General features: G+C 42.4%; 1 protein-coding gene across 1 annotated transcript; it reads right to left on the reverse strand.

The window, feature by feature from the left end:
* Positions 1 to 23,871: 23,871 nt before the first annotated feature.
* hsd17b3 (hydroxysteroid (17-beta) dehydrogenase 3) lies at positions 23,872 to 116,630 on the reverse strand. Its single transcript, XM_060841583.1, has 11 exons — positions 116,477 to 116,630; positions 98,087 to 98,133; positions 97,159 to 97,234; positions 91,000 to 91,107; positions 74,449 to 74,516; positions 70,181 to 70,225; positions 68,157 to 68,191; positions 47,506 to 47,587; positions 32,275 to 32,340; positions 24,102 to 24,248; positions 23,872 to 23,985 (listed from the first exon to the last, which is right to left on the reverse strand). The coding sequence occupies exons 1-11, from the start codon at positions 116,628 to 116,630 to the stop codon at positions 23,872 to 23,874; spliced, it is 942 nt and encodes a 313-aa protein (XP_060697566.1).
* Positions 116,631 to 144,179: the final 27,549 nt, after the last annotated feature.

Below are 144,179 nucleotides of genomic sequence, written 5' to 3' on the forward strand. Positions count from 1 at the left end.
AGACTTACCATGCCTGTATGAAGCAATAGCAGCTCCCCCCACCCCCTCAATATACACGTTCCCAATCCCTTCTCTGTCATATTCCATGCAGCATCATTCAGTTTCTTAGAACATCTATTGTGTGGTATAGGGGACATAGCTGGGGAGGAAGGTTGGATGGTGGGGATGGGTGGGGGATGTTCTGATTTTGTTGTGGTGGTGACATCTGCTTAACATGTGGTGACAGTGACCTCACAACTGCAACCCCCTGTGCTGCATCTCCAGGGTAGCACTGTGTGGATCATCCTTTAATCCACAAGAACTCCCAAGGCCTGGCAGCCAGCTTTTCTTCAAATTGAGAACAAAAGGAAAAAACATGTTTTTATTATTTTTTCCCTTCAGTCCAATACATTGATATTGGAAGGATATAGTTAGCTCTATTTTTTGTGGGTTTTATTTTCACATAATTTTGCAGGCACTTCAGCAAATTATAATATCTTCTGTGCATGTCATCCACTTAAATGACTACATAGTTTCTATTACTGAATGGTACAATGGGCTAGAAAATGGCATTTCAACTCTGGCACTTAAGGTTCAATCCATCCCAGAGTGATGAAACAAAAGGTTCCTCTCTGTTGGCCATCTGGGAAGTGACAGCTCAGTTGCCAGCAAATAGCACAAATTTGCCTCTAATTTTCCCAAACTGACAGAGTTGCCAGAGAAAAATGGGAGACATGCCACATTAATGGGGGGGGGGGGGGGGGGGGGCATTGTGGGGACAGAGTAAATGCAACTTCATTCAACATCTGTCTGTGCTGTACTTCGCCTGCCAGAATGCTCAGTTCAAATTCACTGCAGTAACACCACTCCCCTAAAGCTGAGATAAAATACTGAAAAATAACATATTTTTAACCTGTAATATTTTCTACTTCTGAGTATGTTTTATATGTTTTCAATATCAGCTGTTATCCTTCCTCAACAGTCTTTAAAATTCCATTAATTTATAGGTTGCAATTCTGAGCAGGTGAATGATGGGCCTCTCAACTGAAGCTAGAACTGTTTCTGGTTGACTTACTCAAACAATTTTTTTTATTTATTGGTTATACTTCAACCACAGACTTTCCTGTCAATGCAAAGTGATATGGTCATGTAACAATGCAAAGCTGCAATATCAGGAGACAGACCTGACATGACTCTCTCTGGTACTTGCAGTGTTAGACTGTTCCTGGGATACCATTCTACATCATTTAGATTTCTACAGGATATAGTTTCAGTTAGAAGAGAAGCTGGATTTGAAAAGTAATATGGCATTTCTGGGTCTCCTGCCTATTGAGTCTTTCCAGTTTGAGAGAATTTGAGCACTATCCTTTATGCAATGTTGCACTTATTGACAATACAATTGCAGAGGGAGCATTTCCTGTATGCACAGGAAGGCCTGGGACATCACTGCTAGCAATACACTAGTTAGCTGCCTGCACAAAGATGGTTCAGACTGGAAAGAACAATATTTTGGTTCCTGCCAGTTACTGTTCCATTCCCAAATGCTCATCATGTGCGTGTGGGGAGGTGATGGCCTGGTGGTAGTATCACTGGATTTTTAATCCAGAGACATAGGTAATGTTCTGTGGGCCTGGGTTTGAATCCCATCGTGGCAGATAATGGAATTTGAATTCAATAAGCATCTGGAGTTAAGAGTCCATCGATGACTACAAATCCATTGTTGATTATCAGGAAAAACCCATCTGGTTCATGTGTATCCTTTAGGGAAGGAAGCTGCTATCCTCATCTGGACTACATGTGACTCCAAACCCACAGCAATGTAGTTGACTGCCCTCTGGGATGTAAATAATCTTTGGTCTAGCTAGTGATGCCCTCATCCCATTAGTATTTTTTAAAAATCATGTTTTACACCTTCCTCACCTGTTAACTGAACACTCTGTTCACAATCCCAATCCTGTATCTTTATAGGTCCCCTCTCACTGATACACTATATCATTTTCTATATGTTAATCTAGATAATGCATATCACAGGCACTCAGGATTGGTTAAGAAAGATGGCTTGAAGTTTATTAACATCATTAAAAACTTATACTGGCAAGTCCAACATTTGTCACCTTCCCCAATTGCCCATGAACTGAACATAATACCATTTCAGAAGAAGAGAGTCAACCACATTGCTGTTGGTCAATGTAGACCAGACCAGGTTAGGACAGGTGAGTTCATTCCCTGAAGGACATTAATGAACCAAATGAGTTTTTAATGACAGTCAATAGTAGTGTAATGGTAACTATTATGAAATTAGCTTTATATTGCAGATGTTTTTTGTAATTTAATTCAAATTCCTCCAGTTGTCTTGATATGACTTGAGCTTATGTCCCCGGATCTTTATCATGGGCTTGTACTAGCCCAATGCCCCTCTCTATACCCCAATTGCTGTCCTGTTCCCAAGTGCTCAACCTTCCCTCTCAAACACTAACAGTCCTGCTTGCTGCCCTGCTCCTGACCACCCAACATACTTCTCCCAATTCTTTGCTGTCACACTAACACAGTCTAACTCCTAACTGCTCTCAGCCTTGCTTCCAAGTGCTCCTTGCCTCCCTCACCACGCGCACACACACACACACACACACACACACATACACACATACACTGCCATATGTATCATCTTGCTCATGATCACTCACCACCCTGCTCCTGACCCCTTGCTGTCCAACTGCTGAACCCTTGGTACCCTACTCAGTACCCTATCCCTGACTCCTTGCCACCCCCCACATTGCTACCCCACCACTATCTTGCTCCCAATCTCTCAGTACTGACTGCTCACTGTTCCTGCTCAACACCAATCTCAGCATCCTGCTCCTGACAGCTAGCCACCTAACGTATTGTTCCCCCTTGCTGCCATCCTCCCAACTCCTCATTACCCCACCTCTAATCCACTTGTCAGCCCATTCACCAGCCACTCATGACAGTTTGTCTCCCCTTCATTTGATACACTTCTTGTACTACCCTTCTGCCAACTTCTTGCTCCCCCACTCACAGCCCAATCCTCATTACAACTTCCTGCCTGCTTGCCCCCCTCACCCACTGTCCTGCTCCCAATTTCTGGCCATCCCACTCTATTTCTGATTACTTTTCCATTCACTTCTCTGATCTCTATTCATCACAACCCATTCACTGCCCTTCTCACTATCCCTCTCTCCATACTAGTGGCTGCCCATCTCACTGAGCTGCTTGCCTCCCCAGTTGCTGCTCCATTGGCCAACTTTTCTCTATCCATTGTCACTCTGCTCTTGAACCTTTACAGGATGCAAGGTGCCAACAGGGACAGTGAGGAGGACCAAGTGTGAGGCAGAAAACGGTTGCTAGCAGGGAATTTGGTGAGATGTAAGGGCAGCATGAGGAGCAGTGATGGGGTTAGGAGTTTAATGAGCAATGGACACACAATGACCTCAGTGGCGGGAGATGTCAAATTCCTGTTCCAGTTTAGTCTGCTCCATTAAAGAACATATTCTACCTAATATTAATACAAGCAATCAGGAAAATAGAGTCGAGCATAGATTTGCCAGCTCTGCCTTAGCATGTAGAAAGAGAGTCACATGCAGGCACAGGCCATGTGGTAACTCAGATCTTGCCAATTGTACTTTTATCTCCATTGTGACCTTGCATTAAAACTGCAGTCTGACATGTTCACTGTAGGGTGTTAATTGTAACACTTACACAAAATGTTCATATGCTGCTTGTAAGCTCTGCTGGGGGATCTATTTAAGTGCATTTGGAATAATGTAATGGTATATAATAGGTTTGCATCAGGAAAGTTAGCATTCAAAAATATACTTCGCAAGTTTTCATATTATTACGTGCACTCCATTCATCTAGTATATTCTGCTTGGCAATGAAAATTGCCTATTTTTATCCCTTTTACATTAGTTTAAATTGAGTTTAACTTCCGATTATAAAGACAACTTTAGCATACTACTAAACAAAAAGAAATGATGGAATAATTTAGTTAATTTCAACTATTTAACACAGAGCAATGGATTTGTGGTCACATCATCTAACTGGACGTTTAAAGCATTTTAGAGTGACTCAGGAAATGCTGTTAGATGTAACTTAACTGGAAACAAAAACAGAAATAGCACAAAAGGCTCAGCAGGTCTGGCAGCATCTATGAAGGTATCCTGTCCCCAAGTCTTCTTTTATGTACTTGTGCACAGTACATGCGATATGATTAGCTTGCTCAGTGTTGATCCCTTGAATGAGGAGACTCTCTAAATCTCTTATTTATTTTCTTTGTTTTCACTTATATCAACTCTCCACTTAGTACAATGGGCTCTGACCCCGTCAACTCAAAGCCAGTCCCTAGAGTGAAAAGACTTTCTGAATCTCCTGTTTACAGCTGCCATTCAAGTCTCCCTGATTAACCCAAGTTAACAACCCCAATCAGGGATCGCATACTCAGTAAGATCTACCTGGCCCTCATTCCATCACTACAGACACAATGGGATATGAAGTAGATGGTTCTTTGTAATCATAAGGATATGGGATCAGATACTCAGCCCAGGGCCATAAAGCATGCAGAGTCTGAGGCCAGTCTGCCTCAATCTGACAGTGGCCTTTGGAGAACTAGCAGGGTTAGCTGATGCAAGTTGGTGTCTTTCTTAACAGTGTTTGATGGATATAATTACCTTACGCTATTGGAGGCAGATTTGCAGATCTCACTGAGCCCTAACTCCTTAAGTTTTTCAGAGAAAAAAGTAAAACATCAGTCATATTTCCTGAGCATAATCACAGTAGCTTGCTCTCAACAAATGATGGGCAGCAATCTGACTTTAAAATCAGCTGATAAATTGCTTGAGTCACTTTTGTAACTTATGATGCTATGTCAATACTTTTACTAGACTAGTGTCTTGCCATCCAATATCTTTACAGTTATATGTACAATTGATCTGTGCAAAAGCAATCTTTTCTGCATAAAAAAACTTCCAACAAAGTTTTTAAATTAAAAAGCTATTAGTTTCAGATAATTCCGCATTTTTACTTCTTTTAAACAGCCAACAAAAGCAAAACACAATGGAAAAACCAAAGTGGAGGCAGGGGAAGAAAAATCTGTGGAGAATGACAAGAAAGCACATGTTTCTGAACTGAGGTCATAAGAAGGTTGAGTATATGCCCCTTTTTTATACATTCCAGAAACTGTCTCAGATAAAACGAACAAGTTTCCTAAATACTAGCTAACAGATACAGAAGAACATGGGTGGCCCACACTTGAACCTTGTTAACCTCAGATAAAATTTGGACAGCTTAATCTATAAAGTTTAGAAAGCAGGACCACCCATGTTGATATGTACAGCCTTACCCAGTTTGGACCTGTTATATTAAAAACCCGAAACTGTGCCACAAATCTCTGCACAAAAACACATAGATTTCCCAGAATAACCCTCCTGAAATGCCTGTGGTGGCAGTGGGAATGGCTGAGAGTGAAGTCAGCTTGTCAGCAGTTTTTACAGCAGACAGGTGAAGCACAATGTTAGTTGATTTAGTAACTTATAGTTGGGTGGGCACTTATGTTTATCTTCCAACACATTCTGGGATCACTGCAAAAACTTGTTCTAAATGGAATAACTGAATGTCATCCAACTACAGTGTGGTACCAGTCTCAAAATCACATTTTGTTTTATGTGAAATTCTATTCGAGGCAAGCTCCAGGCTCTGTCAACACACATCCTTACTTTAATAACCTTAGCTACAAAGCCTTATTCACACAGGCAGATTGCTGCTGATATAATGTATTAACAGTAATTCACAACAATGTCATCTGTATCGAATTCTGACACTAGATATTCGACTAGAAGATTCTGCAAGTGCTCTAACAAATTTTTAATCGCGCAATATAAAGTGCACATCAGCTTAACCTTTATAAATGGGAAGCTAACTACTTGATACTGTTTGGGAAAAAGGGGTAAACTGACCCGTTAAAACATTGACCTCTCTACAAAATGAATTGAAGGGAAAACTGGAAATGTAGATTAGCATCAGGGAAGGGAATAATTTAACAGTTGCCTTTTTTGCCTTTGGTCCTAAGGCAACTATACTATCCTGCTGGTTTGTGTCTATGATTAGTAATGGGTCCAGGGGCCACTGGTATATGTTTTTTAAATTTAAATTGTTCCTTATTTACAGAACACATCAGTATGCTATAATTACTCTTGATTATAGTATTTCCTATTGTTCAGAAGTTTCATATACTGGCAGTTACCTTAAATGTAATTCAATATAACGTACTGTATGCAAATTAAAATAGTTGCAATTATGATTCCTCTGCAAACAGACATTGGAAATGACACCAACTATGTCTTTCTCATATCAAATGCCTTCCTCATATTTCTTCATAAGGTCTTGTCCTCACACTGTCCCTCCTCTTATTGTTTTTGTAAGCTGCAGCCCTGCGCTCTCAAACATTTGGCATTTATGCTGCTGTGCTCCATCTCCCAACTGATTTATCTCTGACTAATACACTGACACAACCTCCACCTGCATTACCAACTCACTACATTGACTGCATCCTTTACAACCTGCCTGCACCACCTCGTCAAAAAGAACTTAGAGGCACCTTTGACTAATTCAACTTTGAAATGCTAATAAGTTTCACCACAGTTATTCATGTTTCCCACCAGTGCCTGCATGTAATTAATGGATGTGGGCCAGGAGCATGAAGGTCAAAATCATTACTGCTCATGCTCCTTAAGTAGCTTCAAGCGGTATTTTCTTAGGTACCCACTTTAAAAGAATTAGGTTTTCTGCGGCTGTATTTCATTGACATTTTCTTTCTTTCTTTCCAAATTTCTCCCCACCCTTTCCTTCCTCAAAATATTGATTCATTCTGAGGTTCGGACCCAGCAGACACTGGTTTCCCTTATTTCCTTGGTTCAAGTTACAAACAGTGAATTTCAGCAGAAGTGCGATTTTAGAAGCTTGCCCTGCCTTTTTGCTTCTCAGCAATTTGACTAAGCACTCCAAATGATTATCTGACAATGTCTATTTGGGAACTTGTCATAGAATCCTCAAAATATGGAAGCAGGACATTTGGCCCATGAAGTCCACACAGCCCCTCCAAAAAACATCCCACCCAGATCCAGCAATCCCCCCACCCCCATTCCTATCCCTGTAACCCTGCATTTCTAATGGATAGTCCACCTAGCTTGCACATCCCTGGACACTCTGGGCAATTTAGTATTGCCAATCCATATTGCCTGCACATTTTTGGACTGTGGGAGGAAACCAGACCACCTGGAAGAAATCCATGCAGACACCAGGAGAATGTACAAGCAACATGCACACAGCCACCCAAAGGTGGAATCGAACCTGCATCCGCTTGAGGCAGCTAACAACTGAGTCACTGCGCTGCCCTACTTCTGGGCAGAGTTAGCACAAAAAACTTTTATTTGCATTGCCTGTTTACTGAACTCTCTTCACTCAGATCCAACTTGTAAGATTCCCCCCTATTATTCTTATTAATAGCTAGCAATTCATTCCCATTCTCTTGTGCAGACTTTTCAATAATGCTCGTTCAGAATCTCCTGTGTGCTGATATTTTGTTGACTATTTTTTAAAAATCTTCTTTTAATAAACTTAATAGTAAAATTTATTTTGAGATCCCAGAGCAAAGTTATGATGCAGTGTAATGAACTGTTTTTATTGTTTGAGTAATCACTATCAACAATTTTGGTTTTAAAGCTAAAGGTTTTTAAAAAGTAAATTAGATTATGAATTAATTGGAACAAATTGAACTATTAAACTTTCAAGTTAATGGGGATATTTGTTGCACAAATTAAACAGTTTGTTTCTGGAAATAGGTCAGAGCAATAAGAGATCGGTGCTTTCAGTTACTTAGAAACATTACGAGATTCACTCTGGTAAAAGACCAACATGCAGAAGAACATTGCCACCTGCTGGAGATCAGAGGTACCAAGAAGGATTTTGCAAGCACTAAACCTGCCATTTTCAAGACTTGAAAGACACTCAATCTATCCTATGGAGAAGACAAAGTTGGACGCTGAGTTAGGTCTGAGCATCAAAAAGATGGACTGACAACAGAAACTGAAGGGATTAAGAGAGCTGGTGGTGAAACAGAACTGTGCTTGTCAGTTGAACCCAAGGTCCAGTGTGAAGAGGAAGTGAAGAGGTTTATGACAGATCCTGGGAGGATTCCAAATGTAATGAAGTGTAAATAGAAAATACTGACAGCAATGCTGCGGCAATGAGTGGAGTGGTAGGAATTGAAATGAACTAGCAGCAGGTTAAAAGCAGCATAAAAGTGTAATTCATGCAATCACCAGACAGAGTGATGTAGAGAATGTTGATTTCCAGCATGGAATGGACTTTGTATGTAACAGGACTACATTTACCTTTTTTTAGTGAGTTGCACTCAGGATGTGCACCATATTCATCTGCTCACATTAATGGAAAAGTATAATGCTAAAATGTTATATATTTCACTGAAAAACAAATTGTGCTTTATACAAATGTCAGAAAAGGTGTAGGCTATTTAGCTCCTTGAGCCTATTCCTCCATTCAGTTAATCTTGCGTGATCTGTATTCTATTTACCCACCTAGGTCACTATCCTAACCCACATAAATCTCAGTGTTGAACAATTCAAAGAATTTATGGGTGAAAGAATTCTAGATTTTTCTAATGTTGTGTGAAAAAGTATATTCTGTATCAGGACAACCAGCCATTCTTCATTTTTACAGGATTATCCTGCATGTAATATACCTCTCTGGAACATTACTTGTACCACCTTTCCCATGGTAGTTATATGGTGGACCATCGGGAGTTTTTCTTGACGTTGTCATTGCCTTTTTGTTTCTTTGTGCAGGAACACTAGGCCACTGCCATGCCCATGTATGGAAAGATCATGGGGAATGCAGACTTTTACATCAAGTAATGTCTGAAGAGCATCTGATACTCAGCTTGCGACATTACTATTTGCAAAACAACACATCTCTGGGCTTGTTTTCTGATGATATGAATCCTGTGAAATTTCTTCGTAAATTCCTGATAAATAAAGAAAACACAGGGAGGAATGTCTGAGAGGAGACATAGAGGAGCTGTTGCAAATATCAGAGGGAGTGGGGGAGATCCAGGCTCTGAATGGAAGTAGAGGGCGAGAACTCAGTTTATTTCCACCGTCCATGGATATATGTTTGAATAAGATAAGAAGCAGGAAAAAGGTACGGTAATTCTATTACAACATAATTGACAAGCTTTTGTTCTTAATCCAGTTTGTTTCCAAATTGAGAATATTGGGAAGTTTCCCTCTCCAAGACACACTGTCTTTTGATGATGTATAAAACAAATATTGGACTCCTAGATGTCTGTGAAAGGATGTTGATGAGGATAAAGAAATTCAGGAGAAATTAAATCTTATGTTTAGAAGAAGCAAGGATTTGAGAAGCCATTACATTCTAGTGCCCGAAGCACAATACCATCGAATGCATGTGTCAAGAGTATGTCCTCATTGTGGGATGTAGATGGGCTGGTTCTAGGAATAGGTGTAATGTTGTTCCCATATAAGCTGAAATGGAAGTAAAATGAATTATTAAATATCAAGTAGTGAATTCATAGCTTTTGGAAAATCTGATTATAGACTGTCAAAAGCTGTCTAGAAAGAAATTATTTTGCTGTGAGACTTGAGATTTCAAAACTATTTATTCAAATGTAAAATGTTTAACCAAATCCAAAAAAAATCACAATGAAGGAACCCAACCCCTAACTCTGTAAGATTTTACATGTAGGTCAAGCTTTTATGAGAAAGAACTAAATTAAGAATTGCATGAATAACACAAAATGGTCAATCAATGCAAGTTATACATACATGAGCAAGTAACTACATTTGGTTTACATTGAATAGTAGCTTGAAAATAATGTTCAAGTTTAATGAGCTGATTACATTACAGAATTAAAGTGAGTAAATCAATCCCAGGTTGCATAAAAAAAAATCTTTGGTACAGTTGAACTGCATAAGCAATAATTTGTGTTGGAACAGGGCATTCTTTGCATATTTTCATGTCTTGACTGAAATTTACTTTGGTAAAAATAATTAATAGAATGCTCCAACCAACTCACTATTTCAAGTGAAAAATGCTATAGCTCCTCACTGTGGCAGAGGAGAGAGACCAGAACCTTCAAACTCTTCATAAATCCATAAACACATCCACACCGACATTGAATGGCAGATGAAGATGGTAGTACGGCCCTGGGGAGTGGCAAGGCCGAGTAAATGATGAAGGAGAGGGCAGCTGGTGGCAGCGGCAGCAATGGCAGGAAAAGGTGGATGTGGCTCCACCCCAGCCTGAGTTTCCTGGCAAGGAAGGAACAAGAGCCAGGCTTAATTCCCTGGTCCAGAATCATAGGCTGAGCCAAGGCTCCAGTTTTAGAGATAGGCCCGGGTGACTTATGGCGGAGGAGGCAATGGCAGCAATTTTGGCCCAGCATGAACTCATGGTGGTGGAAAGATGGACCCAGAGAGTGATGACTCTTTCTTCCAGGGGTGGCATGGTGAAACACAGTTGCAGCAGTGTAGACAGTTTAGCAGCAGGGACCAAAGGCATTTTTTTTCTTTATTCATTCATAGGATGAGGTCATCACTGGCTGGGCAGCATTTATTGCCCATCTGTAATTGCCCAGAGGCAATTAGAAGTCACCCAGACTGCTGTGGTTCTGAAGTCACATATAGGCCAGAACAGGTAAGGATAGCAGTTTCCTTCCCTACAGGACATTAGTGAACCAGATAGGTTTTGCTGACAATCAACTATGTATTCACGGTCATTGTTATTATCTGGAATTAAGAATCTATTGTATTGAAATTCCACCATCTACTATGGCAGAATTTGAACCCAGATCCCTAGAACATTACCTGAATCTCTGGATTAACAGTCCAGCAATGTTGCCACTTAGCCATCACTCCCTGCAATCCCCCAACCCCCCCACTCCCTGCCCCCCCCCCCCCCCCCCCACCCACCCACTCCCCACCTTGGGGTTGGAGGAGCCCTGATCCAGGCCCAAGGGTGCACTAAAAATAGAAACTGTTCCAAAGATTACCTAACTTTATTGAGATAAGACTATAAGGTGAACTGTGTTGTTTTATTTTTCTGGTTTTTTTTATCCTGTGTTTTGGTTTTTATTTTCTGTGTTTTAAGATGTTTTAAGATACTAAACAACTCATTTCACTGTATTTATAATCAATAGATGTGATAATAAACAACAGAAAATAAAATCACCTCACACCACCTCTTTACCACAGTTTCTTGGTCCAAGTGTCCCTGATATTTTCTTTGCAGATGGTCACCATGTCCTGAATAGTCCAATACTAATATTAAAATGTTTCCTTGTTGAAGGCTGTGCAACCAAAGGAAATATTCGTTCTGCCCTTATCATCAGTTTAATCATCTGAAACATCGCAATTAGATCGTCACTTAACCTTCGATGCTCAAGGGAATGCCACGCTATACATCCTATCTTCATAAATTAAATCTTTAGCCCTGCTATCATTCCAATGACCATAGGTAACCAGTCTCTAAGAGCATTTGACTGGATTCTCCTTCTCCTTAGTTGTTGCCTGACCTGCTGTGCTTTTCCAGCACCACACTATTGACTTTGATCTCTAGCATCTGCAGTCCTCATGTTCTCCTTATCTTTCCTGAGGTCTAGTACTCAGAACTAAAGGCATTATTTCTGATTAGAGCTCTACACTCTTTAAATCCCAGCTCCCTTGAGATAAAGGACAATGACCACGAATCTTTGTAATTATTTATCCAGTAACTTTCTATATTCGGACTATTACATTTCTCTGCTTATCCATACTTCATAGATTGCTACGAGTTTGATATATCATTCTTATGCCCAAAATGAATGTCTCCAGTCCTTCCCATTATTAAACTTCATATCTCTTTACAAATTTCTGCTCCCATCTATGCTATTTACTACGTGAAATAACGTAAATGTATCACTCTGTATTTCTTCGTCCAAGTCACTTATAATGCTGAAGTTATATGAATCCTTATAGAATAATACTGATCAAATCTTGCCAACTTACCCATTATGTCTGGTTCCTGTCTACTAATCAAATTCTTATCCAAGCCAATGGGTTGCCTCCAATTTCATGTCCTCTTGTTCTTATTAGTAGTCTCTTCATTGGAACCACATAGAATTTGTTCTTAGTAATGTATAAATTGCATTCAAATACATTTTGTTATTGGCCCATTAGTTGCCTCTACAAACAGTTCTACTCAAATTGTTAGATATTAATTACCCTTTAAAATTCCATTCTGGTTTTCAGTAATTGACTCATAGCTGTCCAAGTAAATGCCCTCCCCCCAAAACTAATACTGTTGAGACATGTGGCTGAATCAAAGATTTCAAAATTGAGAGTAGTATATATTTATTCAGCAAGGTCGTGATGCTAAGATGGAAAAAAGGTAAATAAATCAGTAAACAAATTAGCAACTTATCCACAACTGATGTTAGGCTGATAGGCCTATACCTGGTTTACCTCTGCTATGCTTCTTAAAAAATGGAGTGACACTGGCATTTATTGACCTAACTCACTTAAAAATTAGAATGAAAGCAAAAGTCTTGGATACTTGTCTTTCGATATTCTCATTACTTTATCCATTGTTATATTTTGTCATATATTAAAACCAGTTAGTTCCTGTCTTTGATTTATTTATTTTGTTTTCTCTGATACTTTATCTTCAGTGTCTACCATGAAAACCAATGCAAAGCAATTCTTTAGTAAGTTTTCCATTTCCTGATTTTTGTTTACACTTTGAACTTTATCTGATATTACTTTTAGCCACAATCATCTCTTAAGCTCTAAATTCCTATGGAGTTGTCTTTGTTATCCCTTGAAAGGGATACTCACTCTTCTCAGTATTTAATACTTTCTTTGAGGTCCTTTGCAATGTATCCTATTTCACCCATTCTAAAGCAAGTTGTGGGCTTACACAGAAGGAATATGATTTATTGTTAAAAGTAATCAAATACTTACCTTTCCCACATTGCAGATCTACAGTCAGGTTCTCGAGCCACACAATTCGCAACATATGGCAGCATGCATGCATAAAACAGCCATCTTCAATAACAAAGGGAAACCAATGACAATGTCAAATTCTCTTTTAATTTGTATTTTTAAACCATATTTCAAATTAAAAACACAAGTATCTTAAAATTATTTGAGTCCTTTCTCTGTTTCTTCTCCATCAAATTTGAATGACTGCAACATAGCTGCATAGCAATTTGGAATTCCATCTCATTCTGGATGTCGAACTGAATATTCAGATTAAGTGAACTGAAGATATGGCAGAAGTGCATTATTTTTCCCAGGCTAGGTCAAAAACTCAAGGTTGGATGATACATTTCCAAGTTAATGAGCACTAACACAGCTGTTATAAATTCCTGTTTGTTTTAAAATCGAGTTAAAAGTTCATGTTTTAGCATATCATTTATCGTTTTGCGAATTAAGAATTAGTTGGAGAAAATTAGATAAATTCACTGAAACACCTTGAAATCTAGAGGACTGAGAAGGTTAATGTCATAATGATTAAAGGAGTTAAAGGCTAGGAGAGAAAGGTAATTAAAATTAAAAGTATACCATTTTGGATACTGTTGGGAGGGGGGGTGGAATCGTTCAGGGGAAAGCAGCAGTAGCCAGGTTGGTGGTACCTCACTGGCTCTGCAGCACAGCGCGAAAGGATAAAGATAAACAGGGCCTTAGTGATAGGATATTTGATAGTTAAGGTGATAGACAGGAGATTCTGTGGCTGCAAACAGAAATCCAGGTTGGTGAGTGACCTCTAGAGTGCCAGAGTCCAGGATGTTTTAGAGCACGTGCAGATGTTCTCAAGGGGGAGTGTGAGCAGCCAGAGATCATTGTGCACATGGGCACAAATGACTTGGGTAGAAGTAAGGATGAGGTCCTGTGGAGTGACTATAGATAGCTAGGAACAAAGTTACAAACCTCATCAGTGATAATCTCCAGATTACTTCCAGTGCTATATGCTACTGAGGGTAAAAACAGAAGGATTTGGCAGATGAATGTGTGGCTAAAGAATTGTGCAAGGGGAAGGGATTCAGATTTTTAGATTACTGGGATCTTTTCTTGGGCAGAGGTGACTTGTTCAAGAGAGACAGGTTGCATCGGAACTGAAGGGAGACCGATATCTTGGCAGCCAGGTTTTCTAGTGCTACAATGGAGGGTTTAAACTAGATTGGCAGTGGGGTAGTATCCTCAACAGCATGAAGGAAAGTGTAAAGCTGGAAGGAGATACAGTAATCAGAAATAGTAAAGTAAAGAGACAAATCAGGCTGGAACACTACAGGGAGCAAGCAATGCCTGGATTAAATTGCATCTATTTCAGTGCAAGAGGGCTGACAGGTAAGGCTGATGAATAGGTACAGGGCGTGGATAGGTACATGGGATTGGGATATTATAGCCATTACAGAAACATGGCTAAGGGAGGGACAGGACTGGCAACTTAGGGTACAGATGCTTTAGGCAGGACAGAGGTGTTGCAAAGAGTGGAGGGTGTGTTGAATTTTTGATTAAGTCAAATATCACAGCAGCAACCAGAAATGAAACAGCTGAAGTATGATCCAATGAGGCTTGGTGGGTGGAGCTAAGAAATAAGCAGGGAATGGCGACATTATTGGGGTTGTACTATACTCAATGAGAATTAGAGGAGCAAATACGCAGGGAGATTGGGGGAGACTTGCAGAAGCAATAAGGTTGTTATAGTAGGGGATTTTAATTTTCCTAACATAGATGGGACTGCCATAGCGTAAAGGGCTTAGATAGGGTGGAATTTGTTAAGTGCATTCAGGAAAGTTTCCTCAAGCAGTATATAGAGGGTCCAACTTGGGAAGGGGCAAAACTTGACCTGCTGTTGGGAAATAGGACAGGACAGGTGATGGAGGTGACAGTGAGGGAGTACTTCGGGACCAGTGATCATAGTTCTATTAATTTTAAAATAGCAATGGAGAGGGACAAAACTGCTCCACAAGTTCTAAATTAGGACAATTTTGATGGAATCAAAGTTTGTGAGAAGATTTGCACTCGGTGCTTGTTGTTGTGGTTCTGTTTGCCGAGCTGGGAATTTGTGGACATTTATAGACATAGTGGACCACTGCAGCGGACAGCTGGAACTGACAACCGGAAGCGGCAGATTCAAACCACTACAAATGCCGGAGGAAAGATCAGAGAAGCACTTCACAGGAGGCTCCCAAGCACTGAGGATGTCACCTAGACAGGGGCCGAAACGCCTGCAACACAAATTTGATGGAATCAGACAGGATCTTGCAGGGGCTGATTGCATAGTTTGTTTGCAAGCAAAGCGACCTCTGGCAAGTGGAAGGTCATAAAAAGTGAAATAACTAGATTTCAAAATCTCTATGTTCCTGTGAGGGTGAAAAGCAAGATTAGCAGGAATAGGGAACTGTGAATGACAAGAGATATTGAGGTTTTGACCAGAGAAAAGGAGGTATGGCTCAGGCAGTTTGGATCAAGGGAATCCCTGGAGGTATATAGGGGATACAGGAGTTTACTGAAGAAGGAAACCAGGAACGCAAAAAGCAGGGGTGGGGGGTGGGCATGAGATAGCCTCCGCTGAGAAGATTAGGGTGAATCCAAAGAGGTTCTTTAAGTGTATTAAAGGAAAAATAATAGCACCCGTTAAGGACCAAAGTGGACTTGTATATATAGAACTGCAGGGAACCCGAGGGGCAACTTCTTTATACAGAGGGTGGTATGCACATAGAATGAGTTGTCAGTGGATGTGGTTGAGGCTGGAACTTAACAATATTTAAAAGACATTTGGACAAATGCATGGGTAGGAAAGGTTTAGAAGATATGAGCCAAGTGGAGGGAAATGGGGTTAGCGTGGATGGATATTTTGGTTGTCATGGACGATTTTGGGGCAAAGGTCCGTCTCCATGCTATAAGAGTCTACGACTCTGTGATAGGCTTTCCTGATTGTCAGAACATCTAAGACTAGCGGCAGTTCAGAAGGCTACTCATGTTTGTTCAGTAGAATGGGAAAATCTCTTTAATGTTTCTTTTCTCCAGAAAAGAGCAAACTCAGGAGTAATGGCAAAGAAGCAGTAACCTTCAGTGGACCTTTCTTCCTCACTCTTAACAATTTCTCCTTTGAATCCTCCCACTTCCTCCAGACCAAAGGGGTAGCCATGGGCCCAGCTATGCCTGTCTCTTTGTTGGTTATGTAGAACAGTTGATCTTCCGTAATTACACCGGCACCACTCCCCGCCTCTTCCTCCGCTACATTGATGACTTCATTGGCGCCACCTCGTGCTCCCGCGAGGAGGTTGAGCAATTCATCAACTTCACCAACACATTCCACCCTGACCTTAAATTTACCTGGACCATCTCTGACACCTCCCTCCCCTTCCTGGACCTCTCCATCTCCATTAATGACGACTGACTTGACACTGACATTTTTTACAAACCCACCGACTCCCACAGCTACCTGGATTACACCTCTTCCCACCCTACCTCTTGCAAAAATGCCATCCCGTATTCCCAATTCCTCCGCCTCCACCGTATCTGCTCCCAGGAGGACCAGTTCCACCACAGAACACACCAGATGGCCTCCTTCTTTAGAGACCACAATTTCCCTTCCCACGTGCTTAAAGATGCCCTCCAACACATCTCGTCCACATCTCGCACCTCTGCCCTCAGACCACACCCCTCCAACCGTAACAAGGACAGAACGCCCCTGGTGCTCACCTTCCACCCTACAAACCTTCGCATAAACCAAATCATCCGCCGACATTTCCGCCACCTCCAAAAAGACCCCACCATCAGGGATATATTTCCCTCCCCACCCCTTTCCGCCTTCCGCAAAGACCGTGCCCTCCATGACTACCTGGTCAGGTCCATGCCCCCCTATGACCCACCCTCCCAGACTGACACTTTCCCCTGCCACCGCAGAAACTGTAAAACCTGTGCCCACATCTCCTCCCTCACCTCTATCCAAGGCCCTAAAGGACCCTTCCAGATCCATCAAAGTTTTACTTGCACATCCACTAATATAATTTATTGTATCCGTTGCTCCCGATGTGGTCTCCTCTACATTGGGGAGACTGGGCGCCTCCTAGCAGAGCGCTTTAGGGAACATCTCCGAGACACCCGCACCAATCAACCACTCCTCCCCATGGCCCAACATTTCAACTCCCCCTCCCACTCTGCTGAGGACATGCAGGTCCTGGGCCTCCTTCACCACTGGTCCCTCACCACCAGACGCCTGGAGGAAGAACGCCTCATCTTCCGCCTCGGAACACTTCAACCCCAGGGCATCAATGTGGACTTCAACAGCTTCCTCATTTCCCTTTCCCCCACCTCATCCTAGTTTCAAACTTCCAGCTCAGCACTGTCCCCATGACTTGTCCTACCTGCCTATCTCCTTTTCCACCTATCCACTCCACCCTCTCCTCCCTGATCTATCACCTTCATCTCCTCCCCCATTCACCCATTGTACTCTATGCTACTCTCTCCCCACCCCCACCCTCCCCTAGCTTATCTCTCCATGCTTCCGGCTCGCTGCCTTTATTCCTGATGAAGGGCTTATGCCCAAAACTTCGATTTCGCTACTCGTTGGATGCTGCCTGAACTGCTGTGCTCTTCCAGCACCACTAATCCAGAATCTGGTTTCCAGCATCTGCAGTCATTGTTTTTACCTCTTTCTCTCTCCATCCTACCTGCCAGTTTTAGCCCTGTCTACTGACTGTCTTTGCAAGCAGAGTGATCAGAAGTAACTTAGCAGTTGCTGACACCATAAGAACAGTCATAAATCATCAAACAATACATTTAAATCGTCTTGATACTGAATCCGAAGAAAGCCTCAAAGTCGGCATGAAACTGCCCAAGTTATTAGTTGATATGACCCATGATTCAAAAAAAGACTGCTTCAACCCTGTAATTACGTGTGTTGTGAGAATCTGACTGCATGCATGTGGAATCTGGAACATTTTTCACTATTTTTAATAGACTGGATTACATACAATAAAGACTTCTCCTTTTTAATTTAAAACTTACAAGGAAACCTGTCTGTTTCATTTACAAACCGTAAGCATTCACCGAATTTGCAAAGCTAGCCTTTTTGTTGCAGTAAATTAGAGTGACAAAAGGAAGTCATTTCATCTTCTTCACCTGATCATAACAGTGTAAAACAGTTGCTACTAGTGTGTTCAGTCATCTTTTAAGGGAACAATGTTCATTTTCCATGACACAGCTATTGAAAATAATGATTATATCTGTAAAGCTGAATTCTGACTGACTAATATTCGATAATATCACCACCATTCTTCAAAATATCAAATTATTGGTTAATGATAATTCTATGATTACTGGGGCATTCAAGATTTCATGAAAGGAATTTAGATGTAGATGTTTTTAATTCATTCATGGTTAAAAGTGCCATGGATAAGGGCAGCATTTATTGCCCATCCCTAATTACCTTTGAGGAGATATTAGTGAACTAATGTTTTAGACTGCTACAATCCATGTGATGTAACTGCATCCACTTTGCTATGGGAAGGAATTGCAGGAAACACAGAGGTCATAATGTGCATTGATCGAGCAACAACAGCTTGTCTGGTGCCAAACACACCTTATTATCAGCATGTTCTTCCTAAAATTTAAAAGTATGTGTTCTTAGAAAGAGTGCTAAATGAATCCTCAGATGTAGGTGGGCAAGGGGATAGTGGTCATCCAACATCATGAGTAGCCATCCCATGGCTATTTATCAAAGAGTTCTGACAGAAATAGAAAAGCTGAAAAAGCTCAGCAGGTCCGGCAGCATTTGTGGAGAGAAATCAGAGTTAACATTTCAGGTCAAGTGTTCCTTCCTTAGAACTGATGGTAGCTGGAAAAATGTTGGTTTATATGCAATAGAGGGTGGAGGAAGGGCTAAGGTGTAAACAATAGGTAGAGACAGAGGCCAAAGTGAGAGAAGAGTAGCTGGGCAGACAAAGGAGTGGATAATGTTCTGGCTAAGAGGGTAACCAGCTAATAATGGGAACAGTTAGTGGCTAGCAAAGGGCTATGCGTAATAGACTATGTGATGACAAAACCTGATATGTGTGGGTTGGGGTAAGGACATGGGAGAGGTCAAGCCCTAAACTTATCAAACTCTATATTGATTCTGGAAGGCTGCAGGGTCCCCGAGCAAAACTGAGGCATTATTCTTCCATCTTACACTGAGCTTTGCTGGAGCACTGCAGCAAGCCTGAGACAGAGATATTGGCCAGGGAGCAGGATGGTGTGTTGAAATGGCATGTAACTGAAGGTTGAGGGTCTTTATTGTGGGCAGAATGCAAGTGTTCTGCAAAGAGATCACCCAATATACACTTTGTTTCCCCAATGTAGAGGAGACCACATTGTGAGCAGTGAATGCATGAGACTAAATTGTGTGAAGTGCAGGTAAAGTGCTGCTTCATCTGGGTGGTGTGTTTGGGCCTTTGGATACTGAGGAGGGAGGAAGTAAACAGACAGGTGTTAGACCTTCTGCGGTCGCAAGGGGAAGCTGCTTGTTGGGGGGGGGGGGGGGGGGGGGGTGCCGGTGATGTTGCTGTTGGGAGTGAAGGAACAGTGAGCCATGGAGGGAACAGTCCTTGTGGAAGGCAGACAACGGTCTCTCTCCTCAGTACAGATCCCAAACATACCTTCCAGGTGTAATTAGGAATAGTCAGCATGGCTTAGTGTGTGGGAGATCATGCCTCACACATTTGATAGAGTTCTTTGATGATGTGACCAGGAAGATTGATAAAGGCAGGGTGGTAGATATAAAGTCTATATGGATATCAGTAAGACCTTTGATGAAGTTCTACATCGTAGGCTACTCTGGAAGGTTAGATCGCATGGAATCCAGGGCAAGTTGGCAAATTGGATACACAATTGGCTTGATGGTAGGAAACAGAGGGTAATAGTGGAAAGATGATTGTGGGACTGAAGTCCTGTGACTAGTAGAGTGCATCAGGAGTCGGTGCTGAGTCCAGTGCTGCTTGTAATCTATATCATTGATTTGGATGAGAATGTACAAGCATGATTAATAAGTTTGAAAATGGCACTAGAATAGGCAGTATAGTGAGGAAGGTTATCTGAAATTGCAGCAGGACCTTGATCAGCTGAGGAAGTTGGCTGAGAAATGGCAAAAGGAGGTGAATATAGACATGTGTGAGATCTTGCATTTTGGAAAGTCAAATCAAGGCAGGAGTTTCATGTTGAATGGTAGGGCCTTAAGGAGTGTAGGGGAACAGAGGGACCTTGGAGTTCAGGTGCATGGTTCTCTGAAAGTGGATTTGAGGTAAACAGGGCAGTGAAGAAAGCTTTTGGCACACTGCCCTTTACCATTCAGGGCATTGAGTATAGAAGTTGGGGAGTTATGTTGCAGTTGTATAGGACATTGATGGGGCTGCACTTGGTGTATTCCATTCAGTTTTGGTCACCTTGCTGGAGGAAGAATATTATTAAACTTGAAACAGTGCAGAAGAAATTTACAAGGATGTTGCCAATGGTCTGAGTTTAGGGAGAAGTTGGACAAACTAGGACTTTTCTTTAGAGCGTAGGAGACTGAGGGTGGGATCTTATAGAGATGTATAATATCATGAGAGGTATGGATAGGATGAATGCACTCAGTCTTGTTCCTAGCATTGAGGAATCAAAGACTAGAGGTCATCACTTTAAGGTTAGAGGGAAAAAAATAGAAGGGAACCTGAGGGGCAACTTTTTTACACAGAAGGTGATACGCAATTGGAATGAACTGCCAATGGAAGTGGTTGAGGCGGGTACATTAACAACATTTAAAAGACATTTGTGCAAACACATAGATAGGAGGAAGTGAGGACTGCAGATGCTGGAGATCAGAGCTTAAAGATGTGTTGCTGGAAAAGCGCAGCAGGTCAGGCAGCATCAAAGGAACAGGAGAATCAACGTTTCGAGCATAAGCCCTTCTTCAGGAATGAGGTGTGCCAAGCAGGCTAAGATAAAAGGTAGGTAGGAGGGACTTGGGGGAGGGACATTGGGAATACAATAGGTGGAAGGAGGTTAAGGTGAGGGTGATAGGCCAGAGAGGGAGTGGGCGCGGAAAGGTTGGGAAGAAGATTGCAGGTCAAGAGGGACTAATACTCGAAAAAGTGAAATCAAACAGAAACTTCGGGCTGATGTCAATTAATCACTTATGTAAAAAAGTATTCCTTGAGGTCAACTTGAACTTGCCTTTAATGCAATTTTAATCTAAAGCTCCTTATCCAGCAATGACTTGATATCATGTGCTCTGCTTAAAATGTTCTGTTCTCCTTGTATCGTTTGAAACATTGAAAGGTCATTTCTCATTCATCCACTTTTCAAGGCTGAGAAGCACACATAAGTCAGTTTTCTGAGCTAACTTCTAGCAGGATGCTGACAAGGTCAATTTGTTTATCCATGATACTTTCCATTAAAATTAACAGAAAGGTGACTTAGAAAGGGGGTAAAGTTGAGCAATCAATCCAATCCTAAGTGGGGCACTGCAGCTGCTGCCTCTATATCGGTAGCAGCCTTTATGTGGACAGTCAACAAATCATTTTCAACATTCAGATGGCTTATTCAGTGATGTCTGCTGGTCATGTGGCTCTCAACTGGATTTTTATAAATGGTGTCATGAATTTGGAGGAAATATCACTTTTCCTTCTGTCTTAACCCTTATGGTTACTTTCCTGGAATGACAAAATCTGCAGTGTTACCCTGTCTCAGTGTGAGTTCATCATGACCACTCGTGGGGAATCTAGTAAACATCTGCACGAACCTCTTCATTTGGTTGCACAGTTGGCTGTGCATTGATGGGGGAATAACCGCAACCTTAACACTCCCACTAGCATGCAGTAACACGTGGATCCTACTTTTTATCACTTTGCCCACAGGCCTCAGTCCAGTCAAAAAGGACAGCCTTCATTTCGGGGATTATAAAACCCTTTTCGGAAGTCAATCTGCCATTCTTACTTGGTCTGGCCTACGTGATGCCAAACCCACAGAAATATAGTAGATTCTAACTGTGCTCTGAACTGCACTTGCAAGGCACACAGCAATTAGGAATGGCAACAGATGCTGACATTGCCAGTTATGTCATTTGCACTAAAGAATATAAAAAGAAATTGTGACTTTTATGACTGCAGGCGTTTATCACAGTAATTAAGACCTTTTGGGAACATGATGAGGTGTTTTTAATTTGATACATTTGAAGTTTATATGGCAAGCCCTGTTTTCCTATGATTCTGGAAAGTGACCAGTGAAACAGAAATGAAACTGAGCTACAGCGCATGTGGCATTAAACATCACCACCCTCAGTTATTTTGCCACGGGTGATTTCCAGTGCATAATCAATAGTCTTGCAGTCTTTTGCACATAAACAGTAATGGAGGTCATGAAAATAAATCAAGGACACTTAGACTCATCTCCAGCTGCACTGCCATAGCACGAAGGTGACAATCATAACATCTCCAGTGCAACCCACTGTTTTACAAATCATGACCACTCGTGATATTCCCCCATCAATGCACAGCCGACTGTGCAACTAAATGAAGAGGTTCATGCAGATGTGTACTAGATTCCCAACGAGTGGTAATGATGAATTCACACTGAGACAGGGTAACACTACAGATTTTGTCATTCCAGGAAAGTAACCATAAGGGCTAAGACAGAAGGGAAAGTGATATTTCCTCCAAATTCATGACACCATTTATAAAAATCCAGTTGAGAGCCACATGACCAGCAGACATCACTGAATAAGCCATCTGAATGTTGAAAATGATTCAGGTCTTTGGAAAGATCTGAAGCCATCCTTCAGTATTCCCTCATGGGGGTGCTAAAATACCAAGGTTGTGCTGCATCCTGCATGTCAATGCACAGCAAGAAAAATACATGGGGAGGAAGATGAAGATATTCTGTTCATTCAGAACTGCTCTGAAGAAGGGTCACTAGGCCCGAAATATTAATTCTGATTTGTTTCAACAGATGCTGCCAGACTTGCTGAGTTTTTCCAGAAATTTCTGCTATTGCATTGCTGTCTGAGATACTCTAATTGACATGACATCAATTACTTGCAGACTCACAAGAAATCATAAAACCTTCATCCTGTTGCAAACCAGTACCAATTATTGAATACTTATTGACCGCACCCACCACCAATCCCAGCAAATGGTCCTGCAAGTACACATTCACCCTTACTGTATCTGATCAAAGGGTTCCATCACTTATTAATAAACTTCATTAAAAAATGAAACAAGGCTTGGTAGGAGTAAATAAACAAATTTTATTTGATGTGATTAAGACAGCACTTCTGTCAAACTTTAATGTGCATTGTAATGGTGTGCAGAGCAGTAAATTTTCAAATGTCTGCTAAATTCCTTGAAGATGAGAAACCAGTCCATTATCAGGAACCATATTTCAAAAGCCAACCATCATTACGTAGTTGAAAGTGCACTGAAAGTTATAATAAGTTTGTTAATGTTTATTTTAATCAGGTGAAAAGACATTCACTAGGAGAAAGTGAGGACAACAGATGTTGGGGATCAGAGTCAAAAAAGCACGATGCTGGAAAACCACAGCCTGTCAGGCAGCATTTGAGGTGTAGGAAAGTCAATGTTTAGAGCATAAACTCCTGACGAAGAGCTTACGTTCAAAATGTTGACCCTCCTGCTCCTCGGATGCTACCTGACCGGCTTTTCCAGCGCCACATATTTTGAAAAGACATTGAGCATTGTTCAGTAAAGCTATAATTTGAATACAATAGCAACAATATTATGGATTATGAGACACAATTAACTAAATGAAGATACTGTTCCTCCTAGGGTTGAGAATTCCTGTAATCTCTGGCGTGATTCTGCAGGTAGTCCCTTATTTTATCCAGGAACGCATCATTGTAAATAATCCAGTGTGGTATTTTGCCATTAACATAGGCCTAAAATGCAGAAATCCAAATTAATAGTGATCTGAACCATGAAATGTAATTTACTGATATGTTCTTGAAATGATTACGGAAAACATTCCATCAACATCCCGAGAGCAAATAATTACCATTATCTCATGTGACAGACAGCCGTGGCTTTGGTCTCCAAGAAATGTGCAATCCAATGAGTTTCTTACAAATTCTTTTGCTGATTTTGCGAGAATTCCAGGTTTAACTTGTGACATGGCAGAAGCAACAGCATAGGGCATTAAACACTGTAAATAAGTTTTAGAAAATCAGTTCAATGCTGAATATGATAGGAAAATAATTTTTAAAAATTGTGCCCAAAATCATGTAAATTTGCACAGAATCCAAAAACAGTGAGGGATAGATATTGATTCTCTTCACGAAACAAGAATGTAAGGAATAATCTCTGCACTTGAATGGTTAGACCCAAAGCATACTTAATACTTGGCCCCAGATACCTAAAGGACTTCTTGACTGAAAAATGCCTCTGAAAAGCAGGCCATTATATTGTAACTAGCGATCTTGATCCTTTAGAACGTAGAACATAGAACATTACAGCGCAATACAGACCCTTCGGCCCTCAATGCTGCACTGACCTGTGGAACCAATGTGAATCCCATCTAACCTACACTATTCCATTTTCATCCATATGTTTATCCAATGACCATTTAATTGCCCGTAAAGTTGGCGAGTCTACGACAGTTGCAGGCAGTGCATTCCACATCCTTACTATTCTCTGAGTAAAGAAACTACTTCTGACATCTGTCCTATATCTATCACTCCTCAATTTAAAGCTATGACCCCTCATGCTAGCCATCATCAGAGGAAAAAAAATCTCACTGTCTAACGCTCTGATTATCTTATACGTCTCAATTAGGTCACCTCTCAACCTTCTTCTCACTAACGAAAACAGCCTCAAGTCCATTAGTCTTTCCTGCCAAGACTTTCCCTCCATACCAGGTAACAGGCGGCACGGTGGCACAGTGGTTAGCACTGCTGTCTCACAGCGCCAGCGACCCGGGTTCAATTCCCACCTCAGGCGACTGACTGTGTGGAGTTTGCACGTTCTCCCCGTGTCTGCGTGGGTTTCCTCCGGGTGCTCCGGTTTCCTCCCACAGTCCAAAGATGTGCGGGTCAGGTGAATTGGCCATGCTAAATTGCCCATAGTGTTAGGTAAGGGGTAAATGTAGGGGTATGGGTGGGTTGCGCTTCGGCGGGTCGGTGTGGACTTGTTGGGCCGAAGGGCCTGTTTCCACACTGTAAGTAATCTAATCTAATCTAAATTGTTCTGAACTGGTGTGGACATACCAGAGTTTTAAACAGCTGCGCATGATCTCGTAGCTTCGAAAATCAATCCCTCTATCAAGAAAAGATAACACACTGTATGCCTTCTTAACAACCCTATCAACCTGGGTGGCAACTTTTACGGATCTATGTACATGGACACCGAGATCTCTCTGCTCATCTACACTACCAAGAATCTTACCATTTGTCTAGTACTCTGCATTCCTGTTGCTCCTTGCAAAGTGAATCACCTCACACTTTTCTGCATTAAACTCCATTTGCCACTTTTCAGCCCAGCTCTGCAGCTTATCTATGTCCCTCTATAACCCACTATCCACAACTCTGCGGACCTTAGTATCATCTGCAAATTTACTAATCCTTCTACACCCTCATCTAGGTCATTTATGAAAATGGCGAACACCAGTTTCCCCAAAACAGATCCTTGATGTACACCACGAGTAACGGAACACCAGGATGAACATTTCCTATCAACCACCACACTATTCTTTCAGCTAGCCAATTTCTGCTCCAAATTGCTAAATCACCCTCAATCCTTTGCCTCCATATTTTGTACAATAGCCTAACATGGTGCATCTTATCAAATGCATTACTGAAATCCATGTACACCGCATGAACCACTTTACCCTCATCCACCTGTTTGGTCACCTTCTCAAAGAACTCAATAAGATTTGTGAGGCATGATCTATCCTTCAAAAAACTCTGTTGACTATTCCTAATCAACTTATTCCTCTTCAGATGATTATAAATCCTATCTCTTTTAACCTTTTCCAACACTTTACCCACAACTGAAGTAAACCTTACTGGTCTATAATTTCCAGGGTTGTCTCTATTCCCCTTCTTGAACAAGGGGACAACATTTGCTATACTCCAGTCTTCTGGCACTGTTCCTGTAGACAATCATGACATAAAGATCAAAGCCAAAGGCCCTGGCTTCCCAGAGAATCCTAGGATAAATCCTATCTGGCCCAGGGGACTTCTCTATTTTCAGACTTACCAGAATTGCTAACACCTCCTTTTTGTGAACCTTAATCCCATCTAGACCAGTAGCCTGTATCTCAGTATTGCCTCGACAACATTGTCTTTTTCCAGGGTTAATACTGATGAAAAATGTTCATTTAGCGCTTCCCCATCTCCTTGGGCTCCACACACAACTTCCCACTATTGTCCTTGATTGGCCCTAATCTTTCTTTCATCATTCTTTTATTCCTGATATACCTATAGAAAGCCTAAGAGTTTTCTTTGATCCTATCTGCCAACGACTTCTCATGTCTTCTCCTGGCTCTTCTTAGTTCTCGCTTTAGGTCTTTTTCAGGCTAATTTCTAACTCTCAAGCGCCCTAACGTTTCATCCTACATAAACCTTCTTCTTCCTCTTAACAAGAGATTCAACTTCTTTAGTAAACCACGGCTCCCTCATCCAACCATTTCCTCCCTGTCTGACATGTACATACTTATCAAGGACATGTTCCTTGAATAAGCTCCACTTTTCAATTGTGTGCACCCCCTGCAGTTTCTTTTCCTATTCTATGCATCCTAAATGTTGCCTAATTGCATCATAATTGTCTTTCCCACAGCAATAACTCCTGCCCTGCGTTATATACCTATCCCTTAAAATCATTAAAGCAAACATAACCGAATTGTGGTCACTATCACCAAAGTGCTCATCTAACTCCAAATTCAATACCTAGCCAGGATCATTACCCAATATTAAATCCAATGTGGCCTGACCCCTTGTTGGCTTGTCTACATACTGTGTCAGGAAACATTGGACAAAAACTGACCCATCTAAAGTACTTCAGGTCAATATTTGGAAAATTAAAATCCCCCATACAACTATCCTATACTCTTGCTGCTATCCAGAGTTATCTTTGCTATCCTTTCCTGTACATCTCTGGAATTATTTGGAGGCCTATAGAAAACTCCCAAAAGGGTGACCTCTCCTTTCCTGTTTCTAACCTCATTCCATATTACCTCAGTAGATGAGTCTTCAAACATTCTTTCTGCCATTATAATACTGTCCTTGCCTAACAATGCCACATCTCCCCTTCTTTTACCACCTTCTCTGTTTTTACCGAAACATCTAAATCCCTGAATCTGCAATGACCACTCCTGTCCCTGCTCTATGCCTGTCTCTGAAATGGCCACAACATTTAGACCTTTGTGAAGGAATCAGAAGGAAACCAGGAGACAAGGGAAAATCAGGTGTGTGAGGGTACTGGTGGCATGAGGGAAAGCAGCAGTGGGGCATCAGCATCACAAAAATATAGAATCAACACAACAGCTAATGGGAAGGAGTAGTTAAGGAAGTGGCACTAGAAACAGTAGGTGTACCAATGGTCATCTTCCAAAATTCTCTATACTGTGGACCAGTTCTACAGATTGGAGTATAGCTAATGTAACTCCACTATTTAAAAAGGGAGGCATGGAGAAAACAACAAATTGTAGACTCATTAGCTTGATATCAAGAGCGACAAAAATGTTACATTCCATTATAAAAGATGGCACAGTAAACAACTTGGAAGAGTGACAAAATCAGATAGAGACAGTGTGGACTCATGAAGAGGAAGTCATGCTTGACAAATGTGCTGAAATTGTTTCAGCATGTGACAAATAGAATGGTCAGTGGATGTCATTTACATGGACTTTTGGAAGGCTCTCAATAATTTCCTACATAAGGGACTAACTTGCAAAATTAAAGTGCATGGGACTACAGATCATGGACTGAAATGGATCGAGAACTAGTTGGCAGGCAGGAAAGAAAGAGTTGAAATAAATGAGCCTTTTTCCAAGCAGCAGGCAGTGACTAGAGGGGTACTTCAGAGGTTAGTGCTTGGACCCTAGCTATTCAAAATATATAATACTGACGTAGATGAGGAAACTATGTGTCATATTTCTAAGTTTGCAGATGACATAAAGCTGAGTGCGAAGGCATGCAGTGAAGAGGATGCAGGAAGCTTCAATGAAATTTGGACAGGTTAAGCAAATGGAGAAATACATGGCAGATGCAGTATAATGTGAATAAATATGAGGTTATCCACTCCAGGAGCAAAAACACAAAGGCAGATCATTATCTGAATGGCGATAGATTGGGAATCAGGGAGGCGCAACAAGACCTCAGTGTCCTTGTACACCCTTTGCTGAAAATAAGCTTGCAAATGCAGCAGTACATATGATATATGTTGGCCTTCATTTCAAAGGTATTTAGCACAACAGCAGGGATGTCTTACTACAAACGTACAGTGCATTGCTGAAACCACACCAGGAGTATTGGATGTAATTTTGATCTCCTTATTTGAGGAAGGGTGTTCTGATTACAGAAGCAGTTCAAAGACGTTTATCCAGTCTGACTCCTGGGATGGCAGCACTGACATCAGAGAGAGGCTTAATCAGCTGGGATATATTTACTTGAGCTTTGAAGAGTGAAGGGTAATGTCATAGAAACCTATAAAACTCTAACAGCATTTGAGAGAGCAGATGCAGGAAAGTTGTTCTCATTGATTGAGGAGTCCGGAACCAGGGGTCCCAGTATAACAATAACAGGTAAACCTTTTAGGACAGAGATGAAGAGGAATTTCTTTACCCAAAGAGTTATGAACCTATGGAATTCTTTGCAACAGGAAACTGTTGAGGTCAAAATATTGAGACACAAACAATGCTGCACATTACTAAGGAGTGTCCTAAGTGACAAACTAATCACCTTAAACTCAGCAAATAAGGCAATTGCTTGGTTGTAATGTCTTCCAGCTAGCTGCAAAGCCTTACAAATTATTCGTTTTCCTTTAATTGTGGCCATCTCAAAGGAAAACTGCTCTGTGATCAACGACTATACATTCAAGTGATAAGGCCTAACCCCCAGAATATATCTCTTAGTCGATCTTTTCCTATTTAAGATGCTCATTAAAACCTACCTCATGAACCAAGCTTTAGGTCAAATATCCGCATGTCTCTTCATATGGCTTTGTGTTAAATGTTATTTGATAATGCTCCTATGAAGGAGCATTTTGTTATGTTTATTGTGCAAATATAATTTGTTGCTGCACTTCTGATCCAAAATAAATAATTTCACGATGAAACTACGAAGTATGAAGTAGAGATACTTCAGAAAACATTTTTAGTATTATTGACATACAAGACAGAATTGAAAGCAATAAGACAAGGTTTGCATACAATCAGTAGCATTTAAATCACGTAGTAGAATAATTGACAAAATTCACAAAGAACAGATTTCTTTTTTAGTTTCTTTATCTTTGTTTCTGAATGAAAATTGCTGCACAGAATTTTAAATGGAAAATGTTTAAACACAAACAACTGAAATCTTAGACAAAATATGACATTAAATGATAAAGAAAATTGTTTCATTCTTGACCTTTTACCAGTATTATATTTTTTCAGCTCTAAAACCACCAAAACAATAAATAATTTTAGTCTATATCCTTGAAGATTTGAGAATTCCAGTCCAAATAAGTCTGCTCTTAGAGTACATTGAAAAAAACATAATGTGGAGTGTAGCCAGTTGTACAGGATAACAGCCATGCCATAACTTTATACATTTGATTATTCAGCAGGACCTCAGCTAGGGATGTTTTCAAAGTTTGTAAGATGTCTGCATGGAATTGTTCTACATTGTACCACTTTGTATACTCTGCTCTAAATGATGGTTAGAATATTCTTACTGCAACAGAGCCACATTGATCTACATGAATCAGTAGGGCTTGTCATTAGCAATAATAATTAGAAATATTATACCTCAGATGTACTTTATCAAAAACAAATAAAATGGACAGCAAATTGGTCTTTCAAAAAAACACAACTGAACAACTTAGGTTCCAAGTATCTACTGTTTCCAGAAACGGTATAACATTCAATACAGATAGAGTCATAAAGTCATAGAGATGTACAGCACAGAAATAGACCCTTTGGTCCAACCTGTCCATGCCGACCAGATATCCCAACCCAATCTAGTCCCACCTGCCAGCACCCGGTCCATATCTCTCCAAACCCTTCCTATTCATATACCCATCCAGACACCTTTTAAATGTTGCAATTGTGCGAGACTCCACCACTTCCTCTGACAGCTCATTCCATACACATACCACCTCCTGCATGAAAAAGTTGTCCCTCAGGTCTCTTTTATATCTTTTCCCTCTCAGCTATGTCCTCTAGCTCTTGACTCCCCCACCTCAGGGAAAAGACTTTGTCTACTTGTCCTATTCATGCCCCTCATGATTTTATAAACATCTCTAACCTCACCCCTCAGCCTCCGACACTCCAGGGAAAATAGCCCCAGCCTATTCAACCTCTCCCTATAGCTCAAATCCTTCAACCCTGGCAACATACTTGTAAATCTTTGCTGAATCCTTTCAAGTTTCACAACATCTTTCCGATAGGAAGGAGACCAGAACTGCACGCAATATTCCAACAGTGGCCTAGCCAATGTACTGCACAACTGCAACATGACATCCCAACTCCTGTACTCAATACTCTGACTGATAAAAGAAAGCATACCAAACGCCTTCTTCACTATCCTATCTACCTGTAACTCCACTTTCAAGGAGCTATGAACCGGCACTCCAAGGTCTCTTCGTTCAGCAAACAGTTATGTGGCAGTTTAATATGACTGGAGCAGAAATACTGTTCAGAAACATAAAGGAAGACTTTCCTTGAGGGTTTCCCAATTAATTACTTTAACTTCAGCAGAAGAACCACAGGAAACCCTCAAAAAGCATGTTGTCAAGAATCCAATGGTGAGAAATGTTCCAAAAATAATCATTTCATTAGCGAATACACTTTGATGAGGTCTCCTTAAAACTTTCAATAAGGAATTGATAAAGGTGACCCAGGCAAATAAATCTTTGCTGTAAATAGTTCAAATATGAAGAGATGAAACTTTAAAATTAGCCAGCTAGGAAAACGAAGTGAGAAAGTACATTTTCTCCCAAAGACAAGTGGGTCAAAGTTACCAGAAAAACTATGAAAAATCCAGTGCAAATGATTTAAGAGAAAGTTAGATGCATTTCTAAACAGCAGGGTTGAAAGAATGTAGACGGGAAGAGTTTCACCATGAAAAAGAGACAAGCTTGTTAGGTTGGAGTACCTTTTTTTTAAAAGCTGTTGTGCTCTGAATCAGCATGTGGGGAATGTTTATACCAATAAACCATGTTTATTCATCCATAGCATCCATCATTCATCTTGAGGGATGGCACGTGGCTAGCACTGCTGCCTCACAGCGCGAGAGACCTGGGTTCAATTCCAGCCTCAAGCAACTGTCTGCGTGGAGTTTGCACATTCTCCCCGTATTTGCGTGGGTTTCCTCCGGGTGCTCCGGTTTCCTCCCACAGTCCAAAGATGTGCAGGTCAGGTGAATTGGCCATGATAAATTACCTGTACTGTTAGGTGAAGGGGTAAATGTAGGAGAATGGGTCTGGGTAGGTTGCTCTTCGGAGGGTCGGTATGGGCTTGTTAGGCTGAAAGGCCTGTTTCCACACTGTAAGTAATCTAATCTAATAGTACACAGTGATTCAGATAATTAGCCTTAATTTACATAATGCTAGAGAGAAAGAGATGCAGTTATACATCCAGAGGGCAGCACTCTGCATCAAGCAGAGGGCAATGGGGGCAGCCTCCCCAGACAACTACAGCTGATGCAGTTAGTGAACCTGATCACAGGTATCATTCTGGCCGAAACACCCTCTATCTAGCCAACAGAGTAACTGACCCCACATATCATGAAACATGAACTGAATTTTAAGTCTAGCTATATATTTTACTGGAATGCACAGCTCTATGCTTTATTTATAAGTTTTACAATTCTGCTTTCAAATGTTTACCATAAAATTTATTTAAATAATGCTCTGCAAAACTAAAATGCCAAATATTACTTTTACAGTAGGAATGCAGCAAAAATGTATTGCTTATGTTCCATGTTCTTCCATTTCCCATAAGCATGCTCACAAAGATTATCCACCTTTACCTGTATGATGATTCCCTTTGAGCCGTATTCTGCTTGACATCCTCTGGAGAATCTTTCCATAAAGATCTAGCAAATAATTTAATAAGAATAGAGTTGATACACCTTTGAACTATGCAGAATAGAGCAAATGACCAATTGAGGGCCTTTTCCTGCTTCCACTGGTTAAGGTGAGAATGGGCCTCTCACATGTGGAAGACAACCAGGTCCAATGGCCTTCTGGTGGGTCAGGGGGAAGGCCACCTTGTCTGACAATGTTGGTTCACAAGGATCTCCCAGTAACTAACTGTCCCTTGTATCCTGAAGATCTCATTTATCTGATTGTGAGAGAAAATATAACCATTGCCCCTGATGTTCAATGGTCCCTTATCATTGCTGAATCCCCCACTATCAATATCCTGAACATAAACTGACTGGATCAGCCATATAACCACCATAGCTATCAGAGCAGGGCAGAAACCAGGAATCCTGCAGTGAGTAACTCGTCTGCCTCCCTAGTATTCACAAGGTACAAGTCAGGAGTGTGATGGAAAACTTTCCTGTTGCCTGGATGAGTGTAACTTCAACAACTCTCAAGTACCTTGACACCATTCAGAAATCAGTCTGGTAACTTGGCATGCCAACCATTACTTTTAATATTCACCAGCTTCATCACCAAAGTGCAGTAGCAGCAGTGTCTACCACTTACAAGATGCACTGTAGAAACTCACCAAAGCCTCTCCAGCAGCACTTCCTATACCCATGATCTCTACCTCCTCAAAGAATAAGGGCAGCAGAACACCATCACCTGCAAGTTCCCCTACGAGCCACACACTACCTCAACTCTGAATGATATTGCCATTACTTCTGTGTCATTGGTCAAAATCCTGGAACTCCCTGCCTAACAACATTATGGATCTGTCTACACCCTAAAGACTACAGCAGGTCAAGAAGATGGCTCATCACTACCTTCTCCAGGACAATTAGGGAGGGTAATAGATTCTTGCCCAGGCAATGAGATATATGTGCCGCAGATGAATAAGAAAAAAACTAGTCTATCAATATGCCTTTCTCCTCTGGTGCAGACCCACCAGTCCCAGTGGTACTATTGAGCTGCCAGTATATCTTTGGCAGATTAGAACATAGAACTACAATGTTGTAGCCATTACAGAAACTTGGCTGAGTGAAGGAAAGGACTGGCAATTCAATGTTCCAGTGTTGAGCTGTTTTAGGCATGTTAGAGAGGAATGCAAAAAGGGGTGGGGAAATTGTATTACTGATTAAGGAGAATGTCAAAGCTGCATAAAAAGAGGACATCTTGGAGAGCTCATCCAGCGAGGCGTAATGCGTAGAACTCAGCAATAAGAAAGGGCAGTCACAATTTTGGGGTTTTATTATCGGACTCCCAACTGCCAGTGGGAGATATGTAAGCAGATCATGAAAAAATCTTTAAAACAACAGGGTTGTTGTCATGGGTGATTTTAACTTTCCCAACATTGACTGAGGATCCCTTAGTGCCAAGGGGGTTAGATGGGACTGAATTTGTTAGGTGCATCCAAAGGGTTTCTTGAAACAATATGTAGGTAGCCCAACTAGGGAAGGGCTGTACTAAACCTTCACTGGGGGATGAGCCTGGTCAGGTGATCGAAGTTTCAGTAGGAGAGCATTTTGGAACAGTAAAAATAATTCCCTAAACTTTAAAGTATATATAAGGATAAGACTGGTCCTCGGGTGAAAATTCTAAACTGGGAGAAGGCTAATTACAATGGTAATACACAAGAACTAAAGAAATTTGATTTGGGACAAGTACATCCATATTTGACATATGGGAGTCTTTGCAAGGTCAGTTGATCAGAGTTCAAGACCATAATGTTCCTGTGAGGATGAAAGATAAGGATAGTAAGATTCAGGAATTCTGGATGACAAGTGATATTGCAAGGTTAGTCAAAAAGAAAATTGAATCACAATGAAGGTTTAGGAAACTGAAATCAGACATGACCCTTGAAGAATATAAACGAATTAGGAAAGTGCTTAGACAAGGAATTATAATGGGTAAAAGGAGCCATGAAATGTCCTCTCTGCAAGTAGGCCTAAGGCATTTTACTTATATATTAGAAGCAAAAAGGCAGCAAGGAAGAAATAGGTCCACTCATGGACAAAGGAGAGAATTTATACAGAGAGCCAGAGGAAGTGGGTGAGGTCCTTAATGAGTACTTCACATTGGTATTGATCAAGGAAAAGGGCATGGATGATAGCAAGATTAAGGAGGGGTATGTTGATATTCTAGCACATGTCAGCATTAAGAAGGAGGTGGTGTTGAGCGTCTTGTAAAGCATTACGGTAGATAAGTTTGCGGGCATCGATTGGATCTATCCAAGGATACTGAGGGAGGCAACAGAGGAGATTGTTTGGACATTGACAGAAATCTTTTTAACCACAAGTGAGATCCCAGAAGACTGGCAAATAGCCAATGCTGTTCCTTTATTGAAAAAGGGCAACAGGGATAATCCAGGAAATTATAGGCCAAAGAGCCTTATATCAGTGCCAGGGTAATTATTGGAGAAGATTCTTGGGAACAGGATTTAATCACATTTGAAAAAGAATAGATTTATTCAGGAGAGTCAATATGGCTTTATGCAGGGGAGGTCTTATCTCACAAATTAGATTAAGTTTTTTGAAGAAGTGACAGAGATGATTGATGAGACAGGGCGATGGTTGTCTACATAGACTTTACTAAAGCATTTGACAAGGTCTTTCATGGTAGCCTGTTCCACAAAATTAATTCAAATGAGTTCCACAGCAAACTGATAAGTCGGAGACAAAATTCACTTGGTTGTGAAGATAGATGGTAGTTGTACAGGGTGTGTTCTGCATGAATCAGCGCTGGGCTTCTGTTGTTTGTAATTTATATAAATGATTTGGATGAAAATGTAGGTTGTCTGATTAGTAAGATTGCAGATGACATGAAAACTGGCAGAGTTGTGGATAGTGAAGAAGGTTGTCAAAGGCTACAGCAAAATGTAGATCAGTTAGAAAGTTGGGTGGAGAAATGGCAGATGGAGTTTAATCCTGACAAGAGTGAGATGATGCATTTTGTGAGGTTAAATGCAAGAGAAAAGTATACATTAAATAGTAAGACCTAATGAGCGTTGATATACAGAAAGATTTTGGAGTGCAAATCTATACCTCCCTGAAATTGGCAATACAAGTGGATATGTGGCATGCTTTCATTGGACAGGACCTCAAGTATAAAAGTTGAGTAGTTATTTTGCAACTGTATAAAATATACTTTGGTTAGGACATATTTAGAGTATTCTGTGCAATTCTGGCAAGCACACTATAGAAAGGATATAGAGACTTTGGACAGTGTGCAAAAGAGGTTTACCAGGATGTTGCCTGGATTGGAATATATTAATTATAAGGAGAGGTTGGACAAATTTGGATTGTTTTCTCTAGAGCAATGGAAACTGGAGGATGACTTGATCGAGGCATACAAATTATGAGAGCATGAATAGGGTGAATAGTTGGAGTCTTTGTCCCAGGGTGGAAATGTCAAATACTAGGTTTAAAGTGAAAGGGGGAAGTTTAAAGGAGATGTGCAAGGCAATGAATGTGCTGCAAGGGGAGACGGTAGAAACAGTTATAGTAGCAATGTTTAAGAGGCATTTAGACAGATGCATGAACAGTCAGGAAGTAGAGGGATGTGGACATTGTGCATGCAGATGGGATTACTTTAGAATGGCATATTGTTCAGCCCAGACATGGTGGGCCAATGGGCCTTTTCTTGTGCTTTACTGTTCTACGTTAACACTGGGCAACATGGTGCAGGGTGGTTGCAGTGGCCATCCTTCATATACTTACAAATTACATAAAATTGATTGCTTGCCACTAACATGACATGACCCAGGCTGGACAAGTGGCCAATGCTTAAGCAACTGGGCCCAACATAAAATTGGTAAACAGTTCCTGCAAGCTAGGTCTGATGGAATTCAAAGAGGCCAATGTTACCACAGGTCAAAAGCTAATGAGGATCAGTCCAGATTTGTATTACATATTGAACAATTGGAAAATTGTTATGACCCAAAACCCATTAAGATATACTCAGCCAGATCCATAGGGACAGACTTAGTTTGTGTATTCCCCAGTTTCAGACAGACATCTTACCACCACAAATAACCATATCTTGAAAAGGGGATGAGTACACCTAGGACAACGCGGCCTAACCTCACAGGGTAATGTGACTCTACTCTGTGACCCCATTGGCTGAAATCAGAAGGGTTCAGAAAAGGGTTAAGGAAGGACACCTGGTGGCCATTCATTCAGTGAAGACTTGACTAGAGAAGTCTCCATGTGAGACACACTTTTGTATTAAGAAGCTCCTGAGTGCCCCGTCAACAGAGCTCACTGAGTTGAAACCAGCAGCTCAATCAAGTTCACCAGAGTGTGTACTATATGCATTTTTCAAGCAGTCAGCATAGTTTGAGAAAAGTTAACTTAATTTGAGTGAGAGTTGTTTTCTTTAACTTAATAAAACTAAGTTGGAATCAGTCTTTTGTTTGCCTCATACAGTAAGAGGATCTGGATAAAAACTTGATTAGACAAGAAAATTTAATAAAGTATTTGAAGTGTAATTTTGTTAAGAAAACTACTTTCTTGCAGTGTGCTCAATTTTTGCTCAATTTGCCTTATGTGAGGTGGACATGACACTATTAGCTCTGGCTCAGTTGGCAGCTCTGCTTTCTCTAAGCCACAAAGTCATTGATTCAAAGCCCAGTAAATTAAAATTAAAGCTGGTGCTCCACAGCAGTATTGAGAAAGCAATGCATTGTTGGAAGTACCATCTTTATGGTGAGATATTAAATCAAGCCTCCATCATCTTGTGCAGATGAATGTTAAAGATACCATAGCACAATTTTGATGAATAACAGAGTGTTATCCCTGGAGTCCTGGCTAATATCTATTCCTCTGTTAGCATCACAAAGCATCCGTTGTCTTTCAGGTAAGATATTATGCTGCATCATTTAAAAGGAAAAATGCTGCAGATGCTGGAAATCTGAAACAAACATGGAATGCTAGAGAAACTCAGCAAGTCTGGCAGCATCTGTGGAGAGAGAAACAGAGTTAACATTTCAAATTTGGCATAACTTCTTCAGAACTAAAGAATGTTAAACAAAACACAAACAAAACAAAGCTGTGGGAGGATGGGATAAGAGAATGTAAGAAAAATGGAAAACAGGCATTAGGTGGTTGATTTCTGAAGTTATTGAATTCAATGTTGAGACCTTGCTGCTGTAAAATGAGGCATTGAGGCTTGCATTTTGCTTCAGTGAAAGATGATGGCAGGCCTAGGACACAAATGTCAACATGAGAGCAAGGTGGCTTATCGAAATGAGAGGTCAGTGTCATTCGTATGGACAGAGCAGAGGTGTTCTGCAAAGTCATCACCCAGTCTGTGTTTAGTCTCACCATTGTAAAGGAGACCTGACAGTGAGAAGGGAATGCAGAATAGAAGCACTTAAGCACTAAAAGCAGGAGTGGGCAATTCAACCCCTCAAATCTGTTCCACCATGGCTGATCTCACCTCATCCTCAAATCTACTTACTTATCCATTCTGTATAACCTTTCAACCCATTACTACTTAAAAATCTGCTCCTTTTTTAGATTTACTTAACATTCCAGCATCCACCACACTCCGGGGTAGTGAATTCCACCGATCTATGAACATTTAGAAAAGTATTTTCTCCACATCTCTGTTTTAAATATGCTTTCCCTTATCCTAAAACTATGACTTGTTATTCTAAACCGCCCCACATGAGGAAGCATCCTCTTTATGTCTACTTTGTCAATCCCCTTTAGTATCTTATATATCTCAATTAGATCTCCTCTCATTCTTCTAAACTACAGAGAGCATAGAACTAAACTGCTCAATGTCCCTTCATAAGACATATCTATCATATCTGGAATCATTCTAGTGAACTTCCTCTGAACTGCCTCCCATACAATTACATCTCCCTGCAGTACGCAATAGACAATAGACAATAGACAATAGGTGCAGGAGTAGGCCATTCTGCCCTTCGAGCCTGCACCACCATTCAATATGATCATGGCTGTTCATCCTTAATCAGTATCTCCTTCCTGCCTTATCTCCATAACCCTTGATTCCACAATTCTTGAGAGCTCTATCCAACTCTTTCTTAAATGAATCCAGAGGCCTCCATTGCCCTCTGGGGCAGAGTATTCCACACAGCCACCACTCTCTGGGTGAAGACGTTTATCCTCATCTCTGTCCTAAATGGTCTACCCTGTATTTTAAGCTGAGTCCTCTGGTTCGGCCCTCACCCATCAGCGGAAACTTGTTTTCTGCCTCCAGAGTGTCCAATCCTTTCATAATCTTATATGTCTCAATCAGATCCCCTCTCAGTTTTCTAAACTCAAGGATATACAAAGCCCAGTCGCTCCAGTCTTTCAGTGTAAGGTAATCCCGCCATTCCAGGAATTGACCTTGTGAACCTACGTTGCACTCCCTCAATAGCCAGAATGTCTTTCCTCAAATTTGGAGACCAGAACTGCACACAGTACTCCAGGTGTGGTCTCACCAGGGTCCTGTACAGCTGCAGAAGAACTTCTTTGCTTCGAAACTCAATCCCTCTTGTTATGAAGGCCAGCATGCTATTAGCCTTTTAGATTAGATTACTTACAGCGTGGAAACAGGCCCTTCAGCCCAACACGTCCACACCGACCCACTGAAGCGCAACCCACCCATACCCTACATTTACCCCTTTACCTAACACTACGGGCAATTTAGCATAGCCAATTCACCTGACCCGCACATCTTTGTGACTGTGGGAGGAAACCGGAGCACCCGGAGGAAACCCACGCAGACACGGGGAGAACGTGCAAACTCCACACAGTCAGTCGTCTGAGTCGGGAATTGAACCCGGGTCTCTGGTGCTGTGAGGCAGCAGTGCTAACCACTGTGCCACCGTGCCGCCCTTCTTTACTACCTGCTGTACCTCATGCTTACCTTCATTGACTGGTGTACAAGAACACCCAGATCTCTTTGTACTGCCCCTTTACCTAAATTGATTCCATTTAAGTAGTAATCTGCCCTTCTGTTCTTGCCACAAAAGTGGATAACCATACATTTATCCACATTAAACTGCATCTGCCATGCGTATGACCAGTCACCTAACTTGTCCAGGTCACCCTGTAATTTCCTAAAATCCTCATCACATTTCACCCTGCCACCCAGCTTAGTATCATCAGCAACTTTGCTAATGTTATTACTAATACCATCTTCTATATCATTAACATATATTGTAAAAAGCTGCAGTCCCAGCTGCACTAATCTTTGTTTCCTATCAGCTAACCAACTTTCAATCCAAGTTAGTACTTTGCCCCCAATATCATGCGCATAATTTTGCTCACTAATCTCCTATGTGGGACTTTATCAAAAGTTTTCTGAAAGTCCAGGTACACAACATCTACTGGATCTCCCTCATCCATCTTCAGAGTTACATCCTCAAAAAATTCCAGAAGATTAGTCAAGCATGATTTCCCCTTCATAAATCCATGCTGACTCTGACCTATCCTGTTACTACTCTCCAGATGTGTCGTAATTTCATCCTTTATAATAGACCCCAGCATCTTTCCCACCACTGAGGTCAGACTAACTGGTCTATAATTTCCTGCTTTCTCCCTCCCACCTTTCTTAAAAAGTGGTACAATATTAGCCACCCTCCAATCCGCAGGAACTGATCCTGAATCTATCGATATCTGGAAAATAATCACCAACGCATCCACGATTTCTCGAGCCACCTCCTACAGTACCCTGGAATGTGGACCATCAGGTCCAGGGGACTTATCAACCTTCATACCTAACAGTCTCTCCAACACCAATTCCTGGCAAATATAAATTCCCTAAAGTTCAGGTCCTTCAGCCACTGTTACCTCAGGGAGATTGCTTGTGTCTTCCCCAGTGAACACAGATCTGAAGTACCAATTCAACTCTTCTGCCATTTCTTTGTTCCCCGTAATATATTCCCCTGTTTCTGTCCTCAAGGGCCCAATTTTAGTCTTAACCTTTTTTTTATCTTTCACATACCTAAAAAAAACTTTTACTATCCTCCTTTATATTATTGGCCAGTTTACCTTCGTAACTCATTTTTTCTCTGCGTATTTCCTTCTTAGTAATCCTCTGTTGTTCTTTAAAAGCTTCCCAGTCCTCCGTTTTCCCATTTATCTTTGCTATGTCATACTTTTTCTCTTTTAAGTTTATATATTTCTTAACTTCCCTCATCACATGCCTCCTCCTAGGATCTTTCTTCCTTTTTGGAATGAACTGATCCTGCAACTTCTGCATTACACACAGAAATATCCGCCATTGTCCCTCCACTGTCATCCCTGCTAAGGTATTGCACCATTGAACTTTGGCCTGCTCCTCCCTCATAGCTCCATAGTTCCCTTTATTCAACTATACTCCAGGTGTGATCTCACGAATGCCTTGTAGAGTTGCTGCAACACTTCTCTGCTTTAATATTCTATTTATTTAACAATGATTGCCAAAACTCTATTTGCTTTCCTTATTACTTCCTGTCCCTGCATACTAATTTACTGTAATTCATGCACAGGACACCCAGATCCCTCTGCACTATAGCAGACTGCAGTTTCTCTCCATTGAGATAGTACACTGCCTTTGTATTCCTCTGACCAAAGTGGATGACCTCACACTTATGCCCTTTGAACTACATCTACCAAATTTTGACCCATTCACCTAACCTATCCATTGTAAATTTTTGATTTCTTCATTGCAACTTACTTTTCCACCTATTGTAGTGTCATCTGCAAATTTGGCTGTATTACCTTCTATCTCACATCCAAGTCATAAGTATTGATTGTAAATAGTTAGTGCCCAAGCACCGAACCTTGTGGCACTCCATTCATTACATTTAGCAAACTAGAAAAAGGCCCATTTTGCCTTCTAGAAGTCCGGATATGCTACATCTACAGGATCCCCATTTTTCATACTGCTTACTACATTTTCAAAGAGCTCTAGCAAATTTGACAAACATTTTCTCCTTCATAAAACCAATCAGACTCTGATGGATTGTAATTTGACTTTCCAAATGTCCTGTTATTACTTCCTCAAAAATGAATTCTAACAATTTCCCAGTGACATACCTTAAACTAACTGGGCTGTCATTTCCTACTTTTTGCCTCTCTCCCTCTTTGAATAATGATATTATATTTTATTTTTGCAATCCACTTGAATGGGTCCCGCATCCAAGGATATTTGGAATATTATAACCAATGGATCCACTATCTCTGTATCATCTAATGATGATGATTGTTGGAAATTTCTTCCTTTCTGTCGCATTACCTGTTAATGGGATAGTAATAATATCCTCTACCATGAAATCTAAAGGAAAATATTAAATTAGATTATTTACAGTGTGGAAATAGGCCCTTTGGCCCAACAAGTCCACACCAACCCACCAAAGCGCACCCATCCAGACCCATTCCCCTACGTTTACCCCTGCACCTAACACTATGGGCAATTTAGCATGGCCAATTCATCTAACCTGCACAGTTTTGGACTGTGGGAGGAAACCCACATAGACACAAGGAGAATGTGCAAAATCCACACAGTCAGTCGTCTGAGGTGGGAATTGAACCCAGGTCTCTGGTGCTGTGAGGCCACCGTGCTACCCACCATTTCTTTGTACCCCACTATTAACCTCACAGTCTTTACTCTAATGGATCAACATTCACTTTAGTTACTCTCTTACCTTTTATATATAGAGAGAGTTTATGTTATCTATTTTTATATTTCATGCCAGTTTTCTTTCATAATTCATCTTTACACTTTTTATGACTTTTTAGTAACCCTTCTGTAATTCAAAAATTTCCCAATCTTCCAGCCTACCACTTGCATTTTCAATATGACATGGCTTAATTTTTGTTTTGAATACTATCTTGAACTTGGTTAAAAATCACACAACACCTGGTTATAGTCCAACAGGTTTAACTGGAAGCACACTATGCAAATCATGACTATCTTGAACATGATTAGCCATAAATGTTTCTCCTCCTTCTTACAACATTTCATCCTTTCTGAATTATATTTTAGTTGTAAGCAATTGAGTGTCTCCTTAAATATCTGCCACTACTCATTAACTGTCCTTTGTTTTAGTCTTCTTGCCCAGTTCACTAAGGTCAGATCTGTCCTCATGCCTAAATAATAAATACATGATATTGTGGGACTCCACTTTTTCACCTTCCAATTGAATTTGAAATTCAAGCATGCTAAGAATATGCTCCCTTTTACTTTGGGATCATTAATTAATCCCACTTCATTACACAATACCAAATCTGAAATTGCCTGCTCCCTGATTGTCTGTTGAAGCAATATGTTGGGGAACCAATCTCTAACATTCAATAAATTCTCCTTCAAGGAAAGCCTTGCCAATGTGATTGATCTTGCCTATAAGCAGTTTAAAGCCATTCATGATTATTGCTGTACCTTCCTTACAAGATGTCCTGGTATTTCTTGGTTTATAGTGTGGCCCACTGCATGACTATCCTTTGGGGACTTATATATTTCTCCCACTAGGATCTTCTCTTCCTTGCTATTTCTTATCTTTACTCTGACTGATTCTATGACTTGATCTACAACTCTCTCCCTTCCTCTTTCTCTGACACACACACGCACAGTAAAAAGGGCAGATGTGAATAGTGAAGTGTTACACATTTATCAATTGCATAACAAAGTGCCAAGGTGGAAGGTGAGGAATGTTAGAGGTGATGGTGAAGTGGACCAGGATGTTACAGTGTTACAGTGCAGGGAGGGGAGGATGTGTTTCATTCTTGCATCCTGCTGGACATGTTAAAATGGTGGAGCATGATAATTTGAATGCAGAGACTGGTGGGGTGGTATCATTGTTCTGAGAAGATATGGAAGGGGTGAAGGCAGAGGAGAGCCTTCACAGATGGGTCGGTCATGGCTAAGGGCTCTGTCAACTATAGTGGGGAATATCTTCAGTTGAGATAAACGAAGGACATGTCAGAATGTACCCCGATGGAAATGGGCATCATCACAACAGATGGAATGAAGACGGAGAAACTGGGAGAATGGAATGGAATTGTTGCATGAAGCAGGCTGTGAGGAAATATATTCGAGATATGTGTGGGAGTCAGTATGTTAGTAATTTGTGGACAGCCTATCATTGGAAATTATGTCAAGGAAGGGAAAAGAAGAGTTGGAAATGGATCAGGATAAAGTGAGAAAAGAATGAAAATTGGAAGCAAAACTTTCAATTCTGTACAGGAAATAGCACCAAAGATGTGATGGACATATTGGCAAAAATGTTCTGGTTGGGGACCCGGGTAGGACTGTAACGAGGGGTACTCCACAGATGCTGCAAAGAGACAGATAATTTCAGATTGAAAGTACCTGCCAAGGTATGCATAGAAACTCCTTGGATGTCCAGCTGTAATTGCCTGGGAAGTTTAAACTTCTGATGGGTAGTTACTCTCAATCTGGAGCCCTCTGGAAAAGTCTCCAATTCAAATTAGTGTCAGAGACTTTGGAGGATTCCAACTTAAGTAGAAAACAGGAGTGGCCATTCAGCCTTTAAGCATACTCCACCATTCAATATGATCATGATTGATCACCCAAAACAGTACCCTGTTCCCATTTTCTCCCTATACCTTGATCCCTTTAAGAACAATATCTACTACCTTCTTGAAAACATGTGATGCTCTGGCCTCAACTGCATTTTGTGGCAGAGAATTCTATAGGCTCAACACTCTCGAGGTGAGCAAATTTCTCCTCATCTCATGATGAACTTCTTACTAGGTAGTGATGGGTTACCAATTATGGTGGATTGCGGTGTTAAATCTTACAAATGGCCAACTATCCTCATCAATATTCCATTTCATATCTTAATGAATGTGCCAAATAAGAGAACTCATCATGAAAATCATAGCGGGTACCCAGTGATGTCAGCATGCTCTAAAAGGTTTCCATATTACGTAGGAGCAAGAACATCTCAGGACATGATAACAGGTACTAGCTGCAGTCACTGTCATCTACATACATTGGAATCCAGCATTTGCCAATTCCTTGTAACCATCCTAGCACTTTTCTGATCCACTTGCAGCCTGCAGGAAGGACAACTTACATGCACAGACAAGGATCCAACTCACAGATTGGGCCAGGTAACATCTCAGGGATAGTCGTTTGCTCTCTTAGTACTCACTCACTTAGCACTTACCTGCATATCCACAGAATTCATGCCTTAACTTGTATTGCCATGCCTGTTAGCACATAGGTGCTTCATCTTGAGTCAAAGCTCATTATTGCAGGCACATAGACGAAAGTGGGGAGGGCATTTTGCTGCACAGCACATTAAGATGTCAGTTTAACATCCACAGAGTATGCTAGCTGTCTGCATAGCAAATAAACTGCATGCTTTTTCAACCAAATGTCCATTTTAGAAACTGGTGGGGGCTGATCCACAGTCCAGTCAAGGGGGAGACCCTTGTCTGTCAGGGGCCCTCGCACAGTCAGAGACAGACACAGCCATTACACAATGCAGGGACTTGGCCATCATCTACTTAGAGTGCTCAAGTTTAGAGGATCTGTCTGACCATGTTCTGGGAAATAGGAAATGGTGGTCACTCCACCCAAAGAGCTAATGCTGCTTTCTCTCCACAGAGGCTGTCAGACCACTTGAGCTTTTCCAAAACTTCCTGTTTTTGATTCTGATTTCCAGCATCTGCAGTTCTTTAGTGTTTTTTTTATTTACAATATTTCTTAAGATTATATTTAGGGCTAGGTGTAGCAACAAATGTGTGTGTGCAGAAATGCAGCATCTGAGTTTGGAACCTTTCTGAAATTGGGCAGAAAGGGCTTTTGCCCGAAACGTCGAATTTCCTGTTCCTTCGATGCTGCCTGACCTGCTGCGCTTTAACCAGCAACACATTTTCAGCGCAGAAGTACCTGAAATTAATTAACCGAAACCAGTTTTGCAGCAAATTTCTGACCATTGCACTTAATGTATAATGAAGCGGTTTTGAGATTTTGCAAACACAACCGTAAGGTTAATCTGATAGCAGAATAATTGTAAATTTATGTTATTGAAGATTATGCAAGGAAGACTGGGATGGGAAAAAATTGTATATTTTTAATTAATTCCTGTCAGTGACATGGCTATCTGCATCCAGATAAATTTTCAAATCTTTGAAGGACAGAGCAGATATAGCAATAGTTTTGTTGTCAGTGCTTCTGCACCCATGTCACTGGATCACAGGGGCTATTTTTAATGATAACATTCTCGCTTGGGAACACACACTTCGGTTTCTTAAATGGTGGGTGATAGGGAAGCTTTTGGTGTTTAAAATGACCTGGGTATCCTTGTTCATGAATGACTGGAAGCTGACATGCAGATTTAACAATCAATTAGGAAAGCAAATTGTATGTTGAGTATAAAATTAAAGATGTCTGAAACCTTTGTAAGATCATTCCTGATATAATTTGGGGTAGTGAAGTTTTCCTTATCTAAGAAAGGATATGCTTGCCATAGAGTGACTGCAATGGAAGTTTACCAGAACAATCCATGGAATGGCAGGATTATTTCATGAAGGATTGACAAAATTGGTCTGCATTCTTTCGAGTTTTAGAAGAATGAATGATTATATAATTGATACTTTAAAAATTCTTAAATGGAGCAACAGCCTTAAAGAATTGCAACGAGGAGCAATTTCTTGACTCCAAAGGGTGGGGGAGCTTTGGAATTCTCTATCCAAGAGGCCTGTGGAAGCTCAAACATTGAGTATGTTCAAGATGGAATTGATATATTTCTGGAAAATAATGACATCAGGGAATATGAAGATAATGTTGGCAGTGTCATTGAGCTTGATGTAAGCCATGATTTAATAGAATGATCAAGCAGGTTCGATGGGCTAAATGGCTTATTCCTATGTACTTAATTAAGAGCTTATGAGATATATTGCTGATTGGTCTGTGAGTGCTGAGTCGAATGCATACCTTCAAGAAAGTCTTAATTACATCAGAATTTGTATGATTAACAGGGAAATAAGCCTGTAATCTCCTTTAATTATTTCAACTATCCAAGAGGGTCAAAGAATGGTTATATGGAGCTTTTATTCCGTATGGACCTGGATTTGTTTTGGCTTTCACAGGAAATGTGCTGAGCTGAGTCTGAGGAAGGATTGGAAAGTTGTTCTGTCCAATAGTGTTTATTTAATTTCCATAAATCAGACATCCAAAATATTGGAATTCAAAAAGGTAAGACTTCTGAGAAAGAACAGATTTTCCAATTGAAACAAGTAAACAACGACTTTAATTTTGGTAATGCTTTCTGTATAATTTTCCAAACAATAAAACCAGAAATCATAGGTTTGTATTACAAATTTCTGCAGACCCACTTCTATTCTGCTATTGTAACTTCATAGGAAGTGCAAACACAATCTCTTTTAAATACATAACTGAGATTTCCAATGCAATGAAGTTATAGTGATTATTCTCTATTGTCAATTGCAATCAACAATACAACATTAAAATATTCTGAAGAGAAATTATGCTCCTGGGTATTTAGAGTCATAGAGATGTACAGCAAGGAAACAGACCCTTCAGTTCAACCCATCCATGCCTAACAGATATCCCGACCGAATCTAGTCCCACTTGCCAGCACCTGGCCCATAAGCCTCCAAACCCTTCCTATTCATATGCCCATGCCTCTTAAATGCTGCAATTGTACCAGCCTCCACCGCTTCTTCTGGCAGCTCATTCCACACCCGTACCACCCTCTGTGTGAAAACATTGCCCGTTAGATCTCTTTTGTATCTTTCCCCTCTCACCCTAAACCTATGCCCTCTAGTTCTGGACTCCCCCACCCCAGGGAAAAGATTTTACCTATTTACCCCTATCCATGCCCCTCATAATTTTGTAAACCTCTATAAGGTCACCCCTCAGCCTCCGACACTCCAGAGAAAACAGCCCCAGCCTGTTCAGCCTCTCCCTGTAGCTCAAATCCTCTAAACCTTGCAACATCCTTGTAAATATTTTCTGAATCCTTTCAAGTTTCAAAACATCTTTCCGATAGGAAGGAGACCAGAATCACGCAATATTCCAACAGTGGCCGAACCAATGTCCTGTACAGCTGCAACATGACCTCCCAACTCCTTTTATTTTATTTTAGAATAATAGCTTACTTATCAGAAATAACGCACCTTCGTAGAAGAGTACAAACCATACAGTGGACATGGAGCATTAGCCACACCAGATGAAATGTTCAGGATCAGGCCCTTCTGTCTGAAAGGGCAACATTGTTAGTGGTTAAAACACACTCTGCAATACCTTTCATGTACTTTCCAAACAAGAAAAAAAAATCTAGATTAGATGCAGAATATTTAATTGTTTACTTTATACATTTTTCTCTTCAAGCGCCTTACCTCATCCTGCCTATACCAATCCTGGCACTCCTGTTCTTTCTCCAAAATACCGAATTATGTTAAAAAAGCAGAATTAAAAACATTTTACCTGAATGCATACAGTATTTGAAACAAGGTAGGTGAATTGATAGTGTTAGTAGAAGTAAATGGACATGTTTTAATTGTGATTACAGAGATATGGCTGCAAGGTTACTCAATATTAAAGGTTATTCAACATTTAGAAAGGACAGGCAAAAAGTAAAAGGAGGTGAAGTAATGTTGATAATATGGGACATGATCAGTGCATCACTGAGAAGAGCTCTAACTGGAAGATAGAGAGAATTTGTTTAGTTGGAACTGTGAAACAGCAAACAGCAAAGTATTGGTCAAATTGCTTTATAGACTATCAAACAGTCTTGGTAATGTAGGGCAATGTATAAGTCAGAAAATCTGAGCTAAGTGCCCCTAGGGGCATGCAATAATTATGGTTGTCTTCAGTGTACAAACAGACTGGGTAAACCAAATTAATCAATGCTCTTTTGCTACAGCAGTATGCTGAAGAACCAAATAGGCAATAGATTATCTTAGTTCTAGTATTATCTCATAATATGCACAGAAAAGGGACTAATTACAAATCTTGAAAATAACATTGAGGGAAAGCTAAATAAGTATGATAAATGTTTTATTAAGTTTGAAAAAGAAATTTTCTTGAGAGAGACAGAGAGAGAGAGAGAGAAAGGGATAATGATAATTCAGCTTCTGATACAGCCATTTTAATTTCTCAATGGATACAGCAAAACACACTGCAATTTTTTTTAAAAATAGAATCCCAACAAGTCCAACCGACCCTCCAAAGAGCATCCCACACAGATGCAGACCCATCCCCCTACCCTATAACCCTGCAATTCCCATGGCTAATGCACCTAACCTACGCATCCCTGAACACTATAGGTAATTTAGCACGGCCAATCCACCTAATTTGCACATCTTTGGATTGTGGGAGGAACCGGAGCACCGATCAGTAAACCAACACAGACATGAGGAGAGTGTGCAAACTCCACACTGTGCAATGAGGCTGCAATCAGGCTCCTGGTGCTGTAAGACTGAGCCACTGTGTCACCCCCATGTCCTTTTCTACTTGAACTCTGGGAAATCCCAGTACTCTTTTTCAGGCCATGGATTTTAAATCACAGAAGAGTCTCCAGTTTGTTATGATCCCCAACAGCATTTATAAAGATATCTGAATTTCCAGTTATTCCAGTAATTGACTGACAGGATTGTGTGGCAAGATGAAATAATTCCAAGGAGGTAGGTACCTCAATTACCAAGTCCATTTTTATTTACAAATGCACAGTATTATGGACTCTGACTGGCTTGCTCAGAATGAAGACAATCTCTGAGAATCCTGTTTATTTTCTATAAGAGAATCCTGTTTCTTTTTTTTCTTTTGTCCAGCTCCCTCAGTGCCAGTTCTCAGATTGAACAGGATGTCTGACACTCCTGTTCTTTTCTTTTACTTACCCCCACACTACTGCCTTACTGCGGTAGTGCTTATTTTTTCGCCAGCACTCACGTTGTGTGTGTGCAGGTGTGAGACACAGTGAAAGACACAAGGTGCACGAATCTTTATTCAAATTTCCACCACCAGGAAGCAAAGAAACACCCGGGTGGCCAGTGACAAGCAGTGCCCTTCTCATCAAAGGGCAATGCTGTGTGATCAAACAGCAAAGGGGAGGGAAGGGATTAGATCAAAATAGAGTTGGAGGGGGAAATAATGCACTCCACTCCCTGCGGCGCCCACCTCTCCCTGAACAACTCCAAGGCGTTGGTGGACACCACGTGCTCCTTCTCCAAGGACACCCGGGCTCTAACGTAACCGCGGAAGAGGGGTAGGCAGTCGGCCCTAACGACCCCCTCCACGGCCCGCTGCCTGGACCTGTTTATGGTCAGTTTGGCCAGGCCCAGGAACAGACCCACGAGGAGGTCTTCAGACCTGCCCTCCCTCCTCCGTACCGGGTGCCCGAAGATCAGGAGCGTGGGGCTGAAGTGCAATCAAAAGCAGAGGAGGAGGTTTTTAAGAAAATCAAAAAGGGAATGCAAACGCCCACACCCAATATACATGTGGTCCACGGACTCCACAGCGCCACAGAGCAAGCAGTTGGGCTGGGAGTCCGTGAACCACCGCAATCTGCGGTTGGAGGGGACCGCTGCATGCAGCACCCTCCACCCCAGATCCTCGAGAGAAAAGGGGACGACTCCCGCATAGAGAGCCCTCCACTGGGGATCCCCACCACCCGGTGGCAAATGGGCACGCCAAGGCGTGTCCGGACGGTGGATGAGGGAGAAGAGGTGGACAGTGTGCAGCAGCAGTCGATACAGGGCCCACCTTTTTACATCCTTAAATGGGACAAAATGAAAATTCCGGAGGCGGCTCAGGTTGTGGGGCACAGGCTCCCGCGGGAAGTACGGGACCTTGGGGCCAATGTGAAATTCCGTCTGGGCTGGGGTGAGCGCGGATGGGATCCCACCGCACACCTGAGCATCCTCCAACTGGTGCACTACGTTGGGTCTGAGCACCGCCGTTTTAAGGCGTCAGATGGCGGTGGCCACGTACCGGACGTCTACCGCTGCCCTGCTCGCTATGACCTGCGGCAACGTCCAGCCCAGGCCCCAGCACGTCCCCGACTCTGGTCACCCTCGCCGCCACAGCCCTCCCCTCCAATAGCCACTCGAGCCCGCAAGTACGGAGGTGCGGATTCCTGAGCAACGGCTCCCTGACGACAGCCGCTACTCCTGCTGGAGGGTAGGCATGACGCGATTCAACCATATTCCAACAGTGATCAGGTCCTGGTATTTTTTGCCTCCCCCCACCCCTCCCAGAATCCTGTTTCTATCTGTAAGCCAGACCCTTGATTAGCCGAGGTTAACACCACATTTAGGAATATCGTACTCAACACAGTCCACCTGTTCCAATCACTTCATCCCTCCTCCTTCAAAATCCTGTTCTTTTTCTTGTAGCTTCTCCAGCGATATTTTCATTCCAGATCTGGCGCCCTCTGACTCCAACTTGGACATGGTCAACATGTATCGGACCATAGCCTATCTCTTGCATCCGAGGCGTCTCGGAAAAAAATCCTCTTCGATTTCAGGTAGTAATGGTATTGAAGTTGCAATGTCAGCTGCATCCATCTCAGACCTTGAGGTTTCTTTGACGCCACGTGGAAGGGGAGAACCCCGGTTTCTGACAGCCATTCTGACTGTTCTGAGGGACTGTTCTGTGTTCTGCTCCTGCCCCATTTGTGAAGTAGCAGCTTTCATGTTATCCTCATGTTTGTTCAGGAGCACCTCAGCTACCGAACTTTGTATGTCATGGAACCTGACAACACATTCACCTCACCTCATACCCTCGCAGGGCCATTCCATGGTTTTAACATCCGACTTCGTGCCTGAAATAAACTGTCTGTGACTTAGAGAATGCATGTGACTGGCATTGTCATTCCTGCTGCCATTTCAGCCTGCCCCCACAGGTCTGGGAATATCAGCTTTAACCTGGTGTGGAGTCTTCTCCCCATCAGCAACTCTGCTCGGGCTCTCCCTATAATTGTGTGAGGGCTGGTCCTATAATCAAACAGGAACCAGGACAGTTCTTTCCACCAGACCATTGAACAATAGATGGTATGGGGCTGGTTGAACATGCCAAATACCATTTGACTTTGGCTGACTCTTTTTCAATAGCAGGCCTAAGGAGGCCGAGATGGAGGCCGGTTTACAGATGAATTGTCTGTAATAATTCACTAATCCAAGGAAAGACCTACGCTCCAGTACAAACGTGGGAGCCAGGGCTCATTTGAACCCTGCCACTTTACCTTCCAATGGGTGCAACACAGTTTTGTCCACTCTGTAACCAAAGTAGGTCACTGGGGTGCCTGAAACACACATATTTCCCTTTTAAGGCTTATGCCCACCTCGGAGAAACATTTAAGCAAAATGTCCAAGTTCTCCAAGTGTTCTTTATTGGTCTCCCCTGTTATTAGTACATCTTCAAATCAATGGCAACCTGGGGTAGCCCTTGTGAAATGTTCTCCATGGTCTATTGGCAAAGGGCGCAGGCTGATGATCCCCCAAATGGCAGTCTTGTATTTTGAAAAAAACCATTAAGGGTATTAATTGTAGCATACTTAGAATCATAGAGATGTATAGCACAGAAACAGACCATTTGGCCCAACTCACCCATGCTGACCAGAAAACCGAGTAAATCTAGTCCCATTTGCCAGTATTTGGGCCATATCCCTCTAAACCCCTCCTATTCTTGTACCTATCCAGAGGCCTTTTAAATGTTATAATTGTACCAGCCTCCAGCACTTTCTCTGGCAGCTCATTCCATACACATAGCTGTGAATTTCACTGTTTGTGTTCTGAGACTCCTCATCCATTGCAATTGCAGGTAAGTATGGCTCATGTCCAGTTTCGTAAAGGATAGCTCTACCACCACCACCACTCCTCCCCAGTCCCTGCACCACACCAACTTTGCATACAAATCCTCAATGCGAGGAATTATGTATTTGTCCATCTGTGAGAACCATTTTACCATTTGCTTAAATTCCCCACGAAGGCAAACTCAGTCATCAGTATTCACAATTGGTCCAATCTGTGCTGTCCATTCTGCATTGGTTTGACGATCCCTTTGTTTTCCAACCTCCTAATTTTCACCTCAACTAGTGCCTGCAACACAAATGGCACTGAGCAAGCATGGTAAAATCTCAGAATTGCTTCCTGATCAACATGTAAAGTGGCTTTGGCCCCTTTGATAGTCCCAAGCCCTTTCTGAAATATTCCAAGGTGGTTCACTAGGACTTCACTGAGGCAGCCATTTTCCAATGGAAGAATGTTAAACCAATCTCAGTAAATCTTTCTCGACCAATTCTGCCCTAATCAGCTTGGGCCCAAGCCTTTTACCAGCATCAGAGGTAACTGCACCAACTGCCTCTCACAGGAGATTGGAACCAAAGTTGTATACTTAATATGCAACAGTTCGCCAGTGTAAGCTCTCAGACTGACTGAGATCTTGTGCCAACCTAAGGCTTGGAATCTAATGTGAATCTTGTTAAAGACAGTTTCTGCAACCACAGATACAACTGCGCCAGTATCGACTTCATAGGATTTGAGTGACCATTTAACAAAACATTAACTTTAATCAAATCCAATTTGGATGTCACTAAGCATTTTAATTGCTTGAACCCACATGTAGGGGGACTTTCCAGGGTGTGCACGCTCCTGGACACCGGCCTATCAGCTTTCTTCTTCACTCAGACCTTGTAGGACTCCTTTGCTGCCTTGAGTCGGCACACCGGCAGCAACTACAATGGCTTGCTGGCTCAGATCCTGAGGAACATTTTAGCCACATGCCTGAGGCCTTGATTTGTTATAGGGTTCTGCTGTGGGCTGGCCTAGGCTCCTTCTGTTCAAAGTCAAAAGTGTGGTGCTGGGTAAGCACAGCCGGTCAGGCAGCATCCAAGGAGCAGGAGAGTCGACGTTTGAGCATAAGCTCTTCACCAGGAAGGTCTTCAACATTTCTGATGAAGAACTTAGGCTTGAATTGTTGACTCTCCTGCTCTTTGGATGCTGCCTGACTGGCTGTGCTTTTCCAGCTTTTCCACTTTTTGACTCTGATTTCCAGCATTTGCAGTCCTCTCTTTCTCCGTCTGCTCAGAACATGCTCTGCGTGAGGCTCTGCGATTGCCTACCCGTGAACTGCGGGACTGCTGCGCACTCAGTTTCATAGAAACCTGGCTCAACCCATCCATCCCAACGGCGCACTTCAGGCTGATGATTTTTCTACCAATCATACGGACTGCACAGCATCCGCGGGTAAGACAAAGGGTGGAGGGGTTTGCTTCTTAACCAACAACTTGTTGTGCATGGACATTGCAGCCCTGGGCAGGCATTGCTTCTTAAACCTTGAACTCCTCACCATCAAATGCTGCCCCTTCTATCTACAACGGGAATTTACTGCTGCTACACTAACGGCTGTGTACATACAGTCTCAACGCCTTCTATGCTCGCTTTGAGCAGAATTTCGGCTGAGAGGTAACACCTATTCCAACAAGTCCTGACAAACCTATCCCAACAGTCACTGCATCAGAAGCCAGATCAGTTTTTCTTCGTGTGAATCCAAGGAGAGTGATGGATCCAGACGGAGTACCAGGCTGTGCACTCAAAGCATGCACAGACCAACTGGCAGAGGTCTTCTCGGACATCTTCAAACTCTTCTTGCAGCAGGTCACCGTCCCTGCCTGTTTCAAGAGGGCCAACATCATCACTGTGCCTAAGAAGGCTCATGCAGCATGTCTCAATGACTGCCGCTCAGTGGCCCTAACTTCGATGGTCATGAAGTCCTTTGAAAGGCTGGTCATGGTATTAATCAACTCCAGCCTCCCCACTACTCTTGACCCACTCCAATTTGCCTATCGGACCCACAGATCAGCGTCAGATGCCATATCACTTGCCCTTCACTCCTCCCTAGAACATCTTGACACCAAGAATAGCTATGTAAGAATCCTACTCACTGACTACAGTTCAGCTTTCAACACTATTATTCCCTTGAGAATGATTACTAGACTTATTGATCTCTGACTAAGCACAACTCTCTGCAACTGGATCATCAGTTTCCTGACCCACAGGCCACAATCACTGAAGATTGGGAACAATACTTCATCGTCACTAACACTCAATACTGGAGCCCCCCAGGGGTGTGTATTCAGCCCCCTACTTTACTCACTGTATACCCATGACTGCGTCACCAAATACCAGACTAATGCCAAGTTCACTGACGACACCACCATAGTCAGTCAAATCTCAGATGGTGAGGAAACAGACTACAGACGAGAGGAGGAAGACCTGGTAAAATAATGCACTGAGAACAACCTAGCTCTCAATGCCAGAAAAACCAAGGAACTCATTATTGATGACGGGATGTTACTCATGGCGCCCTACACATTAACAGCACAGAGGTGGAATGAGTGGAGAATGTCAAGCTCCTGGGAGTGGTCATCCACAACAAGCTTTCTTGGACTCCTCATGTGGATGCACTGGTTATAAAGGCCCAGCAACGTCTCTTCTTCCTCATGCAGCTAAGGAAACTTGGCATGATGGCGAATACTCTTTGCCAACTTTTATAGGTGTGCCATTGAGAGCATTCTGTCTGGATGTATCACTACCTGGTATTGCAACTGTACCATTCAAGATCAGAGACAGTTAAAGAGAGTAGTGAACTCAGCCTGGACAATCACAAAGGCTAACCTCCCATCTATAGAATCCATCTACCAGGCCTGTTGTCAAGGAAAGGCCACCGCATTCTTAAAGATCCATCCCACCTTGGCAATGCTTTTCTACAACCTCTACAAACAGGGAGTAGGCACAGAAGCCTGAACACATGCACCAGCCAGTTTTGAAACAGTTTCTACCCTACTGTTGTTCAAATACTGAATGGACTCTCAAATTTTTAACATTCGCCAGTACCTGTGTTTTTGTTTTTGCCACTGTTTACCTATTATTTACTTATCTATTCCACTTAACTCTGTGATCTGCCTGTGTTGCTCACAAGACAAAGTTTTCCACTGTGCCTCAGTACTCGTGACAATAAGTTCAATTCAATTCACTTCAAGTGGTGTTCCCAAGCTCAGTCAAACAAGTGAGAGAATCCATTGGGATGCCCTGTGGCTCCCATGCTCCAATTACAATGCCAGCTGTAGTGCCTGTTTGAAGTGCAGTTAGGCTTCAGCTAGTAGGTGCTTTTGCATGGTTACATCATTAATCCCACATACCAAACAGTCTCTCGGCATCTCACTCAAAATCACATGCCTCTGCTAGTCATCTCAAACTTATCATAAATTTTAATACAGATACCCTCAGTTCTCTAACAGCCGAACAAAATCAATAGCATTTCAGAATTAGAGAAGGTTTGGGTTTGTAATATTTCTTAACCAGCTCCATTAACTCTTGGAGGGTTTAGTGTCTGGTGCCTCTGGGAAAGTTAAGCCCCTTATAACTGAAAATGCTGCAGGTCCGCAAACAATCAGAATATTGCATGTTTTTAATCTCCCCAATGTCATTTGCCTGGAAAACGTTAATCCAATCCCATGTGATTTTACCTTGCAGACATTGAGTAGGTGTAATATGTTCACACCTGCAGACAATGGCCAGTTTGCCTATGATAACAGTGAATAAATGGCCTCCAAGTATCACAGGGAGGAATTAGAAGTGCCATATTTTATGTAAACAGTTACATTTTAGACTGTCTATTTAATTCAATGGTAGAATTGATTTGGGAGAATTGAGATGACAGCTAATTAGCATTTCCACTTCGATAAAGGGCACATATAATTCACATTCTCATGGCATTGAAATTAAGGCCATACGGCCAGTAGGAAATTATTGTGAAAGTTGCACATTTCCTAAGATATCCCTGAACTTCACAGACAAGGCAGTCTGCAAGAGTCTGAGAGAGCACAGACAAAGAGGCAGCCAGTCCTATAACTCAAGTATAGGAAAATATCACAAAGTGAAAGGTGGGTGAGAGCTAATAGTCAGGTTGAAGAGACCAAGCTCATGAGGACTTAAATGAGTGAGGAAGATCTGCCTCTCTTTGTCTAGCCACCATGCAAATCAGTCCTGAGATTCGAAGTCACCTGGTTGGGAAAGTGAAAAGGATTCAGGCCATTAGAAGTGAAGAATAACAATGGACTAGTTCAGGGCAATAAATTACACACTGAAGGAATAGAATGAAATATAAACATGCAAATGATTTTTAAGGTTACACATGGGAAATGTTTCAGTAATGTGGAGTATATTTGACAACAAAAATAGTACTTATTCAACACTGTTCTTAGTTTGCTTGAGTAACGGTAAATTGTTTCTTGCAACTGGATAGATACCCAATTCCTCTCATAGAGGATTTGTGCACAAAACTGGCAGGGTCTACCCTTCACAAAGCTGGGCATGAGCCTTGCCCACCTGCAATTGTGACTAGATTTGGAGTCTCAGAAGTAGGCCACAAATAATACTCATAACGGGGTATCAGAGATGGCCATTTGGGTTATCATCAGGCCCCGTTCTTTCTCAGGGAACAATTGAGAACATTTTGCAAAGTCTGCAAGGGTTTACAAGGATGGCATGGTGTCTCAATGGTCAGCACTGCTGCCTCACAGTGTCAGGGACCCAGGTTTGATTCCAGCCTGGTTAACGGTCTATGTGAAGTTTGCACATTCTCCCAGTGTCTGCTTGGGATTCCCCAGGATGGTCCAGTTTCCTCCCACAGTCCAAGGATAGAGTCATAGAGTCATAGAGATGCACAGCATTGAACAAGATCCTTTGGTCCAACCCATCTATGCCGACCAGATATCCCAACCCAATCTATTCCCACCTGCCAGCACCCGGCCCATATCCCTCCAAACCCTTCCTATTGATATACCCATCCAAATGCCTCTTAAATGTTGCAAGTGTACCAGCCTCCATCACTTTCTCTGGCACTCATTCCATATGCGTACCACTCTCTGTGTGAAAAAGTTGCCCCTTAGGTCTCTTTTATATCTTTCCTCTCTCACCCTAACCCAATGCCCTCTAGTTCTGGACTCCCCGACCCCAAGGAAAAGACTTTGCCTATTTACCCTATCCATGCCCCTCATAATTTTGTAAATCTCTATAAGGTTACCCCTCAGCCTCTGATGCTCCACGGAAAACAGCCCCAGCCTGTTCAGCCTCTCCTCACAGCTCAAATCCTCCAACCCTGGCAACATCCTTGTAAATCTTTTCTCAGTTTCAATTTTCACAACGTCTTCCCAATAGGAAGGAGAGCAAAATTGCATGCAATATTCCAACAGTGGCCTACCAATGTCCTATATAGCCACAACATGACCTCCCAACTCCTGTACTCAATACTCTGACCAATAAAGGAAAGCATACCAAATGCCTTCTTCACTATCCTATCTGCCTGTGACTCCACTTTCAAGGAGCTATGAACCTGCACTCCAAGATCTCTTTGTTCAGCAACACTCCATAGGACCTTACCATTAAGTATATATGTCTTGCTAAGATTTGCTTTCCCAAAATGCAGCACCTCGCATTTATCTGAATTAAACTCCATCTGCCACTTCTCAGCCCATTGGCCCATCTGGTCCAGATCCTGTTGTAATCAGAGATAACTCTCTCCGCTGTCCACTACATCTCCAATTTTGGAGTCATCTGCAAACTTACTAAGTGTACCTCTTATGCTCGCATCCAAATAATTTATGTAAATGACAAAAATTAGAGGACCTAGCACCAATCCTTGTGGCACTCCACTGGTCACAGGCCTCCAATCTGAAAGACAACCCTCCACCACCACCCTCTGTCTTCTACGTTGGAGCCAGTTCTGTATCCAAATGACTAGTTCTCCCTGTATTCCGTGAGATCTAACCTTGCTAATCAGTCTTCCATGGGGAACCTTATCAAACGCCTTGCTGAAGTCCATATAGATCACATCTACCACTCTGCCCTTATCAATCCTCTTGGTTACTTTCTCAAAAAACTCAATCAAGTTTATGAGATATGATTTCCCACACACAAAGCCGTGTTGACTATCCCTAATTAGTCATTGCCTTTCCAAATACATGTAAATCCTGTCCCACAGGATTCCCTCCAACAACTTGCCCGCCACCGATGTCATGCTCACTGGTCTATAGTTCCATGGCTTGTCCTTACCACCCTTCTTAAACAGTGGCACCACGTTAGCCAACCTCCAGTCTTCCGGCACCTCACCTGTGACTATTGATGACATAAATATCTCAGCAAGAGGCCCAGCAATCACTTCTCTAGCTTCCCACAGAGTTCTAGGGTACACCTGATCAGGTCTTGGGGATTTATCCACCTTTATCCCGTTTCAAGGCAGCCAGCACTTCCTCCTCTGTAATATGGAATTTTGCAAGATATCGCCATCCATTTCCTCACAGTCTATATCTTCCATATCCTTTTCCACAGTAAATACTGATGCAAAATACTTATTTAGTATCTCCCCCATTTTCTGCGGTTCCACACAAAGGCCGCCTTGCTGATCTTTGAGGGGCCCTATTCTCTCCCTAGTTACCCTTTTGTCCTTAATGTATTTGTAAAAAACCATGTGGACTCTCCTTAATTCTATTTGCCAAAGCTATCTCATGTCCCCTTTTTGCCCTCCTGATTTCCCTCTGAAGTATACTCCTACTTCCTTTATACTCTTCTAAGGATTCACTCGATCTGTCCTGTCTATACCTGATATATGCTTCCTTCTTTTTCTTAACCAAACCCTCAGTTTCTTTAGTCATCCAGCATTCCCTATACCTACCAGCCTTTCCTTTCACCCTAATAGGAATATACTTTCTCTGGACTCTCGTTATCTCATTTCTGAAGGCTTCCCATTTTCCATCCGTCCCTTTACCTGCGAGTAGTTGCCCCCAATCAGCTTTCGAAAGTTCTTGCCTAATACCATAAAAATTGGCCTTTCTCCAATTTAGAGCTTCAACTTTTAGGTCTGGTCTATCCTTTTCCATCGCTATTTTAAATCTAATAGAATTATGGTCACTGGCCCCAAAGTGCTCCCCCACTGACACTTCAGTCACTTGCCCCGGCTTACTTCCCAAGAGTAGGTCATGTTTTGCACCTTCTCTAGTAGGTACATCACATACTGAATCAGAAAATTGTCTTGTACACACTTAACAAATTCCTCTCCATCTAAACCTTTAACACTGTGGCAGTCCCAGTCTATGTTTGGAAAGTTAAAATCCCTTACCATAACCACCCTATTATTCTTACAGATAGCTGAGATCTCCTTACTGCGCAAGTTAGATGGATCGACCATGCTAAATTGCCCATTGTGTTCAGGAATGTTTAGGTTAGATCCATTAGCCATGGGAAATGCAGGGTTACAAGGTAGGGGGATTGGTCTGGGTAGATCACTCTTTGGAAGGTCGGTGTGGACTTGTTGGGCCAAATGGCCTGTTTCCACACTGTGGTACCCCAAGGTTGCTATTTATCTGGATGTCGTGCCACTGACAGGGAAAAACAATAAAGAGCACTTGGAGAACTTGGACATCATGCTCAAATATTTCTGCTAGCAGGCATATGCTTTTGAAGGAGAAAATGTGTTTTCAAGGCACCCCAAGTGACCTACTTGGGCTGCAGAGTCATAAGATCAAAGGTTCCCCGGCTCCGTCATCTGTACCAGAGCTTAGGTTGTTCCTTGGGTGGTGAATTATTACGGGAGATTCATCCACAAACTGGCCTCCATCTTGGCACCCTTACACCTGTTATTGATAAAGAGTTTACGTTGGAAATGGTAATGTATCTAAAAGGTAGCCTTTAGGGAAGCAAAAACACAGCCATCGTTACCAAACAATGATCCCAAGCGAGATATGGTGCTGTCGTGCAATGCTTTCCTGTACGGTATCAGGTAGCATTGTCTCACCAGTGGCCCGAAGGAGAGGAATGCTCAATAGTGTATGCTTCCTAGATTTTGGCTGATACTAGACACAAATAGACTTAGGGAAGAGAGGTTTGGTAGTCTTCTTTGGTGTAAGAAAGTTCCACTAATACCTTTAAGGACATAAATTTGTAATAGTAACAGACCACAACCCCTGCCAAAGCTACTTAAATAAGACAAGGCCTTGCCACCCATTGTTTCTGGTGGAATTCTGTGGTTGGCTCTTATTCCGAGTACAGGTCGTTTCTGCTAAAACACAACAGTTGTGTTCATCTGCAGTCTCGCGCTATAGAAAATCACACTGTGGAAAACCGCTATAGCAATAGCACTGTAGAATACTGTTAATAGAAAATCACTATACCCGTTCAGTAGAAAGTTTGCATTATCCAAACAATGTCCACAATTCATCAATCGTGTTATGGTGAAGTTGCGCTGACGAAACACACATTACAGCAGAACAAACTATATGTACAATTACGAGTTGGAACTCCTTCTGCGATGCCAAATGACAAGTGTGAATGCCTTAAGTCACCTCCCACTGGTAGATACACCCCCAGTGGTGCCTCCACTGGAAGAGTTCATTCTAGTTTTAGCATTGTCACTTGATACCAAACTATACCGGTTCCTGTGTGATTATGGGACCATCCCAAACGCAACAACAGGGATATCTCTAACGGAGTTGCTGATGGGGAGAAAACTGCACCAGGTTAAATGTGATTATTTCTAGACCTCAGGGGAGGGGGTGCAATGGCGGCAGGAATACCAAAGTGCCTCCTTGAAGCAAAAAAGACAATTTAATTCAGAGGACAAAATTTGATGCCTGAACCATGGGAATGGCCCTGTATGGTAACGAGGCGAGGTTGATGAGAGGTCAGGTCCTGTGACTTATAAAGTTTGGCTAGGTGGTACAGTCCTGAACAAATACGTGGATCAGTTGGAAGCTGTTGACTTGCAAACAAAGCAGAAGCAAAACATAACTGGCCAATCCTGTCAGAAACTGTAGGTCCTTCCCCTCTGTCTAGTGTTGAGGTGGATGCAGCCTCGATACTGTTACCGCCGGAAGAAGAGGAGGAAACTCTCCCAAGACTCTTTAGACACAACGGATGGGCTACAGTGCAGTACACGCTGACTGTGTCAGCATCTGAGTCAGAGGAACTGAAACTAGGGTAAAACATCACAGGAGAAAGACCAGGCCTATATCCCTGTACTTAGTGGGGTGGGGTGGGGGGGGGGGGGGGGTGTGGAGAGGGAGAAGGGATGTAGGGATCGGAACCGGCTAGATATTGGGGATATCATTGATTGAGGTCTTTAACTGGTCCAATCAGCAAAGCCCTAGCTAACCAATATAGCCAGGAGATTAGAATCTCCTCAGTTGAGGGCTGCCTCCTAGCTTACTGGCTGAGCTGTCTTCTTAACAACGCCCAAGAACTCCAAGAGGAACACTACCGCTACTCATGACTCCACCCCCATTCCCCCCCCATCACACCCACTCCAGTTACTGGCTCCGCCTCCACTCCCAGCTCCACACCCACAGCAGATCCCAGCTCCCAGCCCTGCCGAGTTTTCACCATCCCTGCAGACCTCCCCCCTCACTGAGGACGAACGATCAGTCCTCAGCAAAGGACTCACCTTCATCCCCCTCCATCCACTCATCAATGAATTTAATACACGCTGTGACGTCGAACAATTCTTCCTCGCCTCCACCTCCGAGCTTACTTTCACAATCAGGATTCCCGCCCACCTTCCGAGGACCCCTTCGCCCACCTCCAACATACTGCATCCACCTGGACACCCCATGCTGGCCTAATACCTACCTCGACTTCTTCATTGTGGGCGGCACGGTGGCACTGCTGCCTCACAGCGCCAGAGACCCGGGTTCAATTCCTGAGTCAGGCGACTGACTGTGTGGAGTTTGCACATTCTCCCCGTGTCTGCGTGGGTTTCCTCCGGGTACACCAGTTTCCTCCCACAGTCCAAAGATGTGCGGGTCAGGTGAATTGGCCATGCTAAATTGTCCTAATGTTAGATAAGGGGTAAATGTAGGGGTATGGGTGAGTTGCGCTTCGGCGAGTCGGTGTGGACTTGTTGGGCTGAAGGGCCTGTTTCCACACTGTAAGTAATCTAATCTAATCTAATTTAATTTCTAACTGCCACCAGGACATTAACTGCCTCAACCTGTCTACCCCCCTCCCCTACTCCAACCTCTCACCCTCACAACGCGCAGCCCTCCAATCCCTTTGCTCCAATCCCAACCTCACCATTAAGCCAGTGGATAAAGGGGCGCAGTGGTAGTCTGGCGCACTGACCTCTACACCGCTGAAGCCAAATGTCAACTCGAGGGCACCTTTTCCTATTGCCCCTCCACCATGACCCCACACCCCCCCCCCATCACTAAACCATCATCTCCCTGACCATACAGAACCTCATCACCTCAGGAGATCTCCCACCCACAGCTTCCAACCTAGTCCGGGAACCCCGCACCTCCTCCCTCACCTCTACCCAAGGCCCTAAAGGAGCCTTCCACATCCATCAAAGTTTTACCTGCACATCCACTAATATCATTTATTGTATCCGTCGCTCCTGATGTGGTCTCCTCTACATTGGGGAGACTGGACGCCTCCTAGCAGAGCGCTTTAGGGAACATCTCCGGGACACCCACACCGATCAACCACACCGCCGCGTGGCCCAACATTTCAACTCCCCCTCCCACTCTGCTGAGGACATGGAGGTCCTAGGCCTCCTTCACCGCCGCTCCCTCACCACCAGACGCCTGGAGGAGTAACGCCTCACCTTCCGCCTCGGAACACTTCAACCCCAGGGCATCAATGTGGACTTCAACAGTTTCCTCATTTCCCCTTCCCCCACCTCATCCTAGTTCCAAACTTCCAGCTCAGCACTGTCACCATGACTTGTCCGGACTTGTCCTACCTGCCTATCTCCTTTTCCACCTATCCACTCCACCCTCTCCTCCCTGACCTATCACCTTCATCCCCTCCCCCACTCAACCATTGTAGTCTATGCTACTTTCTCCCCACCCCTACCCTCCTCTAGCTTATCTCTCCATGCTTTAGAATCACTGCCTTTATTCCTGATGAAGGGCCTTTGCCCGAAACATCGATTTCGCTGCTCCTTGGATGCTGCCTGAACTGCTGTGCTCTTCCAGCACCACTAATCCGGAATCTGGTTTCCAGCGTCTGCAGTCATTGTTTTTACCTTCTTAACAACCGTATCTACTTGGATGGCAAGTTTGAGGGATCTATGGATATGGACACCAAGATCCCTCTGTTCCTGCACATTGCCAAGAATTCTGCCTTTAATCCTGTAATCTGCATTCAAATTCGACCTTCTAAGTGAATGACTTCACACTTTTCCAGATTGTACACCATCTGCCACTTATCAGCTCAGCTCTGCATCCTGTCAATGTCCCTTTGCAACCCACAACAGCCCTTCACACTATCCACAACTCCATCAATTTCCATGTCATTGACAAACTTACTAACCCACCCTTCCACTTCCTCATCCAAGTCATTTATAAAAATCACAAAAAGCAGGGTTCCCAGAACTGATCCCTGTAGAACATCACTAGTCATTGAGCTCCAGGCTGAATACTTTTCATCCACCACCACCCTCAGTGTTCTCTTGGCCAGCCAATTCTGTATCCAGGCAGCCAAATGTCCCTGTATTCCATGCCTCCTTACTTTCTGAATGAGTCTACCATGGGGGCAACCTTATCAAATGCTTTGCACACCACATCCACTGCTCTACCTTCATCAATGTGTTTCATCACATCCTCAAAGAATTTAATAAGGTTTGTGAGGCATGATCTGCTCCTCACAAAGCGATGTTGACTAGCTGTAATCAAATTATGATTTTCCAAATAATCATAAATCTGTCTCTCAGAATCCTCTTCAATACTTTGCCTACCACAGACATAAGACTGACTGGTCTGTCATTGCCAAGGTTAACCCTACTCCCTTTCTTGAACGAAGGACACAGCTGCACATATAGGAGATTCACATGACCAGGAAGCCACACTTATTATTTACAGCAATTCTTTTACAATGCAGGGTGAATATGAATGGTTTTACTGCTGAAAAATGCACGTACCTCCTGAAAATGTCATTGCTCCTTTAAGTTATTAACAGTTAATATTTGCAATTTGTTGAGCTACTTAAAGTGCTGCCAAGCAAAGATGTTTCAAAGCTAGTCAAGAATTGGATTAAAATTAAACTGGCTACAGCTGGTGTAGTTTTATAGTAAACTAAAACAAAACCAGAAGATTTAGAATTGCCTCAGTTAAGGGGACTGACTCTGAGCTGGCTGGCCACAGCCAGTGAACTGTGCATAAGCAAACAAAGGGTGACTTGGTGATGGGATACCAGCCTCTGTGCAGTTATTTCAGCCAGCATCCAAATTCAGTGTGTCATAGGAAGGCAGATGTTAGCCTTTATTTCAAAGGGAATGTAATATAAAATTAGAAAGATTTTGCTATAAGTCAGACGATGGCAGGAATACTGTGAATGGTTTTGGGTCCCTTACATAGGAGCATTTATATTCCTGCATTGGAGGCAGTGCAGACCATGTTGACTAGGCTGATAGCAGGTATAGAGGGATTGTCTTCTGAGAGGTTCAGTAGATTTGACCTGTACTGATTGGAATTCAGAAGAATGTGTGGTGATTTTGGAAAACTATTTAAGATTCTTGGGGAGGATGCAAAAATGTTGGTCCCCTTGTCGGAGAGTTAGGATCAGAGGGTATAATCTCAGAGTAAGGGGTCATAGATACAGGGGACAGGGATGAGGGGGTATTTCTCCCAACTCCGTAGAAGAACCTGCTACCTTTTATGGACAACTTAAAGGACTGCCTGTGAGACAGAACTTTGTCTGTGTAAGTTATCTTTGTGAATTGGAAAGGGTGGGAGGAAAAGGTGGAGGTGTCCAAAGAAATAATGATGAAGGAGAGGAGTGATGAGGATTCAAGAACATGAATTGACAGATCAACGTGAGGATTGGTAGGGTGAAAAGATGGAAGGAGTTAAGGATTATGGAGGCTGCAAGTTGTGTCAAAGTTTTCCAATGGCCTTGCAGTTGGATAATCGCTTCTCCCATTCAGCGCCTGTTTTTCCTACCTGCTGATGTTTAGAACAGTACAGCACCATACAGGTCCTTCGACCTTCAATGTTGGACCGACTTCTTATCCTACACTGAGATCAACCATCCTCCTCACTCTTCATTTTACTATCATCCATGTGCCTATCCAAGAGTAATTTAAATGTCCCCAATGTATCTGACTCTACTACCATTCTATGCATCCACCACTCTCTCTGTGTAAAGAGCCTACCTCTGACATCTCCCCTAAACCTTTCTCTTATCAACTTAAAATTATGCCCCCTCATGATAGCCATTTCTGTCCTGGGAGAAAGTCTCTGGTTATCCACTCTCTCTGTGCCTCTCATCATCTTGTACACCTCTATCAAAGCACGTCTCATTCTTCTTTGCTCCAATGAGAAAAGCCCTAGCTCCCTCAATCTTTCTTCATAAGACATGCCCTCCAGCCCAGAAAGCACTACGGTAAATCTCCCCTGTACCCTTTCTAAAGCTTCCACATCCTTCCAATAATGAGGCAACCAGAATTGAACACAATATTCCAAGTGTGGTCTAACCAGGGCTTTATAGAGCTACAACATAACCTCATGGCTCTTACACTGAATCTCCCGTTTGCTGAGGTCAAATCCCTACCTGGAATTGAGTCAGTTGACTGTCCTGCCATGTAACTGCATGTTGTTTCCAGACAAGTGAACAGGACATAATCCCAGCCCTGCTGTGTTTTTCTTATTAAATACCTCCCTGTTTCTGTGAGCCAGGTGTAAAGAATGAAAATGAAAGACTGCTTATTATCCAGGCACACTGAAGAGATTGGTTTTGACTGAAGCAAATCATGTCATGTTATTGAATTTAGAGTTGGGTTTCATTGTCACATATACTCAAGTACAAGGATACAGGAGTTCAGTGAAAAGTTTGCAATGTCGCCATTCATGGCACCATCTTAGGTACAAAGTGTGACAAGACATCAAATTGGACTATCTCCCTGAATATTATTGTAATATTAAAGGGTTAAACTGGACTGTCTTCCTCCAGAAACCGAACATTTGGGAAGTGGATGGAGACAACATTCATGCAGGAATGTGGATGACACCCACTCCATTTAGGTAAAAACAATGACTGCAGATGCTGGAAACCAGATTTTGGATTAGTGGTGCTGCAAGAGCACAGCAGTTCAGGCAGCATCTGAGACAGTCATTTACTATTACTCTCCTGCTATAATCAAATTAAACTCTCATTCAGTCTCTTCCATTTAGAAATACTTTCATAGCCAGCCCCAGCCAATTAGGTTCACTTGCATGATCATCCCCAATACTGAAGCGCATCACACCTACATTGTCCGGGGAAGTAGTAGAGCCAGAACCCGTTTGCAGAGCCACCACAAAGCTAGGACATATCGCTACACCTACATTGTTTTGGGGAATCACAGAGTCAGGAAATCATTTGCATAACGATTCCCCAGGATTAGGTCATTTACATTAACATTATCTCCAAGAATGATCTCATCCTACCAGTGTACCTGGGGTAACATAACTGTCCTGTATAAAGGGGATGTGTTTTCTTTGTATGGGGCCTCATTTTGACTCGACTTCAGAGAAAGGTGCCAGAGAGCTCACCTAACTTGTACAAGCTTGAATAAACTTTAACTGTTTGCACAAGTTGGTGTGTGCGAATCACATCTTGTGTGTGAAACCTTGAAAAAGAACTTAACAAAGGTACTTAGGTACAAAATCTTTGGTAAACTGTCGAAAAATAAAGAAATAGGTTAATGCTTCAACATTACAATTCTTCATAGCATAAAGCAGTAAATAAGAAATAAAGTTAAAAGTTCAAACATGGACCTGCAGTAACTCCACACTGACCTTTCCCAGGAGGGGTTTGATCTCTTTCCCACACTGGACTCGATCTGCCCCCTGTGCTGAGCTCAATCTCTCGATCCTTGTGACTCTGTGCTGCTGTATCACTACCGACCATTATCCAGGCTCACCAGCCGCCTCACCACAGTCCCGCTCTGATGCTGCTCCAGGCCGCCAGACAATTCCACAATGCCACCAAACACCACAGCACTGCCCGGAAACACCTATCACCTCATGGCCAAACACCAACGTCCTTGGCTGGGCCTCCAGCCGCCATCATTGTCACTGCTGCCTCCCCAAGCTAGCTTACTCCAGAAGGTAACTACAGAAAATAACTAAAACAAACTCTCAAAAAAAAACCCAGAAATTCACAATAAAAGAAGAAAGAAAGCGGCCAATGCAGATGTGCTCCAACTCAGGAGCCCTACTCGGTCGCCATTTTGGAATATTGAGTTGTCAGATGAAGGGATCTCTGGACAGTGATGTCACCAGAACAGTCCTGAGTTGAGTTAAACAGGGGTCAAAGAAGGACAGCTAATTGATATCTATAGATTTTGAATAAAGCAAAGTGATTGTTAAATAATCTTCATGAATCAGATAGTGACAGGTGATTAAACTGTACTGGACATTTGAGAGACACTGAGACTAATGATGGCAATTCATTGTTAGTTCAATGTTTAGATTTGTTGATTGTGGTTTCACTGTTACAAAATAAGTTTTAAAAGTGAATTCTTGCTTATCGTCTTTCTCCATCAGGGTTATTTCGGAAATTTGGTTTAATCAAGTACTTGGTCTCCAGGAGATTATTATTAACATATGCAAAAGTACTACTCATTGCAAATAAAATTTAGTCCATTTAGTGATGCCAGCTGTAATTGCCTTCTATTGAGGTTATTTAAAAGACATGGATGGTTATTATAGTACATTGATAACAAAAACTAAATGATTTCTATTGATGATCAATTAGATATCTCAGATTGTGAAGAAGAAGTTCCGTCATACCTCTCTTTCATCTTTGGAAGGACAAGCTGGGTCATCTGCAAATGACCAAGATATACTTCATTATACATCTTCTCATAAACAAGTATCTTTTGACTGCATTCAACAATATGTATTGAAATTCACTAAAATCAGACTACACAATTATATTTTCCTGACATTGAATTGTCAACTTTGTTTTAATACTAGGTTAGATTACTTACAGTGTGGAAACAGGCCCTTCAGCCCAACAAGTCCACACCGACTCACCGAAGCGCAACCCACCCAGACCCATTCCCCTACATTTACCCCTTCACCTAACACTACGGGCAATTTAGCATGGCCAATTCACCTAACCTGCACATTTTTGGATTGTGGGAGGAAACCGGAGCACCCGGAGGAAACCCACGCAGACTCAGGGAGATTGTGCAAACTCCACACAGTCAGTCACCTGAGGCGGGAATTGAACCTGGGTCTCTGATGCTGTGAGGCAGCAGTGCTAACCACTGTGCCACCATGCTGCCCATAAAATGATCTGCAATACAATGTTTCCACCCAGGATGTAATTTATAGGATTAGAAATATAGGATGAGAAGTATTTTACTTTATGGGAGGAAGACACTCTGCTTCACAATTTGCTTAACATTTGCTTATGAGATCTGCATGTCATGTGTAAAGTCAGCATCTACTTCTCATCCTTAATTGCCCTTCGATTGATTGGATCGCTTGGCCATTTCAGAGGGCAGTTAAGTGTGAACCACATTGCTGTGGGTCTGCAGTCACATGCAGGCCAGAGCAGATGAGAACTGTAAGGGTAAGATTTCCTTCCCTAAATGACATCAGTGAACCAAACAGGTTTTTATGACAATCAGCAATAGTTGCACAGTCATCATTAGACCAGGTTTTAATTCCAGATCTTTACTGAATTCACATTTCATCCTACAGTCGTAGGATTAGAATTTACTGTCCCAAAATATTAGTCCGGAATTCTAGGCAACTAATCGTGTGATTTTGCCACTGTACTGCCACTTCTCCCACTATTTCAAAATGGATTGATATTTATACACTACTAGATGACTCTTCCTGAGCCACTGGGCACCACCTATTTGTGGGTTTGGGTCTAGCCTGCCAGTTCAGGGAGACCTATATCATCTTTTGTTAGGAAGGCCTGCTGAAATGCAAGTCAATCTGGCCAGTGCAGGACCACAGTGGGCTGGATATCACAGAGAGAATGAATGACATCAGTAAGGTTTGGGGAAAGCTCTCAGCAGGTGCCCTACTTTCCTGATGAGCAGACGCTCAATCTAACAGCCATTAATTGAGGGGGCCACAGCTATCTCTGACCCCCGCTCCAAGGTGACAAGTGCTCACACTGTTTAACCTGTTGCTGTGCCAAGTGACTACCATTCCATTCAATTACATGCTCTACCTGATTCCAAATTTCCAGGCAGCACGATGCCTGGCATGCTCTCAAGTAACTGTATGTGTACTGGACATTCAGAAATCATCCTTCTTTGAAATGAAATCCCATAAGAACAGATTGCCAGTTTCATAAGCCAAAATAGACGGAAGCAACAGGGTTTCTCCTGCTCGTATGCTATAACTTCACATGTGATAACCTTCTTGAAACCTCCTTTCAACTTTAGTAAGCCATCCATTTACCCTAAAAACTGAATTCAGCATAGCTTCTTTTTCACTTCCTTTCAGTTTTTCAAGTTAATAGCATTATATTTTTTCAATACAGCCATCTGCAATAGTTTTTTAATAGTGATACAATTAAGACAGCATGTAAAAATGTACATTATATCTATGTGTAAGAATGCTAATTATTGAATTTTTGTAACAAGCCACACTCAGACACCTATTTAATGAAACTCATTGTAATAGTGATTCAACATTTACAAATGTCTTTCCTTTGCAAAATTTACACATTTCATAAACAGGAATAAAACAAAATGAAATGAGAATTGTCCCATGTCACTTTAACTGTGTTTAATGTCACACATTCATGTTGAAAAGAAGGAATTTGTTTGAGCTGGCAAACATACCTTGGCAACAGATATCACATTAACATTGATGATATCATCGAGAGTCTAATATACAGAAACAAAAAGAAAATTAGCAAAAAATAGATTAAGATTAGAATCAGTGCTATTGCAAGTGATTAACAGATATTTAAATTTCCACATAGTAAATTTGAATTCAAATTTCCTCATAACATTTTTGAAAATACAATTGTTTAATTAATAATGTAAAGCAGGTTGTTTTCTCCATGGCCAAAAGACACTCAGTTTACCATTGTGCGATGGTGGAAGTTAATCCAGTCTCCTGGAGTGTTAGCACTGCAGTTGGCATAAACAAAGTTAGCTGTTTTTTTAAAATTAAGCTTGGCGCACATGCAGCTAAAAGTGCAAGTAAAATTAAAAGTAATCATGTAACTAGCATAGTTGTAGAAAATACAATGAATTTGATCAAAAAAATTGCTTTTTTAGTGAATTCAATTGAACTATTTACAAAAATCCATAAGGTAAACAGTAAATGAAACAAATTGTAAGCTTTCACACAGATCAAATATTTAGTTATCCCTTACTGTCATTCAAATCTCAATATCTGAGCAACAGCAACAACTGCTCCACTTCCACGTCGTGTTAAATAATGTTGAATGGTTCTCCTCCATTCACCAAGCCATAAATTACAGCTAGGTTACGAGCATCCTTTCTATGTCACAAGCAGTGAGTTTGAACAACTGAAAATGAATGAAAGTGGAGGAGAACGAAAGGACTAAAGGATTTCCATCCTTCCAGCCTACCACAAATATTCTTCCATCCCACCATGCCAAGGAAGTTAGCAACCAAAATATCAACTGTCCTGTCACATATAAATAAATTATGGCATATTCCAAAGACCCCGTCAATTTATCTTCCCCTCATCTCAGCTACCATTGATCCAAGAACCATGAAAAAGAAGTAAGGCAAAGAAAATCCCAAGTTCAATAGTTAGAGGAAGAGAACCTAATCATAGCCATCTCTCCCTTTATTCAGCCATTTATCATTTCCTCAAGAGCTCTCAGTTTAGAAACTGCAAGACCTTGTAGTCCCCTGTATTGGCTACTCATTTGTCTGGCAGCAGGTATCCCATGCAACACTGGTGTATCCCTTGCTGATTGGCATCTCACAGAAGCCTATTCTGAAAAAAGAGCTACGATCCTTGAAAATGGCTGTGGTTGCAAAGGGACGAAAACAAAAGAAGTGTCACTCTGACCTTCCTGCACAAGAAAATTTACTCTGAAATAATACTAATGGAGAGCATCACAGTCAATCCTCATCCTGTTCACATTAGACATAAACTAACACATATTTTGCAATAAACGTTCATTACTGGACAACAATGAAACGATTGTGTTATCTGCTCTCCATGGAGACAAGGCTATTTATAGCTTCTTTAACTGCTGCCTCTCCTGAAGTCAGCCATCTCAGCACATCAGAGATTGAAATGTAATCTTTATGATTTGCAGAGACCAGTACTTCACCCACAGAATAAACATGCTAACATCAGAGTGCATGTTACCATTCTTGACGAAGAAAATCTGCTCGGAGAATGTGAGGACTGCAGATGCTGGAGATGGGAGTCGACGAATGTGGTGCTGGCAAAGCACAGCCGGGCAGGCAGCATCCGAGGAGCAGGAGAATCAACATTTCGAGCATAAACTCTTCATCAAGAATGAGGCTAGTGGCCTAAGGGGGCTGAGAGATATATGGAGTGGGGCTGGGGGGATGGGGGGGGGGTGAAGATAGCTAGGAATGCAATAAGTGGATGAAGGTGGGGGTGAAGCTAATATGTCTGAGAGGAGGGTGGAGCAGATAGGTGGGGAGGAAGATGGATAGGAAGGAGAGTTCAAGAGGGTGGTGCCGACTTGGAAGGTTGGATCAGGGTTAAGGTGGGGCAAGGGGAAATGAGAAACCTGGTGAAATCCACATTGATCCCGTGTGGTTGGAGGATCCCAAAGTGGAAAATGAGGCGTTCTTCCTCCAGACGTCGTGTGGTTAGGGTTTGGCGATGGAGGAGGCCCAGGACCTGCATGTCCTTGTTGGAGTGAGAGGGGGAGTTAAAGTTTTCAGCCACAGAGCGATGGGGTTGCTTGGCTCACGTGTCCCGGAGATGTTCTCTAAAAGGATCTCCCAGACATGTTTCCCCTCCCACGTGGTCGCTGATGCCCTCCAGCATATCTCCTCCACTTCCCCCACCTTTGCCCTTGAACCCCACCCCTCCAATCACAATAAGGATAGAATCCCCCTGCTCCTCACCTTCCACCCCACCAACCTCCAGATACATCCCATCATCCTCTGCAATTTCTGCCACCTACAACAGACCCCATCACCAGAGATATATTTCCCTCCCCACCCCTACCTGCATTCCGGAGAGACCATTCCCTCCGTGACTCCCTCATCAGATCCAGGCCCCCGACCAACACCCCCTCCACTTCTGGCACTTTCCCCTGCCACCGCAAGAAGTGCAAAACCTGCATCCACACCACCTCCCTTACCTCCGTTCAAGGCCCCAAAGCTTCCTTCCACATTCGACAGAGGTTCAGCTGTACTTCCACATACATCATCTTTGTGTCTGTTGCTTCTGATGTGGTCTTCTCTACAGTGGGGAGACAGGATGCCAACTTGCAGATCGTTTCAGAGAACATCTCCAGGACACCCGAACCAAACAACCCCAATGCCGTGTAGCTAAAAACTTTAACTTCCCCTCAAACTAAGCCAAGGATATGCAGGTCCTGGGCATCTTTTATCGCCAATCCCTAACCACACAACACCTAGAGGAAGAACACCTCATCTTCTGCCTTGGGAACCTTCCAACCACACAGGATCAAATGTGGATTTCACCAGTTTCCCTATTTCCCTCCCCCCACCCACCCCCAACCTTATCCCAGATCCAACCTTCCAACTTGGCACTGTCCTACCTGTCCATCTTCCTCCCCAGTTATCTGCTCCACCTCCTGTCCAACCTATCACCTTTACCACCACCTTCAGCTACCTATCGCATTCCCAGCTATCTTCCCCCAGCCCTACCGTCCCCAACCCCATTTATCTCTCAGCCTCCTTAGGTCACTAGCCTCATTCCTGAAAGAAAATGCTGCATACTTGACAAAGCTTGACAAACAATTTATGATAAAACTCATCAGAGATGTGGTTTCTAATCAACAAAGTTAATTATTTATTTTCAAAGTATGAACAAATATATTAAAAAGAATTCTTTGCCCAATTCTCAGTGCTTTTATACTACATTCAGTCTTTGATGGCAACCGTTTCCCATAAATGGCTACCAAACATTTCAACTTGAACAGACAGCAAACTTTCCATTAACTGGCATCTTTTGCTCAGGCAAGTCTGGAATGATGCACATTTCAGCAGCGCGATTTAGCTATAATGCCGCTGAAGGATTGGGGACGGTATTTTCGAGAACGTTTACCTCTGTTGGCAATAGTGCAATTCCAGCAGGAATCGGTTCACACGCTTTGTTCTGTGCACGCACCGATGCTTGCCCTGACATCTGCGCCATTCTGCACATGCACGACATCAGCTACCAACACAGTAGCCTTCTATGAGAGGTATTGTTCAGAGAGCAGCTTTCTTATATTTTTTAAACCTTCTGTGTTAAATTTACTTTTGTTTCATTAATACATTTGATTTCAACCCTCACTCAGGCTGTGCTATATTTTGTGCTAGACTTTTGGGCAATATTTGCATGATTGTATGTGATATTTTTTGCTGGTCTGCCTGTAACACCCACTTTTCCCATAGGCCCCATTAATTACATTTTCTATTAAGTGAGGTTTCGCTGGAATGCAACTATGGCATTATAGAAGAACCACCTGTACTGGCATTCTCGATAAACAGACAAAAATTATGTAACTGAAATACCAGACGTTTACTATATTATTGTGATCACCACAATGTCATAGTAGTCAATTGAGGGCACAAGTGAGAAGGCTCTCTGCCAATATTATTTAAGGCAAAGTTGCATTATTATTTAAGTGCTTTATATTGTAAATAAAGTATAACAGTGATGTGTGCACCCCCTACATTATGTTTCTATTACTTAGTATGCTTTTTTACATTGAATATTTTTCACCTTTTGATCGACTGGATTATTTGTTCAACCAGGACACTCCTGGTCCCCTAGGTGTCAGTTAATAAAATGTTTGCTGTAAAAAAAGACATAATGTCATGTGATAATCATGAATCTATCGAACAGTGAAGGGTTGACTAAAAGTATACTGACAAAATTCTAGCATTAAAAAGGTCATTACCTTATCTATGTCGTACATTTCAAGAAACCTACAGGGATTTGGTTCCTGCATCATTCCAACATTGTTCACTATAACAAAATGAAAGCACTTATGTTTACTTTTAAATATCTAAAGGTCACGTAAATCAAGTGAAAATAGCTTTGCACAGTTCCCAAATTTAATTTATGATTGTAGAAGATCACAAAATCATTCTTGCTATCTGCAACTCGTTATTACTTTACATCTGTTTCATTATTCTGCTTATTAAAAGTTCCTCAACAACTGTTTTATTTTTCTGTCAATTCCTGCTGAGATTTTGAAAATACCTGTTAAAGTAGAAAATGTCTCTCACTGACTTAGGAGGAATTACTGAGCTCAATGGTATGTAATATCCAAGAAATATATGGAAACACTGGGTGCAATACTTATATTCAATAATTTCCATTCAGTTACATCTTGTAGGTATAATAATGATTGAAATCCAGCGCAGTTCATCCAATAATGACACTTCCATTGTGAGAAACTTGTTATCTGCTTCAGGTTGGATGGGCACAGTGCCAACTACACTTAAGTAGTGTGGCGTTGCTGTCTTTTTAACAAGGGTATGTTGTCATTGTTTTTTTTCAAGCGAGGTTGTAAAGTCTGTGGTGTCAAAATGGCTCCTGGACCCTGCCTAAGTTAACAAACAGAAGTGGCCTTCAGGTTTTTTAAAAACACTTGTACAATGAAAGGGGGAGCGGCCGGTTCCCCAGATCAGGGATCTTTTTTTTCTAATTTAGTATGTTTTAGCAAGTAATCAAAAAAATTGTTGGGGACCTAGAGAAGCAGCTACAGTGAAATGAAGTCTCATGCTTGACGAACTCTTCTCTCTGAAATCTCTCCTGCCTGTAAGAATCTGTGTTTGAATTTACCTTTTGCTAAGGAGTGTGTTCATGGGATGTGTCAGGGATTGGGACAGCTCCTTAGTAAATTACGATATCCTATCAGTTGGGTTTTCAATTAGTTAAGTTACTCTAAATTCCGTTTTCTTTTGTTTGGGTTTCAAGCACAGTGGTAAATCTGTTTTGCTTTAAGCCAAATGGTTTGACCAGCCACATTACTCCTGGAATTTCCATTTTACATCTGCCTTTTAATAAAAAAAGGTTTGGGTCTGGGCTACCTTCTTAAAAGGTTTTGAGGGGTCTGGCCTGGAGAATAACAGACTGGGGGCTCTTGGCAGAGTTTATTCTAGACTTTCAATTTGGGATGAGGGTTGTTGGACTGAAAGGCAGTGAGTGGTAGGTATTGGTGTCTTTTGTTCCAAGTATTGAACTCAGTAGGTTTAAATGGTGCTTCATGTAGTAATTGCTGGTGGTACTTGGGCAACATCTTCCTTAGATTGGCTTGATTGAAGTCGCCAGTTACAATAAACAGGATCTTGGGGTGTTCCATCTCCGGGATGTTAATGGTGGAGTACAGCACATCCAGAGCTTCCTCAACCTTTGCTTGTGGCAGTATTTACACAGCAGTATGTACACTGTCTAATTGGTACTTAGACAGAGAAGTCAGCTTAAAACGATAGACGAGGTCAAAAATTCACTTCCTGTAATGGTGAGAACTCGTATCGAAGAGCAGAGAGGTGAAACGGCAAGATTAGCAGCTAAAGTAGCTGATGATTATAAGTTGGTTTTTAAATCAAAGTTTGGCTTCCAACATCAATTTCAATTGTGAGGAATAGAAATTGGGGAAAAGAGAAATCCTAACAAGGGAAAGGTAGATCTCAGTGAAAGTCATAAGGATAACTTACAGCAGGGTGAAAAGGAAACCTATAAAGAGGAAAGAGAAGCTAGAAAGCTCTGGTGTTTTCATTGCAATAAAGTAGGCCACATGAAATCACAGCATTGGTGGGTATGGCAAAAGATCTGCCACCCTGCCCACCCACAGCATGGCCACATAAAATCACAGAAGCTGGCCTGCAAAAGACAAATCAAGCATGCCAACTTACAGAACACACCCACAATGCCTCTGTCTTGGCCAACAGGCTAGCAAAGAAACCAGACATGTCCAAGCTGCTCCCAGATCAGAGAATGCACTTCCCCAACAGCCTTCACAGTAAAGCTCCCAGCAAGGATTAGCACTGCGGTCCCAATACCCTAAGGGCAGGCTCATTTCCCATGGAAACCAATAATGCATAAACAAAGATGCAGACCGAGAGACCCCAGAAGACTTCACTTGCAGGAGGATCACAATGGGCACACCTGATTGCCAGGAGAAGGGACATTTACACATATTCGCATGGACGGGAAATACAATGAAGAATCTTCTAGGAGACATTCTCATTCACTCAAGGAGCTGGCTGGAATATTCGGAAGGAGAGGGTGGAGGGGTGTGCAGGCCGGGCAGAGCGGAGAAAGGGACAGTAGTGTCATCCTTCAGGGGTTTAGGGTGGTTAGGGCCGCTTTGTGCGCTGAGGAATTTAAATGTGAGGCAGTTCGCAGGGTGGAGAGAGGAAGTGGGTGGTTGTTTATTCGGCAGCAGTGGGGCCATTGAGGGAGGGTGTGGTCAATTGTCGTTAGGAGAGAGGGAATCGTGATGGCGACGGGCGAGGAGAACGGTATTGTGATTTGTTTTTGTTGTGGTGGGCACGCAGTTAGGAATTCGGAAGTGGTCGGAAAGTTCTAGAAGGTCATTCTGTTGAGGGTGGATGCAGAGTGGTAGGCCTTGTTTTTGTTGGCGCAGAGGTCAGCGAATAGCAGCTGGGTGAAGCTGCCATATTGAGAAGGTCAGGCTGAGGCGGGGCAAGAGATTCTGGCCAGGTGGGTTCACATCTTGAGAATTGCAAATGAATTGATACTGATTAACTTCCATTCAGTTTATTCTTGTTTTAATTGCTTTACAATTTTCACCATTGTACTGTACCTGCTTCACAATTATCACCTTTGTGTTGTACCCCTATAAAGCCTGCCTGCACCTTCTGTTCAGGGAAGGGCATTCTAGCCATCTGTGCAGAGAATCAGTTCTGTGTCAGCCTGGTCAATTTCTCTTCCACGATATCGCACTGTTTAATAAACTGCTTGTCAATTTCACCGCGATCCTAGTTTGCGATCTCTAATTCATAGGGCTGAATTTCTTCGACGGTTTGGCGTTAGTTGGTAGGCCCTTTTTAATCAACAGGGGAAGCTAAACTGACTTTTCAAATTGTGCCCAATTCGGACCTGGAGGCTAGCTTTGGATGTCTGGAGGAGTAGCCACAATTCTAATCTACTGCAGCAGCATTTCAGTACTGAACTGGTTTCCCTGCTCGAATGCAGCAGGCCAGTGAGCTCCCAAATTAGACCCAAATTGTGGAGAAAGTGAGGACTGCAGATGCTGGAGATCAGAGCTGAAAATGTATTGCTGGAAAAGCGCAGCAGGTCAAGCAGCATCCAAGGAACAGGAGATTCGACGTTTCAGGCATAAGTCCTTCTTCAGGAATCCTTCTTCAGGAATCTCCTGTTCCTTGGATGCTGCCTGACCTGCTGCGCTTTTCCAGCAACACATTTTCAGTTCTGATCTCCAGCATCTGCAGACCTCACATTCTCCTCGAAGATTTTAACCTACTGCGAATCCTCTTGCAAGGATGCCTTCTTTGAAGAAGCTCTCTTTCTCCCTCTACAAGGATTTCAGTGAGTCCCTCTCTCACTGCACACCCTATGTCATCTCCTCTGCACAGAAGCTCTAGACCCAAATTGTGCCAATTTAGGCAGACGCGGAATTTGACTTGAGCCAGAGAGCAGCCATGTGCCTGATCCAGCCAGGGGAAAGACAGACCAGCAGGGATTCCCAGTGAGACAGAAAGAAAGACCACCCATTAAGTTCTCACTTAAAAGAAGTAAAGATTGGGGAAATTGACAAAGGTCTATTTGTTCATCATGTGGCTTGTACGGCATGCGTTGGTTTTTGCGCGTTTGTTTTGCGGTTTCTAAGTGTTTGTCTGTAGTCTATCACTTCATGCCTGAGTGGTTTTATGATCATTCCTCTGTCTTGTGCATGTAGACTGTGTTAACCCGGCAGCCAAGAAATTGTTTACATTGTGGTCAGGAATTAATTTATCATGTACTTAATTGTTTATTTAACTCGTGGTGACTGACAGCTTGGCTGTTTGGAGGCAGGTGTATTCACTGAATTCCTCGAAAACCGCAATCAAAGCCAGGATGGAAGGATGAAAGTCTACCCTCTGCCAGCAAGGGCCACCCGCAAGCACGTCGATGCCCCAGCTGCGTGAGGACAACGGGTCATGGCTGCCAATCATGGACAAAGAGATGATTAAGAGGTACAGTAAATATGTTACCTTCAAAACAAAGAGAGGAGATCCTCTTGTAACACCTGGGTCCCTGATAGACACAGTGCACAAGGAAACAGGGGACATCCGATACGTTATCCCCTTCACTAGGGATCTGTACATCTGGTCCCACGGAAATTTGCCATATGGGGTGGTCCTTTAAATTGCGATAGGGAATGGGGACCCCTCCTGGGCCACTGTCTACATGGTGCAGTGTCTGGAAAAATTCAGGGAAGTTGCAAAGCGACACCATCCCCCTAAAGTGAAAGATCGCCGCCAGAGCCCCCCTACCACCCCCAGTCGAGGCTTTGCCACCCTATGCCCTGCAGTACCCCAAACTGCCCCTGCCACCTCCAGAATCAGACTTGCTGCTAGAGGAGGTGGCTACATTCATCCCAGCTCCTGGAGGGCTCACAGCAGGACACAGGGGCCACAAGGCAGCCTGATTCAACACTGCCACCAGACCTCACCAGAAACATCATGGTTACCCACCGTGGAGCTGCTGCCCCTAAACCAACAGGGCACAGACCATCAACTCCCTCACATCATGATGGGCTCCATTCCAATGGACAAGCCCTGGAGCTATGCAGAGGTCTGGACATTGCCCAGAACTCTTCAAAAGGCCAATGCCATTCCACAATTGGCTACTACAAATTTCGGCCATCTATAATTGCCTGCCCCAAGATCTACAGACCCTGCTGTATATTTCACATGAATCCCACTGGGGAACTGTTTGTTCCGCCATAGAATTCCCTCCCCCAACCTGGGATTCCGCTCCGAACCTGTAGCACTGGCTGAACAACACTGTAAAAGAAGCCAATAAAAACCAGTGCTAGGCAGCATGCTGATTTTAGTGCTGTAACTCGATATGTGCAAAAGCAGATGAATCCCAACCAGACTTCATAGCCCATTTAAAGAGATCTGGGATTGTTCAGCAGAAACCCAACAACTTGCAGTGCACAGCCTTGTAAACTGCATGTTGCTGGCCTTTGCCATATACATAAATCACACAACTTGACCTGGCAAACAACAGAATGGGGGGACACGTTAACAACATTGAATGACCTGGACAGAAACCAGCTGTTTTCACTCCCAGCCAGAAAAGGATGTTCCATCAGATTGCCCAACTGGACACACAGCATCAGGCCACCACAACGGCCCACATGACGCCCAAGTGTGGGAGAGTGGGACATTGGGCTACAGAGAGTGGGTCAGGAGCTAGGCAGGGTCGCTCAGACATCCCCACACTTCTCCAGCACCCACCCTCCGCGCCCCCCACCCCCAACCAAGCACCGCAACAGACCACTGCCTCCCAGTGGCAGCCTCTACAGACTGCATACACAATGTCAAACCCTTTTTCCCATAACCAGGAACCCAACTTAGGGCAACCACATGAGAGAAGCTCTGAAGGCGGTTTCCACACTCCTCTCCCACTCTCTGTCTAAAAAATCCCATGATGGATGCCGAGGTTGGGGGATGGCTCATTTCTGTCCTGGTGGACTCTGGGGCCACTCATTCATCTGCACTTCCCTCAATGGAACTCACCCAGAGCTCAAAAACTGTCTGAACCATGGGGGTTTCAGGAATACCCACGCAGGACCCCCATGATCCCAGACGCCACCATCATCTCTGCCTCCTGCTCCATAGCCCGCCTGGGTCGCCAGACGTTGTGCAAGTTAAATGCCAGCATCCACTACTCCCACAAGGACTCACACACGAGATCCTGGAAGCAAACTATTCTATGTTGCTGGCAGCCATCTCCCACAGCCCCGAGCCCTCCAACCTGGCTAACTTCCACGACGGCTGGTTGTGCCCACCAGAACCTACCCACACCCTTCTTGACCCTCTCCTCTCCTGGCTATCAACTACCCCTTCATCCCCCATGTTATCCTTCCTCCAGTGGATGATACTGAGAAGGCATTTTGTCCGTCAACTTCCAGCCTGCAGGAACCAGCATCAACATTCACTACACTTGCGGATTCACACCTCAAGCTCACTTCCCATGAATGATCACTGACAGTTAGTTTGTCACACTGCAGAGTGTTGCAGCAGAAGTGTAACAACCTGTAATGACCCAACAGCAGTTCCTCACATTCCCCCTATTGTTAAGAACCCGCGGCTCCCCAAAGTTCTAGCAACCACGATAGCACGGCTCATGCAGTACCACTACATTTCACAGCCCGTGGGCGAGACACAGACCCCTTAGTAGAGGTTGCACAGATTGGACAAGATGAGTTTTGTGTGTGCCACGTTCCTGCATTACCGCAAGCTACTTTTACAAAACAGAGCTCAGGCACTGCCCCCTGCTACGAGTGCCCCCTCTTATTAGCTGACCTCCCAAACTCACTGTGGGCACAGCACTCAAACCACACAGGCCAAGTATTGAATGCCTCACCCCTTACAGTTACACTCAGACAGGGAACCATCCTACCATCAATACGACAATGTCCGTTATCACCTGCAGCAGCAGAGGGGCTCAAACCAGTTATTGACTCACTTCTGCAACAGGGAATCCAAGTGCCCACAACCAGCCCATGCAACATGCCCATCTTACTGATTCTAAAGCCCGGGTGACCAGAAAAATGGCACTTTATGGAAGATCTCAGGCCTGTCAATGCCATTGTTATTCCCTGTTCCCCAGTAGTCCCGGACACAAATGCTATCCTGACCTGTATCCCCGCCTCCACTACCTGCTTCTCTGTAATTGACCTCTGCTCAGCCTTTTTCTCCATTAAATTGTCCTCTGAAAGCCAATAACTTTTTGCTTTTACATACGGCAGCTGCCAATATACATGGACCCGGCTTCCCCAAGGGTATACAGAGAGCACAACAATCTATGTTGCTGCAGTACACCACACCTTGTCCACCCTCCACCTGTCGTGCTGTAGCACCCTCCTCCAGTACGTGGATGATCTGGTATTGGCTTCCATCTCCGCTGCTGCATGCATACAGGATACAGCGGCTTTGCTCCGCTGTCTGGCACAGGATGGGCACAGGGTGTCTATCAAGAAAATGCTGCTCTGTCAGCAGAAAGTCCAATACCTGGGGTACAACCTTTCCCATGGCCTCAGGGCACTGTCCAAGGAGCAGGTGGCAGCCATCACCCAACTTGCCCCAGCTGCCACAAGGACGGAACTGCCAGCCTTCCTGGGGATGGTAAACCACTGCAGGCACTGCATCCCTGATCAATGTGCTACTGATGCATCCCTGCAGGAGACAGCTTCCCTGAAACAGCCAGCCAAAGTGAAGTGGGCACCCGAAATGCAACGGGCATTCACTGAAATGAAGCAACATCTAATCTCTGCTCCTGCTCTGGGAGAACCAAATTACTCACAGCCCTTCTATCTTTATGTAACAGAGTGATAAGGGTGTACACCCAGCATTTTAACGCAGTTTCATGGGAAACTCAGTCACCCTGTTGCCTTTGATTCTGGACATTTCCAACCTGTTGGGAGGGGAATGCCGGCTGGTTTGTGCGCGGTGGCAGCAGCCATAGTAACAGTGGAAAAGGCCACCCCATTGTGCTAGGTCACCCGTGTACTGTTTGGTCACACATTCGGTCTTCCTGCTGCTCAAATCAGCAGCAACCCAACATTTTACTACAACCCATAAAACTGGCTACAAGGTCGCTTTGCTATCTAAGGCAAACCTCTCCCTACAGCGCACCTCCGCCTTGAACCCTGCCACCCTTACCCCATTCACCCAGCACGATGCTGCAGACGACCATGACCAGGATATTACCCCACATCCTCACCTGTCCAAGGCACCACTACAAAACCCTGGCCTGATACATGTCACCAATGGCTCTTCCTTCCGGCAATCAGACCAATGCACATCAACAGAATGTGCCATCTGCACCCCCTTCACCACCCTCGAAGCAGCTGCATTGCCAGACAGGGCATCCACATAGGCTGCAGAGCTCTTTGCTCTCACCAGAGCCTGCATCCCGGCAAAGGGTAGCCCAGCCAACATCTACACAGACTCCAGATATGCCTTGGGAGTCATTCATGACTTTGGCACAATATGGAAGCAGAGGGGGTTCATCACCTCGGCAGGGAGAACACTCCAACATGCTGCACTCATTGTCATCCTCCTAGAAGCACTCCTAATATCCTCCACCATAGCGATTTTAACGTGTGCCTTCCACACCTCTGCCATCTGATCCCATCACCCAAGGAAATGCTTCAGGTGATGCAGCCGCCTGGGAAGCTGCACTACACCCGGCCATTTATGTCCTGCATACCCCCCTGACCCTCTCGAAGCAATCCGAGCAGCCCAACAGGCTGTCTCTCCAGAACAGAGGGCCACGTGGACCCGCATTGGGGCCGTACAGTCACCCTCCCTATGGATTATTATCCACCCTGATGACCGCATCATCTGCCCGAAAGCCCACCTACACTTACTGGCACCCGTGGTACACGGAATCGGACACACAGGCAAGAGAGGCATGGTACATGCTGTCAGTCATTCCTGGTACGCACCAGGATTCACTACTGCTGCCCAAGCCCTGCTGTCACAGTGCCTCATTTGAGTACAGAATAATGCAGGGAAGCCCACTTAACAGTTCCTGAGGGGTCATTCACCCGCCTCTAGATTGATTTTGCCCACACGCCTCAGAAACAGGGATACAAATACGTTAAAGTTATTGTGGGCATGTTTTCAAAATGGGTAGAGGCATTCCCCAACAAAAAAACGATGATGCCCAACTAGTGATAAAGTGTCTCCTCAGGGATGTTATTCCAATATTTGGGGTCCCAGGGAACATCGAAGTAGATGGGGACCCATTTCACCCAAAGCTTAATACTGCGATCAGTGAAACCCTAGGGATTATCCTGGAGATACCACATCCCCTTCCAGCCCCAGACTGCAGGAATGGTGATGCCCATGCTATTGCCAATGCCTAGTTCCCCTTCAGAAGGTGGTGGTGAGCAGGCTTCTTGAACTCCTGCAGTTCGCATATTGTAGATTGAACCACAATGCCATAAGGGAGGGAATTCCTGATTTCAGAGGTAAAAACAATGACTGCAGATGCTGGAAACCAGATTCTGGATCAGTGGTGCTAGAAGAGCACAGCAGTTCAGGCAGCATCCAAAGTGCAGCGAAATCGACGTTACGGGCAAAAGCCCTTCATCAGGAATAAAGGCAGTGAGCCTGAAGCGTGGAGGGATAAGCTAGAGGAGGGTGGGGTGGGGAGAAAGTAGCATAGAGTACAATGGGTGAGTGGGGGAGGGGATGAAGGTCATAGGTCAGGGAGGACAGGGTGGAGTGGATTGGTGGAAAAGATAGGCAGGTAGGACAAGTCCGGACAAGTCATGGGGACAGTGATGAGCTGGAAGTTTGGAACTAGGGTGAGGTGGGGGAAGGGAAAATGAGGAAACTGTTGAAGTCCACATTGACGCCCTGGGGTTGAAGTGTTCCAAGGTGGAAGATGAGGCATTCTTCCTCCAGGCGTCTGGTGGTGAGGGAGCGGCGGTGAAGGAGGCCCAGGACCTCTATGTCCTCGACAGAGTGGGAGGGGGAGTTGAAATGTTGGGCCACGGGGCGGTTTGGTTGATTGGTGCGGGTGTCCCGGAGATGTTCCCTAAAGCGCTCTGCTAGGAGGCGCCCAGTCTCCCCAATGTAGAGGAGACCGCATTGGGAGCATTGGGAGCAATGGATACAATAAATGATATTAGTGGATGTGCAGGTAAAACTTTGTTGGATGTGGAAGGGTCCTTTAGGGTCTTGGATAGAGGTGAGGGAGGAGGTATGGGCGCAGGTTTTACAATTCTCGCGGTGGCAGGGGAAAGAGCCAGGATGGCAGGGTGGGTTGTAGTGGGGGTGTGGACCTGACCAGGTAGTCACGAAGGGAACAGTCTTTGCGGAAGGTGGAAAGGGGTGGGGAGGGAAATATATCCCTGGTGGTGGAGTCTTTTTGGAGGTGGCGGAAATGTCGGCGGATGATTTGGTTTATGCGAAGGTTTGTAGGGTGGAAGGTAAGCACCAAGGGCGTTCTGTCCTTGTTATAGTTGGAGGGGTGGGGTCTGAGGGCGGAGGTGCGGGATGTGGACGAGATGCGTTGGAGGGCATCGTTAACCACGTGGGAAGGGAAATTGCGATCTCTAAAGAAGGAGGCCATCTGGTGTGTTCTATGGTAGAACTGGTCCTCCTGGGAGCAGATACGGCGGAGGCGGAGGAATTGGGAATACAGGATGGCATTTTTGCAAGAGGGAGGATGGGAAGAGGCATAATCCAGGTAGCTGTGGGAGTCGGTGGGTTTGTAAAAAATGTCAGTGTCAGGTCGGTCGTCATTAATGGAGATGGAGAGGTCCAGGAAGGGGAGGGAGGTGAAAATTTAAGGTGAGGGTGAAATGTGTTGGTGAAGTTGATGAATTGCTCAACCTGCTCGCGGGAGCACAAGGTGGTGCAAATGCAGTCATCAATGTAGCGGAGGAAGAGGCGGGGAGTGGTGCCGGTGTAATTACGGAAGATCAACTGTTCTACATTACCAACAAAGAGACAGGCATAGCTGGGGCCCATGTGGGTGTCCATGGCTACCCCTTTGGTCTGGAGGAAATGGGAGGATTCACAGGAGAAATTGTTTAGGGTGATGACCAGTACGGCCAAACGAATGAGAGTGTTGGTGGAAGGGTACTGTTGGGGAAATCTGGAGAGGAAAAAATGGAGGGCTTGGAAGCCCTGGTCATGGCGGATGGAGGTGTAGAGGGATCGGATATCCATGGTGAAGATGAGGCATTGGGGGCCGGGGAAACGGAAGTCTTGAAGGAGGTGGAGGATGTGGGTGTTGTCTCGAATGTATGTGGGGAGTTCCTGGACTAGTGGGGATAGGACAGTGTCGAGCTAGGTAGAGATGAGTTCAGTGGGGCAGGAGCATGCTGAGACAATGGGTCGGCCAGGGTGGTCAGGCTTGTGGATCTTAGGAAGGAGGTAGAACCGGGCAGTGCAGGGTTCCCGGACTATGAGGTTGGAAGCTGTGAGTGGGAGATCTCCTGAGGTGGTGAGGTTCTGTGTGGTCTGGGAGATGATGGTTTGGTGATAGGGGGGTGGGGTCATGGTCGAGGGGGCAGTAGGAAGATGTGTCCTCGAGTTGGCGTTTGGCTTCAGCGGTGTAGAGGTCAGTGCGCCAGACTACCACTGCGCCCCCTTTAACAACTGGCTTGATGGTGAGGTTGGGATTGGAGCAGAGGGATTGGAGGGCTGCGCGTTGTGAGGGTGAGAGGTTGGAGTGGGGTGGGGTTAGACAGGTTGAGGCGGTTAATGTCCCGGCGGCAGTTGGAAATGAAGAGGTCGAGGGCAGGTAATAGACCAGCGCGGGGTGTCCAGGTGGATGCAGTGTGTTGGAGGTGGGCGAAGGGGTCCTTGGAAGGTCGGTGGGAATCCTGATTGTGAAAGTAAGCTCGGAGGCGGAGGCGACGGAAGAATTGTTCGACGTCACAGCGTGTATTAAATTCATTGATGCGTGGACAGAGGGGGATGAAGGTGAGTCTTTTGTTGAGGACTGATTGTTTGTCCTCAGTGAGGGGGAGGTCTGGAAGGATGGTGGAAACTCGGCAGGGCTGGAAGCTGTGATCTGGTGTGGGTGTGAAGTTGGGAGTGGGGGCGGAACCTGTAACTGGAGTGGGTGTGATGGTGGGGGGAATGGGGGTGGAGTCATGAGCAGGGGTTGTGTTCCCCTTGGGTTCTGGGGGGTGGGGATAGTGACAGTGGGGTCTGTAGGGGGCATGTCAGCAGAAGGCAAGTGAGTGGCGCTGGTGGGGGCGGACGTGGTGGTGACCACGGCAGTAGGGGTGGCGGAAGTCATTGAGTGTGTGGCATCAGCGATGATGTGAAGGACGGACGTGATGTCACGTGTGATGCATGAGGAATTGAGAGAGGCGGAAGTGGTTGTGGGAGTGGCCGTGATGAGGGCAGAAGTGACATCATCAATCAGCGTGGGGGTGGTAGCTGCATCAGCCGCATGGCTAATGGCGTCTGAGTCGTTTCCGAGGCCAGGGGAATCTTTTGGGATGTTTGAGGAGCGCTGGTTATGGAGGTGGGTAGATAAAAGTTTGTTGTACTTACAGTTTTTGATGTTTGAGAGCACATCCACTAATATAATTTATTATATCCGTTGCTCCCGATGCGGTCTCCTCTACATTGGGGAGACTGGGCGCCTCCTAGCAGAGCGCTTTAGGGAACATCTCCGGGACACCCACACCAAAATCAACCACACCGCCCCGTGGCCCAACATTTCAACTCCCCCTCCCACTCTGCTGAGGACATGGAGGCCCTGGGCCTCCTTCACCGCCGCTCCCTCACCACCAGACACCTGGAGGAAGAATGCCTCATCTTCCGCCTTGGAACACTTCAACCACAGGGCATCAATGTGGACTTCAACAGTTTCCTCATTTCCCCTTCCCCCACTTCACCCTAGTTCCAAACTTCCAGCTCAGCACTGTCCCCATGACTTGTCCGGTCTTGCCCTACCTGCCTGTCTCCTTTTCCACCAATCCACTCCACCCTGTCCTCCCTGACCTATGACCTTCATCCCCTCCCCCACTCACCCATTGTACTCTATGCTACTTTCTCCCCACCCTCACCCTCCTCTAGCTTATCTCTCCACGCTTCAGGCTCACTGCCTTTATTCCTGAAGGGCTTTTGCCAGAAATGTCGATTCCGCTGCACTTTGGATGCTGCCTGAACTGCTGTGCTCTTCCAGCACCACTAATCCAGAATTCCTGATTTCAACCAAGTGATAATGCAGGAACAGTGATATATTTCCAAGTCAGGATGGTGAGTGGCATGGAGGGGATCTTGCAAGGGTTGGGATTCCTATGTTTCTGCTGCCCTTGTCCTTCTACATGGACATGGTTGTGGGCTTGGAAGATATTATCTAAGGGTCTTCGATAAATTTTCACAGTGCATCTTCTAGTTAGTACACACTGCTGCTACTCAGCGTTGGTGTTGAAGGGAATCGATGTTTGTGAATGTGATGCAAATCAATCAGGCTGCTTTGTCATAGATGCTGACAGGCTACTTAAGTGTAGTTGGCACTGCACTCATCCAGGCAAATGAGGAGTATTCTCCCATATTCCTGACTTGCGCTCTGTGCATGATGAATTGCCTTTGGGGAATCAAGAGTTGAGTTACTCACCATGTATTCCTAGCCTCTGATTTGCTCTTGTAGCCATTGTGTTTATGTGGCTAGCCTAGTTGAATTTCTGGTCAATGGCAATACCCAGGATATTGATAGTGGAGGATTCATGACGTTAACACCACTGAATATTAAGAAGTGGTAGTTAAATTGTTTCTTATTGGAGATGGTCATGACCTAGTGTTTGTGTGGTGCGAATGTGACCAGCCACATTCAGCCCAAGCTAGGGTATTGTCCAGATCTTATTGTATTTGAACATGGATTGTGTGAGTACCTCAGGAATTGAAAATGGTACTGAACATTGATGATTGCACAACGAACATCCCCACTTCAGAGCTTATCTTAGAGGGAAGATCATTGATAAAGCAACTGAAAATGGTCCAGCCTCGGGCAGTGCTCTGAGGAACTCCTACTGAGATGTCCTGGAGTTGAGATGACTGACGTCCAACAACCACAACCATGTTCTTATATAACAGGTATGACTCCAACCAGCAGAGTGTTTGCCCTCTGATACCTATTGATTCTAATTTTGCTAGAGATACTTGATGCCACACTCAATTGAATGCAGCCTTGATGTTAAGTACTCACCTCTGGATTTAAGCTTTTTTCAATCTGTGTTTGAACCAATGCTGTACTACGTGCAAGGGCTCATTGACCCTTGTGGAACGCAGGCTGGGGGTTACTGAGCAGATTATTGTTGAGCAGGTGCTAATTGACAGCACTGTTGGTGACACCTTCCAACACTTTATTGATGATTGAGAATAGACTGATGGGGCAGTAACTGGCCAGGTTAGATTTGTCCTGCTGTTTGTGTACATGACATATCTGGGCAATTTTCTACATTTTCACGTAGCTGCCACTGTTGTAACTCTAGTGGAAGAGCTTGGCTGGGGAATGTAGCAATTTCTAGAGCACAAGTCTTCAATGCAATAGCCAGAATATTGCCAAGGCCATAGCCTTTGCAGCATCCACTGCCTCTAACAGTTTCTTGATATCATGTGACGTGAATTAAATTGGCTGCAGACTGTTATCTCTAATACTGGGAACTACTGGAGGAGGCCAAAGTGGATTATCCACTTTGTGTGATGTCAGTGGTAGGGAAGCTGCTGGAGAAGATACTGAGCATTACGCTTCATTCCCATTTGAAAGAAAATGGGCTTATCAGAGATAGGCAACATGGTTTTGTGCAGGGAAGGTCATGTTTTAGCAACTTAATAGAATTCTTTGAGGAAATGACAAAGTTGATTGATGGGGGAAGGGCTGTAGATGCCATATGCATAGACTTCAGTAAAGCATTTCATAAAGGTTCTCCATCGTACACTGATGGAGAAAGTGAAGTTGCATGGGGTCCATGATGTACTAGCCATTTGGATAGAGAACGGGCTGGGCAGCAGGAGACAGAGAGTAGCAGTGGAACAGAGTTTCTCAAAATGGAGAACTGTGACCAGTGGTGTTCCATAGGGATCTGGCTGGAGCCACTGCTGTTTGTGATATAAATAAATGATCTGGAGGAAGGTATGGGTGGTCTGAATAGCAAGTTTGCAGATGACACTAAGATTGGTGGAGTAGCAGACAGTAAAGAGGACAGTCAGAGGATACAGCAGAATATAGATAGATTGGAGCGCTGGCAGTGAAATGGCAGATGGAGTTCAATCTGGTCAAATGCTAGGAAAGATTCAATTCAAGAGCAAATTACACAGTAAATGGAAAAGCCTTGGGGAAAACTGATGTACAGAGAGATCTGGGTGTTCAGGTCCATTGTACCCTGAAGATGGCAACGCAGGTCAAGAGAGTGATCAAGAAGGCATATGGCATGTTTTCCTTTAATCGGAAAGGGTATTGAGTACAAGAATTGGCAGGTCATGTTACACTTGTATAAGACTTTGGTTCGGCCACATTCGGAATACCACGAACAGTGCTGGTCACCATATTACCAAAAAATATGGATGCTTTGGAGAGCATGCAGAGGAGGTTCACCAGGGTTACATGGTAGGGAGGGCACTAGCTATGAAGAGAGGTTGAGTAGATTTGGATTATTTTCATTAGAAAGGCAGAGGTTGACGGGTGACTTGATTGAGGCCTACAAAATCATGAGGTATAGACAGGGGTCACATGTTCAAGATGAAAGGGGAAAAGTTTAAGGGAGATAGGAGTGGAAAGTTCTTTACGCAGAGGGTGGGAGCTACCTGGAACACATTGCCAGCAGAGGTAGTAGAGGCAAAGCATGATAGCTTGATTTAAGATGTATCTCGACAGATAAATGAATGGGCAGAGGCCAGAGGGATACAGACCCTGAAAAAGTAGGCGATAGGTTTGGAGAGAGGATCTGGATCAGTGCAGGCTGGGAGAGCCAAAGGGCCTGTTCCTATGCTATAATTTTCTTTGTTCTTTGTTCTCACATCTGGTTGAAGACTGTAGTAAATGCTTGAACCTTATCTTTTGCACTTTGGTTTTGGGTTCTTCCATTGATCAGGATGGAGTTATTTGTGGAGACTCTTCCTCCAGTGAATTGATTAACTGTCTATTACCATTCACAATTGGATGCGACAGGACTGCAGAACTTAGATCTGATCCATTGATTGTAGATTGTTTTATTTATGTTAACTTCCTGAAATTGAAACCTGCCAACTCTAATGCAGTGCACAAGTCTCTGGGCTCTTTACAAATAACAAAGTCATTTTTATTTGATACTTCAGCTGTAACAACAGTTTGTGTCAGAATTTCATAATCTAGGAACCTTTTAAAGATACTTATTAAACTCCTCATTAGGTTTTATGTAATTTTCTTAAATATGTGCACTTGCATTGCTACTCCAGAGTATCATAAATTTCACTATTAATCCTATCATATTTCTTCATAGTTTTAAGGCGCTCATTTAATCACTTCTTCATATTCTCAACTTGACGAGAGAAACCCCAAACCTCTCAGGTGTTTCTTTTATCAGTGGTAACACACCAGGTTCAGTACATGATGAAAATATAAAGCCAATTTGACAATGCTATGTCGAGGCAGAATTTGATTATTCCAGATATATTTTCATATGCTAAAACAGCTGCAATTAGAACCAGCCCCAATAATCAAGTAAGGATTTATGTAATCGAACTTCCAAATCTGATAATCAAAAAATTAATTTACTTACCCAGGACCCCAATTTCAAGTCCTCTCAGATTTTCTTTGATGTGCTGGTAAATATCCCTTTTAATAAAGTTAACCTGAATTGTCTTCACTTTTCTTCCAGATGCTTGTTCTGTCGATACATAAAAAAGACATTTTACAAAAAATGTCTTAGAAAAGTAACATGTACTTACTTAGATATAACTAATTGCAACATTTCAGGATTATACATGTTGATATTTCTAACTTTTATTTTAAATCTTGTCAACTAATCATAGACAAGCAAGTGGAATTCAGACCTGGCAGCTGAAGACATAACAGTAACATTTTTAAATACCTCGTGCCAGGGAGGCAAGGAATGGATTGAAAACATGTGGCGGTCATAGTCGTTAATATATATTGATCTTTATGTAAGTTCCTATTGAATACATTGAGTATTGAATATGCATCCATATTCTGGAAAATCCGTCCAAAATATTTATTCATATTTGTGGCAACCATTGTCTAACAATACTTCCATTCTTACAAATATAACATACCATCACTTTCATAGATTCATACAGTGCAGAAAAAGCCCTCCAACCCATCGAGCCTGTGCAGACATAACTGCCACTAATGATGCATTAATCCCAATTTCCTGCACTTGTCCCATATCTTTGAAAGTTATGATGTTTCAAATGCTCATCAAAATCTTTTTTTTAAGGTTGTAAGGTTTCCAGCTTCTGTTACTTTCCCAGGTAGTGGATGCCAGATTCCCACCACCCACTGAGTGAAGATTTTTTTTCCCAAATCCCCTCTGAGTCTTACCCTTAAACTGTGCCCTCACATGATTAACCCTTCAACCACGAGGAACAGCTGCTGTATCTTCACCCTCACCATAGCCCTCATAATCTTATGCACCACAATCATGTCCCTCCTCAGTCTTCTCTGCTCTGGAGAAAGTAATCCAAATCTATCTGGTCTCTCCTTATAGCTCAATTTCTCCATGCCGGCAACATCCTGGTGAACCTCCTCTGTACCCTCTCTAGTGCTATCACATCCTTCCTGTAGTGAGGTGACCAGAACTGCACACAGAATTCAGCTGTGGCCTCACCAATGCTCTGTACAACTCCAATATTACTTCCTTGCTTATACACTATGCCACAACTGATGAAATCAAGTGTCCCATATGCCTTTTTAACTATCCTATTTACATGCTCTCCCATCTCAGGAATCTGTACATAATTACTGCAAGATTTCTCTATTCCTATAAGCTACCCAGTGTCCTGTCATTCGTTAAGTACTCTCTCATCTTGTTTCTTCTTCCAAAGTGCATCACCTTACACTTATCAGGATTAAATGCCATCTGCCACTGGTCTGCCCATCTGACCAACCCATCTACATCTTCTTGCAATACACAACCATCTTCTTGGGGGTTAACCACTCTACCAATCTTGGTGCCATCTGCAAATTTGTTTCCCACTCCCCCCATATTTTCATTTATATAATTTACGTATATAACAAACAATGAGGGTCACAGTACTGATGTATGCTATGATAATATTAGAGCTTCTATCTACCAAAATTCTTTCTTAATGTTGGCCGATTTATTTTCTCATTATATCCACCTTATTTCAGTCACTCCAATACTTTGCTTCTCTCACATAAAAATATAAAATACAACTCTATATCAATTTAAAACATCCATTGATATTATTTTGTGCCTTGTAACTTTGAATCTGACATGAGTGTCTGAATTCATATGCATGTTATCATTAAGACCACATGTTTCTACTTTAGTAACATCACCCAAAATGATGATAGCTGCCAATGGATTTTGCATGCAGGAAATTTGAATTTCATGCAATTGCCACTCTACAACTATTCTAGCTGTTGTTCCTTTTCATTCCCAGTACTGATCTCACCATTAAACTATTACTAAAACAGTACTGTATTAATCCATCCATCCAATTTTTTTACATCCAGATTAGTGAACAGTCGATTTAGATAGTATTTCACACTGGCAGCTCATTGACCAGCTTTTAAGGACCCTAATCAGGCTGACTAGACTCCTACAGGCATGTGTTACTTTTGGCACATCCGCACAATACATGCAACAGAAAAACAAATACAGAAGCATTAAAGTGGAAGAGAGAAACAAATTTTAGATGTTCCTACTATAGGCAAAAAAAGTTTACAAAGCCTAAACAAAAAGAACATTACAATTTCTTCCTGTACTGTATGATCTCACCATGAACAAAGTTGCACGGCAGATTAGAAAGGTCATTAAAACAAGGCAACACAGGCACTAGCTTGTACTTGTAGAGGGATAAAATAACAAGGTAGGATCATTATGCAAAATATTTATAGAACTTTGATTTGACCACACTTAGAATTATGCATGTGATTTTGGTTTCTCTATTAAGAAATAGGTGCAGAAGGATTAGATTAGATTAAATTACTTACAGTGTGAAAACAGGCTCTTCAGCCCAACAAGTCCACACCGACCCGCCGAAGCGCAACCCCTACATTTACAAGGACTAAAATGGATGCAGAGAAGATTTTTAAGAATTATTCCAGAAATGTGTGTCTATACATATCAAAAAAGGTGAAGCCATTTGATTTGGTACTGGATGCTGAACCAGGCCAGGTGTTAAATTTGGAGGTAGGTGAGCACCTTGGTGATAGTGACCACAATTTGGTTATGTTTACTTTAGTAATGGAAAGGGACAGGTGTATACTGCAGAGCAAGAGTTATAGCTGGAGGAAAGGTACTTATGATGCGATTAGGTAAGATCTAAGATGCATAGGATGGGGAAGGAAACAGCAGGGATGGGCACAACTGAAATGTGGAGCTTGTTCAAGGAACAGTTACTGTGTGTCCTTAATAAGTATGTACCTATCAGACAGGGAGGAAGTGGTTGAGTGAGGGAACTGTGTTTTACTAAAGAAGTTGAATCATTGTCAAGAGGAAGAAGAAAGCTTATGTTAGGATGATTTGGAGATGCCGGGGTTAGACTGGGATATACAAAGTTAAAAATTACACAACACCAGGTTATAATCCAACAGGTTTAACTGGAAGTATACTAGCTTTCGGAATGATGCTCCTTCATCAGGTGATCCACTATCACCTGATGAAGGAGCGTCGCTCCGAAAGCTAGTGTGCTTCCAATTATATCTGTTGGACTATAACCTGGTGTTGTGTGATTTTTAACTATGTTAGGATGAGACGTGAAGGCTCAGCTAGGGTGCTTGAAAGACACAAGTTAGCCAGTAAGGACCTAAAGAGAGAGTAAGAAGAGCCAGGAGGGGACATGAGAAGTTTTTGGCAGATAGGATCAAGGAAAACTCTAAAGCTTTCTATAGGTATGTTAGGAATAAAAGAATGACTAGAGTGAGATTAGGGCCAGTCAAGGATAGAGGGAAGCTATGTGTGGAGTTTGAAGAGGTAGAGATATTTTTCATCAGTGTTCACCCAGGAAAACGACAATGCTGTTGAGAATACTGAGATACAGGCTATTAGTCATAGATGGAATTGAGGCTCATAAAGAGGAAGTGTTAGCAATTTTGGAAAGTGTGAAAATAGATAAGTTCCTGGGCTGGATGGAATTTATCCTTGGGTTTTCTGGGACACTAGGGAGGAAATTGCAGAGCCTTTGGCTTTGATCTTTGTGTTGTCATTGTCTACAGGAATAGTGCCAAAAGACTGGAGGATAGCAAATGTTGTATCCTTGTTCAAGAGGGGAGTAAAGACAACCCTGGTAATTATAGACTTGTAAGCCTTACATAGTTTGTGGATAAAGTTTTGGAAAAGATGATAAGGAATAGGATTTATAATCACCTAGAAAAGAATAGGTTGATTAGGGATAGTCAACACCATTTAGTGAAGGGTAGGTTGTGCCTCATAAACCTTATTGAGTTCTTTGAGAAGGTGACCAAATAGGTGGATGAGGGTAAAGTGGTTAATGTGATATATATGGAATTCAGTAAAGCATTTGATAAGGTTTCCCATAGGAGGCTATTGCAGAATATACAGAGGCATAGGATTGAGGGTGAGTTAACAGTTTGAATCAGAATTTGGCTAGCTGTAAGAAGACCAAGGGTGATGGTTGATGGGAAATGTTCATCCTGGAGTTCAGTTACTAGTGGGGTATCGCAAGGATCTGTTTTTGGCCATTACTGTTTGTCATTTTTATAAAGGATGGGTTAGTAAATTTGCGGATGACACTCAAGTCGGTGAGGTTGTGGACAGTGCGGAAGGATGTTGCAGGTTACAGAGGGACTTAGATAAGCTGTAGAGCTGGGCTGAGAGGTGGCAAATGGAGTTTAATGTGGAAAAGTGTGAGGAAAAGGAGGAGTAACAGAAATACACTGGGCTAATGTAAAGATTCTTAGTAAGTGTGAATGAGCAGAGACATCGGTGTCTATGTATATAGATCCCTGAAAGTTGCCACCCAGCTTTAGATTAGACTTACAGTGTGGAAACAGGCCCTTCGGCCCAACAAGTCCACACCGACCCGCCGAAGCACAACCCACCCATACCCTTACATTTACCCCTTACCTAACACTACGGGCAATTTAGCATGGCCAATTCACCTGACCCGCACATCTTTGTGACTGTGGGAGGAAACCGGAGCACCCGGAGGAAACCCACGCAGACACGGGGAGAACGTGCAAACTCCACACAGTCAGTCGCCTGAGTCGGGAATTGAACCCAGGTCTCTGGTGCTGTGAGGCAGCAGTGCTAACCACTGTGCCACCGTGCCGCCCCGAAAGGGGTTGTTAGGGGTTGTTAAGAAGGTGTACTGTGTGTTAGCTTTTATTGGTAGAGAAATTGCATTTCGGAGCCATGAGGTCATATTGCAACTCTGGTGAAAGCATTGGAAAGGATGCAGACGAGATTTACCAGGATGTTGCCTGGCATGGAGGAAAGGTCTCATAAGGTCTTATGAGGGATTTGAGGCTGTTTTCATTAGAGAGAAGATAGTTAAGAGGCAACTTAATAGAGACATACAAGATAATCAGAGGATTAGAAAGGGTGGACAGTGAGAGCTTTTTTCCCTCAGATGATGATTGCTAGCAAGAGGGGACACAGCTTTAAATTAAGGGGTGATAGATATTGGACAGATATCAGAGGGAGAGTCTTTAATCAGAGAATAGTAGGGGCATGGAACGCACTGCCTGCAACAGTAACAGACTCGCCAACTTAACGGACATTTAAATGGTCATTGGCTAAACTTATGGGTGATAATACAATAGTCTTGGTTAGATGGGCTTCAGATTGGTTTCACAGGTGGGCGCAACATCAAAGGCCAAAGAGCCTGTACTGCATAAGTTCTATGTTCTATGTAAAAACATAGAACTTATGCAGTAAGTTGGGTCTCTTTTCTCTTAAAAGAAGGGCTAGAGAGTGATCTATTTGAGGTCTTTAAATTTGTGACAGATACAGACAATGTCAGATTCAAAGGGAATGTTCCCTCTTGTGGGGATTAAGGAATAGAGAGCCCATTAATATAATACAGTCATGAAGAAATCCAGCAGGGAATTCATGCAAAACTTCTGCTTCCAAAGATGAGTAAAAATTTGAAACTCAGTACCAGAGGGAGGAATTGAAGAAAGCGGTATAAATACGATTAAGAAATGGTAGACAAGCGTTTGAAAAAGAATGAATCGTAGAATCCCTACAATGTGGAAACAGGCCTTTTGGTCCAACAAGTCCACACCAATTCTCTTAAGTGCATCCCACCATTTCCTTGTAACCCTGCATTTCCTGTGGCTAATCTGTCAAACCTACAATCCCTGGACACTTTGGGGCAATTTAGCATAGCTAATCCATTTAACTTGCATATCTTCAGGCTGTGGGTGGAAACCAGAAAACCTGGAGGAAACCCACGCAGACACAGGGCAAATGTGCAAATTCCACAAAGACAGTTGCCCGAAGCTGGAGGTGAATCTGAGTACCTGGTGCTGTGAGGTAGCAGTGTTAACCAATGGAACAGAGATTTTTGATGTGAGATTTAGCTGAGGAATGGGCAGTTTCACTGCCATAAATCCTACGTAATCTGCTATTTTCACCTTTTTGATTTATCCAGAGTCTCTGGTAATCTTCCAAAGTCATGATGAAAATGTACTAAAGAAATTCCCAACTGTAATATGTAGCTACAAAAGGCAAACATTAATTAGTAATAGGAAATAACTATCTTACCAATTTCATTTGCAACTTTTATTAGCTTTTCCTTAGTTCTGCTAATAAGTACAATATTTAGACCACGCTTGGCAAACTGTAAAGAAACAATGGATAGCATTAGCACTTTGAAAGACAATAAGTTTGAATTTTGCCTGCCCCAAACTGTTCTATAAGCTTACAAACAAATGAGTACCCTTCCAAGTCACTGCGGCTTGTGCTCGGTTCAGACGTAAATTAATTGAATTATTACAGGATGAGCCTAAGTGTAAATTTGTGCTGAGATGGGAATATTGCAAGCTGGTGAAACCTAAAGAGAAGGAACCAATAAAATTGGAGTGTCACAATAGTGGAACAAAAATGAAAACATTTTTTGAGCCTGAAAAGTCACCTCTAGCATTTGAAGCTCTAGCCTAGGCCAAGTACAAGAGACTGAGAACTGATGGACCAAAATGAAGCAGGAAGAAATTCTACAGACACATTGGCTCAGCATCAGCCCTCAAACTTGATGACTGTTTTAATCCAATGATTATGCATAAGCAGCTCATGAACAACACTGCCATGACATTTCCAATAAACCATCATACTAACTTGGAAATACATCATCATTCTTTCTGTATCACTGGGTCAAACTTCTGGAACCCTCTCCCTAATATTCCTGGGAATGCAGAAATTCAAAAAGGCAGCTCACCATGATCTTCTCCAGGGTAATTAGGACAGACAATAATGGCTAGCCTAGCCAGTGAAGCTTACATCCCATGCTTGATTTCAAGAAAAGTGGTACTGAGTATCAGAGAAAGAATTTTCTTGGGGGCACATACCAAGGATTGAAATATTTCAATACGTCTATAATTTTGATGCAAATAAAATTAGAAAACAACAAATTTCCAAAATAAGAAACTAATGCTTGTAACTTATCCAATAAGAAAAGATAATGGCAACAACTCACCTCATGTGCATATGCTTTTCCAATGCCATCTGTTCCACCAGTGATGACTAAAAATAAATATAATTCTGTGATAATTTACTGTAAAGTGAATTTAAACTCAATTTTTCTAAAAGATTGAAATTTAAATTCATGCATCTCCAATGCCAGAAGAAACATATTGTAAGCATACTTTGGAAACTCAAATATACCTTTATTCAGGGCTTTATAGACACTAAAATTATCACAAGTTGATGGATTTAGCAAAAAATCCTTTATCCTTTACATGGAAGAAATGTTGAATTTTATAACTTCATATGAAATCTGGATGATTATCTACTGTCATCAGTAACTATCTTTTCTGCAGGTAAGAAACAGTGCTGCTTGTATGAAACTGGTTTCCATAGCTGCTTGTGTGACACAGCTTACAGTAAATGCACATAACTGAGACAGAAAGACTTTTAATTTCACTTTTGACTTCGAATGGGTTAGTACCATGAAGACCTTGGAATACGATGGCTGTGCTAAAATGTGCTCCTGCGAAGGGGACATCATGAGTTAGGTCGTTAGAGTAATGTGTTAGTGTTAAAACCAGATAAAACCAGACGTGGTTATCATTAAAACTCCTCACCTGAGAGTCATGATTAGGATACCCTTTCTGGAACGCCGAGGATCAAATGTAATCAAATGAAGAAATTATCTTCGGGTCCAGTTTAAAAGTTGAACACACATGTGAATATTATATAAGTAGTGTTCTGAGTACCGTATTAGAAGTGGTCTTTTGGGAATTGCACCAGCAGTGTAGTGGATACAGTACTTTACAAAAACTATTTTACTTCTTTTCAATTTATAAAATTGCGTTTAGAGATTAGTGACATTATATTTGTACTCAGGAACGGCATTTGCAGTGGAGACAAAAAAATTTATAGTGTCAGTCATCCCAAAATTTAGTTGAGGAAATATCTTTCCAGCATGCTTCGGGTGTCAGACAAACAGGTTGTTAGGTTTAGGACGATTGAGGGATGATACAGGTGGCAGGGTGAAATATTGAATTTGTCACTACATATGGGGAAACTACCATGCATTTTTAGTTGTTGCTGCTGGGGACAACTAGTCAATGCAAAACAGGAGAAGAGCTAGGGATGAGAGCAGGTTCCAGAAGGAACATAGAAACACAGAAGATAGAAGCAGGAGAAAGCCATTCAGCCCTTTGAATCTGCTTCACCATTCAACATAACTCAGTTCCCTGCTCCTACTTTCTCCTCAATACCCTTTGATCCCTTTAGTCCTAACAACAATAGATAACTCCTTCTTGAAAATATTTAATATTTTGACTACTTTATGTGGCAGAGAATTCCACAGATGCACTCGTCTCTAGGTGAAGAAATTTCTCCTCAGATCAGTCTGTGTTTGGAGTGAGTGCACAATCCTCAACACTAACAGGATACAAACAAGCAGCTAAATGAACCATCAAAATTGGTTGAGAGAGGGACAAGACTGGCTCCTTTGGTTGAGACAGGGACAGGACTGGTTGCTCAATGTTTCAGCATTTTGTTGCTTTAGACAAAGTAGGAAGATAAAAGAAGTGGAGGAGTTGCATTTCTAATCAGGGTGCATGTTGCATCTGCACTCAGGGATGACATACTGAAGGGGTCATCCACTGTGGCAATATAGATAGAGCTCAAAAATAAGATAGGTGAAATCACACTGATAGGATTATACGATAGGCCCCTCAGAATCAACTGAGACATTGAGAAACAAATATGTAGGCAGGTTATAGAAAAATGCAATAACAACAAGGTTATCATTGTGGATGATTTTAAATTCCCCAGTATTGACTGGGACTCCCTTAATGCAAGAGACTTAGATGAGGCAGAAATTGTTAAGTGCTTCCAAGATGGTTTCTTGAAACAAAATGTGGATAGTCCAACTAGAGGAAAGACCATACTGCACCTTGTAATGACTAATGAGCCTGACCAGATGACTGACCTTTCAGTAGGAGAGCTTTTTTGAAATAGTGATCACAACACTTTAAAATCCTATGAATAAGGATAAGTACTTACGGAAGGTATTAAACTGGGGGAAGGCAAATTATGTCAGTTTTAGGCAGGAGCTAGGGAAAGTTCATTGTGAGAAGCTGTTATCAGGCAAGTCCATATCTGATGTGTGGGAGTTGTTTGCAGACCTGCTGATCAGACTTCAGGTCCTGCATATTCCAGTAAGGAGGAAGGAGAAGGATGGCAAGGTAAGGGGTTGTGAATTTAGTTAAAAGGAAAAAAAAAGCATATGTAAGGTTTAGGAAGCTAAAGTCAGACAGGGTCTATGAGGAATATACAGAAAGCAGTAAAGAACTCCATCAGGAAATTAGGAGAGCAAGAAAGGGCCTTGAAATGATCTTGACAAGTAGGATTAAAGATAATTCCAAGGCATTTTATACATGCATTAAAAATAAGAGAATAACTTGGAAAAAGGGAGGACCACTCAAGGGTAAAGGAGGGAATTGTGCTTGGAGGCAGAGGATATGGACAAGATCCTAAATGAGCAATTAATATCAGTATTCACCCAGGAGAAGGATATGGAGGATAGTGAGACTTGTGTGGAGCATGCTAATATGCTCGGGCAATTTGAGATCAAGCAAGAAGTGGTGTTGGATCTCTTGAAGAGCATTAAGGTGGATAAGTCTGCAGGCCCTGATGCTATCTACCCCAAGGTATTGGAAGAGACAAGAGAGGAGATTTCTGGGGTGTTAACCAAGATGTTTGTAGCCTCGCTAGTTGCTGGAGAGGTCCTGGAGCACTGGTGAGTAGCTAATGGTTTCCTCTGTTCGAGAAAGAAATAGGGATGATCTAGGAAACTGGACTGGTGAGTCTTACATCAGTGGATGAAAAGATAGTGGAGAGAATTCTTAGGGATGGGATTTAAATGCATTTGGAAAAAGTATGTCCTAATTAGGGACAGTCAACATGGCTTTGTGTCTTACTAACTTGATTGAATTTTTTTGATGATGTGACGAAGGTGATCGATGAAGGTAGAGCAGTGGATGTTATCTACATGGACTTTAGTAAGGCTTTCCACGAAGTCTCGCATTATAGGCTCATCCAGAAAATTAAGATGCATGGGACTTGGCTGCGTGGATTCAAAATTGGCTTTCTCATAGAAGATAGAGATGGAAGAGTGGTTTTCTACCTGAAGGTCCCTGACTAAGAAGTTCCGTAGGGATCTGTACTAGTACTTCTACTGTTTATGATAATTATAAATAATGAAATTTACAGTGGAAAAGGATAGGAAGGTATAGATTGTAGGGAAATAGATGGTGACATCTTGCAAAATGTCCAGATTACAGAGGAAGAAGTGCTGGATGTCTTGAAATGGTTAAAGGTGGATAAATCCCCAGTACCTGATCAGATGTACCCTCAAACTGTATGGGAAGCTAGAGAAGTGATTGCCAGGCCTCTTGCTGAGATACTTGTATCATCGATAGTCACAGGTGAGGTGCCGGAAGACTGGAGGTTGGCAAACGTGGTGCCACTGTTTAAGAAGGGCAGTAAAGACAAGCCAGGGAACTATAAACCGGTGAGTCTGACCTCGGTGATGGGCAAGTTATTGGAGGGAATTCTGAGTGACAGGATGTACATGTATTTGGAAAGGCAAGAACTGATTCGGGATAGTCAACATGGCTTAGTGGGAAATCATGTTTCACAATCTTGATTGAGTTTTTTGAAGAAGTTGCAAAGAAGATTGATGAGGGCAGAGCAGTAGATGTGATCTATATGGACTTCAGTAAGGTGTTCAACAAGGTTCCCCATGGGAGACTGATTAGCAAGGTTAGATCTCATGGAATACAGGGAGAACTAGCCATTTGGATACAGAACTAGCTCAAAGGTAGAGGACAGAGGGTAGTGGTGGAGGGTTGTTTTTCTGACTAGAGGCCTGTAACTAGTAGAGTGCCACAAGGATCGGTGCTGGGTCCTCTACTTTTTGTCATTTACATAAATGATTTGGATGCGAGCATAAGAGGTACAGTTAGTAAGTTTGCAGCTGACACCAAAATTGGAGATGTAGTGGACAGCGAAGACGGTTACCTCAGATTTCAACAGGATCTGGACCAGATGTGCCAATGGGCTGAGAAGTGGCAGATGGAGTTTAATTCAGATAAATGCGAGATCTTAGCAGGACTTATACACTTAATGGTAAGGTCCTAGGGAGTGTTGCTGAACAAGGAGACCTTGGAGTGCAGGTTCATAGCTCCTTGAAAGTGGAGTCGCAGGTAGATAAGATAGTGAAGGCGGCATTTGGTATGTTTTCCTTTATTGGTCAGAGTATTGAGTACAGGAGTTGGGAGGTCATGTTGCGGCTGTACAGGACATTGGTTAGGCCACTGTTGGAATATTGCGTGCAATTCTGGTCTCCTTCCTATTGGAAAGATGTTGTGAAAGGTGAAAGGGTTCAGAAAAGATTTACAAGGATATTGCCAGGGTTGGAGAATCTGAGCTACAGGGAGAGGCTGAACAGGCTGGGGCTGTTTTCCTTAAAGCGTTGGAGGCTGAGGGGTGACCTTATAGAGGTTTACATAAGTATGAGGGGCATGGATAGGATAAATATACAATGTCTTTTCCCTGGGGTCGCGGAGTCCAGAACTAGAGGGCATAGGTTTAGGGTGAGAGGGAAAAGATATAAAAGAGAGCTAAGGGGCAACGCTTTCACGCAGAGAATGGTATGTGTATGGAATGAGCTGCCAGAGGATGTGGTGGAGGCTGGTACAATTGCAACATTTAAGAGGCATTTGGATGGGTATATGAATCGGAAGGGTTTGAAGGGATATGAGCCGGGTGCTGGCAGGTGGGACTTGATTGGGTTGGGATATCTGGTCAGCATGGACAGGTTGAACCGAAGGGTCTGTATCCATGCTTACATCTCTATGACTCTATGACTTGGATTAAAATGAACATAGGGTGGGTTAGTAAGTTTGCAGATGATACAAAGATGGTTGGGGTTGTGGACAGAGTAGTAGATTGTCAAAGGGTGTAGTGGGATGTACATCAGTTGCAGATATGGGCAGAGAAATGGCAGATGGACTTTAATCTGGGTAAATGTGAGGTGCTGCATTTTGTTAGATAAATTGTTAAGGAAAGCCATACAATTAATGGCAGGATTATGCACAGAGGGATCTTGGGATTTAAGTCCATAGCTCCCTGAAGGTGGCCATGCAAGTAGATAGGGTGGGAAAGAAGACATATGGCATGTTTGCCTTTATTTGTCGGGGAATTGAGTATAAGTGTCAAGATATCATGTTGCAGATTTATAAGATCTTGGTTCGGCCACATTTAGAGTATTGCGTTCAGTACTGATTGCAACATTACAGAAAGGATGTGGAGGCTTTGGAGAGGGTGCAGAAGAGGTTGATCAGGATTCTGCCCAAGTTAGAGGGTACAAGTATAAGGAGAAACTAGAAGACCTCGGATTGTTTTCTCTGGAGCGGTGGAGGTTGAGGGGAAATTTGAAAGAAGTTTATAAAATTATAAGATGTATAGCTGGGATAAATGGTCAGAGTATTTTTTCCCAGTGTCGAAATGTCTAACACTAGGGGACATTGATTTAGGGTGAGAGGGTAAATGTTCAAAGGAGGCACAAGGAGCAAGGTTTTTTTACACAGAGAGTGGTACAAGCCTGGAATGCTCTGTCAGGGGTGGTGGTGGAGGCAGATGTGATAGAGGTATTTAAGGGATGTCTGGATACTCACATAAGTATGCAAGGAATGGAAGGATATGAATTAATGGCAGACAGAAGAGATTAGTTTAATTTGGCGTTATGTTTGGCCAACATGTGGGCCGAAGGGCCCATCCTGTGCAATACAGTTCACTGTTCTCACCAGACAGTAACAAATAAAAACACTTGCAGGCATTGAAATAGATCTATATGCAGTCGGAGGGAGTATTGCATTGTCAGGGATGCAGTCTTTCAGAGAAACCACTGCAGTTTCAACTGGATAGACAAGAATACAACCAATGAGTACAGGCTGATCCAGTTGGATGGTAATGGAAAAGTGTTGGAGTAGGAAGGCAAAATGTTGGAATAGGAAGATGTGTGGCCAATCATATGAAAGGCAGTAAGCAGTTCCATGAGGAAAGAAAATCGTCTATCCTTACCTGATTGGGCCTGTATGTGACTCAAGACACAGAGCAATGTAGTTGGCTGCTAACTGACATTTGAAATAGTCTAAGAACTTACCTGTTCATACGCAAAGACAGATGAGCAACAAACGCTGGCCTTGCCAGGAATCCCCAGATTCTACACAATAATTTATTTTTAGATAAAACAGATTGATGTGAGAATATTTACTTTTCTCAGTTACATAGGACATTGTTATGACTCTGATAAAAGTGGATTTTCTGTTATTACAAGGATGGAAACCTGATTGGAAAGGTGCTGGGAAAAAGTTTCATGTATTTAAGAGCAAAGAAATATTGGACAGCAGGCATTTATTTGTAGGAGTGGGGCAATACCTGAGAAGGGTGAGATCATCTTCAAATAACAGAAGAACCAAGAAGTGAGACTGTCAGTTGTTTTATGGGAATAGGGCCAAGGGAATAGGTGGTGGGTCCCAAGAGCAAGTTGAGATCAGAGAAGTGATGACGGGAGATAGGAGAGAAACTAGCAAAGGTGGGGTTTCTGGGCTAAGGAAAGCTTGAACCTTTGGAAAAATTTGGACCCTGGTGCTAAGAGAAGGAGGATAGGTAGCAGAGTGAGCGAAAGCAATCCCTGATTCTTGCATCTGTTGGAGGTAACAGCAGTGGAAGACAAGTGATAGCAGTTTAACAATATGGATTTTAGTTCAGCACAGAAACCTGCGGTTATTTTTACATTCTAGGGTGATCTCAGAATAGAAAGCAGGAATTTATAATGCATTATTCTCTAATCAGATATAGTGATGAATGATTAAACCAATTATCCACTACATGCATTGGATGTAGTGTGTGGATATGTGGGTCCTATCAAGGTGAGATTGAGTAACAGTGAAAACGAAGGTATAGTTGAGTCAATTAATAACTGTAGAAATGTTGGTCAAGACAGGGCTGAACTGCTGGACAGTCAAGATTTGAAAGCACAATTGTGGGTGAAATAGAGGAGATTTTAGATGAAATGGAATTAAGAAGGACTGAAAGTGAGAAGGAGGATGTATGTGATGAAAATTGCAAGGAATTGAGTTTAGACAGCCTTATCTGTGATTGACGGAATATGAGTAGTGACGCCATTCAAAATGGTTGGTTACACCATTGATTGAGAAGAGAAAAATTAAAGAAGGACGGGAGGGCAGTCCATTCAGGAAAATGAGCATGATGAATTGGGACAGAGGTTAAAATCACAGGGATTGGTTGCTATAATTGCTGATAGAGATGTTTTTAAAGGTATGGGTAATACAGAACAAGGTATCAGGAGAGGAAGAACAAGACAAGACCTGCAAAATGAGGAGGGAGTGAAGGAACAGAAGGAAAATGAGAAGAATCTTCCTGTACGCCTCAGTTCACCAGATTTCTGTTCAACAAGTGGTTACTCAGCCAACGTTCTACGGTACATACTCCACTTACTTATCATGCTTTAACTATTCACATTCTTTAGCTCTCATATTTTCATTCCTGCAGTTATGCCATCTCATGCTTCATAATAATACTTCTGTAATTTAACTGTCTCATGTCCATCTAACCACATTACAAGCTTTTCTTTAGGATGTAGTATTTTCCCATCTGCCTTTACTTTGCTCTGTTGTCACCCATCTCCCACTGTTGTTACCAGATGTATTTATGGTTTTCCTAGTCCCACTGGTGGGTTCTGAATTGGAAAGACAATGGAATGTTTCTGTTATCAATTACCTCAAAATTATGTTTCTGTATATCAACCTTTCTGAGACTGGAAACAGTTTCTCCGTACTTACCCTCTCAAAAGTTGAATGGTATAGATCATCTCTATCAAACCTCCTCAAAGCCTTCCCCTTTTAGCTGGCACTGACCAGTATCATAGAGTCATAAAGTCATAAACTCCTACAGCAAGGAGACAGCCCCTTTGGCCCAAATAGATCCATGACAACCAAAATGTCCATCCACACTAACCCCATTTCCCTCCACTTGGCTCATATCCTTCTAAACTTTTCCTATCCATATATTTGTCCAAATGCCTTTTAAATGTTGTTAGTGTAACCACCTCAACCACTTCCACAGGCAGCTGATTCCATATGCATGCCACTCTCAGGTTCCCTTATATTCTTTCTCCTCTAACCTTAAACTGATGCCTGTAGTCCTCGATTCCCCAACCCTGGGAAAAAGACTGAGTGCGTTCGCCCTGTCCAGCTTCTCATGATCTTATACACTTCTATAAATTAACCCTCAGTCTCTTATGCTTGAAAGAAAAAAAGTCCTAGCTTAGAACATAGAACAGTACAGCACAGTACAGGCTCTTCAGCCCACAATGTTGTGCCGAGCATTGATTTTAATCTAAGATCAACCTAACTTACACACTCCTCAATTTACTGCTGTCCATGTGCTTGTCTAGCAGTCACTTAACATTCTCTAATGCCTTTGACTCTACTACCACCACTGGAATTGCATCCCACGCACCCACCACTCACTGTATAAAGAACCTACCTCTGACATCTTCCCTATACCTTCCTCCAATCACCTTAAAATTATGATCCCTCATGACAGCCATTTCTACCCTGCGGAATTGTCTCTGGCTATCTACTATATCTATGCTGCTCTTTACCTTGTACATCTCTATCAAGTCACCTCTCTTCCTTCTTCTCTCCAGTGTGAAAAGCCCTAGCTCACTCAACCTCTCCTCATAAGATGAGCCCTCCAATTCAGATAGCATCCTGGTATATCTCTTCTGCACCCTTTCTAAAGCAACTACATCCTTCCAATAATGAGGTGACCAGAACTGGACACAATATTCCAAGTGTGATCTAACCAGGGTATGATAGAACTGCAGCAAAACCGCACAACTCTTAAACTCAATCCCCCTGTTAAAAACCTAAAACACCATATGCCCTCCTAACAATCATATCAACTTGAGTGGCAACTTTGTGGGATCTATGCACGTGGACACCAAGATCCCACTGTTCCTCCACACTGCCAAGAATTCGGTCTTTAATCCTGTATTCAGCATTCAAATTTGTCCTTTCAAAATGAATCACTTCACATTTATCCAGGTTGAGCTCCATATGCCATTTCTCAACCCAGCTCTGCATCCTGTCAACATCTTCTTGTAGCCTGAACAGCCCTCGACACTATCTACAATGCCACCGACCTTTGTATCAACAGCACTTACTAACCCACCCTTCCACTTCTTCATCCAAGTCATTTATAAAAATGACAAAAAGCAGACACCCAAGAACAGATCCCTGTGGGACACCACTGATCACTGACCTCAAGGAGGAATACTTTCAATCCAATACCACTTGCTGTCTTCTTTTGGCCAGCCAATTCTGCCAGGCAGTCAAATTTCCTTGTATCCAATACTTCCTAACTTTCTGAATGAGCCTACCATAGGGAAACTTACCAAATGCCTTACTGAAATCCATATACACCGCATCCATGGCTCAACTTTCATCAACTTGTCTTGTCACATCCTCAAAGAGCTCAATAAGGCTTGTAGGGCATACTCTGCCCCTCACAAAGCCACGCTTACTATCTTTAATCAAGCTATGTTTTTCCAAATAGTCATAAATCCTATCTTTCAGAATCCTTTTCAGTATCCTGCTTACTACAGACGTACGACTGACTGTTCTATAATTACCAGGGATTTCCCTATTCCCTTTCTTGAACAGAGGAACAACATTTGCCTCCCTCCCAGAGAGAGTGAAGATGCAAAGATCATTGCCAGAGGTCGAGCAATCTCATTCCTCACGTCCCATAGTAACCTTGGGTATATCTGATCCAGACCTGGGGACTTATCTATTTTGATGCTTCCCAGAATTTCTAGCACATCCACTTTTTTAATTTCAATCTGTTCAAGCCTATTGACCTGGTCCACGGTGTTCTCATGATCAACAAGTAGCCTCTCTCTAGTGAATACTGATGCAGAAAGCTCAATACAGCCTCCCATACCTCTTCAGACCCCAGGCACAAGTTCCCTCCACTATCCCTGATTGGCCCTACTCTCTCTGATCATTCTCTTATTCCTCATTTACATGTAGAGTGCCTTTGGTTTTTCTCTAATCCTTCCCACCAAGGCTTTTTAATGCCTCCTCCTAGCCCCCCTCAGTCCATTTTTGAGTTATTTCCTAGCTACCTTGTAATCCTCTAAAGCTGTATCAGATCATTGCTTCCTCGACCTTAAGTGCACTTTTTTCTTGCTCTTGACTAGAAGCCCCTCTTCTCCTGTCATCCAAGGCTCCTTCACCTTACCAATCCTTGCCTGTCTCAGTGGGGCAAAGTTATTCAGCACTTGCAACAACTGCTCCTTAAACAGCCTCCATATTTCTGTTGTGCATTTCTCGTAGAACAATTTTTTCCCAATTTATACTCCACAGCTCCAGTCCAAGAGCAGAATAATTTCCTTTCCCTCAATTAAATACCTTCCCATTCTGTCTGTTCCTATCCCTCTCCAAGGCAATGGTGAGAATGAGGCAGTTGTGGTCACTGTCATCAAAATGCTCTCCCTCCAAGAAATCTGACACCTGGCCTGGCTAGTTGCCTAGCACCAATTCAAATATGGCCTCCCCCCAATCGACCCATCTACACATTGAGTCAGGAATCCTTCCTGGACACACCTGACAAAATCAGCTTCATCCAGACCATCTGTACTAAGGAGGTTCCAATCAATATTGAGGAAGTTGAAGCCACCCATAACAACCAACTCTGTTACATCTGCACCTTTCCAAGATCTGCTGTTCAATCTGTTCTTCCATCTCTCTGCTTCTGTTGGGGAGGTCTATAGAAAACAACCAATAAAGTGACTGCTCCTTTCCTGTCACTGACTTCCACCTATACTGACTCAGTAGACAAACCCTCAGCAACCTCCTTTTCCGCAGCTGTACTGGACTCTCTAATTAATAATGCTACTCTCCCTCCTCTTTTAGCTCCAGCCCCCCACCTTTAGATTAAAAAATCTAAACCCTGGAACACCCAGCAACCATTCCTGCCTCTGTGAAATCCATGTCTCCGTTATGGCCACAACAGCGTAATTCCAAGTACTGATCCATGCTCCAAGCTCATCACTCTTATTTCTGACACTCCTTGCATTGAAACAGACACGCTTTAACCCACCCCTTTGCCCTATCAATTGTGTATCCTTCCTGACACACTCTCTGCATTTTGTTTCTGTCCATTCAACAACTACCCTCTCCTCTGATCTGTAGTTCTGATTCCAAACCGTCTATCAAACTAGTTTCGACCTTCCCAAAGTGTTCTAGCAAATCTCCCAGCAGGACATTAGTGCCCCTCCAGTTAAAGTGCAACCCATCCTTCATGTACAGGTCCCACCTTCCCCAAAAGGGACCCCAGTGATCGACATACCTGAAACCCTCCCTGCTGCAGCAGCCTTGTAGCCAGGTGTTTAACTGCACTCACTCTCTGTTCCTCACCTCATTAGCAAATGTCACCAGTAGTAATCCTGAGATTATTACGCTGCTCGTCCTGCTTATTAGCTTCCAAGCTAATTCCCTGATATCTCCTTAGATCGCCTCCCTATATCTCAGGCCCTTGAGACCTGGCAACATTGTTGTAAATTTCTTTTGCACTCTTTCCAGTTTAGTAACATCGTTCATATAGCAAGGTGTCATCCGAGGCTCCTTCATCTTACCAATCCTTGCCTGTCTCAGTAAGACAAAGTTATCCAACATTTGCAACAATTGCGGCCTCACCAACGTCCTGTACAAGTGCAATACAACTTCTCAAGTTCTATACTCAGTGCCTGACTGATGAAGGCCAGTGTGCCAAAAGCCTTCTTCACTTCCCTGTCTACTTTCAGAAAACTGTGCACCTGAACTCCAAGGTCCCTCTGTTCCACTACATTCCTTAAGGCCTTACCATTCATCATGAAATTCCTACCTTGACTTGACTTTCCAAAGTGCAAGACCTCACACCCTATACTGTACTCTATTTTCCATTTCTCAGCTCAAGGTCCTACTCCAATTTCTGATAACCTTCCTCACCATCCATGATGTCACCTATTTTAGTGTCATTTACAAAGTTAATAATCATGCCTTGCACATTCTCATCCAAACCACTGATATAGGTGGCAAACAGTAATGGGACCAGCACTGACCCCAGAGGCACTTGAGTCACAGGCCTCCAGTTTTATATGCTGTTGCATTGTTTTGGAACTTTGGGGGGAAAAGGGATTTTTAAAAGTGAGGGAGAGAGAGAAAGAAACCTACACTGTTAACTGACACAGCAGTGATTCTTCATAGTTTCTGCCTTTGCTGCTTGGATTCATGTATCTCTGGACATCGGAGTGCACCTGGGAAAAATTAACAAACAGCACAATTCACAGCTGACCTTAGAGGAAATTGTATGGGAGAACTCACAGCATAGGACTAGTTAAGTGCATAGTTTTTTAATGTGTAACCTTGCTGTACAGTAGTGAGTAGAGTGAGTTCTTTGTTGATCATATGTTTTATTGAAATCTGTCTCTTGATTAGATTTTAAAAATATAAACCATTAGTACTAAGTTAGCCTGGAGCAGTGATTTTTTTAGAGCAAAAAGATGGTGCTATTTTCTAGACCTGTTGATCGTGAAGGAGCAAAGATGGCCTTTAGTGGAGTGATATTCTCTTCTTGTCAGCTGTGGGAGTTTAGGAAGAGTTTCCATGTTACTGATTATTATGTCTGCAGGAAATGTCTTTGGTTGTGAATCCTATCAGATTGCATGGATCAGTTAGAGTGATAGTTAGAAGCAATGGATGACACCGGAAGGGACAAAAGCCACAGATACAGTCAGATAGATGGGTTACCTCCAGGAAAGATAGGAGGGATAGGCAGGTAGTGCAGGATTCTTATGTCACTATCCCCATTTCAAACAAATATGCTGTTTTGGAAAATGTAGGGGGATAATGGACTCTCAGAGGAAAGTAGCACAAACAGCCAAATTTCTGGTATCAAGGCTGGCTCTAATATAACGAGGGGTTCACTGAGTTCCAAGTGATAGATTGGGATAGGGGACTCTAGTCAGAGGCACAGACAGCTGTTTCTGTGGCCAGCAATGAAAAGTCAGAATGGTGTGTTGCCACCCTGGTGCCAGGATCAAGGATATCTCAGAGAGGGTGCAGAAATTTCTCAAAGGGGAGACAGATCAGCAGGAGGTCATTGTATACATTGGAACCAATAACAAAGGAAGGGAAAATAATGAGATTCAGAAGGGGGAAATATAGAAAGTTAGGCAGGAATTTAAAAAGGTCCTCGAGGGTAGTGATATCTGGATTACTCCCTGTGCTATGAGCTAGTGAGGGCAGGAATGGAAGGATAGAGCAGATGAATGCATGGCTCAAGAGCTGGTGCGGGGGAGGAGGGTTCATTGAATCATTAGAATCTCTTCCGGGGTAGAAGTGATATGTTTAAGAAGGACAGATTGCATTTGAATTGGAAGGAGACTAATAAACTGGCAGCGAGATTCGCCAGAGCTGCTTGGGAGGATTTAAACTAGTAAGGTGGGGGCATGGGAACCAGGGAGATAGTGAGGAAAGAGATCAATCTGAGACTGGTGTGTTTGGAAATGGAGTGAGTCAAGCAGTCAGGGCAGACAGGAACAAAGCAGAGAACAACATACAACTGATAATTTAAACTACATTTACTTCAATGCAAGAGGCCGAACAGGGCATGGTTAGGAACATGGGACTGGGATATCATATCAGTTACAGAAACATGGCCCAGGGATGGACGGGGCTGGCAACATAATGTTCCAGGATACAAGTGCTACAGGAAAGAGAGAAAGGAGGTCAGGAGAGGAGGGGGAGTGCCTTTTTTGATAAGGGATAGTAGTACTGCAGTGCTTAAAGTGGATAATCCTGGGAATACATTCAGGGAAGCTACTGTGTGGAACTGAGAAATAAGAAAGTGATGATCATCTAATTGGGATTGTATTATAGATTCCCTAATAGTCAGCTGGAAATTGATAAACAAATTCGTAAGGAGATTTCAGTTATCTGTAAGAATAATATGGTGGTTATGGTAGGGGGTTTTAACTTGCCAAACATAGACTAGGACTGTCATATAATGGGAAGGGTTTAGATGGAGAGGATTTTAAAAACTGCATACAAGAAAAATTTCTGATTCAATATGTGGATGTACCTACCAGAGAAGGTGCAAAACTTGAACTACTCTTGGGAAATAAGGCAAGGCAGGTAACTGAGGCATCTTTGGGGCCAGCGACTATAATTCTATTAATTTTAAAATAATGATGGAAAAGGATAGACTGGATCTAAGAGTTCAAGTTCTAAATTGGAGGGAGGCTAATTTTGACAATATTAGGCAAGAATTTTCAAAAGCTGATGTTTGCAGGTAAAGGGACGGCTGGAAATTCAGAAGACTCAAATATGAACTTGATTGAGTTTTCTGAAGAAGTAACAAAGTGAATTGATGAGAGCAGAGTGGTGGACATGATCTATATGTAATTTAGTAAGGCGTTTGACAAGGTTCCCCATGGGAGACTGGTTGGCATACAGGAATACAGTTAGATGTGATAGTGAAGAAGGCATTTGGTATGCTTTCCTTTATTGGTCAGAGTATTGATTATAGGAGTTGGGAGGTCATGTAGCGGCTGTACAGGACATTAGTTAGGCCACTGTGGGAATACTGCATGCAATTCTGGTCTCCTTCCTTTTGGAAGGATGATGTGAAACTTGAAAGGGTTCAGCGAAGATTTACAAGGATGTTGCAGGAGAGGCTGAATAGACTGGTGCTGTTTTCTCTCGATTGTCAAAGGCTGGATGGTAACCTTAGAGAGGTTTATGAAATCATGAAGGGCATGGATTGGATAAATAGACAAGGTATTTTATCTGGGGTGGGGAGTCCATAAGTAGAGGGCATTGATTTAGGGTGAAATGGAAAAGATATAAAAGAGACCAAAGGGGCAACTTTTTCACGCAAAGATTGGTGCGTGTATGGAATAAGCTACCAGAGAGGTGGCTAGTACAATTACAGCATTTAAAAGGCATCAGGATGGGTATATGAACAGGAAGGATTTAGAGGGATGTGGGCCAAGTGCTGGCAAATGGGACTTGATTAGTTTAGGATATCTTGTTGGCATGAATGAGTTGGATCAACTGGGTTTATTCCATGTTGTGCATCTCTATGACTCTATTTGCTACCTTCCAGTCTTCCAGTACCTTACCCATGACTAATGATAATGCAAAATATCAACCAGTGCTTTCTGTCGGTTTGGGGTGGAAGGGGTGAGGAGAAGACATTTTAATATGTAGTGCCACTTCTACTCAGTCCTTCACCATTCCTTCAGACAGTATGCAGCATTTTTGGCATTCTTCATCAATGTACTGAGTTTTGAATATCAATATCATACTTGGAAGGTGTGTCAGATGATCAACTTCCACACCCCCATGTTTACATTTATGCAGCTGAAAATCTTGTATACCTTTGATATATTTTGGAATTATGGTCAAGTTCAGGGTGTCATGCAATTTGAAATTTAGTAAATGGCTAAAAATATAGTTATCTTCAAAAGGAGAAAGTCAAACCAAAATACAGCACCTCGCATTTATCTAAATTAAACTCTATCTGCCACTCAGCCCATTGACCTACCTGATCAAGGCCCCTTTGTACTCTGAGGTAACCTTCTTCACTGTGCACTGCACCTCCAATTTTGGCGTCATCTGCAAACTTACTAATTAGACCTCCTACGTTCATATTCAAATGGGCAGATTCCTAGCATTTAAAATTTAATGCAGAGAAGCATAAAGAATAATAAAGGTGGTAATATAAATTATTTCAAAAATTTTAAAAATGGATGCCGGAACAGAAAAAGCATGGCAGTCTTAAGTGACTTCAAAGGACAAGTTAATGAGGTTAGTGCAGAATAATGTTAACAACCCTCCTGTTTTCTGTATGAGTCAAAGAGGATGGGTGATCTGCTTACTGAGCACTGCTTTCGCAACTATAGCGAATACATCATTGTGCATGGGGGTGAACAATAGCAAATCCTGTGGCACAGAGGTGGTTCAACAGCAACACCATCTCAAAAGCCAACTTGCCCAATATCAAGACATTAATCACTGAAAATAAGAATACTGAATAGGACATGTTGTCCATGTGCACGCCAGGCACCAGATTCCAGAAACAACTGCTCTAATTGGAACTCAGTTGCATCAGGAAACACATGGAGGGATCGCAAAAATGCTTGAGAGATGTTATCTAAAGATGCTTGAATATATCAAATATTTTTGCCAACTTGTGGGAGCCTTTGACTCATGAGTGACCAAAATGGAAAAGGCTCATTAAGTAAAGCACTTAACATATTAATAGGCCTCATCAAGAAGTTACACAGGTTCAATGTGGAGCATACACACCTCCAAGAAACCCATCTTGCCAAGCCTTTAGGTACCACCTGCCCCACAGAGTCTATATATCCCACATTAGACTTCCCATCAGTTCAGAATCCATCAAACAGATATGAAGCAAATCGTTACTAATCCTGAAAGATTATATAGTAGCAGTGCTTTGATTATTATGGTTTGCTACCAACTATGAAGTCCTTTCTAGATTCCCCCCCAATGCCCCCCATTGCTTCATTGCTGATTGTGAAGAGGACAATAGTGGGGCCAATAATGGAAAGTCCTTGAAACTGTCAAAAGTACCGCTGGCAAACTATGAAATGAGACACAGAGAAAGGGAGAGAGAGTGAGAGATAGAGAGAAGACAGAACTTAGCAAACTCTGAATTTTAGGTAAATGAGGTGTTGCATTTTGGTACAGCCAGTCAGGGTATGACTTACACATTTAATGGTAAAGTCTTGGGGTGTATTATCATACAAAGGGACCTTGGGGTGCAGGTTCATAGGTACTCGAAAGTCGAGTTACAGGTAGACAAGGTAGTGTAAAAGGCATTTGGTATGTTTGCCTTTATTGGTTAGAAACTTGATTTTTATTGGTCAGTGCATTGAGCATAGGAATTTGGAGGTCATGTTGTGGCTGTACAGGAGATTGGTTAAGCCACTTTTGGAATACTGCATTCTACTCTGGTCTTCTTGCTATAGAATGAACATTGTGAAACTTGAAAGTGTTCAGAAAAGATTTCCAAGGCCATTGCCAGGATTGGAGCGTTTGAGTTATAGGGAGAGACTGAAAAGGCTGAGGCTGTTTTCCCTGGGGCATAGGAGACTGTGGGGAACCTGATCAAAGTTTATAAAATCATGAGGGGCATGGATAGGGTGAATGGTTCAAAACTAGAGGTCATAGATTTAAGGTGAGAAAGGAAAGATTTAAAAGGGACCTAAGGGGAAATATTTTCATGCAGAGGATGGCATGTGTATGGAAAGAGCTGCCAGAAGCAGGCTGGTACAGATACAATATTTAAAAAGGTTTGGGATGGGTTTAGAGGGATACGGGCCAAATGCTGGCAAATGGAACAAAATCAATTTAGAATATTTGGTTGGTATGGTTGAGTTGGATCGAATGGTCTGCTCCTGTGCTGGACATCTCTGTGACCCTATGGGGGAAGGAACAAATTTGGAGAAACAGATTCATAGCAGCCTTGGATATGCACATGCTGTATTTTATTCCAGAAGTCAGGCATCTTTCATTGAGGACTGAATGTGATGTCTTTGAGACATGGCAGTCTCTGAAGTGAATTAGGTTTATTAAAGTTTGTCATTTTCAAAGCGTGTTGTATATTATGAAACTTCAAAGAATTGTACGAAAATTTTAGTTGCGAGTTATTTATATCAATTGCGCATTCACTGAATCAGAAAATAATAAAGCTGCAGACTACTTTCCACAACATCAGGATGTCCGGCAATCTTCCACAAACAACAATTATTATAATAACCAGAACATCGGCTTTTAGCTGTTCAAGGAAGAAATTCAAATCAGACCCCACCCCACCCCTCCAAAAAAAAACTCTGTTCCTTCAATGAAGCCTTTAGGAATCATTCTTCCCTCAGAGGAAGGGATATTGCTACCAGATCGACGAGAATTTAATGTGTGTAGCTCGAAGTAGCATTCGGACACAAAAGTTTCTATTCAGTGGTGCTCCACTTCCCTCACAACACCCGGTCCCAGTGAAATGCAGATATTTAACAGAAAAAAGTTTGCAAATTTTATAACAAATTGATCCTTTCAATGGTGATTCGTTCTTGTGTTTCTAAACTTTCACCTTCAAAGATATGTGCAAGTTTTAAAACTTTGTAGGGCATTCCTTTCTGCGTTATATTAGCACAACTGTATTAGAACGTCGAGTAATCTTAAAAAGTTACCTGCCCATTCGCCCAAAGATTGGAAGAAGGAATTCGGCACTCCAACCCATTTCGTCAGTATCAAATACTTCAGGCACTTCGTTATTTGTAGAAAAATTTTACAGATAGTAAATATGCCGAACAAAATAAATGCGTTCTCCAAAAATGTTTCCATCGCTGCAGTACACACAGTCACTGTAACCTGTGAGGATGAGACTGGTTGGGCTGTAAGCTTTCAAATATCCCAAGCTACTTGTCAATCACAAACCGTTGCCATAGGAACCGCAAAACACTACCAATCAAGATGCCGGTGTTGGACTGGGGTGTACAAAGTTAAAAAATCACACAACACCAGGTTATATTCCAACAGGGTTAATTGAAAGCACACTAACTAGTGTGTGCTTTAGGCTTTCCTCATTCCTGAAGAAGGGCTCATGCCCGAATCGTCGATTCTCCTGCTCCTTGGATGCTGCCTGGCCTGCTGTGTTTTTCCAGCACCACATTTTTCAGCTCTGATCTCCAGCATCTGCAGTCCTCACTTTCTCCTATTAATGAACGTATCCAAATGTCTTTTAAATGTTGTAACCGTACCTGCATCCACCACTTTCTCAGGCAGTTCGTTCCACATGGGAACCACTCAGTATAAAGAGTTGCCCTTAATGTCCTTTTTAAATCTTTCTGCTCTCACCTTAAAAAATATGTCCCCTAGTTTTGAACTAGGGAAAGTCTGTAGTCATTCACTTTATCTATGAGCTTTACAGTCCAGGATGTGTTACATTGAAACCCTCAAGCTACAGGAACCAAGGGAGAAATTTCAGGTTATTTCTCCAATTCTCCAACTTAGATTTCCCCAATTTCCTCATTTCCCCTCCCCCCACCTTGTCTCCGTCCAAACCCTCAAACTCAGCACCACCTTCCTAACCTGCAATCTTCTTCCTGACCTCTCCGTCCCCCACCCCCACTCTGGCCTATCACTCTCACCTTAACCTCCTTCCACCTATTGCATTTCCAATGCCCCTCCCCCAAGTCCCTCCTCCTTACCTTTTATCTTAGCCTGCTTGGCACACTTTCCTCATTCCTGAAGAAGTGCTCATGCCCGAAATGTCGATCCTCCTGCTCCTTGGATGCTGCCTGGTCTGCTGTGTTTTTCCAGCACCACATTTTTCAGCTCTGATCTCCAGCATCTGCAGTCCTCACTTTCTCCCCATTGTTGCATTTAGCCTGTTGTCTAGTTCCTTCTTAAAACAAGTTAAACAATTCCAACCAGAATGTTTTGCATGAATTCTCTCAGGTGTCCCACAATACCAAAATGCTCAACCACTATGAACATAAGGTGTTCCAACTTTATCAGGAAATAAGCTACAATAACCATTAATGCTAAACATACTATCTCTAATTCTATTAGGTCCCTTGAGCTTACAATACTTCCCAAGTCTCTTGTGGATATATGCTGTTGCTCTCTCTCTAGTGCTGTTTCTTCCTCTGTGAACTGCAAAGCTAGTTTCTCTTCTTCCTCTCTCTCGCTCTCTCTCTCTCGTGTTATGCCAATATCATTAGCATCTGGATGCAATATTTGCATAATATCTGGTGTCTATTGTGATGTCAGAGGTTTTTCTTGGCCAACAACACAGCATCCCTTGCTGTTTGGCCAGGTTAGCAATCTATCTGTGTTTTAACTGATCTATGGCTTAAGTCCACATGCCTGCCTTTAGTCCATATTCCCTGAATACTTTTGCTTAATAAAATGGATCTTTCAAATTTAAAATTAACAACTGATCTAGCCATTTTGGGAGAGAGTTCCAAACCTCTACTATCTTTTCTGTCTAGAAGTGCTTGCTAACATCTCTCGTGAACATCTCTCTTGATAATTTTCAGACTATGCCCCTTGAATCTGCAACCAATGGAAATAGTTTATTTTTAGCTGCCCTGTCCTTTGAAGTTAATAGACAATATAATTGTACAATATAATAATTAATGGTGTAGTGGCCAACCAAGGTTACCTTAGAGAACAATGGGACCTTGATCAGATGTACCAATGGGCTGAAGATGGCAGATGGTGTTTAATCTAGATAAATGTGAAGTGTTGCATTTGAGAAAGGCAAATTAGGCAGGACTTATGCACTTAATGATAAGGTCCTGAAGAGTGTTGTTGAACAAAGAGACTTTGGAGTGCAGGTTCATAGTTCCTTGTTAATGGAGTTGCCTGTGGACAGGATAGTGAAGAAGGTGTTTGATATGCTTGTCTTTATTGGTTAGTGCATTGAGTCCAGGAGCTGGGGAGATCATTTTGCAGCTGTACAGGATGTTGGTTAGCACACTTTTGGAATATTGCATTCAATTCTGATCTCCCTGCGATAGGAAGGAGTTGTGAAACTTGAAAAGATTCAGAAAAGATTTACAAGGATGTTTCCAGGGTTAGAGGGTTTGAGCTACAGAGAGAGGCTGAATAGGCTGGGGCTGTTTTCCCTGGAGCATTGGAGGCTGAGGAGTGACCTTATAGAGGTTGATAAAATCGTGAGGGGCATGGATATGGTGAACAAACAATGTCTATTCCCCAGGGTGGGGGAATCTAAAATTAGAGGGCATAGGTTTAAGGTGAGAGGGGAAAGATTTTAAAGGGACCTAAGTGACAACTTTTTCATGCAGAGTGTGGTGCATTTATGGAATGAACTGCCACAGGAAGTGGCGGAGACTGGTACAATTATAACATTTAAAAGACATCAGGACAGTTATGAATAGAAAGGGCTGAGTAGGATATGGGCCAAATGCTGGCAAATGGGGCTAGATTAATTTATGATATCTTGCTGGGTATGGACAAGTTGGACTAAAGGATTTCCATGTTTCCATGATGTACAGCTTTATGACTCTATGACTCTAAGAGGCCTCACCAATGTCCTATACAAGCTCAACATAACATCCCAAGTCCTATACTCAAAATTCTAAGCTAACTACTTGTGACAAAAATCTTAAAGAATTATGTACCTGAACCTCAGGTCTTCTCTGTTCTACAACACTACCCAATGCCTTTCCATGAATTAGGTTGTACCTTGTTTGTTTACCAAAATGCAACACCACATATTTATCCAAATTAAACTCCATCTGCCACGCTTTAGCCTATAGACATAATTGATCAAGATCTGTGCAAGTCAATGCTGTCCTTGTCCTTCTAGATGAAAGTGGATGTGGGTTTGGAAGGTGCTGTCTAAGGAACTTTGTAGATAGCAGATGACGCAGCTACCATGTATCCACTACTTTTCATCATTTCTATAAATGATTCAGATGTGAGCATAAGTATAATTAGTAAGTTTGCAGATGACACCAAAATTGGAGGTGTAGTGGACAGCCAAGAAAGTTATCTCAGAATACAATGGGATCTTGATCAGATGGGCCAATAGGTTGAGAAATAGAAGATGGGCATTTAATTCAGATAAATGTGAGGTGCTGCATTTTGGGAAAGCAAATCTTAGCTGGGCTTATTGAGTACAGGAGTTGGGATGTCATGTTGCGGCTTTACAGGCCACTTTTGGAATATTACATGCATTTCTGGTCTCCTTCCTATCAGGAGGATGTTGTCAAACTTGAAAGGGTTCAGAAAAGATTTACAAGGATGTTACCAGGGTTGGAGGATTTTAGCTATAGGGAGAGGTTGAATAGTTTTGGGCTGTTTTCCCTCGAGCGTAGGAGGCTGAGGGGTAACCTTATAGAAGTTTATAAAATCATGAGGGGCATGGATAGGATAAATAGACAAACTGAGGGAATCCAGAACTAGAGGGCATAGGTTGAGGGTAAGAGAGGAAAGATGTAAAAGAGACCTAAGGGGGAGATCCAAGATGGTGGTATCTCAGTAGGTCTGAGTCTGGAGAGCTCTGCCCAAGACCTAGGCAAAGTGGGGCACCCACCCTCACCTCATCTGCTAAATTATTTTAAATAGTTTCTTCCCAGCAGCTCTGGTCATTCTGCATCAAACTTTAGCAATTTGATGCTTTTTAAAATGACCAAAGGCAAAGATTCACAAAGTTCACAACAGACAGGGACCCACCCCCACACACAGCCCCCTCCACAAACCCCTCCACCCCCACCCCCCCAAACCCCCCACCAAGCAACAGATGGAATGGGTTGGTTTCCCACTTTTAACTCCTGTTTTATAAGATATTGGCACTTATTTACTCTACTTTGTAATGTCTGGGCCGAGAGCATGGCCCTAGCTGGGAGATGTTATGGCAGGATTACTGGAATGTAACAGTGCCTCCTGTGAATAAGGGGGAAAGTCTCCTTTTAAATACGTTGCATTTTTTTTTAGGAATAGCTCTTAGCTGTTTTGATTTAAAGGGTGTTCTTACGTGCGAATTGTTTTTGGCTTTTATTCAATGTCTTTTGGGTGGGGCTCTTCCTCCTGGGAGGGGGGTCTCGGGCTTGCTTGAATGATCATGGCTAGTCATTCGTTTAGGTGGTGCACCTGGAATGTCAAGCAGTGCCACTCACCAATCAAAAGGAAAAAGATATTATCAAGTCTTAAAAAAGAAAGGGTTGTTGTAGCCCTTCTACAGGAGACACATCTACTTGATAAGGAGCTTTCGAAACTGCAACAGAGTGGATTTGGCCAGGTGTTCTTTTCATCTTTCAGCTCAAAAAGTCGTGGAGTGGCCATTCTTATTTGGAAGAATCTCTCCATCCAAATGCTAAGCCAGATAAAAGATGAGTCTGGACGGTATATATTAATTAAAGCCCTAATATATGAAGAGGAAAACGGGATTTTGAATCTTTATCGTTCCCGGCGCACCTTTTTATATTTGTAATGAAAGCGTTCTCTAAGTTGATGGCTTTCGGGGTGCACCACACAATTATAGGGTGAGATTTTAATTGTATAATCGATCCAGAGGTGGACAGGATACCTAGGAGTTCCACGGGCATAGCTTTGAGATCTAGGCAGTTGGCTGATCTGAATAGAGAGGTGGGGCTGGTAGATGTGTGCATGTGTCTTCATCCTGAGGGTAGAGACTTTACTTTTTATTCTAATCCACACAAGTGCCATACCAGAATCGATATTTTTTTTTTGTCCCTTCTTTTTGAACTCGATATTGTTTTGTAAAATTGGTAATATAACTATTTCCAACCATGCCGCAGTATATATGGAAGTTAAGACTAGTGATGGCGAGATAGGTTTCTGATGTTGGCATATAGATCCTTTCTTATTGAAGGATAGTAAGTTCATAAAATATTTCCAGCAGGAATTTAAAACCTTCTGGGATATCAATTCAGGCGTGGCCAGTAACCCATCGGGGATGTGGGAGACTGTCAAGGCATACGCGCAAGACTTGATTATCTTCTATTCTGCGACCTGGAAAAAACAAAAGGGAGAACAACAGCGTCTGCTCGAGGCTCGCCTGAAGGCGGCTGAGACAACATATGTTGATAGGCCCTCCATTACTAAACTACAGCGGATCACAGCCCTTAGGGCAACTTTCAATACTGCACTTACTCAAATAGCAAAGAGGGAGATATAATTTACGAAGCACAGATTATTTGAATACAGCGACAAGTCTGACAGGTACCTAGCATACCTTGCCAGAAAGAAAAAGGCTCCCCAATCCATTACCTCCATTAGAGAGAGTGCTGGAACCCCGAATTGTGATTGTATAAAGATCAATGCAGCCTTTAGAAAGGTATTTTGAATTGTATAAGTCGCAGGGCAAAACAAGGAAGATGGAGATTTTTTTAAAAAATCTGGCCCTCCCAGGCCTAACCTCAGAGCAGGTGTCATTCTTGAAAGCCCCCTCGACAACCCAGAAAGTCCAGGAGGTAGTGAGGCAGCTCCAGAGCGGCAAAGCATCCGAACCAGATGGATTCCAGGCTAAGTTCTAAAAAGAATTTATAGGGCAATTAGTTGGGCCACTTATAAATATGTATAATTACTCACACAGTCAGGGGTGCCTCCTGCCTTCTCTGAGAGAAGCAAATACTTCTCTCATTCTTAAGAAAGGAAAGGCCCCAGATAACTGCGCTTCGTACAGACCCATATCCTTGTTGAATGTGAATTTTAAAATTCTATCAAAAATGTTGGCATTTAGACTGGAGAGGGTTTTACCATTTATTATCAAAGAGGATCAGACGGGGTTTATAAAGGGTCACAGATCAATTAATAACATTAGAAGAGTCTTAAATATGGTACAAGCCTGCCAGCAGGAAGCGATACCAGGGTTAGTCTTCTCCCGAGATGCAGAAAAGGCATTTGATCAGTTAGAATGGCCATATCTCTTTTATACTCTGGAATGGTTTGGTGTTGGAGAGGTCTTTACTAAATGGGTTACAGTATTATATAATGATCCCAAAGCAGCGGTGATTACCAATGGTGTACATTCAGATAGCTTTAATGTTGGCAGAGGGTGTCATCAGGGATGCCCTCTCTCACCATTATTATTTACGCGAGTGATTGAACTGCTGACGGAAGCTTTAAGAACTGACCCTAACATAACGGCTCTGGAGGTTGGATCGGGTAAACACAAAACTACCCTCTATGTGGATGACGTCCTCCTTTTCTTAAATGATCCATTGACATCTGTGCCCTGCTTAATTCAAGTGGTTAACTTATTTGGTATGTTCTCAGATTACAAAATCAATTTTATGAAATTGGAGGCCATGCCACTGGGAGGTCTTACCAGTATATCCAATTTACCGGATGGATCCTGTTTCCCGTTTCGATGGTCACTGGGAGGTTGTCTTTACTTAGGTATTTTTATTATCCGGCATTTGGTCAGCTATATAAAGCTAATTATACACACTTATTAGAGAAAATAAGACATGACCTTCAACGCTAGGAAGATCTCCGATATCCTGGCTAGGAAGAATAGCTTTGGTTAAGATGAATAATCTACTTCGCTTATTATACCTTGTGAGAATGTTCCCCTTGATGCTGCCGAGGCAGGTGCTGCTTCTGGTCTATGGTTGGCTCAGCTCCTTTATTTGGAATCATAGATGGCCCCTTATTAAATTAGAAAAGCTGCAGCTTTCATAAATATGGGGTGCGTGGGATTTCCAGATTTCAGGAGGTACCAGTTGAGCTCACTGTTAACTTACGTAGCTGATTGGGTCTCTTGTGACCCACAGTCAATCTGGTTAGATATTGAGGCCTCCCAAGTAATATGCCCCCTCATCAATCTACTATTTATGGATAAGGTGAAAGTTATTACAGATCATTACAGATTATTGCATTAAATACAATCAAAGCTTGGAGGTTAATGTGACAAGAAGAGGGTAATCTACAAACAAAAACTTCCCCTTGTACCCCTGTAGTGGGAACATTGGGATTCCAGAAGTAAAAACAATGACTGAAGATGCTGGAAACCAGATTCTGAATGCATGGTGCTGGAAGAGCAGCACCACTAATCCAGACATTGGGATTCCAGCCAGGGCTGGCTGATGCTGTATTCAAAATCTGGGAGTCCAGAGGTATCTCCTGTTTAGGAAATCTGTTCGATGGGGAGGTCATGATGTCCTTCGAACAGTTGTGTCAGAAGTTTGGGCTGCCTCGCAAGGACCTTTTTCGATATTTTCAAATATGAGACTTCATACAAAAGAAGACTACATTGATAATTAATCCTTATAAATCGGATAGGGAAAGGAGAGTGCTTTGACCAATGGGTTCACCTTCCATCAGTACTCTCTCCCACTTACTACTTAATAAGGTATCAAAGGACATGGAGCAGTTATATAAAACCTGGAGTCAAGAATTGGGAATGAAAGTCTCCTCAGAGATGTGGGAGGATGTCTGGGGAAAAGCTAGGAAAATCTGTAATAGAACTCAGGCTATTCAATTGAAGATACTTCATAGGGCTCACATGGCATCAGAGCAACTTGCAAAGTTCAAGGCTGGAGCATCACCAATGTGCCCTAAATGCAAAATAGAAGTTGGTACCCTCACGCATTGTCTGTGGACATGCCATTAGATCTGCAGATACTGGGACAGCATAACGAATGCCTTGGCAAAGATTTTGGGTACGGAGATTGGGTTGGACCTAATGTCCCCAATTTTGAGCTCCCCAAATTTCCCTTCTCAGGATGCATATGGGAGGAAATTATTCACTAACCTTTCCTTTTGTGCGAGGAAAAACATCTTAATGAATTGGGTATCCGAAGGTCCCCCATGACTTTCAAATTGGCGTAGGATAGTCATGAAATATATTCCCTTTGCCTTCCTTACGAATATGGTGCACCAAAAAATTGAATTATTTAATAGAACATGGCAGCCCTTTTTGTACTACATTGTCACAGATATATCGGCCATATTGTTCAGGGTCTTTGCTTAGTCGTGGGGATGGCTTTGGCTGGTTCGGGGGCTCCCGGGAGGACGAATCCCGTATAAATATGGGTTTTGTCAAGACTTGACATAAAATTATTTTGAATATATATCTAGTTATTTGTTTACTGATGTATGTTCTTTTCTCCTTTTTTATTGTTAGTAATGTATGATATCCTATTTTGTGTTTTGGTAGTTTGTAGAATAGATTTATAGTTAGTTTTCTAAATTTTATATTGGCATTGTATATTGTAAAGTGGAATACACTATCTTGTAATATTTTTGTAATTTTGTTAAAAAATCTCAAAAATCTTTTTTTTCAATAAAAATATTTATAAATAAGAGACCGAAGGGGAAATCTTTTCACATAGAAGATGGTACGTGTGTGGAATGAGCTGCCAGAGGAAGTGGTGAAAGCTAGTATAGTTGCAAAATTTAAAAGGCACCTGGATGTGTATATGAATAGGAAGAGTTAGGAGAGATGTGGGCTGGGTGCTGCAGGTGGGACTAGATTGAGTTGGGATATTTGGTCGGCATGGATGAGTTGGACCGAAGGGTCTGTTTCCACACTGCACATGACTCTGACTCTATGATACTGAAATTACTGAACGTTTGTCGATTGAACGTGGTGCAAATCAAGTGGGCTGCTTTGGCCTGGATAGTGTCAGGCTTCTTAAGTAATAAGTTAAAAATCACACAACACCAGGTTATAGTCCAACAGGTTTAATTGGATGCACACTAGCTTTCGAAGCGTCGATCCTTCATCAGGTGGTAGTGGAGGGTTCAGTCCTAACACACAGAATTTACAGCAAATATTTACAGTGTGACGTAACTGAAATTATACATTGAAAAATTGTTTGTCTGTTAAGTCCTTCATGTGTTAGAATACCGTGATAGTTTCATTTCTTTCATGTGTAAATCACAAAGCCTTCTTTTAAAAAGTTGCATTCTCGGGTTAGCTGTTAACAATGGTTAACAATGGTTAACAATGGTTAACAAGGAGGATTGGTGAGGGCAGAGTGGTAGATGTGATCTATATGGTCTTCAGTAAGGCATTTGACAAAGTACCCCATGGGAGACTGGTGAGCAAGGTTAGGTCTCACGGAATGCAGGGAGAACTCGCCATTTGGATACAGAACTGGCTCAAAGGTAGAAGACAGAAGGTGGTGGTGTAGGGTTGTTTTTCACATTGGAGGCTTGGGACCAGTGGAGTGCCACAAGGATCGGTGCTAGGTCTATTACTTTTCGTCATTTATATAAATGATTTCGATGTATGCATAAGAGGTATAGTTAGTAAGTTTGCAGATGATACCAAAATTGGAGGTGTAGTGGACAGCGAAGAAGGTTACTTCAGATTACAATGGGATCTTGATCAGATGGGCCAATGAGCTGAGAAGTGGCAGATGGAATTTAATCTAGTTAAATATGAGGTGCTGCATTTTGGGAAAGCAAATCTTTGTAGGACTTATATACTTAATGGTAAGGTCCTAGGGAGTGTTGCTGAACAAAGAGACCTTGGAGTGCACATTCATATTTCCTTGAAAGTGGAGTCACAGGTAGATAGGAGAGTGAAGAAGGTGTTTGGTATGCTTTCCTTAATTGGTCAGAGTATTGAGTACAGAAGTTGGAAGGTCATGTTTCAGCTGTACAGGACATTGGTTTGGCCAGTGTTGGAATATTGCATGCAATTCTGGTCTCCTTCCCCTCGGAAAGACGTTGTGAAACTTGAAAGGGTTCAGAAAAGATTTACAATGATGTTGCCAGGGTTGGAGAATTTGAGCGATAGGAGGAGGTTGAATAAGCTAGGGCTGTTTTCCCTGGAGCGTCAGAGGCTGAGGGGTGACCTTATAGAGGTTTACAAAATTATGAGGGGCAAGGGACATCCACCTGATGAAGGACCAGCCTCTGAAAGCTAGTGTGCTTCCAATTAAATCTGTTGGACTATAACCTGGTGTTGAGTGATTTTTAACTTTGTACACCCCAGTCCAACACCAGCATCTCCAAATCAAGGATAGGATGAACAGACAAAGACTCTTCCTTGAGTTGGGGGAGTCCAGAACTAGAGGGCATAGGTTTAGGATGAGAGGGGAAAGATATAAAAGAGACCTAAGAGGCAACGTTTTCACGCAGAGGGTGGTACGTGTATGGAACAAGCAGCCTGAGGCGGTTGTGGAGGCTAGTACATTTAAAAGACATCTGGATGGGTATATGAATAGGAAGAGTTTGGAGAGATATGGGTTGGGTGCTGGCAAGTGGGACTAGATTGGGTTAGGATATCTGGTCGGCATGGATAAGTTGGACCAGGGGGTCTGTTTCCATGTTGTACACCTCAATGACTCTATGACACTAATTCTATGAGTAAACATGGGGCTAAATACTGAGAACTGAAGGCTGAAGCCTGGTGTCAAAAACAAGACTTTATTTTGGCTATTTTCCAAAGGCAAAATAAGGGAGATACCATTTAGGACTGAGATGAGGAGAATTTCTTTTACTCAGACCGTGGTGAACCTTTGGAATTCTTTACCGCAGAGGGCTATGGAAGATCTGTCACTGAATATATTTGAAATAGAGGTTTATAACTATTGATCATCAATGGAATAAAGAGTTATTGGAATAAAATAGTTAAAAAGCATCGAAGTGTTCAATCAGCCATGATCATATTTTATCAGCAGTAGATGGGTCCTGCATGGATTGAAACATTGTCTTGGCCGTAGGTTGGAATGCCAGTTTCTGATTCTGAGAGGGAAACCGTAAAGTGATGTCACAGGAAGACTGTGATTTGATTGGCTAGGAGGGAGTCTGCTAAATTTGAATCTGTGTTACATTGAAGCTTGTGAGATTTTTGGTTGCAACTTGCACTTAGATTGAGATACTACGCAGACATACAAAAACAGTTTCAAAAAACAAATTCTAAACTAATTAAATAAAGTAAGGATGGAGGGTCAGGTAACATGTTGCTTCTGCAGGATGTAGGAGCTGGTGGACCCCATCACGGTTCCCAATGACCATGTCTCTAGTAAATGTTGGTTGCTCAAGGAATTCTGGCTCAGTGTTGATGAGCTGGTGTCTGAGCTTCCAACATTGCGACCCATGAGAAAGTGGGAGAGTTATCTGGATGCTGTGTTTCAGGAGACAGTCACACACTTAGACAAACTAACTCAAATTCAGCTGATGGTAAGGGACAGGATGGTGTGGCTGTGAGTGAGGCAGGAAGAGAGATCCAGAGAGTAGAGCTGCAGGAGCCTTAGCCCTTGTCCTTGTCCTTGTGGACAGGAATGGGGACTGTTGAGAGGATGAGCCGACTAACCACAGCACTATGGTGCAGGGAGCCATTGAAGTGGGGGGACAAAAGAGAAATGTTGTTGTAATTGGAGATAGTATAGTTAGGGACATAGACACCATTCTCTGTGACCAGGATCGAGTGTCCCAAAGGTTCTGTTGTCTGCCTGGTGCTTGGGTTTGGGATATCGCATCTGGGCTGCGGAGGAATTTGGAGTTGGGGGGGGATAAAGACCCAGTGGTCATGACCCACATAGGTACCAATGACATAGATAAAACTAAGCAGGGGTTCTGCCAAGGGTGTATGAAGAGCTAGGAGCTAAGTTATAAAGCAGAAACAAAAAGGTAATAATCTTTGGATTACGATCTGAGCCACAAGCTAATTGGCACAGGGTCAATAAGATTAAATGGGAAAGTGCATGGCTCAATGATCAGTGTAGCAAGAATAGATTTGAATTCATGGGACATTGGCACCAGTACTGGGGAAGAAGGGATCTGTTCTGATGGGACAATCTTCATCTGAATCGTGCTAGTACCAGAGTATCAGCAAATTATGTAACTAGGGCTGTAGACAAGACTTTGATCTAAATAGTGGGGGAGAGTTCAGTTATAGGGGAAATTAGAAAACTCAACTTAAAGGAGGAGGTAAGATTGCAGGTTAGTGATGTGGTAGATGGTTACCAGACAATAAAATTGAGGATCAGAACAGGTGAATATCTTTATTCACCAAGGAATTACAAAAAAGTAGGGAAATTTAAAAGTAGAACATATTTAAAAACTCTGTATATAAATACACGAAGCATTAAAAACAAAATTAATGAGTTTAAAGTGCAAATAGAAACAAAAGGGTACGACTTGGAAGTGATTACTGAGACATGGTTACAGGAGACCAGGTCTGGGAATAGTACAGAGGAACTCAGCATTTTGGAAAGATGGACTAAAAGGAAATGGACGTGGTGCAGCTTTGCTGGTGAAGGAAGGGATCAGTGCTGTAATGAGAAGTGAATAAACACGGGAGCTCAAGATGTGGAATCAGTCTGGGTAGAAATAAGAAATAGCAAAGAGAAGAAGTAGGAGTGATCTATAGGTCCCCAAACAGTGGCTCTGCAGTGAGGCACACAATAAACCAGGAAATATTAGAGGCTTGCAAGAAAGGTAAGGAAATAGTCATGGGTGATTTTAACATGCACAGAGATTGGAAGAATCAAATTGGCAAGGGTAGCCTGAAGGCAGAGTTCATTGAATGCATTAAAGTTTGTCTCTTGGAGCAGTATGTTGTGGAACCAATCAGGAATCAGGCACTCTGGATTTGGTATATGTAATTGGGAGAGATTAATTGATGACACCATTGTTAAGGATCTTCTAGGAAGTAGTGACCAAATTTAGTTTGAGATGAGAAAGTGGAGTTTCACAGTCATGTTCTGGAACTAAGCAAAGGAAATTATGCAGGTATGAGGACAGTAGTTTGGAGGTGGGGTGGAGGCAGACAGGGTTGAGGATGGGTGGGGGCATGGGCAGGTTTTGTGGGTAGGCAGGGAGTGGGGTGGGTGATGGGCGGGGGCTTGCATGCATTGTGCTGCTGCCTAGTCTCCTGAACAGGGAGCCAACTTCAGAGAAACGTTCGAGCCCCAGAGGAAATCAATTAACTGAAAAATCAATTATCTGAACGAAATAGTGCCCACCCATTTCATTCAGATAATCCAAGTTCCTCTGTATTAGGACTGAGGGCAGACAAGTCCCCTAGATATCCCAGGGGATTAACGGAAGTGGCAGCGGAAATGGTAGATTCATTGGTCACAATAATCCAAAATTCCCTGGACATGGAAAAGGTTCTAGTAGATTGCAAAGTAGCTAATATAATGCCTTTATTCAAAACAGGAGGGAGACTAAATGTGAGAAATTACAGACCAGTTAGTTTAACAACGGTTGTTAGGAAAGTGTTAGAATCAATTATCAAGGAAGCAATATCAGGGCATTTGGAAAGCCAAAATGCTATCCTTCAGAGTGGCTTTATGAAGGTCAAATCATGTTTGGCTAATTTGCTAGAGGTCTTTGAAAAAGTAACAAGCAAAGTAGATAATGGGGATACTGCAGATGTAATTGATCTGAACTTCTGGAAGGCATTTGATATGGTGCTAAAAGGTTAATTCACAAGGCTGGACCATATGGGATTAGGGATACCGTATTAGCCTGGATAGATGACTGGCTGATGGATAGAAGACAGGGAGTTGGGACAAATTTATTTTTTCAGGATGACAAGATTTAACCACAGGGTTCGTTCCTTGGACCCCAGATGTTTACAATCTATATTAACAACTTAGATATAGAGATAGAAAGGTCTATAGCCAAATTCGAAGATGACATAAAAATAGGCAGGACAAAAATAATGAGGATATAAGAACCTTACAAGTGGATATAGATAGGTTAGGAGAGTAGGCTAAAATGTGGCAGACAGAGTTTAATGTGTATAAGTGTGAGGTCATGCACTTAGGTTGAGAAAATGGGAACGCGACCTATTATCTTAATGGGGAGACACTTCAGGGTGCTCCAGTGCAGAGGGACTTAGGTGTACTCATTCATGAGTCATAGAAAACTAGCCTGCAGGTACAGCAGATAATAAAGAAAGCGAATGGAATGTTAGCTTTAATAGTGAATAAAATAGCGTGTAAAGGTAAGGAAGTATTGTTGCCCATTTCATTCAGATAATCAAAGTTCCTCTGTATTAGGATTGAGGGCAGACAAGTCCCCTAGATATCCCAGGGGATTAACGGAAGTGGCAGCGGAAATAGTAGATTCATTGGTCACAATAATCCAAAATTCCCTGGACATGGGAAAGGTTCCAGTAGATTGCAAAGTAGCTAATATAATGCCTTTCTTCAAAAAAGGAGGGAGACTAAATGTGAGAAATATTGCAATTATACAAGGTAGTGTTGAGTCAGAATATTGTGCACAGTTTTGATCCTTATTTGAGGAAATATGTAATAGTATTTCAGGCAATTCAGAGGATGTTCACTAGACAGATCCCGCTGGGGCGTCACGGTGGCTCAGTGGTTAGCACTGCTGCCTCACAGCGCTAGGGTCCTGGGTTTGATCCCAGCCTTTAGCAACTGTTTGGGTGGAGTTTGCACATTCTCCCAGTGTTGCTTGCGTTTCCACTGGGTGCTCCAGTTTCCTCCCACAATCCAAAAATGTACAACTTAGGTGAATTGGCCATGCTCAATTGCCCATAGTGTGGGTTAGGTGCATTAGGCAGGAGTAAATGTAGAGTAATGGGGAAAGGGTTTGGACGGGATATTCTTCGGAGCGTCGGTATGGACTTGTTGGGCCAAAGGGCCAAGGGATTCTATAATTCTATTCTGCGAGATGAGGGGTTTGTCGTATGAAGAGAGATTGAACAGTTTAGACCTATACTGTCTGGAATTATTATAATCAAGATGATAAAAGATGTGGATAAAATAGACATGAAGCGGCTGCTTCGTCTTGTGGCTTCCTCTCAGGTGAGAGGTCAAAATCTTGGGATAAGGAGTCGCAAATTTAAACAGAGTTGGGGAGAAACTACTTCTCTGAAAGGGATGTGAATGTGTGGAATTCACTAGCCCAAAGAGCAGTGGATACTGGGATAGTGAGTAAATTTAAGGAGGAATTAGATAGATCTTTAATCGGAAATGAGTTGAAGGGATATGGAGAGAAGGCAGGAAAATGGGGCTGTGGAGCTTATCAGCCAAAGCAGACTCGATGGGCCGACTGGCCTAATTCTGCTCCAAATTCTTATGAACTTATGAACTGCATTAAATGGTGGAGCAGACTGAATTTTCTGAATAGTCTCTTCCTGTTCCTAAATCTTGTTAATGTTCTTTTGACCAATATTAGAAAATTTCAGCTCTTATCATGTCCATCAGCCACATACAGCCATTTTGGTTGATGATTACTTCTAAATCTAGGAATCACTGGTACAAAGGTCGTGTCATTTAGGTCTTTCCTCATGGTGCATACGCAGATAGACTCTTCTTCCTTTGGTTTCAGTCCATTGTGTTGCATTGTTTGAACTTCTGCAAAAAATTGTGAAGTGCGGTAGTGAATCTTTAAGAAAATTGTAGAATGCAATTGTCATGGTGGAATGGATGATAATGTCTGAAAGATGTAAAGTAAAGGTCAGTAAATATGTGATCAGTCTAAGCTGTTCTTTAGTTCATTCGTAATTGTAATCTTTGTTATGGCTTAATCCTAAGTACCTTGTCTATATTGACATTGGTTTATCTCATTTTGCTGATTAGTTTCCCAAGGATGTTTCTTTCCTTTCCACCAGATCTATAGCTTGAATATATTGTAACTATTTAGAGACCTTAAAGTGATCCTAAAGATTAAGATCAGAGAAGTTGAAGAGAAAATTTAACAGGCATTTAAAATCACAAAATTTGACAGTAAATAAGAAGAAGCTGTTTCCAGCATATTTATCACTTTCTTTTAGCTGCCTAATTGCATGCTATCCTTCTCTGATGCAAAAATTAGGAATGCAGGAGGTGAAACTGCATAACAGTTTGTGCAGTAAAGCAGTTTCGCTGCTCAACAAATTTCAAAACATTTTCAAATCCTTTAGCAGCAATCCACCAGGAAGCTCTTTCAACTTGTTCTGCCTCATTACCACTTCACTCTTTATGAACGTGTCACAATCCAAAATGCTGTATATAGTTTTTTTTCTGAATTTAATGTCATTGTAACAGGAGCATCCATCATGTTTACCTCTGGAAATGTTTTTCCCTGGATTTACAGTGAGAAGACTTTCATTTTTCTGTTCCAACTTCTGAAGTTCAAAAGTTCTATGTTTACCCCTTTCTTCTGCTTTCAAATACACTTTTTAATTTCCTGTTCAAGCTGTTTATTTGCAATCAAATTTTAGTAATTTTGGAAGTATTTCTGGCCATTGTAAATGCTGAGGTATCATTGCAATTAACTCCCCCCTTCTTCATGGTAGAGGTGAAAGGTGCTAGTAGTCATGAGGACAGTGATGAAGAGCAAGCTTAATATAGTGAAAGGCCAGGTGGGGATCTATTTAAATATGTCCAAGCACTACCTAGGTTCAACATGAAGGCCACAGAAGACTTTTTCATTTCAATTGAGAAAATAGCTTAACAAATGAAATGGCCACCAGCCATGTGGGTATTGTTGATCCAAACAAAATTAGACAGATGTTTGCATCACTACCAGAGCAGGCTTATGAGGAGTATGATGAGGTGAGAAAAGTCATCTAAAGTGCATACGAGCTAGTGCCAGAAGAAAGTTTTAGGAATCTAAGGAAGAAACCGAGTCAAATGTACATAGCGTTTGAAAGGATCACACAAGATAACATTGATAAATAGATAAGGGCAATAAAAATAAATTAAACAGATGCTGCTCTTATAGACACCATTACCTTGGAGGAGTTCAAACATCACTTCCTGAAGTAGTGAAAACTCATGTGGAAGAGCAGAGAGGTAAAAATGGCAAGATTAACAGCTGAAATGACAGATGATTATGAATTGGTCTGTAAATCAAAATTTGGCTTCCGACATCAATTTCAATCTGTGAGGGATACAAGCTGGGGAGAAGAGAAATCCTTACGTCATATGGGAACAGGAGATCTGAATGAAAATATGAAAAATAGTTTCCCACAGGTTAAAAATGAAACCCATGAGGAGGAAAGAGAAGTAAAACAAAAGCTTAGGTGTTTTCACAGAAATAAAATAGTTGCAATATTGATAGTTTAAGAGAAGTGCTGGGAAAACGGATGGGGGAAAACAGGATAAACCAGTCGGTGTTGCTAAAGTGATCAAGGAAAGCACAAGAGAAGCCAAAACTCAGAAAAATAACATAGAACCTGGTCAGAGGTTAGTTGACAAGGAAGTGCTAGATCTCTTTAAAGAATGTATTTGCACCAGTCAGGTTTAATGATGTGTTTCATAATGAGTAGTTAAGAAAAATAAGATTTTAAGAGATACAGTAGCAAGTCAATCTTTGATGGTGAAATTTGAGGAGATATGTAATTCAGAAGGAGCATTGCCAGACAGGGTGGTAGAAAATGGAATTCAGGTTGAGGAACTGTGGTGTCCACTATGTAAGGTGAGGTTGGAGAGTTGGGTGAAAAGTGGTGAAGTGGTGAGAGGAGTAATAGAGAAATTCTCAGTTCCAGAAATACCGTTGATAAAGTATAAGGGAAATCAATAATTAAAAGCATCCATTTTAAACCTCCATCTTGCAATTTAAATCTCCATCTTTTAATAATAATTTTCTTATAAGTTTAAAATGGCTACTGCAGTCACAGTGACCATGAGAATGAATTAGGAATGTAAGAATCTTGGCATAACCTCGCAGATGTTCTTTTTCACAGAACTTAAAATGAATAAAATGCAGATTGCTGTATAGCTTTATTCATTATGATGCAAGAGAAAGGCACCAGATGTAGAAACATTTTAAATCTACAGCTATATTTGATCTATGAGATGAAAATGTATTGCCAATTATGAGAACTTAATTAGAGAAAGAAACAATATACGGTGTGGGAAAGGGAGCATGCGAGATTGTTACACATAAAAGGGCTGCTCTCTTGCTAAAAGTCAGAGATCTCTCAGTAGTCCAACCAGAGAAAAGACATCTTGATTGATATTCTGGACAACAGAATATTGATCTCTCAGCCAGATTGATAACAATAAAAGAGTGTTATTTTGCAACCTACGAGTGGTCTGAGAATTTCTAAGTTTACATTGCTTGTCCTCGGTAATGATATTGCTGGATCACACTATTGTGGTTGAAAAGCTAGGGGAAAAATCAGGCAACTGAGGTGTTCCAGGAAATATATCCTGGGGTTTTCATAGAACATAGAACATAGGACAATACAGTGCAGAACAGGCCCTTTGGCCCTCGATGTTGCGCCGACCTGTGAACTATTCTCAGCTCATTCCCCTACACTATTCCATCATCATCCATGTGCTTATCCAAGGATTGTTTATAATGACATTTAATGTGGCTGAGTTGACTATATTGGCTGTTAGGGCATTCCACGCCCTTAACACTCTCTGAGTAAAGAACCTGCCTCTGACATCTGTCTTAAATCTGTCACCCCTTAATTTGTAGTTATGCCCTCTCATATAAGCTGACATCATCATCCTAGGAAAAAATACTTTCACTGTCTACCCTATCTAATCCTCTGATCATCTTGTATGTCTCTATCAAATCCCCCCTTAGCCTTCTTCTTTCCAATGAGAACAGATGCAAGTCTCTCAGCATTTCCTCATAAGACTTTCCCTCCAGACCAGGCAATATCCTAGTAAATTTCTTCTGCACCTTTTCCAATGCTTCCACATCCTTCCCGAAATTTGGTGACCAGAACTGTACACAATATTCCAAGTGTGGCCACACTAGCGTTTTGTATAGTTGCAGCATGATATTGAGGCTCCGGAACTCAATCCCTCTATGAATGAAACCTAACACACCGTATGCCTTCTTAACAGCACTATCCACCTGGGTGGCAACATTCAGAGATCTACGTACATGGAGTCCAAGATCCCTCTTTACATCCACACCACTAAGAATCTTTCCATTGATCCAGTATTCTGCCTTCCTGTTATTCTTCCCAAAGTGCATCACTTCACATTTATTTGCATTGAACTCCATTTGCCACCTCTCAGCCCAATTCTTACAGTTTATCCAAGTCCCCCTGTAACCTGTAACATTCTTCTAAACTGTCCACTAGTCCACCGACTTTAGTGTCGTCTGCAAATTTACTAATCCATCCACCTCTGCCTGCGTCTAAGTCATTTATAAAAATGACAAACAGCAGTGGTCCCAAAACAGATCCTTGTGACACACCACTAGTAACCAGGCTCCAGGCTGAATATTTTCCATCAACCACCACTTCCTGCTTTCTTTCAGAAAGCCAGTTTCTAATCCAAACTGCTAAATCACGCTCAATTCCATGCCTCTGCATTTTCTCCAACAGCTTACTATGTGGAACCTAATCAAAGGCTTTACTGAAGTCCATGTATACCACATCAACTGCCCTACCCTTGTCTACATGCTTGGTCACCTTTTCATAAAACTCAGTGAAGGTTGTGAGACACGACTGGCCCTTGATGAAACCATGTTGACTATCTGAAATCAAATTGTTGCTTGTTAGATGATTATAAATCCTATCTCTTATAATCCTTTCCAAAACCTTTCATATAACATAGAACAATACAGCGCATAACAGGCCCTTCGGCCCTCAATGTTGCACTGATCGGTGAACTATACCCCTACACTATCTCATCATCATCCATGTGCTTATCCAAGGATTGTTTAAATCTCCCTGATGTGACTCAGTTAACTACGTTGGCAGGCAGGGCATTCCATGCCCTTGCCACTCTCTGAGTAAAGAATCTGCCCCTGACTTCTGTCTTAAATCTGTAACCCCTCAATTTGTAGCTATGCCCCCTCGTATAAGCTGATGTCATCATCCTAGGAAAAAGACTTTCTCTGTCCCCTGTAATGGGGCGACCAGAACTGTACACAGTATTCCAATTGCGGCTGCACTAACATTTTGTATATTTGTAGCATGATATTATGGCTACGGAACTCAATCCCTCTACCAGTAAAACCTAACATACCATATGCCTTTTTAACTTCTCTATCAACCTGTGTGACAACTTTCAGGGATCTATGTACATTGACACCAAGATCCCTCTGCACATCCACCCTACCAAGAACCTTTCCATTGACCCAATATTCTGCCTTCCTGTTATTCTTCTCAAAGTGGATCACATTACATTTATCTGCATCGAACTCCATTTGTCACCTCCCAGCCCAGTTCTACAGTTTATCCAAGTTCCCCTGCAACCTGAAACCTGCAATAGTCTTCCACATTGTCCACTTTAGAGTCATCTGCAAACTTAATAACCTATGCACCTATGCCTGTGTATAAGTCATTTATAAAAATGACAAACAGTAATGGTCCCAAACCAGATCCTTGTGGCACACCATTAGTAACTGGACTCCAGGCTGAATATTTTCCATCAACCACTACTCGCTGTCTTCTAGCAGAAAGCCAGTTTCTAATCCAAACTGCTAACTCACCCTCAATCCCATGCCTCTGCATTTTCTCCAACAGCTGACCATGTGGAACGTTATCAAACACCAAATAGCAGGAAATTCCTGATGAAGGGCTCTGGCCCGAAACGTCGAATTTCCTGTTCCTTGGATGCTGCCTGACCTGCTGTGCTTTAACCAGCAACACATTTTCAGCTCTGATCTCCAGCAGCTGCAGACTTCACTTTTTACTAACAAGGCCACACCTCCTCCTCTTTTACTGTCTTGCCTGTTCTTAATGAAAGATCTAAACCCTGGAACTTGCAACATCCATTCCTCATCCTGCTCTATCCATGTCTCCGAAATGGCCACAACGTCGAAGTCCCAGGTACCTATCCATGCTGCAAGCTCACCTACCTTATTTCGGATACTTCTGAAGTTGAAGTAGATACAGTTTGCTGTTTGCCAGCACATTCCCGTGACCCTGAAATCCTGTCCCTTTCCCCCCTACTCTCATTCTCCTGTGCACTGCAACTACGCCTCAGGTTCCCATCCCCCCTGCTGAGCTAGTTTAAAACCCATCTCCGAATAGCACCAGCAAATTTCCCACCCAGGATATTAGTACCCCTCTGGTTCAAGTGAAGACAATTCTGTTTGTACAGGTCTCACTTTCCCCAGAATGAGCCCCAATTATCAAAGTACGTGAAACCCTCCTTCCTGCACCATCCTTGCATCCACGTGTTCAGCTGATATCTCTCCCTATTCCTTGCCTTGCTATCATGTGATACGGGTAACAAACCAGAGATAACAACTCTGTTTGTTCTAGCTCTCAGCTTCCACCCTACTCCCTGAAATCCTGCCTTACAATCCTATCCCTCTTTCTACCTATGTTGTTGGTGCCTACATGGACCACGATTTGAGGCTGGTCGCCCTCTCTCTTCAAGACCCCAAAGATACGATCCGAGACATTACGGATCCTGGGAGGCAATGCATCAACTGTGAGTCTCGTTCATTCCCTCTATCTGACCCTCTAACTATTGAGTCCCCAATGACTAACACTCTCCTCCTTTCCCTCCTTCCCTTCTGTACGACAGGGACAGGCTCTGTGCCAGAGACTGGGGCCCCCCTACATACTCCTGGTAAGTTGTCCCCCTCAACAGTATCCAAAATGGTATACATGTTTTTCAGGGGAATGGCCACAGGGGATCCCTCCACTGACTGTTTCCTTGGTAACAAGGTCACAATGCCAGAGGTTGAAGGAGGAGGAGAAATCAAAGAAAAAAAGATAAGGAAATTGAAGTTCATTTGTCAGAAGCTATGTTTGATCAAACGATTGAAAATAAACAAGATCCAGTGGAGGGCAAAGTGGATATTTTTAGTTCAGAGAAATGAACGGAATTACCTCAGAAATCTGGGAAGATAAGGTAATTGTATCATAAAGCAGACACAGAAGAAGAATCTGAGTGTATGAGTGTATTCCAAAATGTTATCTTAGGAATGAAGTCTTGATGAGGAAATGGAGACCATCACCTATTCAGACAGGTGAAAATGGGCAGAGGTGCACCAAGTTGTATTATCAGGAGTTAAAGAAAATAGGTATTGTGGGTAACACGTGAGTTACCAGTAGGAGATCATTTGGGATTAAAGAAAATGCAAGGCAAATCACAAAAACATTTCGATGGGCCTGAACCGCATAATGATGAGATTGAATTTTGCCAGATATCTCACACGTGTCGGGCAATAGGAAAAGCTCAGGTTGTGGTAAAACCACTACGTTTAAAATACATTCTAGCATTTGAAGAAGCTTTTACAAGAATCTTAATTGATTGCATAAGAGCCGTCCCAAAACCAAAAAGTGGGAATCATCATTTGTTGACCATACTGAATGTGTCTATGAGATTTCTGAGGGCTATTCTATTCTGCAGTATCATGACTAAAAGGATTGTAGAAGAGTTACTCTATTTTTTTCTACTAGATACGGACTACCAACAGAGATACAGTCAGATTAAGGATCAAATTTTACATCAAAATTATTCAATTAACTTATGGATAGTTTAGGAATAAAATGATTCAAATCAGCGGCATACCTGCCAAATTCACAGGAAGCATTAGAATGGTTGCATCAAACTTTAAAGACCATGTTGAGGATCAACAGTCAAGACTATCCAGAGGATTTGGATAAATTAATTAGAGATAGGGTCATAGAAATGTGCAGTATGGAAACAGATTCATTTGAGGAGAAAGTGAGGACTGCAGATGCTGGAGATCAGAGCTGAAAATGTGTTGCTGGAAAAGTGCAGCAGGTCAGGCAGCATCCAAGGAACAGGAGATTCGACGTTTTGAGCATAAGCCCTTCTTCAGGAATGAGGAAAGTGTGTCCAACAGGCTAAGATAAAAGGTAGGTAGGAGGGACTTGGGCTAAGATAAAAGGTAGGTAGGTAGAAAAGAGATGATGTTATGAGTTTAACTGACCCTTTGTTAGCTTTTTTTTCTCCTTACAGATGCTGCCAGACCTGCTGAGATTTTCTAGCATTTTCTCTTTTTGTTTCAGATTCCAGCATCTGCAGTAATTCGCTTTTATTTTTAGGAAGCCTTTTCCATATCATTTGGAAAAAGTGGCTAAAGAAATGAAATGGCCAGTGACCATCTGGGTTTTGTTGATCCAAACTAAGCTGGTTGGTAGAGTTAGTAAGGTCATATCATCACTATCAGAACAGGTATCTGGGGCATGTGAGGAGGTGAAGAAAGCCATCTTAAGTGCATATGAGCTTGTGCCAGAAGCTTATAGACAATGTTTCAGGAATCTAAAGTGGGACCCTTGTCAACATTCATTGAGTTTGAAAGTATCAAACAAAGTAACTGATCGGGCATTAACAATAGAATAAAAATATGATGCTCTTAGAGAAACAGTTATGTTGGAGGAATTCAAAAATTCACTTCTTGAAGAAGTGAGAACTCATGTGGAAAAGCAGAGAAGTAAAACAGTAAGATTAACAGCCGAAATAGCTGGTGATTATGAGTTTGTTCATAAATCAAATTTTGGCTCCAACATCACTTTCAATTTGCAAGGGATAGAAATTGGGGAAAAGAGAAATCTTCACATGATAAGGGAAATAGATAGATCTTGGTCAAAATCATAAAAATTACTTACCACAGGGTAAAAAGGTAACGCATGAAGGAGAAGGAGAAGTTATAAAGCTCAGGCGTTTTCCCTGCAATAAAGTGAGCCACATGAAATCACAATGTTGGTGTGCTAGAAAAACAGGTAGGGAAACAGGTAAGCCAGTGAAATTTGTTGGTGGTAAAAGAAAGCTCAGTGCATGCTGAACAGGTGTATCAGAATGTACAACCTGGTTGGAGGTTGGTTTAGGAGGAAGTACAATTCAAATCCACTGTATACTATCCACACTCGCAGGGAGTGCTAGAAAGGTGGCATCAGACATTAAAGATCACGTTGAGGGCTAATAGTCAAGGCTATCCAATTGATTGGGATGAAGGAATCCCATTTGTACTTTTTGCCATTAGAGATATACCAAATGAATCAACCAAATTCAGTCTATTTGAATTTGTTTTGGGGCATGAAGTGAGAGGACCACTAAAATTAATAAAGGAGAAATTAGTGAGTCAGAGTTCAGAGACCACATACTTGGACTATGTGTTAAATTTTAGGGAATGTTTCAATAGAGTGGAGGAGTTGGTTGGACAGCATTTAAAAATATCACAACATACGGATGGCAGACAAGAAACCAAAACCCCACGATTTTGGTAATGGAGATAAACTGTTAGTGTTACTTCCAGTGATAGGTGAACCTTTAAAAGCGAAGTTAGTGGACTTTATCAAATTGGAAGGAGATTGAGTGAGGTGAACTATTTGATAAGGACTTCAGAGTGAAAGAAATCTCAGAATGTGTCATGTGAATATGTTCAAAAGATATTTTCATAGGGAAGGAATGCAAAAGGAGAATGTATTACTGGTTACAACACAGGGTGAAGAACCAAGTTCAGAGGATTCTGAATAAGACATTCCTTAAATTAAATTGGACAATGAGGGAGTTGTCAAAAATTAGGATAAACTATGGAGTTACCTCAAATGACCTAAAAACATTATTGCAATTGCATGGGGAGATATATGGAAATAAGCTGGAAAGTACTAACCTAATTATGCATGCTGTAGATATAGGAAATGCTGTTCCAATTAAACAACATCCATATAGACTTAACCCTCTAAAGTGGGCACAGGTTCAAAAAGAGATTGAACACATACTCCAAGACGTCATAATCAAAGTGAGTTACAGTGACTGGAGCTTACCCATAGTAATGGTGCCAAACCTAAATGGTACCCAATGGTTGTGTGTGGACAATCACAAAGTGTTGGCAAAAAATATTTTTGGAATGAATCACGCACACAAGCCTTGAGTATCGACACGTTCATTTGTGATATATTGAGGGAGAGAAAAGGACACTAGCTCAATCAGATGGCCTTGAATGACTCCAACAAGTTACAGAGATTCGCAAGACTTTATAGTATACAATTAGCTAGCCATTAACTAGGGAGTAATGAGCATGCATAGGGCAACTTGCCCAGCATCAGCTCCAGTCACATAGCTTCTAGACTGAGATGGTTTGTAGCTGATAAGCAGGTGTTAGCATACAATAGATCCAAGCAAAGAAAATAATTTGTTTATCACTGGTTAAGTACAGCTGTTTGGCCAACTGTTTCCCAAGGCAGACGGAGGTCAAGCACTGAGTTATATGATAACATGGCTTCCACATATTTAATATGTGACAAAATGGCTTTCACACAAAGTCAATGCAGTTATAATGTATGATTCATATCTGATTCCACATTTGGAAGACTGGATTGAAAAGGTGGGATAAGCAACATATATTTCTAAGTTGGACTTACTCAGAGGATACTGGCAGCTATCTTTATTCGAAAGAGTGAAGACAGTTTCAGCTTTTGTAACACCAGATGGACTGTATCAATTTAAAGTCATGCTATTTGGTATGAACAATCCACCAGCCACATTTCAAAGACTAACCAATAAATTCATTTCTGGATTACCCAATTTTGTGGTATATTTCGATGACCTGGTGATTCACACATGAAAAGAACATTTGCAGCTTTATCAAAATTATTCAATTGATTTTAGAAAGCAGGCTTGATGATAAACCTGGCTAAGGGTGAATTTGCAAAAGCCCAAGTCACCTTCCTGGCCATGTTCTTGGACACAGACAAATGGCCCCATGGGATGTAAAAACTAAGGAAATTGGGGTTTTTTCCCCTTACCATCAATGAAAAGCACAGTACTACAATTCCTGGGATTGAGTGGATTTTAATGGAAATTCATAACAAATTTTAGCAATGAGGCTGCTCCACTCACTGAATTACTAAAGAAATGCAAGAAGTTTCAGTGGATGGTAGACTGTCTGAAAGCTGTGTTAGCCACTGATTGAGTATTGGCCATACCTGATTGCACAAAGACATTCATGGTGGCTATCGATGCGAGTGATGTGGTAGTTAATGCTGTGCTCTTACAAGAAGGCACCGAGAAGATAGAATGACCTATCGGGCATTTCTCCAGGAAACTGAACATTCACAAACAGAAATACTTGGCAACTGTGAAGGAGACTTGGAGCTTTGTGTTGGCGTAACAGCACTTCAACATTTATGTTGCAAGTAATATGTCTGAGACAATCAGATATGCTGATCATAACCTATTAACATTTTTGCAGTAATTTAAGGAAAAAAATTAAGGACTGTTTAGTTAGTTCTTATTATTACAGCCATTCAATTTGAAAATTGCACATATGGCAGGGCAAGAAAACATGATTGCTGCCGTGTTGTCGAGACAGGAGGTGGAAGTGTTTGTTGGCAGAAGTAAACAGACTGAAATCAAATGCAGTAGTCCGTGTTTGCAAGGTTATAGTCAATGTAATGTATATGTGTTGTAGTGTACTGGGGTTTTAAAATGAAGCCATCTTTGTACATTGATTTTTTTTAAACGGGGGAGGTGTGACAATGTTGCCCCTTTAACAAGGTTATGTTGTCCTTGTTTTTTTTCAGGAGGGATTTATAATGACTACCAGGCACTGCTCAAATTAAGAATCAGAGGAGGCCTTTAGGTTTTATTTTAACACCATTGTACACTGAAAGGGGAATGGCCAGTTCTCCCAATTCTTTTTTCTTCTTGTTTGGTTTTGGTCTAGCAGGAGTCAGAAATCTACTCGTAGCAGAGAAACTGTTATAGTGAAAAGAGATTCTATGCTTCAACAAAGATTGTGCCTGAATTTCCTCTCTAAAATCTCTTCTTCCTGCAGGGACCTGCGTTTGACTTTACTATTTGCAGATGGGTGTGCTTATGGGATGTTGCAGGAGTGGAACAGCTTCAGTAATTTGCGAGTTCAAATCTGTTGAGTTTTCAAATAATTAAGTTATTTCAAATTCTGTTTTCTTTTGTTTGTGTTTCAACCATGGTGTTTAAATAAATTCTGTTTTGCTCCAAGCCGAGTGGTTTGACCAGCTGCATCACTCCTGGATTATTTACTTGACATTTGCCTGAACAAATAAAAAGTTAAGATCTGGGCTACCTTCTTAAAATGTTTTGGGGTGTCCTGGCCTGGTCTATAACACAATCATGTGGAAAGATATGAGGGAATAAGTTGAAAAGTACGAAACTGATGACTCATAGTGTAGACATAGGAAATGCTGTTCTAATTAAGCAACACCTTTATAAACTTAATCCTCTAAAATTGCCACAGATTCAAAATGAAATTGAAAGCATGCTTAGAGGTGACATAATCAAAGTGAGTTGCAACAAATGGAGCTCACCCATAGTCATGGTGCCAAAGCCAGATGGTACCCAAGGATTATGTATAATTAATTGCAAAGTCGATGCAGTTACAAAATCTGGAAGTTAGTCTTGCTCAGAAGGTATTGGCAGATACCTTTAGCTGAAAGAGTGAAGGAAATTTCAGCTTTTGTGACACAGAATGCACTATACCAGTTTAAAATCATGCGATTTGGCATGAGGAAAGTGTCAGTTACATTTCAAAGACTAACCAATAAAGTCATTTTGGGATTACCCAATTTGGTGGTGTACCTACCAATCTGGT

Source organism: Hemiscyllium ocellatum, chromosome 2 (assembly GCF_020745735.1).
Source record: "Hemiscyllium ocellatum isolate sHemOce1 chromosome 2, sHemOce1.pat.X.cur, whole genome shotgun sequence".
Lineage (NCBI taxonomy): Eukaryota > Metazoa > Chordata > Chondrichthyes > Orectolobiformes > Hemiscylliidae > Hemiscyllium > Hemiscyllium ocellatum.

What these genes read in the sequence shown, in the direction of transcription:
- hsd17b3 (XM_060841583.1), bottom strand. Translation starts at nt 116,630, where the DNA reads ATGGAAACATTTTTGGAGAACGCATTTATTTTGTTCGGCATATTTACT. An exon ending in GTTTGTACTCTTCTACGAAG is followed by an intron (nt 32,341 to 47,505) that starts GTGCGTTATTTC and finishes ATTATTTGCTAG; the next exon opens with ATCTTTATGGAAAGATTCTC. An exon ending in CAAAGGGAATCATCATACAG is followed by an intron (nt 24,249 to 32,274) that starts GTAAAGGTGGAT and finishes ACTTATTTACAG; the next exon opens with TGTTTAATGCCCTATGCTGT.